Source organism: Antechinus flavipes, chromosome 1, assembly GCF_016432865.1.
Source record: "Antechinus flavipes isolate AdamAnt ecotype Samford, QLD, Australia chromosome 1, AdamAnt_v2, whole genome shotgun sequence".
NCBI classification, from domain to species: Eukaryota; Metazoa; Chordata; class Mammalia; order Dasyuromorphia; family Dasyuridae; genus Antechinus; species Antechinus flavipes.
The window spans coordinates 216,754,204-216,898,382 of NC_067398.1; the positions used below are offsets into that span (position 1 = coordinate 216,754,204).

Here is a 144,179-nt window from a genome sequence, read left to right on the forward strand (position 1 = left end):
CTGTCAGTAATTTTATCCCATGACTTCACAACCTCTTGCAGACAGGGCTTCACAAAGTTTCCACGCTGATTTCTTTCCATTCTATTTTCAATGTAGTCATTGACTTCCATGCGCAAATGGTCTTTGAATGGCTTGTTTATTGCAATATCAAGGGTGTGGAGATAGGCAGTCATTCCTGCAGGAATCATTACTTGATCTATTCTTCTCTCTGCAAGGAAGTTCTTCATTTCTTTAGCGCGGTGAGTGCTGGCTGAGTTCTTCTTTTATCCTCCATCATGCCCCCTGAGTTCTTCTTTTATCCTCCATCATGCCCCTTTTATCCTCCATCATGCCCCCTCACTCCCGCTTACATACTGGGTTTTTATGTTGTCCTGCCTCAGCTCTCTTCCGTGGCACTGCTCTCAATGGCGCCAGCAAGCAAATCACTGGGGAAGAACAGGAAAATGATTAAAATAATTGATTAGATTATTAACAAAAGTAACAAAAAGTCATGCGATTATATCAATAGATACAGAAAAAGCTTTTAATAAGATACAATATTCATTCCTATTAAAAATATTTTAAAGCATTGGTATAAAAGAATTTTTCTTTAAAAATGATAAAAACTATTAGGAAGAATAATTTGTAATGGGAATGAACTACAAACCTTCCCAGCAACTCAGATTTAAATAATTGGAGAAATATTAATTGTTCATAACTGAGCCAACATAATAAAAATGACTATTTATTTAAAGTCACCCCAATTAAATTACCAAAAAATTATTTCACTGATCTAGGAAAAAATAACAACAGAATTCATTTGGAAAAACAAAAGATCAAGAATATCGAAGGAACTAATGAAAAGAAAAAGGAGAAAGTTTTTAACACTATCAGATCTTAACTATACCAAAGGGCAATAATTACCAAAAGTATTTGGTATGGCTAAGAAAAAGAAAAATAGATTAGTAGAACAGAACATACAGATACAATACACAGTAGTACATGTAACAAATGATTATAATAACCTTATGTGCAACAAGCTTTGGAGATAAGAGTTCATTGTTTGGAAAAAAATTGTTGGGAAAAATGGAAAGCAATCTGACTGAAATTTAGCATAGACCAATATCTTACACCATTTACTAAGATATGGCCAAAATATATATATGACATAGATATAAAGGAAGATATCATAAGAAAGGTAGAACATGGAATATATTAGCTATCAGACTTATGGTTTTATGAATAAATGAAAAGATTATTGTGAGGTATAAAATGGTTAATTTCAATTACATTAAATTTAAAAGATTTTGATGAGGTCTAAAAAAATCATGATGAGCTCCAATAAATTAGGAAGATTAAGAGTGATCCAAAATGAATTTACAAGGTCAAGCCATTTCCAAGTCAAGGGGCAAAGTTTTAGTATGGCACTTTAACAAGCAGGCAAAGTTCTTAATGAACTTGCAATTAATAAAGAGAAAAGTGGGACCTTTTATGGGAAAGGACTGTATGTTAACTATGCTAATTATGTCTATTACTAAATCAACAGGTAGTCATGGTGGTCTTAAGACCATTAGATTGGAGACAGCTAAGTGGTGGAATGGATATAGCACCAGCCCTGAAGTCAGGAGAACCTAAGTTTAAATCTGGCTCAGGCACTTAATACTTTCTAGCTGTGTGACCCTGGGCATTCACTTAACCCAATTACCTCAGCAAAAAAAAAAAAAAATTAAGACTTTCATATAGTATAATGTAACAGTGGGTGTCAATATAGGTGTCAAATAGGGTGTATAGGGTACAATATCTGTACAAGATAATTCTGATACTATGAGATAATTCTACAGGATCAGTTTGCTCCTCACTGGGATCTACTTAGATATAGGGACATGATCTTTTGTTGGCGTTCATTCACCCTACTTGTTTTGTACAAAGAAAACCAAGGTAGCCAAGATTAGGAGGAAAACAAAATTGGGAGAAAATTTTTATTTATAGTTTTTCAGATAAAGATCTCATATGTCAAATATATGAAGAACATTGTTAAATTTGTAACAGTACAAAAAGTTAAACATAACAGTCACAAAGTTAAGCATAATCCTGAATGAAAAATGGATATTCAACAAATTGCCAGACTTTCAAGATATTATTGCAAAAAGACCTGAACCTAATAGAAAATTTGACATGTAAAATCCAAGAGAAATATAAGGTAAACATCAAAAGATTAATTTAAAGGGAGATGAGGACAAACTGTTTATGTTTTATACATGGAAATTTTTTTGAAAGATGATGTCTAGGCTCTTTTTTTTATCATGGTTTTCAAGTAGACCAATAATTTTTAAATTACCTCTCCTGCATCTTTGTTTTCCAGATCAGTTGTTTTTCCAATGGGATATTTCATATTGTTTTCTATTTTGTCATTCTTTTGGTTGTTGTTTTATTGTTTCTTGATTTCTCATAAAGTCATTAGCTTCCATTTGCTCAAATCTAAATTTTAAGGAATTATTTTCCTTTTGTATCTCCTTTCCTATTTGGTCAATTTTGTCTTTTAAGGCATTCTTCATTATATTTTTGAGTTTCCTTTTGTATCACTCTCATTTCTCTTCCCAATTTTTCCTCTACCCCGCTTCATTTTCAAAATCCATTTTGAGCTCTTTCATTGTCTGAGACTAATTCTTATTTTTCTTGGAAGCTTTGTATGTAGGAGCTTTGATTTTGTTATCTTTTTCTAAGTGTGTATTTTCATCTTTGTTACCTAAGTAATTTTTTAATAATCAGAATCTTTTTCTGTAGTTTACTTATTTTCCTAGTCTATCATTCAGCTTTTAAGTCATTGTTAAAGTACTGCTCTGTTTCCAGGGTGGAGACTGTAATACCCCAATCTTCAGGGACTTCCAGAAATCCCTCTAGGGATTTTTCCTATGAAGCAACACTAACACCCAGATCTGAATATGGGTAAAGCAACAGAGTCCTGACTCAATGCAAGCAAAGAGACCCCTATAATTTCCTTTCTGATGAGCTTTTATTGATTGAGAGGTTCTCAAAGTCTTTTCCTGATTTATTAGGGCTACCCTCATACCATAGCATGACAAATCTTTCCTGCCGACCTTCCAAATCACCCTTGGTATTTATGACTGAAATATCTGCTGCTGCTGTCACTGATTCTAAGGCCCCAAAACCTGCTCCTGGTTTGCTAGGGTCAGGATTGTGTTGGTGTGCAGTGAATGTTCAATAGATCTTTCCTGCTGACCTTCTAAATTATCTTTCACTGGAAAATTGTCTTTTTGTAGGTTCTAAAATTTATTTAGAAGGTATTTGGAGGGGTTTGGGGGAAATCTTGGGAGAGTCCCTGCCTTTATTCCACCTTTTTGGCTCTGCTCTTATACATGGAAATGTAAAGCATGTCTAAAATTGTCATTGGTTATTGGGTAGTTCAAAAGAAAGACTGGGCTAGAGTTGAATATGATGTGATTCTAAAAAGCAAAACCGTAGAAAAAGGTAAAAAGTAATTATGCTATATGAATGAAGTACAAGAACAAGAACCGACACAGAGGAAATAAGAGAGAAGCATTGATAGTTCTGGAATCCTACTCATATCTGGAATAGATTATAGGGGGAACAATACAGAGAGTGAGGAGCATGTGAAGAGGATACTTCTGATTAAAAGAAATCTTTTCTTTCCTTTGTAGAATCCTCATCAAATTCTCCATATCTGGAGATATTTTGGGGCTTTGAAGATCAGTGCTTTTATAGAGTCCTGAGCCTGCCTTTCCTTCAACTAACTAATTCTCAGTGTGCTTTCAACTTTTCAATGCAGATGTTGTCATCAGCTGCTGATGCTGTGGGGACACTGCTACCAGTGTAGATAGAAGACCAGATCTTTCTATCATTAGAAATTTGCAAGGCTATACTTGTGGTGATTAGGAGAGGGAAAGAGAAGAACTCAATCCTTCGCCTCTCCCTTGCCTTTCTCCTCACAATTCTCAAGGGAATTTTCCCTTTATCACTACTAGATTGGTTTGTTGGAACACCAGATGAAATGTTTAATTCAGAACTGGTTTGCTGTAAAATAATTAGTTTCAACGAAAACATTTTTTTAAAAATGCACAGAAGAGAAGAAAGTTCAGAAAGAAACAGACAAGGAAATTAGTTTTAAAGTAACATATGGACTTCATTAAATATTTTTTTTAAAAAAACAAGCATAATGAAATGGATAGTCATGTTTTCATAAAGAAGTCTCTTTTTATGCTTTGCTATATGCAGAAAAATGCTTAAGTTCATAATAAGTTTATTTTAAGAAATGCACATAAAGGCTCAGACAAGGAAATTAATATTTTAAAGCAATATATAGAATTATGATCTTGAAATGGACAAATCCCTCCTTCCCTCCTCCGGCCAGCAGAAGAAAGTTTGCTTAGTTAGATTGGGGATTTCTTTTGTATTTCAAAAGACGGGCTCAACAATGACCTTACGGTTATCTGTTCCAGGTGGGCGGTGCTCCATACTAGATTGCTCGAGATTGATCTATCTATGATAGAATATCTGCTCCCACTCCCCTGTGGTAAAATGCTAAGCACAGATTACAATGCAACAAGCAGAACAAAAAATGTTTATAAGGCTGGTTTTAGTTCTGTAAGGCATGGAATTCGATTAGAACTCCGTCCCGAGCTCGGTACCAAATAAATTCTAAATCTTCCTCATTGCGGCTGTCTTGAATTTTATTGCCTGGGCTATTTCAATCTTTTTGAGGGTTCCTAAATCCATAATAAATTTATTTTAAAAAACACATATAAACACCCAGAGGTGTTCTTGATTTGTTCACCAATACCAACACATTTCTTGTGTGGAATCCTTTGATTTGATAACAATGATCAAAGTACTTCATTTCTTTGAAATAAAGAACTTTTCATACCTAGTTTATTCATCCTGTTGATTTAAAGGATACTCTAGATTTTCTCTAATTTCATTAATCAGATAACTTAACTACATATTAGATCTGAGTATTGCATTTCTCATACAAAGTAAAAATTATAAAAAAAAAAAAAAAGATTTTTTTGGTGCTGGATTGGAAAGCTTTCTTTTTCTCCCCACTGGAGAGAAGCTTTCTGCTGTTTTTTGAAACTATGCTTCCACCTAGTGGAATTTTCAGTAATTAAGAATGAAGATGATTTAAGTGATTTCCTTAAATATGAAATCATTAGTTCAAATTGTATTCTTGTTCACAGAGTTTAATACAACAACCTATTATGGCAACCTATATATTCTGATAAATTTTTAATATAATAATTTAATATGATGGGAGAACTAAATTGTTTTATTCTGTGGAGCAGGAGTCTAATAATTTGTTTTGGTCCAGGATTGTTTTAATGATAGAATACAATGGTGAAGAAGAATGATGACTGGAAAGCAGAAGGTAGAATTTGGAGATATTCAGAAATCAAGTGCAATTCTTGATCCAAGTAAAGAGACAGAGTTTCAAAGAAGTCTATAAACTTATTAAAGAAAGATGAATATCCAAGGTGATTCCCATAGACTTGTAATAGAAAGACACATTTGCATCCAGAGAAAGAACTATCGAGACTGAATATGGATTAAAGTATAGTATTTTCACTTTTTTTGGTTATTTGCTTTTTCTTTTCTTTTCATCGTTTGACCCAATTTTTCTTTTGTAGCATGATGAATATGGAACTATGTTTAGAAGAATTGCATATGGATTGCTTGCTGTCTTTGGGAGGAAGAGGAGGGAATGAGGGAGAAAAATTTGGAACACCAGGTTTTGCAAAGGTGAATGTTGAAAACTTATCTTTGCATGTATTTAGAAACATAAAAAGCTATTAAAATAAAATTTAAAAAGAAAAATGCATACTTATAATAGAAAAAATATTCTCACAAATTGAGGAAGAAAACATTCTACCAAAGAACACTCTTTAATGACAAAATTGAAGTAACAATTATAAACAGTAAAATACAATTCAAAATAATTGCCAAATGTTTCCAATTTTTTGTTACCACAGAAAGAGCTGCTATAAATATCTTTGTACATTTGGGTCCTTTTCCTATTTCTTTGATCACTTTGATCCTCTTTCTTTGACCCACTATTAGTGTCACTGTGTCAAGGGTGTGTACAACTTTTGGGCATAGGTCCAAATTGCTTTTCAGAACCACTCAATGTATTCTACCAAAAGTACATTAGTATACTTGTTTTCCTATATCCCATTCTACATTTGCCATATTATTTTTTGATCCTCTTAGCCAATATGTTGGTTATGAAGTTATAAAATGATTTGTCAGAGTTGCTTTAATTTGTATTTTTGTAATTATTAGTGATTTAGAGTATTTTTAAAAATATAGTTATTGGTAGTTTTGATTTTTTCCTCTAAAAACTACCTGTTTGTAACTGTTGACTATCAAATGCAGATTGGTTAAACAAGTTAGGATATATGAATGTGATGAAACAAAACTGTATTAAAATAAATGATGAGAAGGGAGGGTTTCAGAAAAAACTTGGGAGGACTCATATAAACAGATGCTAAGTAAAGTGAGCAGAATCAGAAGAACAATTTGTACAGTAACAGCAATATTTTAGTAACCAATGCAATGACCAATTACACTTCCAAAAACTTACAATGAAACATTCATTCTGCCTCCTGATAGACAACTGACAGCCTCAGAATATGAATTTATTCTTATTTTCTTCTATTTCTTGCTTTTTTGAAGTGAACATGGCTAATACAGAGATTTTGCATGAATATCTATTCTTGTAATGATTCTATTTTTAGTTGTGGAGAGAGATTTTAAAACTGAAAACAAAAATAGGAAAACCCCATTAAAAAAAACCCCAAATGATTACAAAATGTATAAAATATTTGAGAATCAATCTAACAAAGTACAATTAATACCTATATAGATTCAATTATAAAATGATCCTTAAGGAAATATAAAGAATTTAAATGGAGGGAGAAATATGCAGTACTTATTATTATAGATTTAGTAATGTGTGGCTCAAATTGGTGAGTGGTCACCATTTAATAAAAAGCTGGAGAGATCTCTAGGAGTAAAGCAAAAGTTTATTGTACGTTCTCTCAAGAATCTGTGTCCCTCCCGCCTGGCAAGCAATCTGAGGGAGGAGGCATCTTTTGGGACAGGTTTTACACTTTAAATAGTCCCTAATGCAACCAACCCTCTCACCACTGACCATCATCCTCATTGGCTGAGGGTCTTATATTCTAATTGCAGGAACTACCCAAGAAATTGAACTTGGCCAATAAGTGAATTGCCCATATTTGATTGAAGTAGGGAGGAAATGATGTCATGGGAGGATAGCAGGAAGGGGACTTAGGTATGCCCTTGAGTCAGTGCTCAAGGACCTTCAGGCCTACTCCAACTTTGAAAGACTTAAGAATTTTAATGCAATTACCATTATCATTCTGGAGAAACAGTAAAGAATCATGATATCTCCTAACAGAGAGTTAATGGCCTGAGGGCCATATGAGACATGTATTTTTTTGAACATGACCAACAAGGGAATTTGTTTTCCTTGTCTATGCCATTTTTTGTCACTTTTGTCAGTTTGGAGGATATGAAATGAAACCTTAGGATTGTTCTGATTTGTATTTCTCCCGGTGTTAATCATCTGGAACATTTTAAAAGTAGCTGTGAATAATTTGCAATTCTTTTGAGAACCTTTTTTTCATAACTTTTGACCATGTATCTATTGGGGAATGGCTATTAGTTATAGTGCCCTCTCTCTCTCTCTCTCTCTCCATTGTTTATATATCTTGGAAACCAATCTTTTTCAGAGATATTTGTTATAAAGTGTTTTTTTTTTCATTGAACCATTTTTCTTTTTATCCTTGATGCATTTTATGCTGTCTCTGTAGAGACTTTTCTGTTTTGAATAATCAGGCTTATTATTTTATCTTTTACTATTGTCTCTCTCTCTCTTGCTTTGTCATGAATACAGCTTCTATCCATGGCTATAAGAGATATGTAATATATTTATTTTATAATTTTTTTGGTATAATCTTTAATAGGAAAGGCACATATCCATTTAGAATGTATTGTGGAATATGGTACAAAGTGTTGATCTAATATCTTCTAAATAGTCTGAAATTTTAATTTCAGATGACTTTTCAGTTTTCCTATTAGTTTTTTATTAAATATGAAGTTTTGTCCCCAGGTAATTTAAGTTTTCCACTTCATCAAATGATGAATTATTGAATTGTTTTATTTCTTAATCTTCTTTGTTCAGTCATTTTTATTACCCTCTCTCTTTATTCTTTAGCCAATACTTGGTTTTAATACTACAGCTATTTTTTTTTAACTATATTTTGAGGTCTGGCTTTACTTTCCTTTGGTTTTACTTCTTTTTTATTTTTTATTATAATAGCTCTATTTTTTAACTTTGTTTATATTTTTATTTTTTATATAGGGAAAATCAAACATACATTTAACCCAATTTGGTTGCAAGTTCCTTAGCTTTTGTCTTTTCCAGCTTGGCAATATGAGCCACTGATTTTGGACCCAGGACATTGCCACCTCAGTGACGATGGATCTCATCATATCTGTCATTGTAATTAGTTTTGATGACTTCTACTAGCTTAGCTAGGGCTCCTTTATCTTCAGGGTTCACCTGTGTGAAGGCAATGCTTGTGCAAGTCTTTTGGTGAACTAAGCGACCCAGTCTGGCTTTACTTTTGATAATGCAGTAAGGAACCCCCATTTTCCTGCACAAGGCAAGTAGGAAGACCACCAGCTCAGTGGGGTCCACATCATGTGCAATCACTACCAACTGTGCTTTTTTGTTTTCTACTAGGGTAGTAACTCTGAGGACAGGTGGTCTCTTAGTGGGGACATCTCCTTTGCCTGCCTTGACTTCTTTTCTTGCCTTGTCTTATATCTGTTCTTGTGAGTCACTTTAAGCAGTTGAATAGCTATCTGACGATCTAAAGCCTGGGTGAACTGGTTGAATGCTGGTGGCACTTTCAAACATTTGTAAAGGGTAGACCTTTGATGTTGAAGTCTGATATATTCGAGGCCATTTGACAAATTGAGTAAGGTCCCTTTTGGGCTGGATGCCCTGACCAATGACAAAGTTCTTGGGCTGATTCTCAAATAAAGGATTGACTTCTTTCTTGGCCTCTTGCTTCTTTACAACAGCAGGGGCTAGAGCCATCTTCTTCCCCTTGGCCTTCTTTCCTTTTGGCATCTTGACCTGCAGGACAAGAGAGTAATAGCTTTATTTTAAAAAATACATGCAAAGATAGTTTTCAATATTCACCCTTGCAAAATCTTGTGCTCCAAATTTTTCTCCCTCTCTTCTCTGCTACCCCTTCCTCCTAGACAGCAAGCAATCAATAGGGGTTAAACATACACAGTTCTTCCAAGTATATTTCCACATTTATCATTATGCACAAGAAAAATCAGATCAAAAGGAGAACAAACTGAGAAAACAAACAAACAAGAAAATAAACAGTAGCAACCATAAAAAAGATGACAATACTATTTTGTGATCCACATTCAGTCCCCATAGTCCTTGCTATGGATGCAGATGGCTCTCTTCATCAGAAATCTATTGCAATTTGGCCTTACATATTTTAAAAATTTCTTGTAATATTCTGAAGTAATAAGATGAAATAGAAATATACAATAGATTTGGGAGAACATAATGGTTAGCACACACAAAGAAATTATGTCATAGACATTTATCATAGATAACAAAGATTTGTCATTTATTAGATGAAATAACTTAAGGACTTAACCAAATATGACTAAGCAAAAGCAGAGTCAAACGGATTGAGGAACATGCATTTTGTGGATAACGACTTTTAAGTCTCAGTGGGCTAGGAGGCAGGGTCTAGGAAGTAAAGGAACAAATTTGGGAGGAGTTGGAAGAGGTCTGAGAGGGATTAAGAAGCAGCCAATTCTAATTACCAGGCCAAAACTTGTCTAAAGATTTGCTAATCAAGACAGACACAGAGTTGGAGACTGTTTGGAAGGATTAACAACGGATTTTGCTTTTACATCATTCTGTGTTAACAGGACAGTTTGGAAAGATTGACTTCATTATGATTGATAATAGGAATAGGTTGAGCTTGTTTATTCCTGAAAATAAGCTGGTTTAGAATTCACAACATTTCTAGAATTACTGTTTTTTTTAAAGAATTTTGTTATTATTATGTCAAGTTCTCTAAAACATTCCATTGGTAATTTAATTTGCAAAGTGTTAAAGTATAAATTAATTTGGATAATATTGTTATTTTTGTTATATTGACACAGCTCTAGCTATGAGCACTAAATAATCCTCCAGCTATTTAAGTTATACTTTATAGGGTTTTTTTTTTTTTTTTTTAACAAAAAAGTGTTAAACTTTTTCAAAGTCTTTTTTTCTATATTTATTGATGAAATGATAATATAAGAAATTATGTTATGGCAGCAGGCACTCAAAACTCTTTGGATACTTGACAGAAAGAGCACAACGGCTGTTGGAAGTGAGGCTTTATCTCAAGACACAGAGATTGTAGGGGCAAATGGCACAGAAGATACAGAGACAAGTTGTGAAAGGGATACAGAGGCAGATGGCATGGGATGGGGGTAGGGTGGTCAAGGAAGGAAGGTTTTGAGAGCAACGTATAGAATTGTATTTACATATAGAGACAAAGACTTAGAGAAAAGTCCAATCAACTGAGTTGTACAAAACAAGATCATTGAGCTTTTGAACTGAATAATCCAAAACAAAAAGTGGGTGAAAGGTAACTGTAAACACTGAGTGAGCATGTCTAATGAGCTAATTAATATTAACTTCTCTCCAAAGGAGGAATTTTCTGCTATTTTTGAACATGGGTTGTATGATGAGGGAAGGGGAACATGTCAAGGAGAAACAATCAATAGGAGGACAGGAAGTCTGTTAACTTCATCATTCTCAGCCAATAGGGCTAGGGGGGAAGGACCTTGTGCTAGGAAAGAGAAGGTTCATTTACCTGTCTATAAGCAAAGATATGCTCCTGGACAGATCATCTGCTTCTGGTAAGAACCATAAATAAGCCAACTTACTTAATACACTCTTGAATCATTTTTATCTTTGTGGCATATTTCTAACAGTAGAGAAGATTAGGGGGAGAGGCACCAAGAATCATTCACATAACTGTAGATTAAAGTTGAGAGTACTCAGCATCAAGGACACAGAAAGAGATGGAAGAGTGCTGGGTGTTCAGCACCAAAATGATATGGATGATGGTAGGCATGAAAAGTTGGGGTTCGGTCATGTGAAGAATTCACAACGGCTATTCTCTTTGGCAAAAGGGAATTTAGGGAAGAGGTTACAGACAGAATGAAGGGATACAATAGACAAAATGAATGGATACAATAGAATGATAAATATGAAATAGAGTGGGAGAACATAAGAAAGACAAGCTCCTCAATGTTGTAATGGGCTGATAGGAATGATACAATGTTGTATAGGAAATGACGATTTTGGTGGATGGAGGCAGGGGAATGGAAAGGGAAGCAGAAAGAGAGACTGCTGGCTGGCATCTTGTCACAGCTACTCGCATTGCTATCACGACCGCCCTTCACCTCCAATCCCCTTTTTCACCTGCAATCCCCCTTCATTTCTGCTAGCTTCCTGTCACAGCTGCCCATATTGCTATCGCAATCCTCTACTGAGAATAAAGATTGAAGATTTTTCCTTTAACCTGAATTTCTGACTCTGGCTGACTTTAAATACGTGGTCATCACATTTGGCACCCAACGAAACCCTCAGGAATCAGTGGATTCTCTGAGACATGATAAGATTGTTGTAGGACTTGAAAACCCTCAGGAATCATTGAATTCTCTGAGACATAAGATTGCTGTAGGACTTGAAAACCTTCAGGAATCATTGGATTCTCTGAGATATAAGACTTGAAAGCCCTCAGGAATCATTGGATTCTCTGAGACTTAAGATTGTTGTAGGACTTGAAAACCCTCAGGAGTCATTGGATTCTTTGAGACATAAGACTTGAAAGCCCTCAGGAATCATTGGATTTTCTGAGAAATGATAAGACTATTACAGGACTTCAAAATCTGCTGGAATCATTGAATTCCCTAACACATAAAAAGACTTTTGCAGGACTTCAAAAACTTGGGAGGATCATTGGATTCCCTGATATGTGAAGCAATGGACAATGGATTGGTGTTGGACTATCTCTTGGCTGCTGAAGAAGGCGTATGTGTGATTGCTGTTTACATACTCTCCTTCTAGGACTTCTGGCAATCTTTTACAACACCATGTTGATTTATATTGTTTGTTATACCATTACTTGTGCGTACAATTCATGTTTGTTACACCACTTCGAGCCTGCACTAGTTGTGGGGAGAGTCATCACTAATAACCTCTGGGTTATTGCTATGTGCTTGTGTAATACCCCTCATGCTGATGGGTTTGTGCATATCTGTTTCTAATAAGAGCCTTCAGCCCAAAAACCTGCTAGCAATCCCTACTTCCCTTTGGTGCTTTTCATCTCCCTTCCTGAGATGTCAGGGAGGGTGTGATCATCTCCTTTTTAGTGCTTTCACCTCCCTTCCTGAGAAGTCAGGAAGGGCATGATCACCTCCTTATCGGTGCTTTTACCTCCTTTCCTGAGAAGTCAGGGAGGGTGTGATTACCTCCCCTTGGGAGCTCTGACTTGAGGAATCAGGGATGGCATGCCCACCTGTGTTCTAAAACAAAAGAAAGCGGGAGATGTAATGGGCTGAGGCTTGAGTTGATGCACTGAAGTCCCAAGCATGTGAGGCTAAATAGTAATTGGACCATACTCTATTAATATATATGCTTGGAGAAAGAACGGCCCCCACACACTCTTTGTGCAAGTCCTGATGTGTAGTATAGGAAATGACGATTTTGGTGGGTGGAGGCAGGGGAGCGGAAAAAAAAGCGGAAAGAGAGACTGCTGGTTGGCGTCTTATCATGGCTGCTCACATTGCTATCTTGACTGCCCTTCACCTCTGATCCCCTTTTTCACTTGCAATCCCCTTTCACCTCTGCTAGCTGGCTTCCTGTTGCAGCTGCCCATATTGCTATTGCAATCCTTCTTCACCTCTGCTGAGAATAAAGATTGAAGATTTTTCCTTTAACCTGAATTCCTGACTCTGGCTAATTTTAAATACGCGGTCATCATACGATGTAACTCACAATTCCCCAGTAGAAAGGGAGCACCCTATGAGGTTGGGGAATGCTCTTAGCAGGCTAAATCATGAAAGGAACTTAGCACCCTAAAAGAGTTAGCCATAAGGAGAAGTGGAGTTGAGAAGCATTGTGGAGTTAAAAGAGATACCATGTTGAATGGGAGAGGGATAAGGAGAAAGACCCCATGAGGCAGAGTGTTGTGCTGGTTTGACTTAAAGGAAGGTGGCAGGCATGGGAAGGCCCATAAGAAGATTTTATAAGAAAAATTTAACCTCAGAGACATGAGTGGGAGTTTTGACAGGGCATGGCAAAGTGAGACCTCTACATAGGGTGGGGCTCAAGGGTTTGACATAACTTGGATTTCATTCTGAAGGACCTTCTCCATGGAGACCATGGGAGGATGGGACCATGGAGCCAAACTGAACTCTATTAGTGTTTTCTCCATGCCTGCCTCAGGGGTTAATTTTATCAATTCCTTTGCTAATTACATCCATCATTGAAGACCTCACATTAGGAAAGAACTTTCTATTTGATAAGAACTGTGGAGAACAGTGATATGAGGCTAAGACTAACATCTTATAACATATTCCACAATAAATTCAAAATAAAGAAAAATAACAAGAGAAGCATGTCATTTATACTTTTAACAATTTTAAGGAATGGATACATTCTTAACCAAACAAGAGATGGAGGCAATCATAAAGAATAAAATAGATAATTTTTGATTATATGACAGAAAATCATTTGCACAAACAGAATTAAAACATCTACAATAAAAGGGAAACAACTGTATCTGTATCAAATATTTTTGATTAGGGTTTAATATCTAAAATATATAGACCACAAACAGATAAAAGAGCATGCCCCAATACAGAAGTAGTCAAAAGAAATGCACAAATAGTTCTCAAAAATAAATTGCAATCAAACAATAACTTTAGGAAAGGATGCTCCATATCATTGATTTTGAAACTAAGTCACTATTTGTTCTTTATTCTCAAAGAGGATCATGACATCTGGGAAGCAATGCTTTGACATGCAAGTGAATTACATTTAAGTGAGGGTGGGCTGTACAAAGTCATTAAGAAGCTTCACTTCTTCCTCTGGAGCCATCTGGGTTCACTGTCAAAATATAGGTTAGGACGACTGCTGATGGCTCTGGATGCAGTGGGAAATCTTGGCCTTTTTAAGCTAAGATCTTTAACAGATCTCTCAGATTATCTGAGGCAACATCTAAATGCCATTCTTTGCCTCAATTTCTATCTAGTCTTAATCATTGAATGGGTATGTCCTCAAATTGAACCACGAGAAGACCTTAGCTTAAAAAAGATAAGTTTTTAAAGCTAATTAGGAAATAAAGTAGAGAATGGCCTCTTTTATTTAGTCAAAAAAAAAAAAAAAAGAAAGAAAGAAAAAGAAACAAAGAAACCAAAGAAGGAAAAAAAAAATCAATCTGGGAGGAGAACAAGATCCTCAGGGTTTCTGGCCTAAACAGATTGAGCCAATCAGGGCTGAAATGTTGACCATACCAGGGACCTATTGGTTTTTTTTTTTTTCCCCTAAAGCTTTTTATTTCCAAAACATATTCAGGGATAATTTGACAACATTAACCCTTGAATAGCCTTATGTTTCAGATTTTCTCCTCTTCCCTTCCCCCTTCCCTAAATGGCAAGCAATTCAATATATGTTAAACATATTAAAATATATGTTAAATCCAATATGTATAAACATATTTATATAATTCTCTTGCCGTACAAGAGTAATCAGATAAAAAATAAATGAGTCAGAAAACAAAATGCAAATGAACAGCAACAAAAAGCGTGAGAATATTATGTTGTGAACCACATTCAGTTCCTACAGAACTCTCCGGGTGTACATGGTCTCTTCATCACAAGATCATTGGAACTGGCATCAATCATCTCGTTGTTGGAAAGAATCATGTTCATCAGTATAATATTGATGTTGTCATGTACAATGATCTGGTTCTGCTCATTTCATTTAGCATTGTAATACTGGAGAAACTGAGGCAAGATAGAGATTAGAGAGTTTTAATATTTCATTTGGGTTTCTGAGAGGGAGATATAGTCTGGAGGCAGAGCAGAATCCATTCTGCCTCCAGGGCAGAATTGGACTTTCATCTCAAAGAATCCAGCATTGAATATGAGATTCCAATGAATTATATATGGCTCTACGTGATCAGGGAAGACAAAGGCAAGAGATGGATTCCAAACACTGGAAAACGATGAGAATTTCCAGGAACGGACCATCAATTTGGTTCTGATAGATTGGGGTAGGACCATAATTCTTGATAATTTAGAAGGATTTAAGAGCCAGAATGTCTGAACTCCCCCTTATCTAAGATTTACAGTTAATAACCTTAGAGTAGCCAGTGCTAAATTATATCAGTACTAATAGTGAGGGAGGGAGGGGGATGTTACCACCAGGGGGGTTGAGTCAGAACAATTCAGGAAACTGAGGCAGAATAATAAAAGGAAACTGTGGCACAACAGCACCAGTTCATGTAAGTCTCCAGGCCTTTCTAAAATCATCTTTCTGATCACTTCTTATAGAACAATAATCCATAACATATACCTTAACTTATTCAGCCATTCTCTAACTGGTGGACATCCATTCAAATTTCCAGTTTCTTGTCACTAAGAAAAAGGCTGCCACAAACATTTCTGCACATGTTCTAGGGACTTATTGTAAATGGAATTGCATTTGGGGTTAAGTGACTTGCCCAGGGTCACACAGCTAGGAAGTGTTAAGTGTTTGAGGACACATTTGAACCCAGGTCCTCCTGACTTCAGAGCTGGTGCTCTATCCAGTGCGCTACTTTCTCTCTCTCTGTCTCTGTCTCTGTCTCTTTCTCCTTACTTCCTCTAGGGTAACTGGGGTAAAATGACTTGGCCAGGATCACACAGTTTGGAAATAAGTGTCTGAGGCACATTTGAACTCGGGTCCTCCTGATTTCAGAGCTGTATATTTTATTATACTTAGCTGTACAAGTATTATTCCCCAGGACTAGTCTGCCAAAGTAGAATTCCCAGGCTAAACTGCAGTAACCCTAGGCCTTTTTTGCCCCCTTCCACCTCCTCCAAGAGCCAGCACTCGCTCCTCCCCTTAGTTTAGAGAGGGAGATTGAAAAGGAGAAATGGAGCGGCTGAAGGGGCGTGTTTGATTTGGCCGTAAGCGGATGCAGTGACGCGTTTCCGGAGGCGTGTAAAGTTTGAGGAAGCGGTGGCCCGGATTTTGCTGTGGGGTCATGGTCTTCTAGTTTGTCTCTCTGGGAGCGCAGGGTGATCCCGGAGGCTGCCCTAGCAAGATTCGTCTGGTTTGTGCTAGGAACTTGGCTCTGCAGTCGCCTCCGGGTAACGCGCGCGTGATACTGCGCGTGCGCTTAGGAACCCGCGCCCCTCCCCCGGCCCCAGCCAGTTGCAGTGGTCGGCTTGGCTGTTTGCCTCTTTCTGCGCTCCGCCGCTGGCGCCTCCGCCGCCGCCGGGCGAGCTCAGCGCGAGCGCGGCTGGCCCTAGCGAGGCAGATGACGGAACGAGCGCCGGCGGGAGGAGGAGGCCGCTGCCAGCTCGAGAGGGTCCCGGGGCAGGAGCGGAATCCACTCCAGCCGCAGCCCCTCCTCTCCGTTCTCTTACTTGCCTCGCCATCCCTCCCAGCCGGCTGGGAAATGGGACCAATATGAGTCCCGAGCTGCCGCCGGAGAAGGAAGAGCAGGCGGCGGCAGCTGCGGCGGTACCCGCGGCTTCAGCGGAGGAGGAGATAGGAGGCGGCATCTGCAAAAAGAAAAGTAGCCGCATTATGCTGGTGAAGAGGATCAGCGCGAAGCTGGGGGGCAGCAGCTCGGTGAGCGCTCCGGAATGCTGGGGGAGGGAATAGGGAGGTAGGGAGGTGGGAAGAGACGCGTGCGTGGGGCCCGGAGCGATGGCACCCCGGTGAGTTTGCGGGCGGATAATTGCAAGCTCTCTCACCAAGCTCCACTTTTATTCTCCACTGGTAGCATCTTTCACACCCCTCACTCCCTGCTCCCAGCCCCCCAATGATTTCGCGATTTCCAGCCTCGTGGGTAACTGGAGAATGGGACGGGGACTCATACCTATAGATCCAATTAGTTTTCAGATCAGAAGGGAGAAGAAACCATTGTTGATGTTAAATGAGAAGGAAGAAAGTTACAGTTGGGAAAACAAAGTTCCTCTTCTGGAGCTTTGCTGTTTTAAGTTTGTGTGCTGTGCAGCATCGAGCACCTGACAGGGATTAATTCATATTTTCTGTGAGAGTCAGGATAGAGTTGTTGATTTTTTGTTTGTTTGTTTGGTTCTCCTCAAAATTAGACTTAAAATTAGGCATGAGCTAATATTTCCCCTGTGTATTGGATCCCTGATATGGGAGGGAAAGCTTACAGACAAACTGCACCTAGTAGCGGGCACATCCCATATCGAGAAAAATGATTACAGCAAGGGAAAACGAAACTTTTAGGCAAAGTTATGTCTGTGTGTGAGTGTGTGTGTTTCACGAATCCTTTGGCAATCTGAAGTCTAGAGACCCCTTCTCAGAATGTTTTTAAATGCATAAAATAAAATACATAGGATTGCAAAGAGAACTAGTAATAATGAAATACAGTTAAATGTGAAAAAAGTTCATAAATCCTCAAATTAAGTACTTCTGAATTAAAGCCTAGTTGGTTTTTTTTTTTTTTTTTTTTTTTGGTTACACTTTTGGGGGGGGGATTATGAATAAATCTTTAAAAACTTAAAAAAATAAACAGGAAGCATTTTTCTGCTAATGCCGTTGGCTTCAATCTTCAAAGACCACCCTGCCAGCAAGTTAGTTTTGAAAATCTGTGAATTATTTTAACTTTCCTGAGGTTTGTCAAAAAACTGGGTCAAGATGACAGGGAGGCAGAATTTTGAACTCTTTGCCAGGAAGAGGAACAAAGTGACAACTTGCTTTAACATTAAATCAAATAGCCTAGATCTCCCAAAAAATGACCTTTCTTCAAATCATATTTTCTTCCTCCTTTCTTTCCTTTCCTTTTCTTTCCTTCCCTTCCTCTCTCCCATTAGTGATATTTTTCAGCTTTTTGATACTGGTGTTCTCAATGAATTTTTTCATTTCTTTGGCAGTCTAGGCACAATAGCCTTTGCTTCCCGTTTGGGCCTTTGTGGCCCACAATTATATAATTCTAAATTTGGAATGTCTCTTGGAGGGAGTGGTTTAAGTGTTCTTGAGTCTAGACCTGGGGGAAAAGAGGTGGCAGAACAATATCATTTGGTAATTCCATACAATTTGTTTGCTTTTAAAACAATTAGAAAGCACTGAAAAGATTGTAGAAATTTTGAAGCCATATGAAAAAGTTTTTTTTTAAATTAAAGTAAACAGAAATTGGAATGGTGGGATTATGTGCAAGTTTTTTAGTAACTTATACAGATCTAAAGTTACTACTTAGGAGTATAAACTGGTTTGAGTCTTAGGCCATTAGTTATTTCACTTAACATCAATCCTTAGTGGGTTAGAATAGAATCTTAAAAGCTTTTCCAACTCTAAAAAAAAAAAAAATCCAATTTTTTACATAAATGACTGATATGTTGAAATGTTGAAAGGCAAAGGTACACCACAGAATTGTTGTGGTAGTAGTAAATAGAAATGTGAATATATATATTTTTTAAATGTATAATAGTAATGATAAAATAGGGGCAGATAGGTGATACAGTGGATAGAAAGCTAGATCTGGAGTCAGGAAGACCTGAGTTCAATGTAGCCTCAGATGTTCTGTGACCTTGGACAAGTCATTTAAACTTGTTTGCTTCAGTTTCCGCATCTTTAAAATGAGGAAGAAATGGCAAACCATTCTTTGCTAAGAATATCTTACATGGGGCCACAGAGTCAGACACCACTGAAACAAATGAAAAATACCTAAAAAGTAACAAGAAAGGTCTGCTGTTGTAGCTCCCTCATGGGGAATGTATCTTAAAACTATTGGTCCCTTTTTTCTTTGACACAACATTATTTCTCTACTTCACAGATAAAAAACAAACCAAAAAAACCTCAGTTCTCAGAAGTATACAAGACAGAGTAAGAGAAAAAGAAACCTTCAAATGGCATCCACTTGAATGTTTTTGTTCCTTTATGTCATAAAAAAAGCGAGCTAATCAGTTGACTTTGTTAGTGATAATAAGTTTCTAAATAAATCTTGACCTCACAAATTTTGACACTTTTTTTGTTCTTATTAATTTTTGTTTTTCTTAATACTTCCTTTAAAGTAATGTCAGAAAGTTTATGTGCAAATTTTTAATTGCAACTAAATTTCTCAGTGTCACTGGACCTGGGAATATATACCATGAAGGGTATTAGAAAATGGGTTGACCTCCATTTGACAGTAACTAGGACACATTTCCAAAGTGTTGGCTATATTTAATAAGGGGAATGGCATGTTGATTTGGCTGTGTGGCATAAGAGCACCCACACATTTTTTGCACTAATGTAACATATAAATAAGTTCATTGCTGAATTTGTTGCCTAAATAATTTTTTTGCTTCCCAAATGTTGCATTTTCTTTACCTTATATTTAAGAAAATTAATTTATATTTGTTTTTATACAGGAAATATTCTTTCACAAATGCCAATATATTCCTCTAGTATTTGAATTGGGGATGGGGTGAAGTGATTGAGAGAGTGGATTATGTAGTATACCTAGTGCCTCTTTGCTTACTTAGATGGTAATTTGGTTAGAGTGGTTTGTTTTGTCATTGAGTGGACAATTTTTTTTTTTTTTTTATTTGAAGTTTTTGTTATTCTGAACTTAACAAAGATTGTTAACAGGAAACATTCATTTCTGTATATAAAGAAAAAGAGATTACAAATGAAATGGTGACTCCAATATGTGCAGGTTGTTTACCTTTTAAAAAAATAAATTATTTGGGGCAGCTAGGTGGCACAGTGGATGAAGCACCAGCCCTGAAGTCAGGAGAACCTGACTTCAAAATTGACCTCAGACACTTAACACTTCCTAGCTGTGTGACCCTGGGCAAATCACTTAATCCTAATTGCCTCAGCAAAAAGTAATAAAAAAGTAAAAAAAAGTTATTTGAATGCATGTCCATTAGTTGGAGAATGGCTGAATAATCATGTTATATGAATATTATGGAATATTATTGTTCTCTAAGAAATAATCAATGGGGTGATTTCAGAGAGGCCTGGAGAGATATATATGAACAGATGCCAAGTGAAATGAGCAGAATCAGGAGATCATTATACATAGCAATAGCCAGATTATATGATGATCAATTCTCATAGATGGCTTTCTCCAACAGTGAGATGATTCATGCTAGTTCCAGTGATCTTGTGATGAAGAGAGTCATTTGTACCCAGAGAGAGGACTGTGGGAACTGAGTGTGGATCACAACATAGTATTTTCACACTTTTTGTTGTTATTTGCTTGTATTTTGTTTTCTTTCTCATTTTTTTTTCCTTTTTGTTCATATTTTTCTTGTGTAGCATGACATTTGTGGAAATATGTGTGGAAGAATTGCACATGTTTAACATATATTGTATAACTTGCCTTCTATGGAAGGGAATGAGAGGGGAAAGGAGGGAAAAAATTTAGAACACAAGATTATGTAAGGGTGAATGTTGAAAATTATCCATATATGTGTATGTATATATAATATATACACATATATATTATATATACATATATGTATATAGAGAGAAAATAAAAAGCTTTAATTAAAAAAATAAGTTATTGATATTTTTTGTTTTTACATTAAATACATTTCCCTCTGAATCATTCTCCTTTCCTTTGAGAGTGAGCAATTATTTTGATGCCCTAGCTTTTTTTTTTTTTTAAATTAAAGTGGTTTTTTTTTTTTTTTTTCCCAAAACATGTGTGTGGATAATTTTCAACATTCACTCTTGCAAAACTTTGTGTTCCAAATTTTTCCCTTCCTTTCCTCTATCCCCTCCTAGATAGCAAGTAATGCAATTGCACAAGTTAAATGTGTATTCTATGCATATTTCCACAATTATCATAAACAATATTTTATAATAGTTTTTTTTTTTAAGAAAAAAGAGAAGGGAAAATAATTAGCAAACTCAATCAGTGGATCAAACAAAAAAATTCTGACATAATGTAATACCCCACATCTGAAACCTCCTACCCTTGCAGAAGATTGTTGGGGAACCATTTCTCTTCTTTGGGACCCAAACTTGTTCTTTCCAATTCTGCAACATTTACTTTTAATTAATTTCTTGTTGTTATAGTCATTATGTGTGTTGTTTTTTTGGCTCTGCTTACTTTACTTTATATTTGTTCATATAGATCTTTAATTCTTGTTTGTATTGATCATTGATTGTCTATCAATTTGCCATTGAAATATAGCATATTAATACTCTATTACTACATGTACCACATTTAGTTTAGCCATTCTTCAGTGAGTGGGCATCTACTACAAAAAGTGCTGCTATAAATACTCAGGTGTATTTTCTTTTTGTCATATAACCTCCTTAGCATTTATGCCTTGCAGTGGAATTTCTGGGTTTGGATATTTTCTATTCAATATTTCCATAATTCCAAATTACTTTCCAGTTGTAGTTGTACCAACTCACAGCTTTACCAACAATGTCTTAATGTGCCTATCTTACTGTGTTTATCTTCCCATATCATTGACTATACTTTTTTTATTTTTTTGTCATCTTTGCACATGAGATAAAATCTCAGGGTTGTTTGATATATGTATTTTATTATTAATGATAGGGAATATTCTTTAATATATTTATACTTTTCAATTTCATTCTTGAGAAATGTTTGTTCATATCCTTTGATTACTTCTCGATGTTGGGGAATGATCTTATAAATCTTATAAATTTCTGTTCAGTCAGTCGGAAAACTAGTATTTATTAGGTGTCTCTTTGTGCCAGGCACTGACTGTACTAAACGCTGGGTATACAAGAAAGGTGAAAGACAGCCCCTGCTCTTCAAGGAGTCTAGTAGGAAAGAAAACATGCAACTGTACAAATAAGATAAATACAGGATCAGTGGAGATAATCAACAGAGGATGGCAAAAAGATAGTGGGAAAGACTTTTTGCAGAAAGTGGGGCTTTTAACTGAAGCTTGAAGGAAGCCGGGAGGCAGAGATGAGGAGGGAAAGACTGGAAGATAAGGAAAGGGCAGATTATTAAGGGCTTTATAAGTTAAATAGGATTTTCTATTTGTAGGTGAGAGGGAGTGTGACAGCTTTGTGTGTGTGTGTGTGTGTGTGTGTGTGTGTGTGTGTGTGTGTATGTGTATGTGTCTATCTGTCTGTCTGTCTCTGTGTCTATGTCTGTATACGTGTGTTTTTGACTTAGTTATCCTTGATCTTTAGGAAGCTCAATTTAACAGCTGAGTGGAAGATAGCCTATGTGGGAGAGACTAGAGGCAGACTATTGGAATAGCCGAGGCATGAGGTGATAAGCATCTATACCACAGTGGTAGCAGCATTCTGGGAAGTGGAGAGGGGGCATAAAAGAGCATATTTAAGAGAGATTTTTCAAAGATAGAAATGAGAGGACTTAGCAGTAGATTAGATATGGGGGTGGGGTGAAGTGAGGAGTCCAGGATGACATATAGTTTGTGAGCTGGAATAACTGGGTGTCTGGTAATAATGCCCATGGCTAAATTTTTAGGGAAATTAGGAAGAGGAGGGTTTTGGGAAGGGGGGGAGGGAATGAGTTCAGTTTTGAATGTGATTAGTTTTAGATGTCTAGAGGATATCTAGTTTGAGATATCCAATAAGCTCATTGTGGTGCTAGAGCCAGATAAATATATCTGAGAATCATCAGTGTAGAGATAATTCAGTGCAGAGGAACCGATGAAATCATCAAGCAAAATAATATAGAGGATCCAGAATAAGACCTCAGCAGTCCCCCAGAGATAGTGAACTGGATGAGAGTGAAGATCCAATAAAGAGCCTGAGAAGTGGTCATACAAGTAATAGTAGCAGAAGAACCAAGAGAGCAGAGAAGAAACTATCCAAAGGCTTTAGAGAGGTCCAGATAGATAAGGATTTAGAAAAGGCCATTGGATTTGGCAGTTAGATCAATTGGAGAGAACATTTTCAGTTGAATGCTGAGGTTAGAATCCCGATTTTGGAGTGTTAAGAGAATAAGAGAAGGCATCTGTTGGACACCTTCTCAAATAGATTAGGTAATAAAATAAAATAAGCCAAAGACGAAGCTATGTGTCTAATACATCTGTTTTGCTCTTCTAGTTTCTTGTCCTTTGGACAAGTTTTCTTATATACTCCTTTGACATCTAGTTAAGAATCCCTGGTCTAAGGAAATATAGTTCAGATTAAAATCTTTCCCTCCCTCTCTCCTTTTGCTTCCCTCCCTTTTTCTCTCTATCTCTATCTCATTTGAGTTTGGGAGAGTGGGTTGAGGGCATTTGGGTGCATGTCTCTTGGCATCTTATTGCTTCACCATCTGGGAGAGATTACATGCCATTTCTTTTTGTAGCTTAAATGGAATTAATTCCTTAACACATTCTGTTTGTTTTTCCCTTACTGCCGGCCATTCTTTCAAATTCTTTTAAAAAAAAGCATATTTGTGCTATTTTAATGAATATGGAATGTTGTCCAATAATCATATCTCTTAAATAGATAATAATGCTAATATAGTGATTGTGTTTTACTTTAGGAACACATGAGTATGGGAAGCTAAGGAGTTAGTTTGTTGGGTGTAATAAAGTAAGTTTATGATAAGACTAAGATGAATGTTCAGTTTTATTGATCTAATTTAATTTTATCTATTTTGGGTCATTTGTACAGTCATTAATTCATGACTAGTATTAATTCTATTTTCCTCTCACATTTCTCCATATTCACTCAAATTTTTGCCTAGTTCCAATATCATATTGCCAATAAAATTTGATCTGGTTAGTGGGGTTTTTTTTTTTGGAGGAGTCTCCAGGGGTCAGTAGATAATTTGCTAAAGAAGATGGCACTTTTGATAAGAATTCATACATACCTTGGCTAATTCCTCCACTTAGAATAGAACATGAGTTCACGCAAATTATTAATTTTGGACCAAACAAATAAATGATAGAATTGCAATGTAAGTATTCTTTTTCCAAAAAGGCCATTTGAGGAAATGCTAGTGTGAAATTGTGAATGAGATGGTGTAGTAGATAAAGTGAGAGTGCTAGATTGACAGTCAGGAAAACCTGAATTCAAATGACCTTAGACCAGTGGTGTGTTAAAGCCAACTCACTTTGCTGATTTGTTGTCACCATTTACCTTTCAGAAATTGGTAAATACTATAAAAAAGCTCTTGTTTTATTTGTTTATTGTTGAGGCTTAAAGTGATAGAGAAAATGTAAATCAAGACTAAACTTCAAAGTGCATTTTGAACTCATTCTGTGCTCCCTAATCACTAAATCTTTACCAGCAGCACAACATTGTCTCAGACAATAACTCTGGGTCAAATCCTTTGGCTTCTGTTTGTCTTAATTGTCTCATCTATAAAATGGGAATAGTAATATCATCTATCTTCTAGTTGTGAGAATAAAATGCTTTTGAAGTACTTTGCAAATTTTAAAGTGCTATATAACTGGTATTGTTATTCCTACTGACAACATCCCTATTCAGTATTAATGGTATTGTATCCTATAATGAGACAAAGTACAAAAATGCTACCCACATGATAGCATCATGTACCCTTTAAAATTTTTTTTCTTTATGTTTTAATGAGTTTCAGAAAACCACAGATACACATGAATATCATGGGACTGAAAATGAAGTCTTTCTAAACTGAATGGAATGGGTAAAATTACCATCATCAAAGAAAATGTTCAGAGAATTATCTTTCAGTTATGGAAATCAGTGCCATCTTACAATTTACCCTTTTTATTCTACAAAGCATTTATTTTTTCCTTTAGTGGCTTGAGGTTTTTCCCCTGATTGGGTTTGGCTTCAAGCTATAATTCTTTGATCTCAAGTCCAGCTCTTTCTTCTTCCTTAAATTCATGAGCTTTCAGTCCTTATTTACTATGTGGCTTCCCTAATGTCAGCCCCATCTTTTACTAAGTTTGTAGATGAAGGGGATTCAGTGATCATAGTTTGCCAGATTTAGCAAAGTACTTAATAACTTTTTATTCATTCTGTACCAACAATGTCCATTGTTTTTGATTTGATTCTTGTTTTTCTTTTAATGTTACTTTTTTTGGATATTAGTTATAGAAGAAAAATCTCTTTAGCTACTGCTTACTGTCTAATGTTTTAGCTAATTTACTAATACTCACTTTTTTATTAATATCCAATGATTTTAGCTAAGTGATTATTAACAGTATTCCTGCTTGGAGTGAGATGATCCCAGTTAGAGTATTTATAGGTATTCATAATATTTGTTTATTTAGCTCAATAGTATTTTATTTTTTCAAACACATGTAAAGATAGTTTTCAATGTTCATTTTTGGATCCTTTATCTTCCAAATTTTTCTCCCTTCCTTGCCTGCCTTCTCTCTTCCAAGGCAGCAAGTAATCTAATGTCAGCAAAATGTGCAATCCTTTTAAACATATTTCCATATTTGTCATGTTGTGCAAAACAAATCAGACTAAAAAGGAAAAAAAAAAAGAAAAAACAAACAAACAAAAAAAGATGGAAAGTACTATGGTTTGATCCACATTCAATTTCCATAGTTCTCTCTCTGGATGGTATTTTTCATGCTACATCCATTGGAATTGTCCTGAATCACCCCATTGTTGAAAAGAGCCAAGTTCATCACAGTTGATGATCACAAAATCTTGTTATTGCAGTGTATAATGTTGTTTTGGTTCTGCTTACTTTACTTAGCATCAAGTCTTGTAAGTCCAATAGTTACTTTGCCTAACTGAATTAAACAGTTTCCTACTCTTAGTTTGATTACCAAAAGCAAAACTCTTTTTATCATAGGAGGAGCCCTCATTGACGTTGTCTTCTTTTAAAGCTGGTAAGGTAAGTTTGATTGAAGTGAAAGTCCAGATCAGGACTTTTGTCTCCTTGGCATTGATTAAACCTGTGTAAAGTATTTAGTACAATTGGAGCAAAGGGCTTGAGATCAGAACATTGTCCTAGTATTATTTTTTTAGTATTATCTCAAGACTTAAGACTTTGTATATGCTTCCACATCAGCACTTTGTTTTTTGTTCTTCTGGCTTTGCTTTCTTCACTAGCATATTCTTATAAGTCTGTGTGTATTTTTCTAAGTTCTAAATATTTGTTGATGTTGTGGCACTAATAATCTAGTAGAATCTTGACATAATAGACCTGGAGCTGGAAGGAATCTTAGAAAGCATTTAGTTTACTTTCTTTTCACTCCCTCATTTTATTGTTGAGTAAACTGAGGTCTGAGGAGTTTAAATGACTTGTTCAAAAGTCACAAGTCAAATGAAATCAACAAAACATGGGCATATCTTGAAGTTATTTCTGATTCAGTTACAGACCACTAACAGTAAAACAAATATCTCAGTAAAGCAAATATTGCAATAAAGTGAGTCATATAGATTTTTTTGTTTCCCAGTACAGTTTTGTTTATGTTGTACCGTAGCCTTTTAAGTGCAAATAGTATTATGTCGTCAGAAAAATATACATACTTTAGTTAAAAAAGGCTTTATTGCTAAAAGATGCAAACGATTGTCTGAGCTATCAACAGCCAGTAGTCTTTTTGTTGGTAGATCTTTCCTTGATGGTTATGACTGCTGATGGATCCCAGTGTTAGTTGATGAAAGTTGGGGTAGTTGAGGCAGTTTGTTAAATTAAGACACCAATGATGTTTGCTACACTGACTTTCACTTGAACACCCAGTGGCCATTGTAGGATAATTAATTGTCCTAATTTCAATATCTTTATGTCTCAGTGAATTGGGAGGCCTGAGGAGAGGGATTGAGATAAGGGAGTGGCCATTGGTTCCACAGTTAGAATATACTTAAACTTTATTAAGTTCTCTATCTTACATGGATATGGTTTGTGGTATCCCACAACAATGACAGTAGCACCATCAAAGATCACTGATCATAAATCATCAAAACAGAATAATGATGAAAATATTTGAACTATTGGAGGAGTTACCAAAGTATGACAGAGAAACAAGGTGAGCACATGTTGGAAAAATGGTGCTTAAACTTTTGCTAAAGAAGGGTTGTCATAAGTTTCAGCATCTGTGAAGCATAATAAAATGTAATGTAGTAAAATGAGGTATGCCTATATTAAACTTTCATTATGTGTCAGATCTTGGGGATACAAATAAAGGCAAAAGACAGCCCTTGCTCTCAAGGAGCTCAAAGGAGGCAATATTTGAACCCAAAATTTCTCATGTCAAAGTCAGCACTATTTTTTTTATATACAGTTTGTTCAGCCCTTACTTAATTGCTGACCATGTGTTTAGTTTCTAGATTTTCCTTTTCATAAACAAACCTGCTTTGAATATTTTTGCATCTTTGCTTTATAAACCCAACAAGAGACCTTTGGGTCAAAAGAATAAATACATAAAGATGAAAAATGGTATTTTAGAAAGTCTTTGGTTGCCTCATGATGGTATTTAGATGACTGTTCTTGTTGACTCTGGCCATGGCAAGACCTATCATGCTGGAGAGGCAACTTGATGATGGACTGTGGGATTGGAGTCCAGGTTTCACTGACTAAGCCTAGCACATTTCACACCCTATCATGCTCTAAATTCAACCCAAACCAAGTTTAGAGAAACTCATTTCAGGCCATCTATGAGCAATTTTTTGTTTGAGAAAATTCTATGTGGAGGAAGTACTCACACTTAAGAAATCAGTGATACCTATATTGAAGCAATAGGAGAGCAGTATTCAGGATCAGAGGGCAAATTGTTCTGTAGTCAGGGAAGCCTGTTTTAGAGGATATTCACAGTAATCCGTGCATAAGGATGTGAAAAAGAAAAAGGATGTTGGAAATAAGATTAGCGAAGAAAGTGTAACTAGAAATGACATTTTGAAGTTAATAATGCAATGCTTCCTGATTAAATATGACTGAAAGGAGGAAGCAGTCAAAAATGACTTTGGGGAGATTCCAGCTGGGAGAGCCCATGGGGTCAGATTGGTGATGCCAGTCAGTCAATAAACATTTATTTAGCACCTACTATGTGCTAGGAACTGTGCAAAATTTGAAGGATGAGGTCTTAACAGGTTTTTTATCATTGTTCTCTTTTGATTAATGATTGTTTTCTATTGTATAGGTAGATAGGTAGAGCATTTATTAAGCATTTAATATTGGCTGGATATTGTGCTAAGCTCTGGGGACACAGATAAAATAAAATGAGGCTGTATCTGCCTTCAGGAATAATTCTAAATTGGCACTATTATATTTTGGGTTTCTTATCAGAAGGTTTGCCACCTGGTAAAGATTTTTACAAGTGTTTCTTCTAAGTTAGTGGTGCTAGGGAGGATATGAGAAATTTGAATAAATTTGGGACCATGTACCCTTCTGTTCACCAGACAGCTTCACTTAAAGACTTTTCTCTGAAACTAAGTATTCTTATCTCTGTCAATCTATAGGTTGATTTTTTATTTTATTTTATTTTACCACAGAGTTCCAAGAGAAGCGATGTATGACAGAAAGTTGGTGTAGGAATTAAGAAAATTTGAATTCATTTTTGGGATGTTCTGCAGAGGGCCAGTATTGAATAAGTCTATGAACTGCAAGAGTCTGGTCCAGGTATTATTTGAGACCTGCTTTCTGTTAGCATGAGAGATTCAAATTATTTGCTCACCATATCCCTAACAATGAATTATAAAGATAAACTTGATACATTTATAATAATCTTGATGGAGAACGCATGTGACAGGAACAAGGTATTTTAACTGTACTTATACTTGAGATAAGTATGATAAATTTAATATGATAATTTCTGCTATTTACTACTTTGTTTTGACAATACTTTGGAACTGATAAAAATCAAAACTTATTTTGTTGGTATTGATGAGCATCACAACTATGCTATTTATAATTTTGTGTAAATAAGTACCTTAGTATTGATAGTTAATGTGGATACTGAAATGTCAAAGTATGGATTGTGAATTAACCCTGGAAGTATATGATGTCATCTAATGGTAGCTAGTAATATTGGAACACTAGCCTAAAAGGTAAATTAACACTGACCCTCAGATTAATAAACTGATTGCAAAGCATATCTTCTCCCTGGCCTCAGATATTAATTCACACTCTCGGTATTCACTGGAATTGGACTCCAACGCCAACAATGTTCAGGTTCTTTGACCCTGACAAGTTACTTTAACTTCTTAATATTCTAAGCAACTGGCTAACATTTATAACTGTAGAGAACATTTTGGACCTGTATTGTAGATGAAATTTCTTCATCTAGGATTGTCCAACGTAAGTGAAATTCAAGATCCAGTATTTATCCCTAAGGATATTTTTAATTTATCTCTTGAGTGTTAATTCTCTGCTGTACAAAAATAGCTGTCTCCATTTCCTATCTCTGATGGACATCAGATCTTCTGCTTTTGAGACTTCTCTGTTATTGTCTCTATCATGTTGTTATATTTTGCCACCTTGACTATACAACTTCCACTGAACTGATAGGTCTTTCTTAGGGGTATAGGGAAACTGGAAAGACCAATTTAGGAAGAATTTTTCATCTTCTAGGCTGCTATTATCCTAATATACTTAGGCTTATAGCTTTAGTGTTGGAATGACTCAGAGATATCTAGTCTGATCTTTCTCTTCACCTCCTCCATTTTACAGTATAAGGAAAAGGTCAGAGAAGTAATATTACTTCGCAGGTCAAAGAGATGGTGTCTAGAATTGAACTCTGAACTTTTATGCTCTGACTGCAAATTCTGGGATTGAACCCTGACTCTGACTGCAAATTTCATACTTGCATTGTACTGTGCTGTTTCTTGCTGGTCCTGCCATTGAGTAATATTAAATTCAACAAACATGGATGAAATGCCACTTGTATGCCCAAAGTACTCTCTGTCCCTTGCTAATCTATAAAATTTTTATTGGATCAATCATCCATAGTGAATTACTGGTTGGGGCTCTTTTGCACAGTTAATGCCATGCTTATTTTACATCATCTTCCCTAGTTTGTTAGCATCTGGCTTGATCCAAAAGAGCATGCTGAACCTGTGGGGTAAAGTGTAGACTATTCTGTTGCCTCAGGCATATATAAGCAGAAATTGAAGTTCTTATTTCTGCACTTTGGTTGCTACTGTTATTTCATCCCCACCACCTTTCTCCTCAGTGAAGGATGTGCCACTGCCTGAAACTACTATATTTCATTTTGTTTGAAGCAAATCTACCAAGCTAAGAAAGGGCTATAAAATTATCACTGAGTATAAGTTGCTTGATATTGCATAATATTGTATTTTGTGGGAAAATATTGGGTTTCTATATTATGCGTGAATGCTCCTTCCAGAAACCCTTTCCTGATCTCTGCAATTATTATTTTCTCCTTGAAATTACTTTGTATTTATTCTTTACAGAGTTTATGTATAATTTTATCTCTGTGTGCTATTTTCTTTCTGTAATGTAAAATATAAACTCCTTGATGTATAGTAGTTGCTTAGTAAATGCTTTTCTAATTAAATCTATGTGTATTTTGAAATAGGCAAAACATAGACTTTTGAGATGTCCTTACTCTGCAAATATATGTACGACAGTGATGATTATGTGCCAATACTGTTGGTTGGTTCTGTTACTAAATTCCCAGCATATAGGGATTTGAAGATAAAACATTCAATAGATAGTTGAACTCCCTCTTATACACAGAACACTCTGAGATTATTTCAGCAGTTGATTCTCCCCAGAAAATTATCTAAGCCATGTGACTTGAACAGTTGAACAGTAAATTTAATCTCGTGTCCTCACCTTATGCAGTTGTTCTGGCATTAAATTAGGTTGGGCGGGTTGGAGAAAAAAGTTTCAGCCAGCTCATTTATTTTGTGTCATCTTTGTATTCTAAATATAATTCAATATGTGTAATGGAATCTTCCGTCTTGACTCAAGTGCTTTTAGGAAGAATAGGCATTTTTTAGCTTAACATTTAACTGAGAAAAAAGATGAATTTCTGCTAAAAACTGAAAAATCTACAAAGTAGATAGTTTTCACATTTGTTTTTAACTGAGTTGTACCCCAGAAATGATCTATTGAAACATTATGAGTAATGACTAATATGTCCTTGTTACCAATTGCATTTTACATGGGATTAAAGCAGATTTAAGTAGTTCAGGCTTTTCTGAAATGTAGTGGCAAATTATGTAACAAAGCTATATTAACCCTTTTTTTGCATATGATATTAGTAAAAAAAAAATCACATCCACCTGTCTGATGATTAGATCAGCTGTCATTGAACATGAAATATATTAAAATGTTTTGTAGAAAGATGAATTCTAGACAACAAACAGAAATTGATCAGTCAGCACCTGATTATTTATATCATTGCTTTTCAAAAAAACTTCTCTGGTATTTTTGTTGTTGTTGTTGTTCTTGGTGTGCATATGTATGTGTATATATACATTTTGTCATTACATAGATTGCTCCTCAAGAAATAGTTTGTAGAGACAAATCTATCCTGCAAAATAGGATGTGATTATATTCTCTATTTTCTTATGTGTAATCTTATATTTAAATAATGATGATTATTCATCTCCAAATAGTTTGAATAGATTGAGGGAAATATTAAAAATCCTGAAGTGGGTGCCTTGTACATTTGACTTTGTTACTAACTGGATGGGGTGGGGGTGTATCTGTGTGTGTGCGCACACGCACGCTTGCATGTATATCTTTAGACAAACTTGAAAATTACAAGTATCATAGAATACATTATTTAATTTCTTTAAAAATCAATATTTTGACATTTCCCTCTCGTACACACACACACACACACACACACACACACACACACACACACACACCTTTAACTGAGGCAATTGGGGTTAAGTGACTTTGCTCAGGGTCACACAACTAGGAAGTATTAAGTGTTTGAGGCCATTTTGAACTCAGGTCCTCCTGACATCAGGACTGATGTTCTATCCACTGTGCCATCTAGCTGCCCTCCTTGAACACATAGTTTAAAAATTTTTCATATGCAGTGTTGTAATTTTGAATGCATATTTGATTATTATTAGGTATTGCATTTAGTTAGGATATGCTGGTAATAGGGAATTTCCAGGTGAGGAAACTCCCTTTACCAAAGCAAATCTGTACTTTCTTAATAACTGATAATCCTAAGAGAGTTGCTTAGAACAGTTCTTCTCAGAATGTAGTCCAGAGAATCCTGGGGATGGAGGGAGGATGTCTCTGAAACCCTTTCAGAGAATTTACAAATTCAAAATTAGTTTTAATTCTAATTTGTAATATTTCTAATGTAGCAAATATCTTAAATATAACCCCAGTAAATAAAACTCTTTGGACAGATCCTCAACTAATTTAATAGCATAAAGATACTGAGAACAAAAGTTTGAGATTCACTGGCCTAGAGGATTTATGTTAATTGACTTGCTTGGATTCACACAGCCACTGTGTTCACCCTGTGTTTAGCACAGTGCCTGGAAAGTGCTTAATTTGTTGAGTGCTTGATATAGTTAGGACTTGGACCCCGCTTTTCCTGGCTTTGTAATTAACTCTTTCTGCTATACCATACAGTCTTTTGTCTCATAGTGTAGTGTGTTAAACTTATTTTAGGGTTATAATGGCTATAATAATGCTTATAATAATTCACATTTATATAATAACTATAAAAATAATTAGCATTTCAAAACTGGGATTTAAATTCAGGAATTTGATTTACCATTCTGGGCTCTTTTCTCTATATAGGGCTCCCTTTACACTGATTTCCAAATTCCTCTTTCCCCCAATGTGTACATTTTAGATATTTGTTGAGTACTCACAGCACCCACGATGCTGTTAAACTACTTTCACATTTCCAAAGCTTACATTGACGCTCATAGAATCTAATGGGTTAGAAATTTTATGGAATTGTCAGAATGCTGGATATTTCTATAGTGGGTTTGTGCTCTGAGTTTATAGTGTAAAGGATTTTCAACTGAAAAAAGACTTATGGCCTAGATTCTGGTAAATATAAACCAGTATTGAGCAAATCCTCTATACTGAACACAGCCGCAATTACAGAAATCTATAGTAATAATCTCTAAATTCTTAAAATGTTTTGAAGAGGAACAAAAATTAGTTGTATGAAACAATAACAAATGATACAAATAAGAAAGTACTTTATCTCTGATTTATGTGAGGTTGAGTAACATGTATAAGAAGGACAAGGAGAGGCATGTCAGTCAGAACCAAAGTAGTCTTGGAATAAGTAGAATTTGAGCTGTTTGGCCTGGTAAAATTTGGTTACATTGAGAACATTCCAGTTAAGTTTTAGGTGGCCAACCAGTTCTCCTCTGTACTGCTCTTTTTTTTAGTACTTTGAAATTCATTCACATTGTTGCTAACTATGCCATTTGTCTTTTTAAACCTTTCAGCCCTAACAGTGGAATGAAAAGATTTGTAACCTCTTAGAAGAACCCTAAGTTATATTGGACTAGAGAATGGGTGGGTAGGTGCGTGGAGCTAGAGGGCTTCTCTTTTGTGAAGGGAATAGGAGTGGCAGCAGAAGAGCATTATTACTCTTAGAAATTTCTTCAAGCCTGACTCCTGGAAAATCATTTGCCTTAACTCTAACCCTTCCCCTGCTATTATCTCTTTCTGCCCAACATCCTCAAGATATCCGTGACCCAGAGCACATATACCACAAGTCTAGCCTAGATGGGCTGTTTCAGATTTCCCTCCTCTTGTAGATAGGCAGCATAGCTTAGTTGTCCAGAGTTTCTTGTCTAACCATCTATTAGTTCTGAGAGTACCTGGTTCTGAGGCTGAAAGCTGCCAGGTGGATTGTATCATTAGAGATGTGGTTCTCTAAGGTTTTTTCTTCAAACCCCCTTTAACAGAAAAAAAAAAAGTTTTGTGAACCTCCAGAGTAATTTAATGTACCACTCTTAACCATTCTTTTAGATATATTCATTAACTGCTTACAGTAACTATAATGATAAACTTTGTTCTAAAAGATCTAAATTAAAATTTACATTATATGACAAAAATATAATATTTTATTCTGGCAATTAAATATGGAATTATAAAACCAATATGACAAGACCTCGTGCTCACTTACACATTACAATACATTAATTTTCTTTATGTATTTTTTGTTTAGTATAAATAACATTTTTACGATTTGGAAGATGCTTACCAATCTAATAATTAATATTTATGTATATACTTACATATGTTAAGTATGTAGCTATATCTATATCCATATACTTAATTTCAATGTTGGATTTTTTTATTTGAGCAAAGATTTGCAATATTTGGCTAAGTACCAAACATAATATTAAGTCTGTTTCTGTGTCATGTTTATTTTTGTATCTTGATTTAAAACCGGAGCAAAGTGAACAAGCTTGCTATCACATATATGTGATAGAAAATGGTAGAATTTTTATAAGCTCTGTTCCTGAGAGAGAAATTCATTTTTCTTTTTAGCCACCTAGCCAAGTCAATGAAAATGGATCATTAATTAAAATATAAAATATTTACTTCTCTGCTGTCTAATGACAAGCATTGTATTATGCACTTAAGATTCAGTTGTATACATTACTTTATTTTTAGCAGTGTTTTTATATAAACCTTTGTAAGTAAAAAAAAATTTTTTTTAGTTATTACTTTCTTGTTTTCTGTCACTGGCACATTGGTTATACTCACAAAAATGCTATTGAATGAATGACTGTCCACTATTACCAACCAATTCATTTTAAACTCTGCCTAAAAAAAAGAATAGTAACATTAAGTGGAGGAAAAGTTTAAATCAGAAAACAATCTTAATACTGCAAGGAGAGGCAATATAACATTTCTTTCTTTAGAACACTTGTGATGGTCCATTATGGTTTTGAGATGGCTTGTGACATGTTATCCTCATATAGCATTTTAAATTCCAAATTCCCCCCCTCCCCAAGTCAGTAAGCAATCTGATATAGATTATACATGTACAATCATATTAAATATATTTCCATATTAGTCATATTATGAGGGAAAAATCAGAACAAAAGAGAAAAATCATGAGAAAGGGGAAAAAAAGTGAAAATAATATACTTCAAGCTGTTCTTTCAATAGTATTTTCCTTCATGATTTTTTTGGAATTATCTTAAATCACATGATAAAATATTTCTTAAATATATAAGATGTTGGGGAAAACTTTCCTTTTCTGAGGATCAGAGAAAGTGTAAGATATTTGCTTTGGGTGGTGAATCGGATAACTGTCAATGGGAGAATACAGAGCTGCTCAGCTCCTTAGTTTGTCTTTTCTCTGCAAAGGAGAATGACCTTTTCACACTATAAATGACAGAACTAGGAATGACTAACAGAGAGCTGATAGCCAAGATGAGTAAGAAGATCTTAGGAGAGTATTGTAATTGTTCTTGGTGACCTGGGCCCATGTGAACTATATCCTCAGGTCTTAAAGAACTGGTGGATTTCATTGCTGAGTCACTGTCAGCGTTATTTCAGAAAATGGGAAAGATACCATAAGACTGGAGAAGCAGATGCTGTCCTGATTTAAAAAAAAAAAATGAAGAGAACCAAATCTGCTAACTAATCTAGGCCAATGAGTTTAAGTTTAATTCCAGGGAGAAATTATTGAAAGGATTATTAAATAGATAGTTGTTGAATATCTGGAAGGGGAAAGCATTTATTACAAAGAGTCAGCATGACTTCAAGAATGAGTTATCAGAGATTAACACCAATTCCTTTTTTTGTTGTTGTTGGGCAGAATTACTTAAGTAGTAGGTAAGGGACTGCAGATAGTGTTTAAATTTTAACAGAGTTTTTGATCAAATATATTCTTGTGAAGAAAGTAGAAAGGTGGGTTAGATCATAATACAGATTCAGAACTACTTGTTGACTTGGTGGATTGAGTTCATGGTTCAACATGAGCATAATAGGAGGTTTCTAAAGGAGTGCACCATGGAACTGAGGAGTTTATTTGAAAGTGAATATATTTTAAAATTTTTCAGTTTTAATTTATTTTATGGTAAATATGGATATAATCCACATAAACAAAAGTTCTTTGGGATACTCAGTAATTTTTAAATGTGTAGAGGGACCCATAATAATTTTTAGGAATGTAACAAGGTCTTAAGACCAAAAAGTTTGACAACTATTATACTTGAGGGTATTTTTTGCTGAAAACCCAAGGACATTTGCTTTCAAAGGACATATTTCCTTTACTCCTTTTGATAAGTAAAACATTAGATTATGAGTTTGAACAATTCAATTTTTTTTCCCTCTTCACATTTCCTTTGTGTGCTCTTTGCATTTTTAGGAATGTCCAACTTGAATTTTCTGAGAAAGGAAGGCTTACAAGTCAATAATTTTGTTCACAAATTGATAGGATATGATTATGCTCAGTTCTTAAAAATGTAATTTGTGAATGCAAGCTGAATTCTTTTTCATTAGTGAATATCACATTTGAGTTTTCCTCTTTTACCTTGTTCATAGCAAGCCATCCTAAGCAGCTTTGACTGTAATTCTCTGGCATGCAACCTGTGTCTCTCTGATCATTTAAAATATTTTTTGTCTCATGAGTTCTGCATCTTAGCAACCACATTTCTGGGTAAATTAAACCTGGGAGAGTAGCTCTTCTTTTGGTGACCAGTGGATTTTGTCTGTCTTCTGTAGATACTAATGTTTTGTGCAATTTTTCTTTGTGCTTTTAAAAGAAATATTCAGATTTTTTTTTTTTTTGGTTCCATCGTATTTTTATTGGAGACAAATGAGACTCAGTATTTTTGTCTGAACTCATTTAGTTTTGAATTTATAGACTTGTGATTTTCTGATACTCCTCTTCTTCCTTTTCCTCTCTTCTTCCTCCTCCCCTCCCCCTTTTCTTCCTCCTCTTTTTTTTCCTGGATATTCTTTATTTTTAAGATTTTCCAAATTTTTGTTCAGAGCTAAGAATTAAAAAAAAAATTTTCAATTGCATTCCAATTTCACTCCTTTCTTTATCCACTTATTTATTATGTTTTCATGCTATTCTTGGAGTTGTATGACTCTTCCATCCTTGTTTTTGAGGGTCTGTCTATAATTAATACAGATTTACAATTTTTCCAGACATTTTCTTACCCAATGGTTTTTTGTATTAATAATTCTCATTATTCTGGTTTTATGCACACTTTATTTTCTTTCAGTTTATATTCTGTAGCTCAGTTTGGGTATATCTTCTCAAGGTGATGAAAGACAACTAGATTTAGATACAGTTACTTCCTTAACTGTTTTGATGCCTGAGTTGTATTTTTTTTTTTTTTCCTGCACTGTGTGGTGATAAATGATAAGAGTTTGAATGGACTTTAGAAGACTTCAGTGCAGAAGCTCAAAGCCTTGATTAAAGTTTGAAATATTTAATGAAACTCCTGGGAGTACTTGTTTTGTACACTATATGCAATTATGAACTTATACTAGTCATGGAGAACATTTGCTATTTTCTCTTTAGTTAGGGTATTAATGATCTTTACATTCACTCGATTTTTCTCTTTATCCCTCTCCTCTCTTTTCTTAAAGAGCCATCCCATATAAAAAGGAATATATATATATATATAAATATAAAATTAAAGCCTTTTTTTTTTTTTTTTTTTTTTTTTGCAAAACATGCATGGGCAATTTTTAAACATTGATCCTTGCAAAACTGCTGTTCCAAATTTTCCCCTTCTTCCCCCCACCTTCTCCCCTAGATGGTAGATAGTCCAATACATGTTAAATATGTTAAAATATATCTTAAGTCCAATATATGTACACATAGTTATATAGTTATATTGCTATACAAAACAAGAAGGAAAAAAAAACTGAGAAAGAAAACAGTGCAAGCAAACAACAACAGAAAGAATGAAAATGCTATGTTGTGGGCCACACTCAGTTCCCACAGTCCTTTCTCTGGATGTAGATGGCTCTCTTTATCACTGAACAATTGGAACTGGTTTGAATCATCTCATTGTTGAAGAGAGCTATGTCCATCAGAATTGATCATCGTATAGCACCCCTCCAAAAATTATTTATTTATTTTTTAATGGAAGCTTTTTTATTTACAAAACATGTATGGGTAATTTTTTTCTTTTTTTTTTTTAATAATAACTTTTTATTGATAGAACTCATACCAGGGTAATTTTTTACAGCATTATCCCTTGCATTCACTTCTGTTCCGATTTTTCCACTCCCTCCCTCCACCCCCTCCCCCAGATAGCAAGCAGTCCTTTACATGTTAAATAGGTTACAGTATATCCTAGATACAATATATGTGTTCAGAACTGAACAGTTTTCTTGTTGCACAGAGAGAATTGAATTCAGAAGGTATAAATAATCTGGGAAGAAAAACAAAATTGCAAGCAGTTTATATTTATCTCCCAGTGTTCTTTCTTTGGGTGTATCTGCTTCTGCCCATCTTTGATCAATTGAAACTGAATTAGCTCTCTTTATCGAAGAGATCCACTGCCATCAGAATACATCCTCAAACAGTATCATTGTTGAAGTATATAATGATCTCCTGGTTCTGCTCATTTCACTTAGCATCAGTTCATGTAAGTCTCGCCAGTCCTCTCTGTATTCATCCTGCTGGTCACTTCTTACAGAACAATAATATTCCATAACGTTCATATACCACAGTTTACTCAACCATTCTCCAATTGATGGGCATCCATTCATTTTCCAGCTTCTAGCCACTACAAACAGGGCTGCCACAAACATTTTGGCACATACAAGTCCCTTTCCCTTCTTTAGTATCTCTTTGGATTATAAGCCCAGTAGAAACACTGCTGGATCAAAGGGTATGCACAGTTTGATAACTTTTTGAGCATAGTTCCAAATTGCTCTCCAGAATGGCTGGATGTGTTAACAATTCCACCAACAATGTATCAGTGTCGCATGGGTAATTTTTCAACATTGATCCTTACAAAGTCTTCTGTTCCAAATTATCCCCTCCTTCCCCCTTCCCCTCTCCCCTCTCCCCTATGACAGATAGTCCAATACATGTTAAATATGTTAAAATATATGTTTAATCCAATATATGTATACATATTTATACAGTTATCTTGCTGCACAAGAAAAATTGGATCAAGAAGGAAAAAAACTGAGAAAGAAAACAAAATAGAAGCAAACAACAACAGAAAAAGTGAGATTGTTGTGGTTCACACTCAAATTCCATGTTACTCTCTTTGGGTATAAATGGCTTTCTTCATCACTGTACAATTGGAATTGATTTGAATTATCTCATTGATGAAGAGAGCCATATCCATCAAAATTGATCATTGTTTAGCCTTGTTGTTGCTGTGTATAATGATCTGGTTCTGCTCATTTCAATTACTATTAGTTCATGTAAGTCTCTCCAGTCTCTCTGAAATCATCCTGCTGATCGTTTCTTATAGAACAATAATATTCCATAACATTCATATATCATAACTTGACAGGGAAGCTCAGTTTGCAGTTCCTTGCCACTACAAAAAGGGTTGCTACAAACATTTTTTGCAGCTTTCATTATTGATTTTTTTTTTTTGTAGTTCATTTTCATTTTCACTTTAGTCATTTTGTATTTTTCTTTTACAGTTTTCACTTTGCCATTAGTTAATATAAATCTTGTTATGTATGCTTCTCCCTATTCATAATTTTTGTTTTGTTGTTTCTTATAACAACTTGTGCTTTCTTAATTGACAGAAATTTGCTTTGGTTTTCCAAAGCATCTTCTTTGAGTATTATCACTGGGTAGAGGAATTTTTTTTCTTTCTTTTTACTGTATTGGCCAACATTTCCATGGTTTTATTTTAATATTTTCACTTTCAGATAAAGTCACAAACTTTATTGGATAACGAAGAATTATAAGCCTTAGTGACTCTAGGGAAGAAGTAAAAGGACAGCATTTTAAAGAATTTTAGTATAAATCCACCCCCCCTCACAATAGTTTGTATTTGGATACCTGGTGAGATTATTTGAGAGTTCTGTTTTTTAGAGAAAGTATTTCCTTAGTTAGAATTAGGCTTTGTCAGTTTCTGAGAAGTTATTTTCTAGAGAAAAAAAAGTCTCTAAAATATTAAAAAGAAATTGATACAGTTCCTTTCTGATACTGATTGTAAGGCACACATTATATTGTGTATCACATGCTATATGTCTTTATTTGGGAAAGTATAGTAGAGAATGAAGAGAATAGAGAAATAAAGGAGAGAGTATCCAGAGGAAGGTCAGTTTCTAGGAGGGTGAGAAATCTGAAAACATATCATGAGAACTATGTCATATAAGAGGCAGTTGAAGGAACTGGGAATTTTTAGTTTGAGAGAACAAAGGACATAGGTGCATATACCTGCCTTCAAATAAGGGAGAGGTTGTTATGTAGAAGGAATAGATTTGTTTTATTGAATCATTTAAAATAGATTTTAAGGAATTAGATAAGTGAGATGTTTATTTCCATAAATTGAGTATCAGTTAACAGAAGGACTAGATAAAACAAGAATGTAACTGGTTCTGTCCTGTTTAAGATTAGGAGATAGTTAAGTTGGGTAAAATAGGCTTTACTTGAAGTACTCCTTTGCAATTAGCTCATTTTATTAACTTCTCCCCAGGAGGAGCTAAGGCTCATTTTATGCCAAGTAAAAGTATGTAAATCTCATGTTACTCAGCAAATGAGGAACTGAGGGAGGGAACTGAGTTCTAGAATAATATGAGAAGGCTCTCTCAGCTTCTGGGGTGTGTGTGTGTGTGTGTGTGTGTGTGTGTGTGTGTGTGTGTGTGTGTGTGTGTGTGTGTATGTGTGATTCTTGGACTTTACAAGGACACATACTTCTTTTTTTTTTTTTAAATTTAATAATTACTTTATATTGACAGAATTCATGCCAGGGTGATTTTTTTTGCAACATTATCCCTTGCACTCGTTTCTGTTCCGATTTTTCCCCTCCCTCCCTCCACCCCTTCCCCTAGATGGCAAGCAGTCTTATATATGTTAGATATGTTGCAGTATATCCTAGATACAAATATGTTTGCAGAACTGAACAGTTCTCTTGTTGCACAGGGAGAATTGGATTCAGAAGATAAAAATAACTCGGGAAGAAAAACAAAAATGCAGATAGTTCACATTCGTTTCCCAGTGTTCTTTCTTTGGGTGTAGCTGCTTCTGTCCATCATTTATCAATTGAAACTCAGTTAGGTCTCTTTGTCAAAGAAATCCACTTCCATCAGAATATGAAGGACACATACTTCTTGTAAGAGCATGAATAAAATAGACTTTTAACTTCACCTCTTTCTGAGCCCAGAAGGTTTATTTATTTTTTATTTTATTTATTTTTTATTTTTATTAAAGCTTTTTAATTTTCAAAAAATATGCATGGATAATTTTTCAACATTAACTCTTGCAAAACCTTGTGTTCCAATTTCCCTCCTTTCCCCCATCCCCTCCTCTAGACAGCAAGTTATCCAATGTATGTTAAATATGGTAAAAATATATGTTAAATCCAATTTTTGCATACATATTAATACAATTATCTTGCTACACAAGAAAAATCAAATCAAAAAGGAAATAAGTGAGAAAGAAAATAAAATGCAAACAGATAACAAAAAAAGTGAAAATGCTTATGTTGTCATCCACACTCAGTTCCTACAGTCCTTTCTCTGGGTGTAGATGCTCTGTTCATCACAAGATCATTGGAGTTGTCCTGGATCATCTTATTGTTGAAAAAAGCCACATCCATCAGAATTGATCATTGTATAAATTTGTTGTTGCTGTGTCTTTCCTGGTTCTGCTCAGTTCACTTAGGATCAGTTCATTTAAGTCTCTCCAGGCCTCTCTGAAATCATCCTGCTGATCATTTCTTATAGAACAATAATAAAAGGTTTATTTCCTATAAGTCAAATACTTGCTTCTTTAGAAGTTTATGTTCTACCAAAAGGTTCCTTCTTAGATATTTATTTCTAATTTTCTATTATAAAATTTTCTTGGTATTTGACTCACCTGATTTCTAAAATTAGGGGTAGAAAATTGAACAGAGTGCAAATTCAATTCTACCAGTGAATTGAGAATTCATTGTTGTCAGCAAGCCAGCCTTATTAAAGGAATAACATACTCTGAAAGAAACATAAGAGGATGTTGAGAGTAGCAGTGCTCCTTCAGTCTTAATTATCAGTCTATCAACCAGAAAAGCTGCTCTTGTTTGGCAGTTTGGTGACAAACAGATATGGCTTTATTAATGCAGATATTATTAAAAGAGATGTATGACCATCCAAACCAAGATAATGTATTGCCTTTTTATCTAAGAACCACTGGGACTTTGCATCTCTTCTCTATTACAGTTAAAATCTCCAGGATGAGTTGCCTTTCCCAAAAATGTTAGTTCTTTAAAAGGAGAAGCGGTCTTATTTTTCTATTTCTATCTCCAGCACTTAGCTCAATGCTTTTGCTCATAATAAATGCTTAATAAATACTTGTTTCATTCATTTATTAATTCGTGATGGTATAAATGTTGTTTGTCCTTCATTTTTGAAGAGAACCAACGATATCATGAAGTGATGTCTTGACTTGGATTTAAGCGAGATAGAAATGCACAAAGTTGTCAACCTCCCAGAGTCATTGAAATCCAGTGGCAAGACAAAAATCAAAACTACTGGTGATGATCTGAGAGGAAGTGAATGACCTTGGTGTCTTTGATATATGACCAAATTTTAAAGTGGCTGTTTCAGTTTCCTTTAAGGCCTGTGGAACAAATTGTGCTCATCCATTCGTTCCAACTTGCTTGGGTAGATACCCCCCTAGTCTACCTTGCTTCTTTTAGCCTGATGCAATTAATCTCTTTATCTTTCTTGATATGTTATTTTAAAAATTTTAACTGATATCATAACTCCTACTTTTTTTCTTTGAATCATCTAATGCAGGTTATTTTTATTCTAACTTCGTGTGTGTGTGTGTGTGTGTGTGTGTATCCTTTTAAAAGATATATTTCTAGTATAAGACAGATATCTGGCCTTTTTTCTCATCTTTTATGCCACTTTTGTTCTATTTTTGGATTGTTTGATCCATTTACATTTGAAGTTATGATTACTAGGTGTGTTATTTTTTCATTTTGTAGTTAGTGAATACTCAATTCTTCATTAGTTTTTAGAAAAAAAGTTTTATGCTAGTTTTTTTGGTAGGCTTCCCTCCATTTCCCCTCTTCTCCTTCATTCTGTTTACCTGTTCTGCCTAGAGTTTTATCTTTTTATTTATAGGTAATTTTCTTTCTCTTTTGGTAATTTTACTTTCCTTATCCACTTAAGGAGAATTCAGAAATCTTACCTTTAACCATCTATTTTACTTAAAAAAAATTCTATTGATATTTTTGCTTTTCTGTAATATATTAACAAGTGAAGCTTTCTAACTCCTACAAGAAAACTATCCCTAACAATAAAGAATTTTAAAATAGGAAGAAAAAAAAGTTCAATAAAACTTAACATCTAAAAAGTCTACTATTATATGATATGTTCCATTTCCATAATCCCTTTCTTATTCAGGGAAGTTGATTGAGTTATTGTTATCTTTTCTTGGGCATCACACATAGCTACTGTAATTGTGTAGCATTCAGATTTTGATTGTTATGGAGAGTGGTGTTGTATTTGTTGTCAGTGGAAAGAAAGGTTTGGTTCTGAGAGATGTGGCAAATTAAAGTGTTGCTATTTATCCTGATGTAAAACATGATGATACAAAAAGTATTTAAAAAACTTTCTTGGCATATGCATTTTGAAATTTGAAGTATCATGTCATTGAGTACATGTATTGAGGGCAGCTGAGTGGTCAAATGAATAGAACATTGGGCTAGAGTTACAAAGACTCAAATTCAAATACAGCCGCAGATATATACTAGTTGTGTGATCCTGGGCAAATCGATTAACCTCTCTTTCTCTCAGGTCTTTCATCTGGGTGGAACCTCCCAAAATTATTGTGAGAATAAAATGAGATAAGGTCTCTTAGCACAGAGCCTTGCACATACTGTGTTTCCCCGATAATAAGACACTGGCTTATCAAAAAATTTTTTTGGATAGAAAACCACCAGAGGGCTTATTTTCAGGGGAGGGCTTATTTTAATGAACATTGACAGCAATTTTAATAAACAGGTAAATGTGAACAAAAAAAAGTACCTTTATTCAATAATGGTCATGTCATCTTCTTCAACAACATCGTCATAAGTGTCCATACCCTGAATTCCATCCTGGATGTCTTGCTCCTCTATTTCCTTCAGAAGAAGTGGACCCAATCTGTCATGTCCAGCAATGTAGCTCTCTTTAAATGAACATGTCTCGTCCAGGTAACCTGCTCATAGTACCTTGGTGACACAGATTTCAGTAATTTTATCCCATGACTTCTTCACCCAAGTCACAACTTCTTGCAGACAGGGCTTCACAAAGTTTCCACGCTGATTTCTTTCCATTCTATTTTCAATGTAGTCATTGACTTCCATGCGCAAAGGGTCCTTGAATGACTTGTTTATTGCAATATCAAGGGTGTGGAGATAGGCAGTCATTCCTGCAGGAATCATTACTTGATCTATTCTTCTCTCTGCAAGGAAGTTCTTCATTTCTTTAGCATGGTGAGTGCTGGCTGAGTTCTTCTTTTACCCTCCATCATGCCCCCTGAGTTCTTCTTTTATCCTCCATCTTGCCCCTTTTATCCTCCATCATGCCCCCTCACTCCCGCTTACATACCGGGTTTTTATGTTGTCCTGCCTCAGCTCTCCTCCGCGGCACTGCTCTCAATGGTGCCAGCAAGCAAATCACTGGGGAAGAACAGGATGACACGCTCACTGCTGCAGCTCTGATTGGATGCATCTCGGAGCGCAGCGTGCGTTTCACCCTGGGGGGGCAAAGGGGAGAACGGTGCATACAGAGGGTACCGTAATGTAGCGTGGTAATGCAGGGGATCACCTTCACTACAATAGCACTCTCAATAGGGCTTATTTTCGGGGGAGGACTTATTTTAGAGGAATCTTACACAGTAAGGGGAAGGCTTATTTTCAGGATGAGTCTTATTATCGGGGAAACACGGTAGTAGGCTCTATGTAAATATTAGCTGCTATTATTATTGTTATGTGATAGAAATGTTTTGGGTATACATAGCCTTAGATGCTATGATAAAAAAGTAAACTACATACAAGTAGAAACTGAAATTGTTTCAATCTTCTAAAGTCATGGTAAAATCAGATAACTATATTACACAGCTTATTGCTTAGTTAAAAGATTGATCCAACAGATTCCAATTGTTAACCTGCGTAATTTGGGCAAGTCATGTAACACATCCTGGGCCAGTTTCCTTGTCTGTAAAATTGTGGGATTATATTGGATTATGTCCCTCCCTTCTCTCCATATATGATCCTGTGGTCTATCGAGAACAAGTGGATTAGGGAGGGATTATCAAGCAAAAGGAAAAGTTCGAGTACTTTAGAAGTAGGGGTTACAGGAGGGTAAAAGAGATTTAAAAATAGACTATGATTTATGTAATAATAATTGACCTATATTTGCTATGGCATTATTTCTTACTAAGTCTTAAAAAATATCAAGATGTTAAATTCTTGCGTAGAAAACTTAAAACCAAGTATTCTATCAAGGTTAACATGCTGTATGAGGTGTATATAATTTGTCAAGAAAAATGTTAATATAGTTATTTGATTTTACCATGAGCTTCGAAGATTAAAAAAAATTTAGTTTCTACTTTTATTTAGTTTGCATTTTAATATTTAAGGCTATCTGTATTCAAACAAAATAGTAGTAGTGAGAAGAGACTTTTTTTTTTTTTAAAATTTTTTATTTAATAATTACATTATATTGACACTCATTTCTGTTCCGATTTTTTTTTTTCCCCTCCCTCCCTCCACCCCCTCCCCTAGATGGCAAGCAGTCCTTTATATGTTGGATATGTTGCAGTATATCCTAGATACAATATATGTTTGCAGAACCGAACAGTTCTCTTGTTGCGTAGGGAGAATTGGATTCAGAAGGTATAAATAATCCGGGAAGAAAAACAAAAATGCAGATAGTTCACATTCGTTTCCCAGTGTTCTTTCTTTGGGTGTAGCTGCTTTTGTCCGTCATTTATCAATTGAAACTCAGGTCTCTTTGTCAAAGAAATCCACTTCCATCAAAATATGTCCTCATACAATATCGTTGTCGAAGTGTATAATGATCTCCTGGTTCTGCTCATTTCACTTAGCATCAGTTCATGTAGGTCTCTCCAAGCCTCTCTGTATTCATCCTGCTGGTCATTGAGAAGAGACTTTTTAATAGTGTGTTGTTTGCATTTTAAAACTGATATATTTTAGTATTTAGGTTAAGATATTTCTAGTCAAAATGATTCGAAAGAATTTTTACTTTTGATAAGTAAGTCTTATGCTTCTTTCCTTTTATGTTTTTAATCTTGTAAAAATACTTTATTTTTGTAAATACTTTGTTACTATGCAATGTATTCCTAAAGTAGAACTTTAAAACAAAAATAAGGGAATGATATATTATTTTAAACATTTCCACAGTTTTCTTTGCTGTTGTTTTATATGTGTTAGCTTGGTGTCTAATATAATTACATATATGATTGATACTCTAGATATATAGAGAGGACCAAGCTATTTTATCCTGTTTTAAATATATTAAAGAATCTGTCAAAATCTGTCTTGTTTTAGAAAGTCATGTATTATTTGGCCATGTTTTTTTTTCATATTTTGCTTCTTCTTTTTTAGCAACAAGGTATTGGCCATCCTAGTGTATACCATGCAGTTGTCGTTATCTTCCTTGAGTTCTTTGCTTGGGGTCTGCTTACAACTCCTATGCTCATAGTAAGTAATCTGTGTATGTGTGTTTAATGGATATATTAATTGTATATGTATATGTATATGTGTTTATGTGAGAGAGAGTGACAGACTCTGATGGATTACTAATAGTTTGCTTGGGAATAGCTATTACCGTGATTTTAAATCTCAGTATTTTTGTATGAGCATTTTTTATTCATTTGCATCAGTTCTATTGATTGTTATTTGGACATTATAATGAATGATGTTATACTTGGAAAAGTCCAAGTTGGCAGTATTTTAGGGGAGTTTAGTTTGTGTGGGTGTTTGTAATCTTTCTGTTTTGAGGAAAATAGCTCAGCAGGAAGACAGTATGACCTGACTGAACGACGACAATTAAAGTTATGTTGGTTTTGTAATTATATTTTTAAAAGCCCGAAATATTAAATTTCTGAACAAAGTGTAGAATTGGAATTATTGTAAATAGCCTTCTGCTCGCCATAGAAACATGTAACTATAACTATAATGTATAGAAGAAACTCATACAATAACATGGATTTATTAAGGAGAATATCATTAGAGAAGATTTAGTTTAAACAGCAATCATTAGGATTAATCAATTGGATTAAAAAATTTAGAACTTTGAAGTAACATAGATATATCTTGTAGATGGTATAGTATTACAATTTCATGATTATTTTTGTTTATAGAAATTACTGAGAATTAATGTTACTAATTAATGCTGCTCATTCTGTGATGACTCATGTCAGTAAACATGTATCTGCCAATAGGAATCTAAAAAGCATTGCTGAATGTTATAGAATCTTAGGCAAAAATCTGAAGATTTTCAGGGCATAGGTGTTTTCCTTTTTATTGCCAGTTGACATTAGAGGTATCAGAATAGGGCTAAAAATGGCTAAGAAATAAATATCTGGTTGAGAAGATGGTGTCTAGGAATGAGATTTGTTTAAATTTAAAAGAGAAGAACAGCAGGTACCTGGCCAGGGTTGGAATATATGTAACAAGGCCTAACAAGTGCGTATTTGCCTAGATTCTTTAAAATTTAATCATAAGAGCTTTAAATTGAAAATAAAAATTACAGAGGTGGGTCAGAGGGATTGAAAAGAACAGAAAACTGACGATGTAAATCCTCCCTGTTAGGTTTAGGGTAATTAACTTATAGAAAGAACAACAGCATTAGAGGAACTTGTAGGAGTCAAAATTCAAGAAAGGAGCAATCTAAAATCTATAGCCTGATCTTTGTACACAGATGTCCAAAGTATGGGTAACAAACAAGTTAACTAAGCAGACTCAGGCAAATTTGACCCCAAAGTAGCTTATATTTTTGACTAAGAAGCAGGATAGGAATATATCTTCTTTTTCAAAAGAAACAGCATTGGTAAAAAGTTAAATGAAGGTTGAGTGATGGGAACCATTGTATATTAATAAAATTGACTTATATGAGGACATCTATCAACTGTGGCAGTGCTGGGAAAGGAGAGAAGTATGCTAGAGGATACTTGAGTGAATGTTGCTGGAAGCAGGAAGAAACACTGTAACTGAAAGTGATTTATCAGGAGTTTTGGATGGTCAGCAATTTTATATGTTGCTAAGGTTTCAGGAAGGAAGAAAACCAAGAAAAAGAAACAATCCATCAGATTTTGTCAAATAAAAGATTTGTAGTAACCTTGAAAAGAGCAGAATAGACTTCAGCAATGAGTAAAGGGAAAATAGAGGAAAAACTAATAATTACTTAGCTGGAATAAGGAGAGAGAAAGAGTTTTAAAGAGTGATTCCTGGGCGTGCTTATGGGCAGAAGAGAAAGAAAAGACATAGATATAGGTTGAAAAGTAGAGGGGCCCTGGAGAAGACTGGGCAGGAGAGTATTAAGGGCAGTTTTTGCTTAGCAAGATGACGACTAGAGACTGAAGCAAAAATGGGTACTATCATGGGGTTTTTGAAAGGTAGAATTGAGGAGGAGAAAGAACTCATGATAAATGAGTTCTTCTGTTGAGCAAAATATGAGGTGACCTTTGCTTGAGGGACAGAGGAAGAAAGCTGATGCCGAGAGCAAAAAGTTTTGAACAGCTATTCTGGGAAGTTTGATAGGGGAAGGTTACAGGATGACCTTGTTGCAGTAATATTGTATTAGACTTGATTACCTAGGTTGTGTGACTTCTGGCACCATTAGTACTTCCACACTTGTATATTCCCATTGAATATCCATCCATTTTTGGATCTAGTTGTTGACAAAGTTAAAATAGTACCCATTCTGACATAGGTCATTGACTTTCACTATACTTAGCTAAATGCTGGTGAGTTTTGATGGATGACCAAAAAAATGTGGCAAAATTTCTCTGCATTTCTTTGAAAAGAATTCTTTTAAAATGGCATTTCAACCTGTGATGTAGTTTATTTGACTTTCTCTCTCTTTTTTTGGCAGGTCCTACATGAAACATTTCCTCAACATACTTTCCTCATGAATGGTCTTATTCAGGGTGTGAAGGTAAAAAAGACTTGTTTGTGTGGGGTTGGATAAGGACTGAAACTAGAATTATAAATAAGACCTCTAGGGGATTTAGGTAACACTTGGAGAGACAACTAATGTTTCATCTGGAGATCTAGACTTAGGCTCTGACCTTAGTTACATTGGAAAAACAAAGTAATTTCGTTTATCGTTAAGTTTAGTAATATCTTAAAACAATAGCTTGAACATGCTATAGCTTTACTAAATTGCCCCAAATATTTGCTAGGTAATACAGAAATTTTTAGTTCTTTCATTCCACGATCTGGGAAGCTGGAAAAGTGTTATCCGTTACTTATTCATGGAATCTCAGACAAAGAGGGAATAAGCAGCTAATCACATTGAACAGAAGAACCTTTTAGTAAAGCTGAATTAGAATCATAGTGTCCAGAGTCCTTAACCACCCAGAATTTAGTCTTCTTATCCACTGTACTCCTACTTTTTCCTAAAACACCACCACTGTTAATTAATAGGCATCTTTAGCAATGTTTTATAGTTGCACTTCACAGATTTCCCACAAGGGAGGGTCTTATGGGATTTGCCATTTGCTTCTCTGGCAAACTGTGATTTGTGTACACTTTTGTGGTATACTTAACAGCCCTCATCTACCATAGAAATGAACCATGTGCAAAAATGTTTTCCCTCAAGGGATTTTTTTTTTTTTATTAGGAGAGGCCACTATACAGCTGGAGAGAATATTGGGTTTAAATTATTGTATGTGAGATTGTTGGATAACAGTATAAGGTAGAATGAGATAAGGCAGATGTTGATTGGTATTGTGATTGGGGGGTCTCAGAGAAACATCAGGAGGGGAAAGGAATTAGTGTGGACTAGTAGAATGATATAGGAGAAGTGGGGCATGGTTTGGATTGTTGTAATGGAAAAGGAGGGAAAGAAGGTGACATAGAGGTAGATATAAGCCTAGTTTGTAAAGAATACAATAAACTGACTTAACTGGAGGAATGGTGTTTTTGTTGTTGTTGTTGTTGTTTTTGCCTGAGGCAATTGGGGTTTGCCTAGGGTCACATAGCTAGCACGGGTTAAGTGTCTGAGGTCAGATCTGTACTCAAATGGTCCTGACATCAGGGCTGGTGCTCTATCCCCTGTGCCATCTAGCTGCCCCAGGAATGTATTTTTTGGGATAGAACAGGGGAAAGTATATTAAATGACAACCAGATCACACTAAGTCTTTTTGTAAAGACCTCTATATGTGACTTACAAGTCTTTTCCACCTCAGGCTTGCATATTTGTTTTGACATCCCTTTGAACACTCTGGCATTACTCAGACATGTTCCATCCCTGTGGTGTTGAATTTGGAAATTCTCTTTTTATCCTTCCCTATTTTTGAATCCTTTATTGATATTATTCTTCCTCCTTCACTGTCGTCTTAAGAGTTTATCACCTTGCTTTGGCCTCTTTTTCCCATCCCCTCTTTTCTTTTATAGACTTAATTCTGTAGTTAAGGACTTAAACAAAAATTCTACTCATGACTGCCTTGTGCTTTAGTCCTTCACTTCATGCTCTGCCCATCATCAGCTTTAGGTAGCCTTTATTATCTTCATACTTAAGTGTTTGTTTTTAAAAAAGAGTGAATTAAAATCACATTTTATTTTTTAAAATTTTTATTTATTTTTTTGGTGAAGCAATTGGAATTAAATGACTTAACCAGAGTCCCATAGCTAGTAAGTGTTAAATATCTGAGGCTGGATTTGAACTCAGGTCCTCCTGACTTCAAGGCCAGTGTTCTATCCATTGTGGCATCTAGCCGCCCCCAAATTTTGTTTCTTTGAGACAGTCTTAAAAGTAAGTGTAGCCTCTTTTCTAGAGGCAACAAAGTGATCTGTTTTATAGAGTATTGAACTAAGGCTAGAATGATGAACTTAAAAGTTAGGAAGACCCGAGTTTAAATTCTGCTTTAGATACTTACCTTTGTAACTCTGGATAACTCTGAGCCATAAATTCCTCATCTGTAAGATGGGGATAAAAATAGTACCTCCTTCCCTAGATTGTTTTGAGATTCAGATGAACTAAAACTATATAAGTGGCAGCTATTGTTCTTGTTGTTTCCTGGTGTAAGGATGTGATCCTGTACTTTTTTTTTAAAATTGGAGGCAGTCAGGATTAAATGACTTGCTCAGGGTCACACAGCTAGCAAGTATCTGAGGCTGGATTTGAACTCCCTGACTCCAGGGCTCTCTTCACTGCTGACCTGGCTGCCCCAGCTGGAATGTGGGGCAGGGTAAAGATAATGAGAAATCCAGGATGACTCCTAGGTTGAGAACCTGAGGGACTGGAATGATGTTGTTCTCTTCTAAAGTGATTGGAAGAGGGATAATTTATATTTTTCCAGTAGTTTATAATTAAATTTTTTTAAATAATAGTTTTTTATTTTCAAAGTATATGCAAAGATAGTTTTCAACATATACCCTTGCAAAGCCCTGTGTTCCAAATTTTTCTTCCTCTCCTCCCACTTTACTCCTAGACAGCAAGTAATCCAATATAGATTAAATATGTGCAAATCTTCTAAAGGTATTTCCACATTTATCATGCTGCATAAGAAGAATCAGATCAAAGAGGAAAAAAAAAACAAGCAAGTAAATAACAAAAAAGATGAAAATATTATGTTGTGGTCCACACTTAGTTCCTATAGACCTCTCTCTGGATGCAGATGATTATCTCCACAAGTCTATTGGAACTGGCCTGAATCATTTCATTACTGAAAAAAGCCACGTCCATCACAATTGATCATCACATAATTTTGTTGCTGTGTACAATATTCTTTTGGTTCTACTCACTTCACTTAGCAACAGTTCATGTAAATCTCTCCAAGACTCTCTGAAATCATCCTAACGTTTCTTATAGAACAATAATATTCCATTACATTCATATACTATAACAAAGGTCGCTACAAACATTTTTGCACATGTGGGTCCCACTCCCTCCTTTAAGATCTCTTTGGGATATAAGCCCAGTAGAAGCACTGCTGGGTCAAAGGGTATAAACAATTTGATAATTTTTTGAGCATAGTTCCAAATTGCTCTCCAGAATGTTTGGATTCATCCACAGTTCTACCAACAGTGTATTAGTGGGACTTTATATTTCTTTCTCAAACTTTTATAATTGTTGTAGACAAACTTTTCTTCTGATTGTAATAGCTTGACCAATGATTATTGGAGTAATTTTGAGGTTCTCTGCTTCTTTCTTCATGTCTTTGTTTTTCCTGTGTATTCTTCCTGTCTTTTATAGCAACTCAGGTCATTATGTCTTGAATATGTAACATATAACTCCATCTAGACTTCTTAATATCTCCATTCATACAACCCAGATGAGGATTATTGTTTATATTGATTTCTCCTGCTGTTTGTTCCTTTTTTAAAACCTTTCTCTGTTCTGCATCTCCCTCACATCCCACCAATATATATTCTTTCTCTGATTATTTATATTTATTTAGATACATTTTCTTTTTGGTACATGGCAAAAATGTATTAAATGCTCATTAATTTTGCTTGATATGTTTTATATTCTAGATTTTGACATATAGATATTGTTAGATATCACTTTTATATATTTTTCACTCTTTGTATTATTTGAAGATTAAAATAGATATATTTAATTTCACACTAAATTTTAATAATTGTTTTGTTCATCATAAATAAAAAGATCGAGAATTAACCTTTTTAAAATTTCAAAATAGGTTGTCTTAAAGATCTACTTGAATTATAGACTAATGTCACAAAATGGTTACTTTTAGATAATTCCACTTTGCAAAGAAGACTGTTACTGAAAAAAATATTGATTTGACTTCACTGAAGATTTAAACTTGATTGATAGTTCTTTTTTTTCCCCATACTTATAGAGTTGACTTTGAGAAGTAGGAGGAGAGAGAATCAATTACTTAACAAAATCCAGTAGATAAGACTTGAATCATAGTCCCACTTGATGCTTTGGTATCTTCTTTTTTAGAAGCCCTCATTTACCATTGAGGAAATTGAGGCACAGAGATTTGAAGTTGTTTGTTCATTGTTAAATAGCTGGGCAGGAGTAGAGTCCCAATGCAAACTCAGATTTTCTGATTACTAAACTATAACTTCTTCTCTCCCATTAAGCTTCCTCCCCTTCCTTTGAGATTTAAGATATGCTTGAGAGAAAAACTGTCAAAAGGCATGAGAATTTCAGGAGAATCAAGATTTGCAAAGAGCCTGATATGTAGAATGTGTTATAGCACGTTGTTTCTTGTTTAATAGGCAGAACACTGGATTTGGAATCCAGTTCTGCTGCTTGCTTAGTTGTGAAATTTTGGGCAAATTGCTTAACTTCCTTGGGTTTTAGTTTCATTATCTAGATATCGAGTGAATTGAACTAAATGGTCATTGTGGATATTCTCAGATCTGTGATTGTTAATCACAGAAGGAGTTAATTTTAAAAATTTAATCTCAACTTATGCACACTGTATTTCAGAAGGAAAGATCGTATGACTTCACCGTGTAGATCTTGATTTTTTTTCTCTCCCCCACCCCCAAGCACAAATAAACTCATTATGGAATCATTAAAGCTTCTTGCTTGTCTTGTGATTTCCTTTGGCCTTTCCAGTGTTCTATTTTCATTTTGAGATGGCTGGAAGAATACAATCTCTATCCTCTTCTCCTGTCTACTTATTTCTCCCCTCATTGAAAAATAAGCAAAACTCCTTAACAAACCAGCATAGTCAAGAAAAGTAAATTCCTACATTGTCCATATTCAAAAATGGTTTTTTTTTGCATCTTCTATGCAAAGTGGACCAAAAATAAACCTAGCTCCTTTCTGTCAGAATAGCATGCTTTGTTTTTAGTCATTTGAAATTGTTGATGGTCTTTTACACTGATTAGATTTCTTAAATTTTTAAAGTTGGTTTTACTCTGAAAATTATGTTTGTGTTTTTACTTTAAAAAAAATCACTATCCGCTGATTGTTTTTTTCATGACTTCAACTTTTTACTGGTACCACCTAGTACAGGTTCTTCTTAATATCTCCCTTAATAATGCAGTAGTTCCCCTAAAGGTCTTGCCACCTTTGGTCTCTTCCCTCTCTAATCAATTCTTTATAACACTGCCAGAATATTTAGCATAATTTTGTTTTAAAATGTGTTGATGTCTTTTTTCTCCTTTTATGTAAATTACTTCCCTGTAGTTGCCTATCTGTAAGAAAAACAAAGGAAGTATTATTGGGCACAGTACAGTACAATACACGTGTATTAAGCTGTATCACATCAGGGATGTGCTAAGTGTCAGTGATATAAAAGGGAGATAAAAACAACAAATAGTCCTTGCCCTCAAGAAACTTTCAGTCTAATGGAAGAAGACAGTATACAAAAGGAAGCTCAAGAGGGTGAGGGCAGAGGCTAGAGAGGCAAAAGGGAAGAAGGAGGAGGTTGATGACGATGGAATCAAAAGCAAGAAGTGAAGCTGCTGGAAAAACAGACCAAAACATTGGCCATGTCTAACGATGTGTGTCCTCTGTACCCTTAGTTCTCTTCTCTATCTTCTGAGCAGAGAGATAGTTTTACCATCAGCCCTCTCAAGTCAAGATTGGTAACTCCATTGATCAGGGTTCTAATTTCTTTCTATTTACAATTTTGCGGTTATTGTTATTCTCCTGATTTTGCTTATTTTCTTCTGTATTATTTTTTATATATATCTCCCTAGTTTCTTGGAATTCTTTGTAATTATTGTTTCTTAAAGTACAATCATGTCCTACTACATTCATTTACCACGATATTTTTTACTCATTTGCTAATTCATGGTTATCTTTCCCCTAGTTTTTTGCTTTCTTAAAATTATATTTTTATAAAAATTTTTATATATGGGAACTTTCCGTTTTTGATCTTTTTTTTGGCTTTGTGCTTTAGTGGTATCACTGGGTCAAAGAGTGTGTGTGTGTGTGTGTGTGTGTATACATACATATATACTTATACATATTAAACACACCCTCGATACCCTCCAGTGTTTTTCAGTGCATATTTAGTAAAATTCTAAGTGGTTTTCCAGATAAATTGGATATATTAAGTGTATTAATATGTCTATTTTCTTACAGACCTTCCTGCACTTATCATTTTTGTATGATCTTCACCAGTCAGATAGGAGAGATTGAGAATTGCTTTAATTTATATCTTTTATTAGTACTTTATAGCATTCTTGTAGATTGTTGTTAGTAGCTTGCACTTTTCAAAGCCATGTTTATGTTTTGGTTATCCATTTATTGTGGAATGACGTCATTCCTCCATTGATTTTTTTTTTTTTATCATCGCTATATTATCATTGATATATTTATCAATTCCCTTTTTATCAGAGATGCTTCATGTAAAGAATTTTTCTTTTCCCTTTTAATAGCTGTTAATATATGGTATGTTGATATAATACTATTTACCATGCAAAGATCTAGAGGTATCTAGTCTTCTACTCAAAAATAATTAATGACTCTCTATTGCCCACCAAATGAAATTCAGACTCTTTGACTTTGTTATTCCTCCCAATCTGGTATACTCCTTTTCCATCTTTTTAGCTTTACTTAATTTATATTGCTCACTTCCAAGTGCTTTATACGTAAGCCAAATTGGACTAATATCTGATCTTGAACATTCTATCATTTCCCTTTTTTTGTGATAATTCCCTATATTGCTAGTGACTTCATTTATTATTATACTTGTTGAGTCTTATCCATCTTTTAAAATTCATCTCTAATGCCATCTCTTATCTGAAGCCTTCTATGAATCCCTTGGTAGTCACAATTTTCCCCCCTCAAATTTTACTTATTTTACTTTTTATACTTCTCTATATGTATAATATAATATTTTGCATTATTATTATCCATATGTGGGTCCTATCTCTCTACCAGACTGTAGTTCCATGTGGACACGGAAAATTTATTTGCTAAACTTTGTATTTCCCCTAGGGCCCAACATGGAATTTTCTCCAACTATGTTAAATCTTAATTGAATTATTCTCTTTAGGCTCCTCAGAAATTGTGAAAATACAAAACTTGAATGCAACTCAGTCCTTTTTTAAGTGTGATCTTTGTACTTATATTGCATCTTTGTTCCTAATCTCTTTTGAAAATTGTTCTATCCTGTCCTTTTTCCTTTCTATTGATATTTGATTAAACAATTTCTAGCTGAAGTATGAAGAGATTGAAGGGGTATGTACTTAAAATGATTTTGTGTTAAGGACGCATAAAACTCAAAATAAATAAAAGATTTTAAATGATATTAGATTCAAAGGACAAATATTTTGTTTGCATTGACTTTTCTTTCTTTCCCCTCTTTTTTAGGGACTGTTATCCTTTCTGAGTGCCCCCCTTATAGGTGCTCTGTCTGATGTATGGGGACGAAAACCATTTCTTCTAGTTACAGTTTTCTTCACATGTTTTCCTATTCCTTTAATGAGAATAAGTCCATGGTAAGTGACTACCTTTTGCAGTTAGACTGATTGATCTTTTGGGGTTCTTTAGAGACTGAATATAATTAGGTGATGATCATAGATTTAGAATTTTAAGGGATTTTAGAGACATCTCAGTTCCTTCATTTAACAGATGAGGAAACTGAGTCTCATGGAGGTCAAGTGACTTGTCTAATACTACACTTTTATAAGTGTTTTAGGGTAGGATATTTCATCCAACTTGTGATTGAAGTCCTACTCACATTTTTGTGCTATTAGAACCTTGGATTAAATGAGGTAATAACTATAAAGTATTTATTTAGCACATTTATAGTAATTAATTTATAAAGATTGGTTGTTGTTATAAAATTATTATTATTAGTTATTATAAGCAGTGTGCAAGCAGGTTGTGAAATTTCTGTTTTTAGAGAATCAAAACAAATACTTTAAATATTTTAAAATAACTTCTATGACTCTGATGTTATTTTTATTTTAAAAAGCACTTCAGTTATTGTAAGTTGCAGCAGATTCTCAGTTTTTTTCCTTTATGAAAAGAAACTCGTGTTTTGCACAGTATAAATCTCATGCTAATGAAATCACAGATCTTTTATATAAATCTCATACTTGTATTTAAGTGCTTAAATTTACTTTGTATCTATAAGGTACCTTTTAACTTAAAATATTCTAAGAAAAAAATCCCTCTAGACAAGTTTTTCCATAAGATATTACATGGTAACAGTTATCTTAGGATTCATTTTAGATAATTTTAATGAAAATATTAATATTAATAAGTTCTGAGCTTTTTTTCTTTTTCTTTTAAACTGTTCTGTCATAAACTTCTCTTTTTGAGTTAAAGATTTTGAATTTTAGACAATTAGAGTCAGAACTATTATGTATGTTTTTGACTGAACACAGAATTCTTTCCATTTGGACCAGCAAGTAAAGTGTAGTTTTTAACTTTTTACTTCTTCTAACCAAAAATGTATAGTTCTGCATCAGGAGGTCTAGACTTGTAATTGCTGCTATGTGATATAGTGATCAAGACAAGCACTGGATCTGGTGTCAGGAAGTCTTGAGTTCAAATTCAACCTAAGACACGTAACTAGTTATGTAATCCTGGCAAGTCATTCCCTTAGCCTCAGTTCCCTCATTTATGATATGGGAATTGTAATAACACCACCTACCTCCCAAGGTTGTTGTTAGGATAAAATGAGATAATAATTTGAGATAATGAGATTAAAAAGGTTTGTTTGAATAAATAAAATTTGTTTGAGATAAATGAGATAATAAAGTTTGCTTCTTGCAAACCTTAAAGAGCTATATAAATGTTAGATATTATCATCATCATAATATTCAATTTATACTTCAAACATAAGGATAACAAAATTTCTAGTTAGTTCTTGTCACATACTTTTGTATCTGTCTGCTTCTGTACATTTTTTTTTTTTAATTTAATGGAAGCAACATAATGGACACATTATCCAGTAGGCAGGCTAAATTAAGAATGAGTATAAATTATTCCTTTTGGGCAGAAATAATTTTTAAGTTATAATAAAATTATTAATTTTTAAATTGTTGATCTTAGTTTTAATAACTTTTTTACAATTTGTCAAGAAAAAGCATTTCATTTTTATGAGTGAGGAATGTTGATGTTTATGTCCTAGAGGGAGAGAGTTCCTAAGAGTTTTATTTCTGTTAACTAAATAAATGATAAGTCATAATTCATAGTAAGTAGGAAAAAAGATTTTGTGAATTTTAATTGTATAAAGCACAGCCAAAGACATGATGTTTATAAATGCATATACATATATATGTGTGTATAATATATACTACATATTAAATAAATATATATATATATATTTATAATTTAATATATATAATAAAATATGAGAAGGTTTGTAAGGCAGTCTTTATTTTTAATTTTTTTTTTCCTTTGTAGGTGGTACTTTGCTATGATTTCTGTCTCTGGAGTTTTTTCAGTTACTTTCTCTGTAATATTTGCATATGTTGCTGATATTACTCAAGAACATGAGAGAAGTACAGCCTATGGATTGGTAAGTTATCAGATGGACCTTTTTTTTGCAATCAGTAAAACACCTTGGGAAGGTATAGATAGCACTGAAAATTCATACAATGCCAATCTTAAAATTATGGGTGAATGTTAATTCAAAAATTCACTACAAAGGAGATTGTTAGAGTGTTAAGAGAATACTTGAAGAAAGAATGAGGAGTCAGTATTACAAAATTAAAATCTCCTATTTCTTTATACATTCTGTATACAAAACTGATTGGGTATAGGTCATAAGGAATATTAAAAGAAAAGAAATGACTCACCCTTCTTTTTTGGGGGGAGTTAGGGAAAGATAAATGTGAATTTAGTTATATTGTCCTAAAATAGACAAAGGTTATCAAATGTGGGATAGGGAAAAAAGCATTAGACTTGTAATTAGTAGATTTGGAGTGAAGCACTGGTTTGTTTTCTTTTCCATTTTGAGCAAGTAGCTCCAGTTTTTAGTCTTATCTATAAAACTGGATAATAAAATTGGTTATCTACAGGGTTGTTTTTACTATAGCATGATGATGGTGGTGGCGGTGAATGTGAAGAAGAAAATTTTATAAGTTATCTTTCTTGGTTAATTTAACGTGGGTAAGAAATGATAACTTTTTGTTTCTATATCTTTAAATTCCTTCAATATGAACAGTTCTTCTATATAAGGTATTTCAGAAATTAGCAGCTAATTTGAAATGGTATGTTATAGATTGAAAATATATTGCAGAGCTAACAAACATATAGTGGATGGATGATTAGAATTCAAAAATATTTTGACCATTTAGCACTTTGGGAATGAATCTAGTAGAGTCAGATTTAATAGTGTTAAACATGTACATATATAAATATAGGTAGATGATTGTCTTAGAGTTGAATTTAAAAAATCAGTTTCATAGAGAAAAGATAGGATAAGACTGCTGCAAGTCAGGATTTTGACTAAAAAAGATATAGGGAGGGGCAGCTAGATAGCACAGTGGATAAAGCACCAGCCCTTAAGTCAGGAGGACCTGAGTTCAAATGTGGCCTCAGACACTTAACACTTCCTAGTTGTGTGACCCTGGGCAAGTCACTTAATCCCAATTGCCTGAAGGGGGGGAAAAATACAGGGCTTTTAGTGGATTCCACATTAGTCAACAGTATTTTATAGCAGCCAAGAAACCTAATCAATCAGCATTTATTAAGCACCTGGTATATATTCCTAGGTCACTGTTTTCCTGACACTACTTTTGACAAACCATAACTGTAATTTTTTTTTTTTTTTCAGTTACACATGCCAGATTTTAAGAATATTCAGGGCAAGGCAACCAGGATGAAGGATCTGAGAGTATGTCATGAGAATCAGTTGAAGTAACTAGGAATGTTTAGCTTGACAAAGGGAAGACTTTGTGGGGAACATGATAACTCTTATTGAATATTTGACCTGCTACTGGATAGAAGAGGGATTTGCCTTGATGAACATGGTCTTTCAGTAAAGGTCTTCATTTTTTTGGAGGGGGGCGGTGTACTGGACCCATTTGGCAATCTGATAAAGTCTATAACCTCTTCTCAACAATGCTTTTTAAGTTTATAAAATAAGATAAAAATAAAAGTTCAAAGGAAACCAGTTGTATTAAAATACAATTAAATAAAAAAAAACATTTTCTAGACTTCGGGTTTGAATATTTAACTTAGAAGGTAAAGTGGAAGCAATAGGTAGAAATTTCAGAGAGGTAGATTTTGCCTTTCTAACAATTAGAATGATGAAAAGTAGAATGAACTTCCCAGGAGGCTGCAGTTTCTCCCTCTTTGGGTTTCTTTAAGTGAAAGTCAAATGACTATTATTTTATAGAAAAGTTTTTTTTCCCTCTCTTTCTCCCTCCCTTCCCCCTTTCTTCTCCCTCCCACTCCCCCCCACTAAATAGAATAGAAGGCCTCTCAGGTCTGTGAGTCCTGTGAACTCTGAAATTTAAGAAATTCAGATACTAAAATCCAAGCCTTGAATTTTTTAAACATTCTTCAGTATGCTTAATTATATCCTGATAAAGTTCTAGTTAAGATTTTCTAGTTTTGGGAGGTGGAGTAGGGTAGTGGGGTGGTAAGAAATATTAACATAGTGAATAACATTGATTGTGCTGCATTTCGAGCTCAAGTAGTTGGTTATATCTTATAACACAAAAACCTTATTCATGAATAAACAGCTTTAAAAATCACAAGCACATGATTTCTCAGTAAGCAAAATACTTTTGATATTAATTCAGAGAATGAATTACTGCACCTAGCAGTCGCATTTACTGACTCTGAGATCTTGATTAATGACTTGACCTTTTTGTGCTTTTGTTTCCAGCCTTATAAATGGTAATAGGAATGCTTACTACTTGTATATATTGTTGGGGAATGTGGGGATTGAAAGGTCATTTGTCCCTTACTTTATTGAGTCAGTAATGAATTCTTGTCTGAGGTTTTTGGAGCATCTGGAGCCCTGTTAAATAAAGGTATATTAAATATGAATACCAAAAAGTATGGCCTTTATTCTGCCAAGCATTTGCACTGTAGAAAATGTTCTATTGTAACATCTGGGAATTCGCTATCCATCCATAAAACCAGTTGTTAATGTAATGTGTTCAGAAATTTAGCACATTAAGATAATCCTCTCAAGATTATTTTTTTACCAGATAAGAGGAATAGCAAGCCTTGGCGATTGTTGAGTTAGAAATAACTGTAATTGTGTCAATCCGAGGGACTTTTATTAAGGAGGGAATTTTGTATATATGTTTTTAAGCTAATTTTTTTATATCCTCATATTACTTTTTTTTTGAAATTTGATTTATTTTTATGGTCTATCAGATGAGAAATACGCATAAATATATATTGTACATTTTATTGTTCCATATAGATTTATGTTAATATCAACATCTGGAAGAAAACCATCAATCTAGAAGTAAATGGGAAAAGAACTTTGAGGAAAATAGCTTTTGGCAAAACTCAGGAGAGTAAATTAAGATGTGGAGATCCAGAGAGGATTTTAGAATTGTGAGTAAATTTAGGGGTGATTATTTGGTTTCCCTTAGGTGATTTCAGGATATAGAACATTAGAAAGGGTAGAGATAGTTCCTAGAAACAAAAATATTCATAGATAAAATTTAGTATAGAGGACAAAAAGATCTGTTTCCTTGTCATCCTAAAAAACAATCATTGTAGTATACATAATTGTCGTTCATAATAAAGACCCTGTATGTGGCAAAATAGGCAGGAATAGGGAGAGGGGAAAGTGAGGTCTAAGAGAAAACTTTGAGTTGGAGAACTCACAAACAAGAAACATCACTTGTGGTGGGTAGATCTTACAGTAGTGATTAAAAGGAAGTAATGAAAGGTGTAAAAATCAGTGTTTGTGATTAGATAAAGAGAAGGTCTGTGGAATGGGAGCACACCATTCAAGTATAGGTTGCTTATGTTCACTTTTTTTTAATCTTCTTTGCAAAGAGAGTGGTGGGAATAGAAGAAAAAAAAAGAAGTATTGAAGTTATCAATGGAAACAAATACATTTAATTATAATTATGAATATGAATATAAATGCACTCATTTAATAGAATAGGGCAAGAAGAATGGATAAAATCTCTCAGAATATAAAAATATTTTGTTTACTAACTAACTAGCATCTTTATAAAACAAAAATTTATACAGTTAAAAATAGGGGCTAGAACAGAATTTATTATATATAAGACTAGCTAAAAAAATTGGAGATTGCAATCTGTTCTCAAAAACAGTAGTAAAAGTAGCTATGATTAAAAGAGCTGAGCAAGGAAAATAAGTACATAATGCTTATAGGTATCATTGAAAGTGAAATAATAACAGTATTTAACATATGTACCTCTTGACAAAATATCCACTTTAAGGAAAATTAATTGATTTGCAGAGAGAAATAGATGGCAAATCCATAATGGTTTGAGGATTTCAGTGTATTCCTTGTGTAATGTTCAGGTTAGCTTTCTGGAGATCCTGGGGATCAGCCCGAGTGCTTGTTCTTAGTGGCGAAGTGATGAAGGTAGGAGAGCCACCATGAGGCTGGTCAAAGATGGAATGTCTCATTTGCAATCCTTCTCAGCCCTTGTAATCATACCTTGGTATGATTATATCATTACAGCACACTATGTATGTGTTAGCTAAAGAACTATTACATCACCATGCCAAATACAAAGTATATGTATACTAAGAACCATCATCTCATCAATTCCATTGAATTAACACCTTGTTGTATGTAACCTTGCTTCAAGTATACTTCTCCAGAGTCTGGCCCTCTACACCTTTGAAGACCTAGAGAAAAAAATTATCTATCTATCTAGAGAGAGAGAGAGAGAAGAAAAAATATTTATATTTGAAGAAAAATATATATGTATATAAATAAAAGACAGAAGAAAGACGTTAGGGATCTTAATAGAACTTTAGAAAAAGGTTAGATTTCTGGGAATAGAAAATAATATTCATTCTCTTTTGTATATGGTATCTTTACAAAGATTAGATATACTAAGGGCATAAAGAACCTCATAGACAAATATAGAAAAGCAGAAATGTTAAAGAAATGTTTTATTTCTTCAAAATACAATTAGATTGCATTCAGTAGAAGGCATTTGAAAAAAGGACTCAAACTTGAATGAACATTAAATAATCCTAAAGAATCTGATGGATCAGAGAACTAAATAGAAATAAAAGATAATTTCATCAGAGAAAATCACAAAACTGAAATATCTTTGAGAATTTTGGGAATACAGTCAAAGCTATATCTGAAGAAAATTATTTCTCTTAACACTTTGATCAAGAAGGAGGAGAAAGGACTAACCAGTAAAGGCAAGCGGCTTATAAACAAATAAACTAGAAAGTCTACATTCCAAAAAAAAATCCATCTGAAGAAAATTGAAAATTTTAAAACAAAATTGAAAAAATCCCTAATGAAACGAGACCAGAAGTTGTTTCTTTGGTGGGGAAAGAACTGGAGAGAAATCTAACAAAATTGATAAAGTGTTCACTTGAAAATTGCCATTAAAAATGACAAAGGAGAATTCGTAGCTAATGAAGAGGAACTAAAGGAAATTACTAAAAACATTTGTACATTTAAATGCCAACAGTCACAACAACAACTAAAAAACTCTGACTCACTATTTGCAAGAATATACAATACCAACATGAACAGAATGAGAAATTATAAATTTAAATAACACAAATTCAGAAAAACTGAACAAGCTATAAGTGAATGGGAAGAATGGAAGGGATTTAAGTGAGGATAAGGGAGAGGGGAAAAGTGTTGATGGATTTCCAACTGAATTTTATTAAGAAATCAAAGAAGAATTCATTTCAATATTATATAAATTGCAAAAATAGGAAGAGATCCTACTAGATGGTTCTATGAAATTATTAAGGTCTTGATGTATAAACCATGGAGAAACAAAACAGAAATAGTAAATTACTCTAATGAATATTGACATAAAAATAATGCTTAAGATGTGAGCAAAGATGCTCCAGTAATATATTAAATATTATACCATTGTTACCAGGTTGGATTTTTATTTTTATTTCATTTAATTTTTTAATCAAGAATGTAGGATGGATTCAATATTAGAAAAATGAGAAACATAAAAACCAATGAAAATCCCATTATTTTATCAGTAAATCCTCCCAAACACAATGGCCATTTATGCTTAAAGAAAAATTGGAAAGCATAAGAATAAACATTTTTTTCCTGAGGCAATTGGGATTAAGGGACTTGCCCAGGGTCCCTAGGAAGTGTTAAGTATCTGAGGTCACATTTGAATTCAGGTCCTCCTGACTTCAGGGCTGGCGCTGTATCCACTGCACCATCTAGCTGCCCTTGTTGTTGTTAGTATTGTATTTGGCAAATTGAAAACTAAAAGATAGCATCATCTTTAGTCGAAGAATTCTAGAGGCCTTTTCAATAAGATTTGGGATAAAATATCTTTAAAATATCAAGCAATTCCTCCTTTATTATAATTTTAGAAATTACAGCTTATACGAATAAGAAACAGAAAAGAGACGGCGAAATTAAGCCTCAGTAAAGATGAAACAATTACTTGTTGCAAATGAAATGATAATCTACTTTGAGAATTGTACAAAATGATTTAACTATAAATTAATTGAAACTATAAGTTCAGGAGACTCACAGGATATAAACTCATAAAAACAATCAGCTTTTCTGTGTATTAGCACCCAAAACCTGAAAGATGCTATAGGAAAGAAAATTTCATTCAATTATACTACAAAACATAAATATTAGAAGTTTTCCTACTAACACATATGTAAATAAATATATATATATATATATATGTACTCAATCAAAAAGGTACTTGATTGATACAGAGTCACTGAATCTTTAGAGGCTTAGGAGAAATGAAGTGATTTCTTATACTGAGTTTTAAAGAGGACTTCATTTTACTATCTTTCTTATATTAAAAAAAATTCTAGTAGGTACTGCTCCAAAGCAGCTGCTTGAACTTAAATTGGTTACTTGAAATCCATTTTATATATGTTTAAATTGGATTTCAAAATGTGAATTTCAGTTGACCTGTACTCATTACAGAAGTTATTCTCTCAGGGAAAATGATTTGTCAAGTGTGCAGGATCATTAATAGTAGTAAGCCTAGTTACTTTGACAGCTTGTCATTTACTAATGAAAACGTCTTACAAAAAGAAAGGAAAGATTATAAGAGCAACTAAGTCCTTTTTGTTACTACTTTTCTAAATCTAATAATTAACTCTTCTCTTTCATGAATCACATAGCTCTGGCCTTATTTTGACACCATGCTGAAATATTCCAGTTTTCATCTTTATGTTCACTTTCCTTTCCCTTTTTCTTTTCTGTATATTGACTATTGGAAATCAGGTCACTGGGAAAAATCAATCAGCATAAAGGTAATTTTAGTGACAGTTTCTAGGAGTATTTGTTTTGTAATAGATGGAGTGCTTGGTTTAGAGTTAGGATCTTAATTTAGAATCACACTTCAGACATATTTTCTCAGCTCTAGAATGGAGATTATAATCGTACCTACTTCCCAAAATTGTTGTGAGGATTAAAGGGGAGGGTAATAAATAAATGGACAAATAAATATGTATATAATGCTCATAATCATGTGTGTGCACGCACACGTTAATAAAAAATTCACCTTTAGGTGATGTAGAAATATTTTTATTTCTTTAATCAAATAGCCTCATAAGAACGTAGATCCTTTCCTACCCTTTTCAAATGGTATCAATAGAATCATGAAGATTTTAGTTATTATTTTAATATTTTATGATGTGAGAAAAAAAAAAACCCAGCTATCCAGTAGCTATGTTACAAAAATAGAATTAGTAATATTTCTTATCTATCTCAGAGCAGATTTGCAGGTAATTTTTCTTACTATGCAACATTAAATATGCCCTTTATATTTTTAAAATTTAAACATTTATGGGTTATTGGGGAATAAAAGATCCCATCTCAATTTCAACAGCAATTAACGCCTGCCTGTCACATTTTATTCTGGCTAATGAGATAAGAACATTTGTTTGAGAGTGATGATTTGATCCTAATCTATTCTAAGTTTAATGACCTGGGCAAGTCATTAAATTCTCTTAGTAGTTTTCATTTGTAAAATTGGTCACTGTTTAGCACTTAGCATAGTGTCTTGGTCATAGTAAGTGAGCTCTTAATAAATGCTTGTCACTGCCTTCTTTTTTCACAGGTTGTTATGACAAAAAGATAATATAATGGAAAATGCTTTGAAAAAATATAAAATCAATGTTTTTAGGACTAGAAAGAACCTGTGAAACATCTTGCCCAGCCCCCTGAGTTTTTCTGTGTAAAAATCTTATTCAAATTTTTTTCCTTTAAATAAAATGTTATTGGTATTTCTTGTTTTGATATGGCAGATATTTCCAAAATTTAATATTCCCATAGACTGATAGCCTAGATTACTTTCTATTTTTGTAGTTTATTTATGATTATTGTTGTTTGTCTTTTGGAAGACCGTGACATCAAAGAGGTGGTGGTACGACATGTAAGTGACTTGAATTTAAGTGAAGGAGGGCCCTGTAAAGTCACCAGCCTCACTTTCTCCTTCAGAGTCATCTGGGTCCAGTGGTAAGATTACATGGAAGGATGACTGGAGATGGCTTTCTACATGTGGTTAACAGAAAGGATATAATGCTGGGGTTGGAGTCAGGAAGTGAATTTAATCATAGACTCAGATTCTTACTAGACTCTGGAAAATAATTTTACTTCTGATTGCTTCAGCTTATTTAATTATGAAATGAGGATAAATAATAGTACCTCCCCTTAGGGTTATTGTGAGAATCAAATGAGATAATATTTTTAAAGTATTTAGCACAATATAGTAGACATAGTACACATAGTAGACACTTAATAAATTCTGCTTTTCTTCCTTCCTTTAACTTTAATTATGTGATACTGATATTTTATTTGATCCTCATTGACTTCATTTATATCATTGTTGTTATTGTATATATTCCTTTGGCTTTTTGTCTTTGTTTTGCATCACTTGATATGTCATCTCACATTATTTTTATTTTCCTTTTCTATTACACATAATTATCAAAGGTCTTTATTTGGAGGAGGGAGAAAAGCTTTGCAGCAAGTTTCTCTGATAAAGTTCTCATTTCCAAAATATATAAAGAAATGAGTCAAATTTATTAGAATATGTTTTCCTACTCTCATAGTTTCTTATGGAGCAATAGTATTCCATTACATTAATAAACCACATATTATTTAGTTGTTTTCTAATTGATGGACAGCCTATGAAGTTTCCAGTTGTTTGTCACTACAAAAAAAAAAAAAAAAGAGCTGTTAAAAATATTTTTGAACATAGGGATTCTTTAAAAATAACCTTTTGGAGGACTATAAAGCTGTGCATACCTTTTTATCTGGCAATATTACCACTAGGACTATATTCCAAAGATGTCAAAATGAAAAAAAAAAAAAAGCAAAGAGGACTTAGTTGTATAAAAATAGTTATAGCAGCTCTTTTTGTGGTAGCTAAGAACTGGAAATGGAGAGAATAGCCTAGGCAATGGTTAAATAAGCTATGATTTTTTTAAAAATAGCTTTTTATTTACAAAACATATGCATAGGTAGTTTTTCAACATTGACCTTTGCAAAACCTTCTGTTCTAACTTTTCCCCTCCTTCCTTTCCCCTCCTCCCCTAGATAGCAGGTAGTCCAATACATGTTAAATATGTTAAAGTATATGTTAAATACAATAGATGTATACATATTTATACAGGTATCTTGCTTCAAGAAAGATCAGATTTAGAAAGAAGGTTAAAAAAAAAAACTTGAGAAGGAAACCAAAAATGCAAGCAAACAATAACAGAAAGAAATAGAAAGAGTGGAAATGCTATGCTGTGGTCCACACTCATTTCCCACAGTTCTCTTTCTGGGTGTAGTTGATTCTCTTCATTACTAAACAATTGGAACTGGTTTGGATCATCTCATTGTTGAAGAGGGCCACGTCTATCAGAATTGATCATCATATAGTATTGTTATTGAAGTATATAATGATCTCTTAGTTCTGCTTATTTCATGCATCAGTTCATGTAAGTCTCTCCAGGCATCTCTGAAATCATCCTCCTAGTCATTTCTTACAGAACAATAATATTCCATAACATTCAGTGTGGTATATGATTTTAATAGGAATGTTATTGTGCTATGAGAAATGACCAGCAGGATGATTTCAGAAAAATTTCAGAAAAATCTGTTAAAAAACCTGATGTAAAATGAAGTCAGCAGTACCAGGAGAATGTCGTACACAGTAACAGCAATATTATATAGTGAAAAATTGTGAATGACTTAGCTGTTGTTAGGAATATAGTGATCCAAGATAATCCCAAAAGACTTATAAAGAAAGAATTGAAACTGAATACAGACTGATGCATGCTATTTTTCACTTTTTTCATTCATTTAAAAAAAATTGGAGCTGTCTTATTCAAATTAATGTGGAAATGTTTAACATAATTGAGCATGTATAAACTCAGTTGGATTGCTTATTGTCCCATGGAGAGAAGAGAGGAGGAAGGGATAGGAGGAAGGGATAGACTTTGGAACTCAAAGCTTGAAAAAAAATTTTTAAAAATTGTTTTAACATGTAATTGAGAGAAAAATTATCTTTAAAAAAATTTTCTGAATAAAATACTTGTATTGGTGTTGCTGGATTATAGAATGTGTACAATTTAGTAAACTTTAGAGCAGAGTTTCATTTTGCTTTCTAGAATAACTGGGCCAATTCACAGTTCTACCATCATCAGTATGCATCAATGCTTATTTTCTCACAGTTCCACTAATATTTGTCATTTTCTTTTCTTTTTTTTTTTTTTTTTGGTCAGTATGAAGTAAAACTTAAGGAGTTGTTTTAGTTGGCCTTTTCCTACTCATTAATAATTAGAATTTTTCTTTGGTAGTTTGATTATTGATAGCTATTGATACTTTGGATATTTTCTATTGCTGAATATATGCTTCACATGTATATTTTGTAGAGAAATAAGTCAGAACACTGAATTCTTTTTTTCTTTTGTTTTCTTTATCTTATTCCCTATACTGACTACATCAAGAACTGATGTAGTCCAGGAACTACAGTAACTGTGAGATGTGACTTGGATAATAGGAGGAGCAGAAGCAGCAGAATTGGAGATTGTAGAGACCAAGAAATCAGTAGGGCTCATTAGGCATTCAGTCCAGTCCTCACTCCCCGCCTGTACCTTATTGGTGCAGTGAATAGGAAGACGCCAAATGAGTCAGGGCTACTCCAGGATATGTGGGGCTACATAGGGTAGCCCAATCAGGCTTGAGGCCAGCTGGAAGTTGGTTGTAGCTTTGAGAAGTGAAGGTCAAAGTCATTGGACTGAGTGGAACAACTGCTGAGAGCAGCAAGGCTAGATTGTCAGGTGGGAAGTGACAATCAGTAAATACTTGTTAATCTTATACTATATACCAAACACTGGGTTAGGCGCCAGTTAGGGTAATACAAAAACCAAAATGAAAGTACCTTCTCTTAGGGAAGTTTCCATTCTATGGGAAGAGACAAGTATACATTTAACCAATAATTTTGAGGAGAAGGCATTACCTGCTGGAGTCTCAGGAAAAGCTTCGTATACATGGTAACATTTGAACAAAGTCTAGAAAGAATCCTAAGAAGCCAAAGGGAAGAGGAGAGTGCATTACAAACACAGACCTAGCCTCTGCAGGGGCACAACAGCAGGTAATGGAGTGGTAGAGTTTCATAAAGTCAGTTTGACTGAGCCACATTGGGAGCAGACAGGAGTGATGTGTCCTAAGACTGAGTATGAACAAAACAAGGTTGCAGTCAGGTTGTGAATTCTTTTAAATGTTAAACAGAAAGAAGGTAATACTTCAGAAGCTTATGGAGAAAAGACCAATTAATGGAGAAGTTATTTCAAAAGAAAAAGAATTATGTAGATATTGAAAATATCAGGAATGGAAATGAAAAAGAAGAGGCAATGTATGTCCTCCTTTAAATCTGCAAGGGAGTCTTCATATGTATATTTTGTAGAGAAATAAGTCAGAACACTGAAGCTTCTTCAAAACATGGTTGATCTCAGATAGAAACTATGAGTCATGTATTGAGCCCTTTGAGAAGTTCTGCTATCATTATAGCTAAATGTGGTCTCTTGAGTTAGTCCAAGTTACACCACCCACTTTGGAACCCTCAGAAATGAAACTAAAGGAAATAGAAGTTATCAAAGGGTTGGATATGCACAGGATGTGCTTGGAGCCAATCTAAGATACGATTTCTGTATTTATGTGTATATATGTCTAGTACTTATAGGTAAAGATTATAATGTAGTATACTATAGCCTGCTTTTTATTTGCTGAATATATGCTTCTGAATGTCAGAAATCTAGTTGGAATTCCAGTTTTTCCCTAGGAACATAATTTAAAGAGAAATTACAGTATAATCTTTTATTTTTGGTAGTAGAAGATGAGTAATGCTGATAATTGAAATTTATAGTATAGATATTTTTAAAAAATGAAAACATCAGCCTTTTCCAATTTCAAATATTCTTTCTTGATCTGCTTATGTTTTGTTTTCTGTCTTTCATTTTCATGGAGTATCCAACAAACCCTAAAGTGGTAACAAAATGAGAGCATGGACTAAAAAGAAAACAACTTAGCTAATTTAGAAATTAAATAATTTTTTTCCAGAGAAGTTTTATGTTGTGATATTTCTAACTTAAATATTTTCCTTATTAAAATATTTTAGATATTGTCATGGTGGTTATTTATAATGGTCATTTCTAATTATAGCAAGATTCCTAACTTTTTACTTATAGCACATAGCACCTGTTAATAATTATTAGACTATTTTTTGAACAAAATTTATTTAAATTTGCTTCAAGTGCCACTGATTTCTATGTGTATAAACTTTCTCTGAGTGTATATACCTATGTATGTGTACATACATACACACACATCTCAGACATTTTTGCCATAGAATATTTAATAGCAGGAAGAAAAGAGTATTTTGGACTTTAAAAAGAGCCAAGCAATTGGACAGCTAGGTGGTGCAGTGGATAGAGCACCAGCCTTGAAGCCAGAAGGACCTGAGTGAATTCTAATTTGGCCTCAGGCACTTAACACTTCCTAGATGTGTGACCCTGGGCAAATCACTTAACCTCAATTGCCCGGGGGGGGGGGGGGAGGGAGGGAGAAATAGCCCAGCAATGGTATATAGTATTGCTATTTGGAAAAGGTTAGGAATTACTGAATTCTTGGTGCTTTTTCTTACAGGTATCTGCTACATTTGCTGCAAGTTTGGTAACCAGCCCAGCCATTGGAGCATACTTGTCTGCCAGCTATGGAGATAATCTGGTTGTACTTGTGGCCACTGTGGTGGCTCTCTTGGATATCTGTTTCATCTTGTTAGCTGTTCCAGAGTCTCTGTCTGAAAAAATGAGGCCTGCTTCTTGGGGACCTTCATTTTCATGGGAGCAAGCAGACCCTTTTGCGGTAAAACTCAGTCAAGAAACACTATATGCTTGATTTTCATAATTCTCACTGTAGCCATGTGAATCAAGAAAATTTCTAAAATGTAATTTGGGACCTGGATATCTGTCCACTGAAGAAAGTAGGGGGATAGATTACTGACAATCAGTGACTGCATGATTTTGCTAGAGTGTACAGGGTGAAGGCTGGGTCTATATAGGATATGAACTTTATAATGATGTTTTTTTGTTTTTTTTTTTTCCTAATTAAAATATCAAATGACCTCAAGGATAGGGAGAAAACTGAGAGTTGCCAGTGGCTCATCTTAGGGCTGTGGTAGCTTTCCTGTTGTTTGGTGTAATGAAACAGCTCTGATGATTGTTGCTTTTATGCTATGTTGCTTCTATGATAAATGAAGGAGAGATTTTTGATTTTTTTTAATAGTCTATAAAGGTTATTTGCCTTTTTAGAATCTGAAAAATTGATTTTAAGCTGGGGTGTAATAATAGTATTTAATAGACAGCAAGCAGAATATTCTGTTTTTGAAAAATTATCATTTGAGTTTTTTTCTGATGAAAAAGTTGTAATGAAGTAATTATTAAGATACTTTATTTTATGATTTTTTAAAGTAACATAGCTCTTGATTTGTCTCCCTTTATTATTTTTATTATCTACTTTATTTATTTAAGAGATTATAACATTGGCACCAACTGTCTAGAATATTGGGGAATATCAGTATCAAGGACATTGACAGTAAATTTACTATGCGTTTCTTTTTTTTCCCCGTTTAGTCTCTGAAGAAAGTGGGAAAAGACTCCACAGTTTTGCTGATCTGTATCACAGTTTTTCTTTCATATCTTCCTGAAGCTGGACAGTATTCTAGCTTTTTCCTCTATTTAAGACAGGTTGGTAGCCTTTAAACATCTGAGTTGTATATCAAAGAGTTTAGTAGGGGTCACCAATACCACACCCTCTTCTGGGTGAGCATATCTTGAAAGAAGTAGAACAACAGACTTTCAATCATGGTAGTCCATCCATAACATACCAATGTCCTTTTTACCATCTCCCTATTAAAAGCTCCTGGAAATCAAAGTCTGTTACTCTGCCTGTCACATTAAAGGATTTTTGATCATACACATATTGCTGAACATCCCATCAGTATTCACTATTTTGAAAACTGGCCATCAGGGACTGAGTAGTTTGCCTACATGACTGCATCTCTTGCTAGCTGAAGGATTTCAGCTGGTGTTGTAACTTGAGGACAATAGTATTGAGATCCTGGGGCTTATCACCTTAACTGCAGTATAGTAAGATTTAAGTAGAGCCTTTGTAACCCTAGGGACAGAATCAGAACTCAACTAATGTTATTTCTGCAAAAAAAAAGAGAAAAATTTCTAAATGTGCTTTCATTGAAAGAAACTCTTAGACACAGATAGAATACGAAAACAGGGATTGGATTTTTTTTTTTAAAGCAAAACTCATTCCAGCAGGAAATAGCCCTTAGCACTATATGGTAAGAAAACAAAGACCACAACTTAAATTTAAAAATGATTTGAAAGCTTATACTCTAGATAAGTTAAATTTCTTTAGACGTTTCTTTGCCTTTATGGAAGTGACACCCAAGGTAGAAGGGGGATCCCATGACCTTAGAGTTTCAGAAAAAATATTAAATTGCTTTCATTGATTACATCTTCTTAACTTTCCAGCTCTTCCTCTGATACATTTTTCCTTAATCTATTCTGAATCATGATTTGTGACTATGTGACCCCTTCCTGTTGATGCGGCCCATACCTCTGTGCTGTCTTCCTTTTACTTTCTGTTCCCCATATCTTAGTGGCTCAGTGGATAGAGGGTTGTACTTAGAACCAGAAATACTCATTTTCATGAGTTCATATCCAGCCTTAGATAGACTTAATGGCTGTTTGAGACTCTGAGCAAGTCACTTAACACTGTTTGTTTCAGTTTCCTTATCTATAAAATAAGCTAGAGAAAGGAATGGGAAATGATGCTGGTATCCTTGCCAAGAAATCTCCAAATGGGGTTATAAAGAATTGGACATGATTGAAATGACTCAAAAACAGCAATTCTGTAGATAAGTTGTTGAATTATGAGACCTCTACTCTAGAATCCCATGCCTTCTTATTCTCTTGGTGCTTATAGTTGATCAAAATCAACTGTGTCTTACTCTTTCTTACCCAACTTCTTCGATCCTCTTCTTTGCACTCCTTTCTTTCTCTCTCCAGTGTCTCTCTGTGTCTTCATTTTCTGCTTCTGAATTGACTTCTTCAATGTTATCTATAAATGTTTTCTCCTATCTTTAAACAAACAAACAAAAAACAAACCATCTCCTTATTGTCAACAGTTTCTCCTTTTTATAGCCAAACTTTTAAGTCTTCTTGTCTCTATTGTCTCCATTTCTTCATCTCATTTCTCATTCTTTGTAATTTGACTTCTGAGCATTAAGTTTTCTCACAGATCTTTTAACTTCTTAATCTGCTGGTCCTTTTTCATTTCTTAACCTTTTGTACATCTCCACAGCTTTTAGCATTGCAGACCATCCCTTCCTATGAACATTTTGTTTTTCCTTAGTTTCCCTAATGCTTTGTTTTGTAGTGTCATGAAGACTCCTCATTCTCTTTGGTTGGAACATCATTTCTTACCCATCAGCTGTAGTTGGGAACCCTTATTTTCCCGCACTATTTTTTTGCCCTTAATCCAAATTATCCCTTTTTTGTTGAAAGCACCATCATCCTTCCATCTACTCTGGTTCATGACCTCATTGTGATCTTGACTCTTCACTCTCCCTCACTTCTCTTTTCCTCTCCTCTCTGTTAAATAAGTTGCTAAGTTGAGTCTCTTATACTTCTTTAGCATATCTCATATCTATCCCTTTTGCTTCATTCCCAAAGAGCCATCACCTTAAATTGGGCACTGATGTTTTGCACCTCAGCTCTTCCTGCTTACAGTGTCTTCCCTTGATTATTTTTAACAAAACTTCTGAAAATACAGTTATACAATTGGAACATGTCACTTTTTATCTTAGAATTCTTTGGGCTAAAATAGAAAATCCTTAGCTTGACATTTAAAACCTTTTGCAATCAGGTTTTAGCCTTTTTTTTCTGTACTTATTCACATTAATCTTTTGCATTCCAGGGAAATTGGCCAGCTTGGTGTTCTCTGAACTTGACATTATATTTCCTACTGAAGAAAAAAAATTCTGTATGCTATGTTTTGGGGCAAGAGATGATAGAGGCAACTTTTATTAATTTATTATTATTTTAAATTCAAACATTTCTAGTTCAGATAGCGATGCCCAAAGTAGCAGAGTCTCTTCATGCCCTGGAATTTTTATTTGAAACACAAGACAATTTGAAGTAATATTTTTACAAATCTTGAACAAGAATGTGATTACAGTATCAAATTGAAGTTAACATTCTACTTCATCTAATCAAATAATATTTGAAAGAAGCATTTAAAATAGTTTCTGGCACATAGTGGGAGCTATATAAATGCTTATTTCTTTTCTCTTTCTTCCTAAAGTAGCCTTTAGGTAGGTCATAACTAATTTCTTTAGGGGATGGAGAAGTTAATGATATAGTTGTAAGTTTGGTTATCACCTAGAACCCATTTTCCCAGGAGGCCTTAGCTTTTTAACTTTTGACTTTTTACTTTCCAAAAGACTGGAGGAGTAGAGAAATAATTGAAATGTACTTGTACACCTACCTCCATCCTTTTCCCTGGAATGTACTCCCATCCCTCTTTTGCTTAGCTTCCTTCAAGGCTCAACTCTCTTGATACTTTACTCAGTTGTTAATACTCTATATTTCAAAAACGTATATTTATATTTTCTTTTCCCTGTAGGCCTGGATACCCCTTCCTCTTCCTAGGAAGATGGAAGGGGAGTCGGCCTGCAGAAGGTCGAATCTGATCTGAGTTTTGAGAAAAGCCAAGGAAACTAGTAGGGATATGAGAGAAAGAGAGAGACATTGGAGACAGACAGAGAAGAAGCAAGGACAGCAGTATTCCTGGGTTGTAGAGTGTATGGAGAGAGTTAAAGTTTAAAAATTCTGTAAAGATAGAAAGGGTCCAAATTGTTCCACAAGGGCTTTAAATGCTAGATGATTTTATAATACATACCATAATCTTTTTACCTTCTCTCACTTAGCAGTGACACTACTGTGAGGTTAAAGATACGAGTATTTGACAGAACTGCATTCATTTTAACTTGTCCTGAGATGTCTTAGAGTGAAGATAGCTCTGCTTCCCTCCACCTCCCCCCAAACTAATTTTTTTTTACTTTTCTATGATAGAATAATCCCTCATTTACTTAAAGTTTTAAAAAATGTATTTCATTAAATATTCCCAATACCATTAAGATTTCTTTTTAACATTCATTAAAAAAATTTTTTGAGCTCCAATTTTCATTTATTAATTTATTTATTTGCCTTTCCTCATTCTGTGCCAAATTTATTTCATCATAATATTATTTGTGTTTCTGTGGCAGTAGGGTGGTGGATTTTCCAGGCAAAGCAGTTTTCAGTATAGCATTTAAACTCTACATTTCATCCATATATGTGATGTTTCTTGATAAGGTGTTAGAATATTTGTATGGTAAATGCTTAGTTAAATCAGGCAGATGGTTTCTATGTCTTTTAATAATTTAATATCAGTCCTAGAATTCATAAGAATTTTCCTTCCCCTCAATAAACAGAAGCAAATTTATATCTTTGAAAAAGATATTGAATATTTTTCTTTGTTAGGAATTTTCATATTTATACCTTCTAAAGCTGTTTTAAGTTTAGATTTTCAAATCTCAGAATTCTCAGAATTCACTGAAATGCTGCATTTGTGAACCTTATCCCAGCATTGTTTTCCTGTAACTCAAAAAAATTAGCATTTTTTTCATCTTTAGTGTGTCAATATAAGTAATATTTTTTTTATCAACTTTCTCAGATTATAGGTTTTGGATCAGCTAAAATTGCAGCATTTATTGCCATGGTAGGAATCCTGTCCATTGTAGCTCAGGTAAGTGTCAAAATAAACACTTGGTATAGTATGCTGAAATTGCTGGCTATTAAGTTGTCATGATCTTTAGTTTTTTTGTACTACATTTTGTAACTTCTTCAGGGCCTTTAATTCTTGTGAACTCAGGGCAAATTTTATAATAGTTGATGCCTTGAAACTCCAGTTAACATAAGTAGTCTAATATTACTATTGCAAAAGACTATTTAGAGAAGCTTGAAGAGGGAAGGAAATTTGAGTAAGAGTGACATCCTCCAAATTTGAGGAACTGTATAAATTTTAGAACATTATGTATAATATGAGAAATTAGTAAAATTCATTTCCCATTTTCCCATATCATAAACTTGGGACTGCAAAAGACAAGATAAATCCTCTTTTTCTTCTTTTTTTTTTTTTCGCCAGAGGCATTTGGAGTTAAGTGACTTGCCCAGGGTCACATAGCTAGGAAGTGTTGTGTCTGAGGCCATATTTGAACTCAGGTCCTCCTGACTTCAGTGCTGATGATCTATCAAAACTGCACCACCTACCTGCCCCATACCCTCCTTTTCAAATAAATTTACTGTTATCTATTATGTAGCTGTAGATCCTTTATCAAGGTTATATAGAAGGGAATGCAGGCAAGAATCTTACAGGGTGAGAAAACATAGATATTTTCTGATTTGTAAGTGAAAATATACTCACACCAATGGGATCGTGAACACATTGAATGATAGAATATAGGCTAACCTCGTTGATTTTCCCAGAGATATTTCAACTGTTGACATGTTCAAAATAGAATTCACCTCTCTTCCTTGGCTTTCTTCTCTCACCCCTCCTCCCTAACCTGTCCTTAAAAGTTTGCTGTTTCTTTCAAAAGTACCATCATTCTTCAAGCCTTCTAAATTTATAATTCCCAAAATTGTTCTTCATTGTTTTCATTTTTCCTTATTTCACACACACAGTCATTTGCCATATTTTGCTGTTTTTACCTCTACATTATCTCTTATTCCTGATCCCTTCTCTCTCTTCACACAGCTGCCACCTTAAATCAGGACCAGTTTATCTTTCATATCGTTATTACCATGGCCTTCTAATTGGAGTTCTATCTTTAGTCTATCCTTAGTTCCATTCTGCCTTCTATATAGAAGCAGCCAAAGTTATTTTCCTTAAAGATGAAGCTGACCATATGACTCCCTTACTTAACAAACTCCAGAAACTCTGTGTTGCCTCTGGAATAAAATATTTGCATTGTGGTACTGTGGAAAGGGTTCTAAGCTTGTCATAGGACCTAAGATTTTGTTTGTAGATAATTAATGATGACAAATGCACTTTTGGCTAAGATGGTGACTGGGAAGGTTACAGAGGATTCCCAAGCCCACATGTATACTAGCAAATAGCTTTGAATCTCTTGCATCTAAGAGGGTCCTTTAAGGACAATAGCAAGAGATGGAACCAGGTTCTTTGGGGGAGAATTATATAATGGGAAAGCAGAAAAGGGCCAAGATCAATACTTGCATTAGTACACTAGGAAAAGAAGCAGAAGCAAGGATTGTGGTAAGAAGACAGTGCCTGATCTCGGCTATCCTATCCTAAACTGTACAGGCATTGACTCTTAGTGTGCTGGGAGTAGACCCAAGATCTATCCAAGAGAAAGGGTGGAGAGTGATGAGGGAGTAGAGAGCCTTATGCTCAGCAAGCATCTATTAAGTGCCTCCTAAGGGCCAAGTATTTATGCTCAGCTAACGTGAGATGTAAAAAAAGACAAAAGGTCCCAGTACAGAAATTTACCTTGGAAATGTGAGCAAACAGAAGAAACAGTTAAACACACTTAAGAAGGTCTTCTAACTTATACTATGATGGGTTCAAGTGTTTTTTCCAAGAAAAAATGTTGTGCCACAAGCAAAAATAGTCTCAGCGAAAAAAAAAGAGTAATCCACAAGGTTAGTACGAGTGGCTGAAAGAAATGAAATAAGATTAAAAGAAAATAGATATCTCTTTTTAAAAAATATTTTTATTATTATTTTTTTTTTATTGCTTTTTATTTACAAGATATATGCATGGATAATTTGTCAGCATTGACCCTTGAAAAACCTTCTGTTCCAACTTATCTCCGCCTTCACCCACCCCTTCCCCTAGATGGCAGGTAGACCAATACATTTTAAATATGTTAAATACAATATATGTTTACATATCCATAAAGTTATTTTGATGCACAAGAAAAATCAGACTTGGGAATAAGGGAAAAATAACCTGAGGACAAAATCAAAAATGCAGTTGGACAAAAACAGAGGGAGTGGAAATGCTATATTGTGGTTTACACTCATTTCCCAGAGTTCTTTTGCTGGGTGTAGTTATTTCTTTTCATCATTGAACAAATGGAATTGATTTAGTTCATCTTATTGTGAAGAGAGCCACGTCCATTAGAATTGATCATCATATAGTATTGTTGTTGAAGTATATAATGATCTCCTGGTTTTGCTCATTTCACTCAGCATCAGTTCATGTAAGTCTCTTCAGGCCTTTCTGAAATCATCCTGCTGGTCATTTCTTACAGAACAATAATATTCTATAACATTCATATACCACAATTTACCCAACCATTCTCCAGTTGATGGGCATCCATTCAATTCCAGTTTCTAGCCCACTACAAAGAGGGCTGCCACAAACATTTTGGCACATACAGGTCCCTTTCCCTTCTTTAATATCTCTTTGGAGTATAAGCTCAGGAATAATACTGCTGGATCAAAGGGTATGCACAGTTTGATAACTTTTTGAGCATAGTTCCAAATTGCTCTCCAGAATGGTGGATGTATTCACAATTCCACCAACAATGCATCAGTGTCCCAGTTTTCCCACATCCCCTCCAACATTTGTCATTATCTTTTCCTGTCATCTTAGTCAATCTGACAGGTGTGTAGTGGTATTTCAGAGTTGTCTTAATTTGCATTTTTCTGATTAATAATAATTTGGACATCTTTTCATACGGCTAGAAATAATTTCGATTTTTTCCATCTGAAAATTATCTGTTCATATCCTTTGACCATTTATCAATTGGAGAATGGCTTGAGAAAATAGATATCTCAAAAAATAAATAAAAAATAGAAAGTTGTAACTTAGAATAGAATCTAGGAAACCACCTTACTCAAGTAGTGATCTAGAGCATGAAATGGAACAAACAGAACTCAGTGAGTTCATGAGGAAACAAACGGTAGAAATGAAAACTCAATCAGAAGATTGGGGGGAAAAAACAAAAGAGTCTATAATGTATCAGCTATCAAAAACTGACTTGGAAAAGAGATTGAGGGAAGACAATTTATGAAGTTGTTTGTCCTGAAAGCTGTGACCAAATGAAAACTTGGATCCCATATTTTAAGAAAACATAATGACAAAACTGCCTAGGCCCATTAAAATCAGAAGCTTCCTCAAAAAAACCCTGCAAATTTGAAATACTAAGGATTGACCTGATCAAAATCCAGAACTTCTAGGTTAAGGAAAAGAAATGTTGTAAACATGTAGAACTGAAAGAATTCAAGAAAGGGAGAACTCACAGTCAGGGTCACAGATGACTTGAACATTCTTGCTGTAACTATGATTAAAGGAAAGAAAATCTTGAAAAACTTTTCCAAAAGTCAAAAGATTTCTAACCAAGAATAATTTATCCTGCAAGACTGAATATAATTCTACTGGAAGAAAAAAAAAAAAGAACCTTAATAAAAGAGGGCTCTGAAACTTTTCTGATAGATCACTGCTGTGTTGAGTCTCAAATGCAAATACATGAGACAAAGGTAAATAACATTTGAACAGTTGGTAGGAACTGACTGATGAAAAATTAGTCTACATGTTAATAAGGGGAGAAGAAATATTTCTCTTCTGAATCCTCCCATATTTGATTGCCAGAGAAAGAGCTAAGGAAGAGAATCATGGGTCTTAGGTATGGTTTTGTTTGGTTTAAGGAGTGGAAAGAAAAGGAACAGAAAATAAAATACACGAGGGAAGAAATGAGGAAGAAGCTGAAGAAACTTACTAGTTCTCATAATTGACATTCATTAGAAGAAAAACATACACAAATGAAGGAGAGGGTAGAGTGGTCATCACACTCTGAACTTAAAAAGAATAAATTTTCTGCAGTTTTATGTTCAGTCCTCTATCTCTCACTATATATTCTAAGACTTTCTCTCTCTTGATTATTTCTTATTTTGTTCTTTACATAGCTTGTTCATATAAATGGGTGGAAAGAAAAAAGGTGGGTTTAAGAAAGAAATAGAGTTGGAGAGAGAATAGTTGCAAGTAGGAAGTTCTGAAATTATTGACAAGGGGGCATTGTTGGTGCTACTATATTAAACAATATAGACTTTAAAAATTGCATAAAAGTCTTTTCTATTTGTGAATTGAAATGTCCATTGTTGATATTTTTACATTCACAAATTAAAAAATAATTTTAAATGTGGCAAAAGCAAATGTCATACTCTTCGTGTAAAATACTGAATTGAGAAAATTGGGCGTTATCATTTGTGAATTAAGTTAATTTTTAATTTAAATGACAGGTTTGTTTTTTTAAATAATAATAAAGAGGTATCATGGACTGATTTCTGTGGGTAGCAAATTGAGTTCTGTTCCCCTGCCTTTCCCCACCTTAATGTAATACAATTGTGTTGTATTATATTGTATCACGAAAGCTATATGATAGTCTAACACATCTGGTGTAATAGAGAACTAAAGGAGTACTTTTGGGAAGTTCAAGTCCTCTCTTTGATTTATACTGGCTGTGTGATTATGGAAAAGTTATTACTCTCTCAATGTTCTGAGTATCTGTTTAAGATTTTATATATAGAAAATATTGACCTGCATTGGTAGAGGAAATATCCTCAACTGAGAAATCAATATATCAATGAAATCATAGATTATTCTTTATGTCCCTATCTCTGGTAATAATTTCATTTAGTTGGTTAATGCCAAAATATCTCTTGCAATTATTTTGGTATACCTATTATATGCATGCATCAGTTTTCTTGTCTTAAAGCAAATATTTTCAAAGGTCTTTTCATCTTGAAAATTGGTTTGGAGTTTTTTAAAGATTATGCCGGCAGAGTACAAACTCATAGATTCTACCATATTGGAAAGGTTTTGAGCTTAAATGTGATAAATACCATCTCCTTCATTCAAACATCAATTAATTTTTAGAGGCTAATCACCAGGTTGTTTGCATGTAAATCCATAAAAACTCTCTAAAGACATTTTCTAGTAGATTGTAGATGGATTGTCATCTGAGTTGTTGGAAGAAGTAACCATACTCACAAAACCATGGATCCTTGGAATGTATGATAGTTATCTACATGAAATGTTGGCGTAGATGTATTTATTTTTGTCTTCTCACTGGATTTTTAATGTATTGAACTACTCTTTGTAAAACTAGTTATACTCTGTACAGTTTCATTTTTTTTTTATTGATGCTAAATAAATGTTGAAATAGACAACATTTCTCCAGAGGTAATTAGAAATGTCATTTTAAAGTAATAATGATTAATAAATTCCTAGTCAGCGAAAGAAGAATAATATTTAGCTATATTTTAGGTAGCTCTAGATTAGAGAAGTGCAGAGGAACCAGAATAGGGAAAAGCTTTTTGAGTCATTTTCCCTCAAAACTCAGAAGGTATCTAAATTCTGGACCTTTGGAACTGAACAATTAGTCATCTTTTTCTAAGAGGTGGTATGACACTATTAAGTATCCTGATCCCAGCATTAATTAAAATGAGATTATGTGTATATATGTGTATAATTTTAAAAAGTTTAAAGCACTACATAAATGTCTTTTGTTTTTGTCTTTATAGTATTGTGATTTTGGTAGTATTCTGTGACATGTTCGTGTTTGTAAAGTGGTAAATCACAGTGGTTTATAAAGTTTATAAAATTATTTTCTCACAGGGTTTTCTCTTCTATTTTTCAGACAGTATTTCTTAGCATCTTGATGAAGTCAATAGGCAATAAGAACACTGTTCTCCTGGGGTTGGGTTTTCAGATGTTCCAATTGGCGTGGTATGGTTTTGGATCCCAGGCATGGTAAGGAATTACCATTTTTGGTAGTTATGTATTTCTAAATAAGCCTTTTGGACGAGTTTTAGTTTTAAGTGAATGATCTTTGGATTTTAGTAAATTAAGAAAGGGAAAAAGACTTTCTATTAATGGAACATATGGCAAATTTTTTATTATAGCACTACTTTAATGATTAGATATGTTAGGATTTTACAGTTTTGTGAAATTTGAACTTGATGAGAAAAGAAATGCTGAAAGAGATAGTATGGAATAGTGAAGAGAGAGCTGATGTGGAAGTCAGAAAAAGCTGACTTCAACTTCCACCTCCAGCTGATTGAATCACTTAACCTCTCCATGCTAGGCAACTCAATAAAGGATAAAAGTTGTAGTAGAAGGGTTGCTCTTCATTTGTAGAGGGAATTTTCTCATCTGGAAGACATCACAAGTATAGTCCATGTTGCTATTCTGAGAGAATTTGAATTTGAGAAAAAGTAGTGCTAGAGTATTAATAAGTTAAAAAAGAATACTTTTATGTATTATATTTTTTAAGTTGTTTTTTTTTTTTTTGGGGGGGTGGTTGGATTGTTAAACATTTGACCTATATTCTTAAGTAATGTTTAAGTTGCTTCAAGAAATGGACCATGTATGTTCTCATACACTAAGTTATTAGATTGCAATACAGAAAGATTTTATTAATTGATACAAGGTCAAAAGAATGCCATATTTTTCTCATCACCTCTTCATTATGTATCTGGCTTCTAGTTTATTATATTGCCAATTGTCCTGTTAGAGCTAGCCCTGCTCTTTTATAATATATATTTTTGTATGTACTTGAAATTCCGGTACATCAAGTAATACTTGATGGACTGTGGTGACACAAATATAAGTGACTAGTGTGTGATTTTCTGTTTCTATGTATTGTTAATTAACTTAGAAAATAAAAAAAAATCCTTCCCATTGTATTTAATACATAGCATTTCATTTTAGCTTCATTATTTCCCCTTTGTTATGTTTTAGGACTAGGCCTACATATTTGGGGCATTATAGAAACCCATTACTCTTAACTGCAAATCTTATGAAAGGAACAAAAGATGTTTTTCCTCTAAGAAGATTATGCATATCATGTAGCCACTACTTTTCTTTTTAAATTTTCAGTAGTATTTTATTTTTCTAAACACATGCAAAGATAATTTTCAACATTAACTTTTGCAAGACTTTGTATTTCAAATTTTTCTCCATCCATCACTTACTTCTTCCCTCTACAAGACAACAAGCAATCTTGATATAGTTTTAATATGTGCAAATCTTTTAAGCATATTTCTATATTTGTCATACTGTACAAGGAAAAATCAGATCAAAAGGGAAAAGAAACCACAAGAAAGAGAAAAATAAACAAAAAGATGAAAATACTATGCTTCGATCCACATTCTGTATCCATACTTCTGTCTGGATGCAGATGGCATTTTCCATCCCAAGTCTGTTGGACTTGCCTTGAATCACTGCATTAGCCAATGATTTTAGTCAGAAATAAGAACTTAGTTTCCATCATACTTTCAACTTGGATCCAGTTTCTTGAGAAAAAGTTATCTAAAGAGACTCGTTTTCTTTCTTAGTATTAAAGTTATATTCCCTTTTTTACCCTTAATTCCTGCCTTCTCTGGAGATTCTCTGCTAGTTAGTAGAGGTTAAAAAGCAGTACATTTGGAAGAGTCTGGAGTATTAGCCTGAATTTTCAAATTTGTTCATTCAGCATTTCCACTGGTTACACTTCAACAATATGTCTTTGTGAATTCCGCTAGTCTGCCAGTATCAAATTTCACCCCTGATTCTTTCTTGGCTCATTTGGTGGATATAAGCAAATGTGGTAGCCTTAAGGGAAATAGGGAGATTGGTACAGAGCAAAGAATTTCCCACTTGTAATTTGCTTATTAGATCAGAAGGAAAACATGATGAATGTAAACTGAAGAAAGCTTCATTGCTTTGAATTAGTCTTTCCAGGGAAGAAGCAAAGAATTCAAAGGAAATGAAAAACAAAAAAGCTCACATTGGGAAGCTCAAATAGCTTGTATTCATTCACTCCCCAATATGGGTACAAAGGAAATGTGAAGGAAAAATCATTTTGTTTTTCTGTGACTGGAGTCTTTAATTACACAATGATATGTTATCATTGCAGGATGATGTGGGCAGCAGGAACTGTAGCAGCCATGTCAAGTATTACATTTCCAGCAGTCAGTGCACTTGTTTCACGTAATGCAGAGTCAGACCAGCAAGGTGAGGTCAACTAATTCTCCTATTTTCATGTCTTGTATTCTTGTTTAGTTCCATTTACTTTACTCTTATGAAGTTAAATACTATTTTTTTGAGCTTGTTTTCCTGCTTGATTTTTTCCCCCCATTTCTTTGCTTTTTAATTTTATTTTTAAAAAATAAAGCTCTATTTCCCCTCCTTTTAAGTTCCCTCTAGCCCTACATAATGAAAAAGAAAAAAACAAAACCCATGCAACAAATATTTATATAAATATATAAATAAATATATATAAAACTGTCAAGTAAGACAGTTTTTCTCACTGGCTATCTCTCTCCAACCTTCCATCCTTCCCAAAATATGCACTTATATACATACGTATATGTGTGTGTGTGTGTGTGTGTGTGTGTGTGTGTGTGTGTGTATGTATGTATATATATATCAATTTGTATCCTTAGTCTGTTAGCTCTTTATTAGGAGATATGTAGCCAGTTTAATTTTGAATCCTTTGAAATATTGGTTGGTCAATGCATTGATTATAGTTCTTGAGTATTTCAAAATTATTTGTCTTTATATTGTTATTATTATTTAGTAATTGTTCTCTTGGGACTGTCTATTTCCACATCAGTGATATGAGGCTTTCTCAGATTTCTTTTGAAACCTTCCACTTCATCATTTTTTAACTTAATACAATTTCATTGTATTCATATATCATAATTTGTTCAGCCATTCTGCAATTGATAGTTACCTTTTTAATTTTCAGTTCTTTGCTACCACAAAAAGGACTGCCATAAATATTTTTGGTGCATATTTGGGTCATTTCCCTCTTTTGTCTTTTCAGTAGTACAAACCTAGTAATAATAACACAAAATCAAAAAGCATCCTTATCATATTTTTTCTTGAATTTTTCAGATTTTTATGAGAAAAATCTTCCTTTTTCTCCCATCTTTCCTCCCTCATTGAAAAAGTAAGATTTGATCGTTATAATAAATTTGTATAGTCCAGCAAAGCAATTTTTCAAGTTGGCCATGTCCAGAAAAATAAGTCTCAGTAGGCACTATGATTTTATCACCTCTTTTTCAGGAAGTAGATAGTAAACATCTTGAGTTTTCTGAAATCCTTATTGGTCCTTGTATTGATCAAAGTTCTTAGGTCTTTCAGAGCTATTTGTTTTTATCATGTTGATTTTGTAGAAATTATTCTTCTAAAGTCATTCTGCATCATTTCATCAAAATTTTTCTAGCTTTCTTTGTCATCTTTATCAATTTTTTTTTTTTGGGGGAAGACACAGTGGTGTAGTATTCTATCATATTCATGTATTTGTGATTTGTTTTGCTACTTCCCACTTCATCAGCACCTCTAATTTCCAGTTGTTTCCCACCACAAAAATAGCTGCTATAGATATTTTTGTCCATACAAGTCCCTTTTCTCTCATTGATCTCTGTATACTAGAATTAGTAATGCTGGGTTATAAGACCTGCACAGTTTAGTAACTTATTGTCTGTAGTTCCAAATTGCTATCCAGAATAATTAGATCAATTCATAGCTCCACTAATGGTGAGTTATTGCACCTTTTTTTTTCCCTCTACAGTAGCTCTCACCGTCCGCCCATTTTCCTTTTTGGAGGGTCACTTTTGCCAGTCCTGTTGGTGAGAGTTGCTTTTACTTTATTTATTTTTGTTGAGACAATTGGAGTTGTGACTTGCCCAGGGTCACACAGCTAGAACGTGTTAAGTATCTGAGATCAGATTTGAACTCAGGTCCTCCTGACTTCAGGGCTGGTGTTCTATCCACTATGCACCATTTACCTGCCCTGAGAATTGCTTTTATTTGCATTCTCTAATTACTAATGATCTGTAACATTTTTCCCCCATATAGTTATTGATAACTTAGGCTTGAAAATTGTCTGTTCATATCCCTTGACCATTTATCAATTGGGGAATGACCTTTTATTTTTATACATTTGAATTAGTTCCATATCTATTTTGGAAATGACACCTTTATCTTATCAACTTACTACAAGAGTAATTTTTCTCCAGTTATTTGCTTTGCTTTCTACTTAACTTTCATACTTTTCATGTTTTTATAAAATCTTTACTCCCTAGTTTTGAATATTGAAAAAGCCAGTGGGAAATATCTTGCTTTCCTATTCAGTTTTGAATTACATACTTAACTGTGCTGTATTTTTTAAATTTGTTATTGGAAGAAGGAGTAGAAAAAGCAGATTAAAGAGGTGTATTATATGTTCATTTAGTATCCTTTTAAAATTGCAAAGCATTGTGCTTGGTGATAGAAGGAAATACAGAGATTAGATATGGTCTCTGCCTTCTTTAATGGATTGTATTGTGTAGCAAAAGGAATCCAGCATAGGTAAATAGTAATAGTAATAGTTAAAAAAAAAAACAAAAACAAAAAAAAAACCCTCACATTTATGTGGTACTTTGAAGTTTATAAAGCACTTTCCTCGTCAAAATAAAGCTATGAGGGAGGTAAGTTATGGCGCTTTCTTTCTCTCTTTTTCCAATTCATCACTCCCTTTCTCCATTATTAGCAGATAGTGGAGAATAACTATTATAGGAATGGAAAGAAAATGTTCTTTATTCCACAAGACTGGAAATATCTACAATGAAACTAGGCCTGAGAACAGAACTTTGTGGATGTATATATATTGGATGTAGTCAGTTCCTGCCTCTATAGTAGATCTGAATTAGTACAGAAATTAAGTAAATTGCTCATATCACCTGAAAAAAGACCCCAAATATGTAAAGCAAAACATTTTCTGTGTTTCTTCTTGGTGATTATGTAAGGATCACTCAAATAGGAAAATTCAGTTCAGTTCTTGGAAGGGGGCATAAGGGGAGGTTGTATTAGATATAGAGTTAATAATGCATGCCATCTAGTGGTAGAGAAGCAAGTTAGCAACTATTCTGTACTTATTTACATAACTTAGTGTTTCAGTAGCAACTATATGAGGTTTTGATTGTTCTTTCCATTATAACACCCGGGACACACTTTTAGATTTATTTTATTAATACAGATGTTTGTCAGTATTTTTATTTTTATTATTATTGTTATAAAATACAAATTGAAGGGCAGCTAGATAGCACAGATAGAGCACCGGCACTGAAGTCAGGAGGACCTGAGTTCAAACTGGCCTCGGACATTTAGTATTTCCTAGCTGTATGACTTTGGGCAAGTTCCTTAATCCCAATTGCCTCAGCAAATAAATAAATGAATGAATGAGTGACTGAAAAAAAAAACGTTGAATTAAAGCTGTGGCTTTTATATACCAGCCTGAAAGCTGCAAACATTGATATTTCTAATACCTTCAATTAAAATATCTAAGGGAGGTATTAAAAAAGAATATAAAAAATACTAACTAAATAATAGCCCTACAAGTGGCATGAAAAGACATGGTTTTGTATTCCAGTTCTTCCCCCTCATTAGTTATGTGACTTTGAACAAATCAGATTTGACTGATTAACCTGAGCTTCAGCTTCTTCATCTGTCAAATAGAGATAATAATATTTGTGCTACTTATTTCTTAGTGTTACTATGAAGATCAAATTAAATGATGCATGCAAAGTGCTTTGTAATTTTAAAGTGTGACTCAAATGTAAACTTGTGATGATCACACAAATGACTAGTCTGAGTTGAGGGTAAATTGTTAAAAGTTTATTATAGATAACTGTAGATAAAAGATTCACTTCCAAAACTTGAGTGAATATATTGACATATTTATATGGTTGCAGACATTAGGAAATCCAAGAGGGATGGAAAATGAGCAAATTTTATCAGGGTCAGAAGTAGAAAGCTATAAGGAGACATCAAGGACACATTTGGCGCTTACTTTAAGGTAAACAGTTCTGGAATCTGGCATTGAACAAGAGGGATTTGAGACAAGATTAAACAGTTCAGCAGCTCAGATGAGATAAGACACCTGTGAGACTATTTTCATGGGAACAAATAGGGGAGGCAGTCATGTCTGAAAGGTAGTGCTACTCACCTATTGAACGTTAGTATCTGTGGGAACCCAAGGAAGAGACAGGCTTTGATATCTGAGAAAAGCAGGTTTTCAGATAACAGTAAACTCTTTCTTCAAAATGAAATAGTCCAGACAAGCCCTATATTGATTCTAATACATTGAGTTAGGCTGGTCAGTATTTGGAATATAAAGAAGTAAGTACAATGGGAAAATAGATGAAGGAGATTTTCAGTATAAAGGTAGCCAGGTGGTGCAGTTGATAAAACTCTGAGCTTAGAGTCAGGAAGAACTAAGTTCAAATATGATCTCAAACACTTACTTGTTGAAAGTTTTTTATTTTATTTTATGCTTAAATACAAGATGAGAAAAGAAAAAAGAAGCCCCAAACTATTGCCATATGCACAAAACCATAATAGAGAATTCTATATGCAACAATACATTTTCATTTCAAGAAAACATATATAATAGATACTACATATTGTTTTCAAAGTTGCTCAGGTTTCCTTTGCTTCTTTGTTGGTTTTCTTTTGTTCTCTACTACTGTGCATTTTTTACTTTATTTTCGCCTCTCCTCCCACTCTAAAGGTTACAATTAAGTGTGGATATATACATATTTATCTCTAAACATATATACATACACACACACACACACACACACATATATACACATACACTCATAGATCTATGTAAGACTATGCCTATTTCCTCCTATAATCTGTTTCTCTGAAGGAATTGCATCTTCCCTCATAAGTCATTTCTTCCAATGCTTTCCATGTTTTTTTAAATCAGTAAGCTTATTTCCCAAAACCTAACAATATTTCTTTCTGGATTCAAACAATATCTTCTTTTTTAGGATCTTTGAGGTTAATTTGTTTCAGACATTTATTAATTCTTTTTGTTGACCTTGGTTGAGTCAATTGACCATCTCTGTCTGCCTCAGTTTGTTCAGCAATAAAATAAGAATAATAATAACTCCTAGTTCCTTGTGTTGTTGTGTAGATAAAATGTAATATTTATAAAGCATCATATGCTTCTTAAAGCACTATATAAATGTAAATGCTAACCATTATAATAAAAAATTTTTTTTACTTCGTAATGTTTCTATTAATGTGCCATAAGGTACCTCCCTCACAGCTTTATTTTGATAAGGAAAGTACTTTCTAAACTTCAAAGAGCCATATAAATGTGAGGTTTTTTTAAACTACTACTGTTACTTCTAATAGTTGTTTAGATAGTATAATCACATACTGTTCATTTTTTCTGTGGAGATATACAGGGTGTCTCAGAAGTCCGGCTACTGAAGTACACCAAAACTTTCAGGACCTTGTGTATTTGTGGCCAGTGACGGATACTGTGGAAAGACCCAGTAAAGGCAATGAAAAAGGAATGAGATATATTTACCAAGTTGATGTAATGAGCAGAGAAAAGTACATATAAATTTTATTATGCTCACTAAATACAATAGAAACTATGTTAGCTGACATATTATCAGCCCCAGAAAGCTCAAAAAACACCTTTTACTTCTGTTAATGTTCTATAAATTTTTAATATAACCATAGGAATGGTTAAGTCTGTGATATCTTATATGTGAATTGCTCAAAGGTTGTTTTTACTTCTTCTGCTGGAGATTTTTGGACAGGGATAGATTCATAAATAGCCATCATTTGCCCACAGACCTCACTGACTTTTGATTTTGCTTAGGGTTTTATGAAGGTGAATCCAAGCATTAAGATTCTTGGGGCATATAATCAATCAGTAAACATTCATTAAGCACTTACTCTGTGCCAGGTCCTGTGCTAAACTTCTTAAAAACTTTTCTTTTTCTTGGTATCAGGAAGCATGGTAGGACTATGATGTTGTGTCAGACTTTTGAGACTTGATTCAATAGTATTGCAAACATAGAAGCATATCAGTCAAAATGCTTATGATCTCATTTTCTTTTATTTTGCTGCAGGAGTTGCTCAAGGAATAATAACTGGAATTAGAGGTCTGTGTAATGGCCTTGGACCAGCACTGTATGGCTTCATATTCTTTTTGTTCAATGTGGAATTAACTGAAATGGAATCAGTTCAGAGCTCTAAGGAAAGCACCGTTCAAGATTCTGACAGTAAGGTAAATTAGCTGGTGATAAATAAATTCATAGCATGCAACAAATTGGTTGTATTTAGATGACAATAAAATTTTGTTCTAGGACTTTTGGATAATCTTTATATGTATTTGCAAACACATAAAATATCTTTACTGCTTTTGACACATAATTTAACCATATAAGAGGAATGTTATAGTCAGTTATATTTGAATTGAAAGTAGGTTAATTCACAATTCAAATAATTTAGTGATTGCCAGGCCTGGTGCATGCCTATAGTTCCTGATCCTGGGGAGACTGAGGCTGGTGGATCTGTGAAGTTCCTGTGATGGTGGATCCTGTGCAGGGTATTGACTGCAGGAGACTAAAGCCTATTGAATGTACACACTGAATCCAACACAGTATGATGAACTCTTGGGAGTGAGTTATCCATAGCCATAGCAGGTTAAAACTTCCATGCTGATGATTATTGAGATTGAGGTAATATAGGGAGACTTAGCCTCTAATCAATCATTCATTAACTTTAATTTTTAAAATAATTTAAAAAGTTTTTAAAACTTTCCAAATACATATAAAGATAGTTTTCATCATTCATTTTTGTAAGATTTTGTGTCCCCGATTTTTCTTCCTCCCTTCTTCCCTAGATAGTATAGCAGTCTGATACAGATTAAATATGTCAAATTCTGTTTTTAAAATAATCTAACTTCTCACATTTAGATCTTTGACCCTAGAAGACTCCTAGCATTAATATAAATATGCACACTTAGAAATACAGTACATACGTTTTATATTAGATAAGATATGAGATGAGATTCTCAGGTGGCATAGTGGATAGAGTGCTGGGCCTGGAGTCAGGAAAAAGAATTTTCCTGAGTTCAAATCTGGCAGACACTTATGAGACATTTAACTCTGTTTACCTCAATTTCCTGTAAAATGAACTGCAGAAAATGGCAAACCACTGTAGTATCTTTGCCAAGAAAACTTCAAATGGGGTCACTTAAGAGTTGGATGTGACTGAAATGACCAAACAAAAATTTTGAACATAAACACCTGGGATGGGGATGAAGGAATCATTAGATAAGGAAATAGTCTAGCTACCTGTTGGAAAACTTGAATGTTGTAGCTTGCTTCAGATTCCCAAATTCCATTTTGGTTTCTTCCTAAGAGAAATGATTTAATGCAGAAAGTAAACATGAGAAGTGTGACTTCATTTATTTTGGAAAGACATAAGTACCAACCAGACATAAGTTTTTGGGTGGTTCAGGATGTTATTAGAAAGAACAAATCTTGTTCACCTACAATTGACTCCATTTTAACTTCTTGTTTCTTGTTTCTATCTCAGGGAGCCATTATTCCAGGCCCACCTTTCCTGTTTGGTGCAATTGCAGTCCTCCTGGCTTTCTTGGTTGCCTTATTCATCCCCGGACATAGCAAAGCCAGCAGTAATAGAAAGCACAACAGCAACATCAGTGGCAACCTGCCCACCAACCCAGAACGAGGCATTGATGAGGACATTGAACCCCTACTGCAAGATAGCAGTGTTTAAAAACTCTTTTCTTAGGGGGGGAGACTGCACATCCACGTCCTGAGTTGTGAACATTGCAGGAAGAGGAAGCTATAGTAAGCTTACCATTCCAGAGAACTGTGGAAAGGGCTGAGAGAATATGAAAATTATAGGACTCTGTGGTGATATTATTGGCACCTTTCCAGGGCTGAGTTTTTGAGACTGAGCTTCTCCTTCACCCTCTCACACTTTCCCCATTCTGTTGATATATTAGGAACAAGGTAAGAGTTGAAATTCTTATCTGTAAATGATACGCACCTCTAATGGTGGTCCAGAGCCCTGACCTTGAAACTCCAATGTAAAGGGCACCTCTGTAGCAGAGAGAGGAATTTGACTGCCTTTAAAAGGAGAAATGCAGTTAGTCATGATGACTACAACCTTTTGAAATTGCTTGAAGCAAACCATACAGGCTTTAAACTAGGCTATGTTTCCTTTACAAGAGACCGTTAAGGTTCCTTTCTGTGTTTCTGCTAGATTCCTTGAATGTGTATCCCATTCAGTCCGTGTCGTTTGGGGAAGGAACTATACTCGACAGTCACTTTAAGGAAAGGAATCACCTTAATATCAATTTGCATCATCCTTATTTCATCCTTTCCAGGTCTTGACTACAGCAAAATTCTTCATGCCAGTGGGCAGTAATAATACAGAGAGCAATGATGTTTTGTTTTCTTTAATATAGAAAGAAAAATGTTCTTTAAACATAGATCATGTAGAAAATTCTAGATTTCAAAGGAAAAAATGCTTTTAGGTGGCACACTGAATAGAAATTGGTCTTACTCCCTTGCCTCCAAGGCTCAGTAAATGTGAACCTTCCTAAGTGTGTGAGACTAAATCACTGGGTGCTAAGGGAATATTTATCAAAGAGCACGCACAATTATTACTTAGTTCCCTCTCCCCATCTCCCTTAATTGACCTGTGAAATTTTTGTTCCCATTAATTGCACTACTGCCTTAACTGCTGTGCATTTCTTATCATATTTAGCCTTCATATTGATCTCTTTATCTCACTTGCTGAATCTCATGGGAATATTCATGTAAGATTCCTTTCTGAAAGAGTGATATGTTAGTGGGCCTAGTTTCACTACAAGTCCCTTAGTAATTTTTTGAGATGTTTTATGGGGGGAAAATCTATACAAATTTATATGTATTTTGCTGCACCATTAAAAGGACCATTGAACAACACCCAATTCTATTGAAGCATTCCTATGAATGTTTTATATGTATGAAAAATATGTAGATATTTGTAAGGAGTTTTAATTTTTTTCCTGATGGGGTGCTGTGTAAATCTTGTATTTATAAATGTAATGAGGGTATTGACTGAAAAAAAATATATATATATACAGCTTTTATAAATGATTGTGTACTGACTGAATACATTTAAAAGAAAAAATATATTTTGAAACATGTTCTGCCTTGAAAAGAGGTAACAGGCCTTTTGTACTCTGCTCTTGGTTTTTAAGTGAATTAGCTTCCTAATGCATAATAAATTTACAGCTTCAATGTTTAAGTTTCTTTTGTTTCTTTAATGCAAATAATACCAATAATTTTCTTCCTTTCTTTTTAGATAAATTTCTGATAAGCCACGTTAAGAGTTATCCTTGCTTTTATGTGAATGGGTATTGGTCTCTTTTTATATAGAGATATCTTGCTATCTTTACATTTTAGGTCTCCAGGTTCACACATCTTTGTAATCTCTCAAGATCTCTTGGCCTCACACCATTATTTTTTAGAAACAAGTTCTTATTGTCTTTTTTTCCCCATACATCACCAGAATTGCCTCCAGAATTTTCCCATCCTAAATTCCTCCCTCTTCCTTCCTTTCCCTTCTTATAGAGCATCTCATATAATAAATATTTTTAAAATTCAAAAAGGAAAAAAAAAGCATAACTAATCAGTACATTGAAAAAGTCTGAAACTATTTGCAATATACCACACATCTCATACTGTTTATGTTTTATCAAGAAAACAAATTGAAGCATTTAACCTTACAAGTTGGGGTGAGGGGAATGTCTTAGGAAATTATATTTTTTAAAGACAAAAAAAAAAGGAAAAAGAAAAACTATTGTTCATTTCATTGAAAAAGTATGAAAAATTTTCAATAGAAGGTAAATTGAAACATTTAATCTTAAAAGTAGGATGTACTCTATTGGTACTAGAAATTTTAAATGGGAAATATTGATAACATGAACATGATTTTTCAATTTTGAGCAAAATATATCTTATATAAATATCAGAAAAGATACACTATAAATTTAAGATATTGATTCATTCATATGGAACAATTTAGTAGTGAAAGCAACAAAAAAGATATTTTTGTGTAAAGGAAAATAAATCAACTGTATGTTATTGCTGTTGTTAGAGATGAACATTTGATTCCTAAAAGTACTGGGAAAATAACTTCAAATAAAAACTACTAAGATATTTGTGTAAAGAAGCAGCTTTGCCAGCATGATTTGAGGCTTTATATTTTTGCTACAGTTCATTTTTTGTTCCCAAACTGTTTAAATCCCATCTGAAAGCCAAATTTTTTAATACACCAGTTTTTATTAAAACAAGGTAATTTTATAAATCCTTTTAAAAATCAAAATGTTAAATCTGTGATAGCAATCTTAGGTCCTTTAACGATTGACTTAAATTTTCATTTTAAAAATACTTTCTCCAGGTTATATTTCATATAGAATAAAATAGTTTCTTAGAAAACCTTACAAAAAGCACAGCTTAAATAATTTTGTTTTTTGCTGTTTATGATTACTTTGAAATTGCACTGGACGTTCTGTTCTTGATGCAGTAACTGGGTAATTTTTTTCCCTCAGGTTTTCCTGCATAATTTATTCTACTTTGAAGACACCCTGGACATCACAAAATATAATGATAAAGCTTCTCTTTTTTATACTGATACTTATGGTTCGGCATGTCTATTCACACATTTGCTTATACATACTTAAAGGGTCTTTCTACATGCCTTTGGCATTGGCTTTGGAGACAGAGGGTGTAGGTTGGAATCTTGGGCAAATTGCTTCATTTCTTCCAGCCTCTATTTCTTTTGTTTGAACAAAAGTGCTTTTAAGCTCTTAAGTACAAAAAATAACTGTCCTACAGTTAGAATAGCAGTGTATAAATTATTTTAGGTAATATTGTTGTGATAATTAGCATGGTTCTACTATGAGCAATAAGTATCTCCTGTTAATGTGTCATTTTAAATTTTTTGAGAGTTTTGAATCGATCCACTGTCACTAGATTTATTTTTTTTTGAGGGTGGTGATGGTAGTGGTAGAAATTTCACAAAATTTCTGTGTGAAAACCTTAATTTACCATTATAGTTACATATACATGTATACATACATTTGCCAATCTGCCAAATCAATTAATTGGGTTATTAGGGTTAAGTTACTTTCCCATGTTGTTAACTATCTAAGGCCGGTTTTGAACTCAGATCCTCCTTGCTCCAGGACCTGTGCACTATCCACTGTGCCATCTAGGTTTCCCTAGCATTCTTTTTAAAACTTTTTAAATTTGTGGAATAAGACAAGCATTTCCATAATATAGTACATTAAAAAAAATTATTGTATAATTGTTATGCAGAACTTGCTATTCCTTTCAAATAATCCGACAAAATTTCTTTTTTTTCGCCTCCCCCTCCTCACCCTAGAGATGTATACTATTAGACACAAATAGGTATAGGTGTGTGTGTGTGTGTACATATGTATACGTGTGTGTGTGTGTGTGTGTGTGTGTGTATATAATATAGCATGCAAATAGTACCTTCCTTCATATATCCTTTGTAGTTAATTTGGGTATTTATAATAGACAAATTAACTTATTTGCTCAAAGGTGCAGAGTCAGCTGGCTTAATAAATATCAAACTGGCTATTTCACGTAGAATTATCTTTTTCCAGTTAAAACATAAAATACCGAAGGCTAGATCTATGTTTTCCACCATTTTTGTGTTTCGCATCCTTTATATAGTATTGTTCAGTTTTTTTCTATCATATCTGACTGCAATCTCTTTGGGGGTTTTGTAAGCAAGCATAGTCACAATTTGCAAATTCCTATTCTAGCTCATATTTATTTATTTATTATTCCTAGCTCATTTTTTAGATGAGGAAATTGAGGCAAATGGGATTAGTGACTTGCCAAGATCACATAACTAGTAAGTGTCTGAGGTCAGATTTGAACTCAGAAAGGTGAGACTTTTTTTTTTTTTTTTTGGCTGAGGCAATTGGAGTTAAGTGTCTTGCCGAGGGTCACATAGCTAGGAAGTGTTAGGTGTCTGAAGCCAGATTTGAACTCAAGTCTTCAAGATGAGACTTCTTGATTGCAGATGCAGCACTATTTCTATGATGTCATCTATCAGCTACTAGTTGGTTAAATTTTAATCTCTGTCTCTTCTGAAAATTTCATCTAATTGAGTTCTTCCCAAGTAATTGATGTTTCTAAGTTTGTTGAATCTAATTGTTTCTTTTACTCTAAATATTTTTTGTAACAAAGGATTATAATTGTAATGTTCTGGTTAGCTTTCTGGAAGTCTCGGGATCAGCCTTAGTTTCAGCAGAGTAATCACCATGAGAATAGTCAGGGATAAAGTCCAAAGTCTGTATTATCTCCTTCACAGTCTGTCGTCTTCTGGGGCCTGGCTAGCTTTCCGGAGGCTCTTCAGAATGGGTCTTGGTTTCAGTGGAAGAATGCAGGAAGGAAAGCCACCAGAGCCTGGTCAAGTCTTCTCTCCTAAATTGCAGGAGGCAGGAGAGCCACCAGGAGCTTGATCAAAAATAGAACGTCTCCCAGTCCTTGTTGGCTTTTATATACTCTCTTACAAGTATATATCATTATAGGTGTCAATCTTAATTCCACTGAGTTAACACCTTGTTGTTAGATTAAATCAATCATACTGAACTAGAGAACTATTAATCGCCATGCTAAACTAGATAACCATTGTATTATCAATTCCTCTGAGATAATACCTTATTTTTAGTATACTTCTCCACAGAGTTCTGCCCTTTACATGTAATAATTAAAAATAAGTAAATACATTAGTCACATTTTATCAATATTCTTCATCTAGTCTACCACCTTTCTTCAGCCTTCAGTGACTTTTAGAAAAAAGGTATATAAAAGGGGGATGTAATCAAAAAAAGATTGCTATAGAATACCCCATCCAAAGTATGACATACTTTTCCACTAGCACATGCTGAATTCAATGGAAAGTGAATCAAGTATAAAGTGTCTATGTCACAAAGGGATAATTTGTTAGATTTGTTAGGGATAATTCTAATTTGTTAGAAGTCTTGTTCTCCTATATGTGGTGTGCTATATTTCTGCTGGCTTCTATTTCTCTTTTTAGTGTCTGGCCTGTAAGCACTTAATGAATGCTTGTTGACTTGACTTGTTGGAGAAATTTCCTTGAGGCATTAACTAAATGGTTTTGATAATTACTTGCTTTATCATATTATTTGACTACTAGAACAGCAATCCTTTTCATTCCTTTTTTTCTTTATTCCATACCTTAATATTTTAGAATTTTTGTTCCTCCAAATTTTAAAATTATTTTTATCTAACTCTATAGTACAGTTAGAATAGCAGTGTATAAATTATTTTAGGTAATATTGTTGTGATAATTAGCATGGTTCTACTATGAGCAATAAGTACCTCTTGTTAATGTGTCATTTTTAATTTCTTGAGAATATTTTATAATTGAATTGAGTGTGCCTTGGTAGATTGACCTCTACATGCATTGTGTTTTGAGGTTATTTTGATTTCATTTGGATTATCCTTTCTTTTACTTCTTTTTCTATTTTGTTATTGTTAAATATAGACTACTTTTTGATTTTCATGTTTTTATTTTGCATTCTACTTTATTGAAGCTAATAATTATCTCAGTTTCTTTGCTGAGGTTCTCAGGTTTTCTATGTAAGTCATGGTTTCTACTTTTAGTTCTTTTTCTCTTATTCTATTAGCATTTTGAAAATGAGCTCAGTAGTGAAGAAAATTGGCATTCTTGATTTACATGTATATTTTTGGGGATTCTTTTTTCCCATTGCACATGTTGTCTTTTGATTATAAAGTGAAATGCTAAGATCTATCTAAATATGTAAAATTGTGCTTTTTATAAGCAGCCTTTTCAGGGTTATTTTTTTCTTTTTATTAAAAATAATTGTATTTATCAAAGATATTTTTTGCATCTTTTGGTAGAAACATGTGATCTTGTATATTTCAATGTGATAAATTATGCTAATAATGTTCCTACTGTTGAACCATTGATGGGATGAATGGACTCTAGCAAAAATACATGTCCCTGGCAGCAACTCAATATCTAAGTGGGCCCCAGTGAGGAACAAACTGACCCTGCAAAATTATCTTCTTCTTACAGAATTATCTTGTACAGACAGAGCTATCCTGTACTGTTGCCCACTGTTACCTTATAAAATCTGGAGGTTAAGCCATAATAAATAAGACTAGCACCATGCACACCATGCACAAAGTTAGCACACTTTGTCCTGGGTCTTTTACCTTAAAAATCCCACCTTTTCCCTATAAATCCCAAGTTCGTTAGGAACTTTGCCTGTTTGCTAAGCATCATAATGAGGTTTTGTCCCTTGATCTGGAGACTTGAACATGTCAATTCATTTTGGACAAATTACCATTACTAGGATAAATTCATCTTGGTTATATAAAATACTTTTTTGAATGTATTCTTGTAATCTTTTTACTGGAATTTTACGTAAAATTTTTTCATGGGTTAAAAATTAGTGATATTGACCTATGGGTTGTTCTCTTTCTTGGCTTGTGTCCTATCCTTTTTCCTTTTCTAATCATTATAATCATTTATACTTCATTTAAAAAATCTGCACTGTTTTGGAGATTATGCCATGTCAAACCAAAAGAATCAGGATCTATCATCTCTTAAGTTTTTTAAACACTTACCTATTTAATCTCTTACTATTTCCTTATTCATATTGAATATTAGTTGCTTATGTGCTTTTTAAAATTGTCCTTTACAACTTAAATGTCTTATTCCAAGTGTTACCCCTCTTCTGCCTATCTTCCATATTGCTGCCAAAATGATTTTGCTAATTTTCTGATCTTGTCATCCCTAACCACCCCCACCCTCCTTGCCCCTAATAAGTTTTAATACTCCTTATTGTTTCCAGGTTTAAAATACAAACTCATTTGTTTGGCATTTAAGGCACTTTTATAGCCTGGTGAGAGAAATGATTATTAATAATCAATGATTGGGAGAGACTCAGAGTTACCCTTTTTTTTAAAGTCCTCATTTTAAGAATTCAGTCTCTGAAGGTTGAACTAACTTTCTTCTGACCAATTTTTGTCAGAACCTACTCAATCTTACAGTCTAAGGTGAATTCTTGCCTATTGTGTTCTACTAAACTTTGAATGGGGACAAATTCTTTGATTAAATTGTTCAAGACTGGGGGTAATTTAGAAGTACAGGGCATAATCAAAGTTCATTAGAATAGATCCAGCTCCTCATTGTAAAATTTTTCTCTTTCACTATTTACCTAAAGTTGATTGCCAGCCTCTGGGACACCCACTTTTCCAAAGGCATAAAAAGCTCTGAGCCTGCTCCCAAGATGGCATTTGGCATCAGGACCTCTTTAATTAATAAAATGTTAGGATTATTAATGATTACCCAGAAACTATATCTCTTGAACTTTTAACATGTTATACTGGCCTCATATATTACTTCCCTTCATTCACACTGTGGGTCAATTATACTGATCTGCTTACTGTTCTTCACACATGGTATTCCATCTCCATCTCTCTTTTTGGTTGCCTTACATGACTGGAATGCCTTCCTTCCTCATCTCTCCCTCTTAGAATTCTTGGCTTCCTTCTAGACTCAGCTCAGTTGTCTTTAGCTGAAAGGTTTCCCTATTCCCCAACTCATAGTACTTTCTCTTAGGTTCCTTTCATTTACTCTATCTTCTTTCTACATATTTATGTACATTTTGTCTCAGTTAGGATTTAAGTTTTGAAGACAGAGACTTTACAGGTTTCTTACGACCTTGGTTCAATGAGACAGAAGATAGAGACAAATCCAAAATGGGGGAAACCATGAAAAAATAAAGTGGAAAACAGTATGTTTCAATATGCATTCAGACTCCATAAGTTCTTTCTTTGGAGGTGAATAGCATTTTTCAACATGAATCCTTTATGAGTATTCTGAATCATTGTATTGCTGAAAATACACAGATGATCATTGTACAGTTACTGTATAAAGTGTTCTCTCCTGGTTCTTTCATTTCACTTTACATCAGTTCTTGTAAGTCCAAGTTTTTCTGAAATCAACCCACTGTCATTTCTTATGACAATAGCATATGAATTAAATTCATATAACACAACCTTTATTCAGCTATTCTCCACTTGTTGGGCATCCCCTCAATTTCTAATACTTTATGCTACAAAAAGAGCAAATATGCATTTTTATTAATGCAGATTATGCTAATGTGGAGTAGGATTATGAATCTTAGAAAAATGCACCCAGAGCTCTAAGAGATTGAGGGTAGGTTGGACAACAGTCTATTAGTCAAGTGTTTATTAAACATTTACTATGAGCCAGATAATACTAAATTCTGAGGACCCCAAGAAAGGCAAAAAACATGGTCCCAGCTCTTAGGGAACTCACATGAAAAGTGGCGAGATAACATGCAAAACAACTTTACATACAAAGTATAGATGAAATAGTGGGAAAGACTAGGAGAAACCCGTGTATAATAAATTGCTAGACTCGGAATCAGGAAAACGAGTTCAAATTCTGCCTCAGGTACTTAATAGCTGCTCAACCTTCTCTTTCTCAAATTGCTCAATCTGTAAAATGATAAAAACCTTTCTAGAGTTGTGAGGATTACATAAAATTTAAAAGACAAAAATAATAAGTAATTTAGATTGCATGATTTAGAGTTGGAATGGACCCAGAATTGATTTAATCTGTTTCTATCATTTTACAAATGAGGAAGCTAAGGCTAAAGGATGTTATAAAAGTAGTAAGCATCAATGTCAGAATTTGAACCCAGGTCCTATGATTTTAGAGTCAGTGATTCTTGAACTGATGATCTATTTTTCCCCCTTGCGGCAACTGGGGTTAAGTGACTTGCCCAGGGTCACACAGCTAGGAAGTGTTAAGTGTCTGAGACCAGATGAACTTAGGTCCTCCTGATTTTAGGGCTGCTGCTCACTCCATTGTGCTACCTAGCTGCCCCTGATCTAATTTTTAAGAGAAATAGTGGGAAAAAAATTAAGAATAAAGGGCAATAGTATTTTTAGACTTTGACTTATAAAGTAGTGATCATTGAAAGGGTCTTTTTTATTGACAAAAAAGAAAATTAGATTAGTAGAATAGTTTGGGTAAGGAAGAATCAGAAGCAATGCACCTCAATTATGCAGAGGCTTTTTTGGGAATGTGATTTGAAATAATGCTTATAAAGTATTTTAAATGTCCATATCCTTTGATTCAGTGATTTTGCTACTAAACATATATATTTCTATAGAAGTCAGAGAAAGAATAAAATTATTATTTTGTCTGACAAATTATCAAAAAACTAGCATAAGATTGAAAATACTTGTTTTTATTAACTTTATCATAAGGCAGTACATGTTTTTATATGTATTTGATATTGTCCCAAGTAAAATGTAAGTCAGTAGAAATTGTTTCATTCTTTTTTTCATGTATTCCCCACTTATGTAGTGCCTGGCCTTAGAAGGTACTTAATAAATGCTTATTGATTGGTTATATGCTTGAGGATTACAGCCATTTGGGAGCAGATTAAACTTTTTTCCTTTAATTCTACCCATTCTAAGAAGAGGAATGGATAGTTTGAAGAATTAATGGGAGGGCTTCTGATCAAGAAGGGGAAAAGATGGGAATCAGACTAGTTTGTGTGAAGCTCATTAATCTCATATGATCATCTGTTTTTTCAGGCTTAGCAGTTACTGATTGCTATCTTTTGTACCAACAACCTACATAAATTCCAAAGCACAAAGACTAAAAGGTGGAAGAAATGATGCTCCATGAGAGTGTTATGTGCCTCTTTTCTCCCAACTGGATATCTCTCTTCCTTGTGATTGGCGAAATGCTAATGTCTGTGACATCTATTTTATTTCCAAGCTTCTCAAAAATATGTGTTTCTAAGACTTTTGGGTAAAAAAGTCTTTGATTGGCACAGGGATTTCTAGAATCCTGAATCTCTCCAGCGACTCACTAATCTGCAGATTAGAAGTAATGTAAAGAGCTAGAAAATCTGATAGGGATGGGGTGGTAGCTCAGAGTTGTTATACTTTACATTTCTCTGATCAGTAGTGATTTAGAACATTTTTTCATATGACTATAATAGTTTTGATTATTTTATCTGAAAACTGTCCATATCCTTTGCTCATTTATCAATTGAGGAATGGCTTTTATTTATAAAAATTTGACTCTGTTTTCTATATTCTTGGTAAATTTTTTTCATGTTATAATTACTATATATTTTCCTCCATTCTATTTCCCCTTCTATATTCTACTTAATCTTTCTTTTTTCATCTTATTCATTCTCAAGTGTTTTCCTTCTGACTTTTACCTCCTCTAATCCATATTCCCTTCTATTAGTTCCACTCCTATTCCATTTCTTATTCCTTTTCCCTCCTACTTTTTTGTATGGTAAGATGGGTTTGTTTACCCAGGTGAATATGTATATATATATTTTTTTTGGTTTTGTTTGATTCTTGATGTCTCATTGCATTATTCACTTGTTTCTCTTCAATTTTAATTTTTAGTGAATTTTAATTAGCTTTTAAAATCTTTTAATTTGTGTAATTGAACTTTTAAATAAGTTGTTTTGTTCATTGGATTTTTTTTTTTTTTTTGCATTTCACAAATTCTGTTTTTAAGGCGTTTTCTTTTTTTATTTCACCAAAACTAATTTTTGAAGGGTGATTTTCTTCAGACAGTTTCTGTGTTTCCTTTTCCAGAACTCTAATTTCTTTTCCCCATTTTTCTCCTAACTCTCTTTTAATATCCTTTTTGAATTCTTCCAAGAGTGCCTTTTGAGATGAAGACCAATTTATATCACTCATTTGAGGCTTCATCTGGAAATAGTTTGTCTTTAATGTCCTCAGGGTTTGAGGTCTGTTCTTCCCTGTGTCCATAATAGCTATCTATGGTCAAACCTCTTTTGCTTTTTTGTTCATTTTTAAAAGTTGAGGTCTTCTCTTAGGGCAAAGTGGAGATTGTCCCATGCTTTCTCTACAGGTGATAGCAGCTTCATTCTGCTCTGGGGTTGGTGCTGCTAGCTTCCTTCTTGTACTGGATGGGGGTGGCCAAGTTTTGCTTGTTATGCTGGGGTTTGGGGGCTTGCTTTTTTCCTTCTGTAGTTATTTTGGAGGTTTCACATATAGTTTGCTGATCCACTGGCTTCTGAACCAGGACAGAGTAGCAAGCTGTTGTATTTTAACTAAGAGCCTCCCACTAGAATCCGCTTGTGTGTGGATGTCTCTCCACCCTGGGTCTCCCTGTGGTGTACTGGGTCTGTGCTATACTGCACCTCTTAATCTCTTCCCCTAACTCCTTGGCTCCCTATTATTTTCTCTTTGAGCTGATTCCAGTGAGAATTAGGTTCAGGCACTCTCCTTCTTTCTCCCACCCCCAACGTCCCTTTTGCTGTAAATGTTCTTTTTTGCTTCATTATCAGATAATTCATCCCATTTTACCTTTCCCTTTTCCCTTTTCCCCATGCATCCCTTAATTTTATTTTTAAAATATTCAGTTCATATTCCTGCCTCAATCTCTCTCTCTATATATATTCCTTCTAACTGCCCTAATAATGGGAAAGTTTTTGGGAGTTACAAGTATCATTTTCCCATGTAGGCATAAAAACAATTTAACCTTATTTAATCCTTTATGTTTTCTCTTTTCTGTTTATCTTCTAATGTTTATCTTGTGTCTTGTGTTTGAAAGTAAAATATTTTTTCAGTTCTGGTCTTTCCATCAATAATGCCTCTATTTCATTGAATATCCCATTCCCTCTAACCTCCAAAGGATTATACTCAGTTTTGCTGTGTAGGTGGTTCTTGATTGTAATTCTAGCTCTTTTCCTCTCCAGATTATCATTTTCCAAGCCCTCTAATCCTTTAATGTAGAAATTGCTAAGTTTTGTTTATCATGACTGTGGAGCCACAATATTTGAATTGTTTCTTTTATTTTTAATAGACATTGCTTTATAAATCATGTTGAGAAAGAAAAATTGGAGGAAAAGTGAAAAACTATGGAAGGGGAAAAAAACAAAACAAAAAAGAAGTGAACATAGCATTTTTACATTCAATCTCCTTAATTCTTTTTCTGGATGTAGATGGCATTTTCTGTCCAAAATCTATTGTTATTGCTTTGGATCACTGAACACTGAGAAGAAGAACCAAGTCTTTCATCACGATTATTGCACATTCTTGCTGTTATTGTGTACAATGTATTCCTGGTTCTGCTTGTTTTGATCAGCATCAGTTACTATAAATTTTTTCAGGCCTTTCTAAAATCAGCTTGTTCATCATTTTTTATAGAACAATAATATTCCATTACATTCATTTACTACAGCTTGGTCAGCCATTCTGCAACTGCTTTGCATCTACTCTTTTTCCAGTTCTTTGCTACCACAAAAAGAGCTGCTCCAAACATTTTTGCACATATAGGTACTTTTCTCTCTTTTATGATTTCCTTGTGATACAGACTAAGTAGTGGCAAGTGCCTAATAATTCTTAAATTATCCTTTCTGGATCTATTTTTTGAGGCAATTGTTTTTCCAATGAAATATTTTATATTTTCCTCCATTATAAAAATTCTTTTGATTTTGTTTTGTTGTTTCTTGATGTTTTGGCTTTCTTTAAATAAATTACCTTACATTATCCCTCCCTTTCAAGAATACCTTTCACACTTATCGTCAGCACTATGTAGTTTAAGTGGTGGTAGAGAATTGGAAATTATTTGAGGTGATAATTATTTGGGAAATGGCTGAATAAATTATGGCATAAAAAAAAAAAAACTGTAATACCCATAAAATTTCAGGTTTCAAAGAAACCGGGGAAGAGTTGTATGAGCCAAGGTAAAGTGAAGTGAGCAACACTAGAAAAACAATGTTGTATAGTAAGTACAAATCTTTCTAAAATTATTTTAGATTTGGAGGTCACTTCTCATGAACAATAATTCAGCTACAACTTCTTGGTGACATGTAAATCCCTTCTCATTCTTTTAGCCTATTTGTAGCTTAATGTAGTTTATTCTGCAACGTGACTTAGTTTACTTATAGAGTTCTTTTAAAAATAAAGTTAATTTCCTTAGAGGATGGATGAGATTATGACTGTTGAAATTTTTTCAATTTTTATGACACTGAAGGGAGTATTTTATTATAAATCTGTCTTTTAAGTTTAATTAATTTTTTTTTTTTGGTTACATTTTAAATTCTGAACTGCCTTCTTTTTCCCCATCTCACAGTAGAGAAGGCTGCCATCTCTCTCTCTCTCTCTCTCTCTCTCTCTCTCTCTCTCTCTCTCTCACACACACACACACACACACACACACACACACACACACACACATATAAAACCACGCTCTGCATTTTTCTATATATCAGTTCTTTCTCTGGAAGTAGATTGTATCTTCTATTGAGGTTGAGAAGGGGGACTCCATAAGTTCCAGACCGGTGTTGCAAAGTGTCTCAAAAGAATTTGCAGGCTTGAACCCATCTCCTAATCAAAAGGCAAAGTTTATTACAAGCAATGTGGATGCCATAACCAGCAGGATGAATTCTAAGCAAATTCATTAAAGAGACTGAAGCTAGGAGATACACTTATACAGCTTTCAATCATGGATATGTTAATTCTATGACCCTGAGGGTAAGGCTAGAAAGTAATCTCCAGATGAATTAAGGGTGGTTTTCAGATAAATTGGGTATGCTCAGTTTCCTGAGGCAGATTCCAAAACCAGAAGACAAGTTCTGTTCATTAGAACAGAAGCCCCAAGGTCAGGGGACCCCAAAATCACATTATATCACTTCCTTTGTAACTCCTTTGTAGTTAATTTGAATATTTATTGTGCTCAGAATAATTTAGTCATTCTCAGTTTTTCTTTGAAGAATATTGCTGTTACCATATGCAACATTTCTCTGGGTTCTATTCATTTAACTCTTCAGTATTTCATGCAAGTCTTTCCATGTTTTTCTAAAATCATCCTGCTCATTTGTAACTATAACGAAAGGGCCAGAAAACTATGCATATTCTTTAACCAAACCTTGCCATTAGTAGGTCAGTATCCCACAAAGATTTAAAAAACAAAACAAAAAACAAACAAAAAGGAAAGGGGTTACATATACAAAAATTTCTATAGCAACTTGTATGTGTGCATGTGAATATGCAAGTACATGTGGTCCATCATTGGAGAATGCCTGAAAAATTGTTGTATATGTTTGTGATGAATATGATTGTGCTTTGAGAAATGATGGGAAGAATGCACCTAGAAAAATTTGGAAGACTTACATGAACTGGGGCAGGTAGGTAGGGCAATGGATAGAGCACCAGCCCTGAAGTCAGGAGGACCTGAGTTCAAATTTGACCTCAGATACTCAACACTTCCTAGCTGTGTGACCTTGGGCAAGTCACTTAACCCCAATTGTCTCAGGGGGAAAAAAGACTTACATGAACTGATGCAAAGTGAAATAAAGAGAATGAGGAGAACGTTGTATACAATAATAACTATTTTGTGATGATCAACTGTGAGTGTGCTTAGCTGATCCAAAACAGATCTGAAGGAGCTATTGATGATGAAAAATGCCATCCATCTTAAGAGAAAGAAGGTAGAGTTTGAATGCAGATTGAAACATACTTGTTCTTTTTTTTGCAACATGACTAACATGAAAATATTTTTTGCATGATTACACATATATAAGTAATATCAAATTACATGCCTTTTCAATAGGGAAGGAGAGAATTTGGAGTTCAAAAATTTCTAAGAAACAAATGTTAAAAATTGTTTTAATGTGTATTTGAAGAAATATAAAATATTAAAAACTAAAATTAATTTGCTCATCATTTCTTAGAACACAGTCCTATTCCATTGCAATCATAATATAGGTTATTTAGTCATTCTCCAATTGATGGGCATTCTTGCAATTTTTAGTTTTTTGCCATTACAAAGAGAGTGGCTATGAACATTTTAGAACATATAAGTTCTTTTCCTTTCCCCTGATCACCTTGGAAAACAGATTTAATGATGGTATTGATGATCAAATGGTATACACAATTTTATAACTCTGGGTATAATTCCAGATTGCTCTATTAAATAGTTGGATCACAACCATTCTGGAGAGCAATTTGGAATTATGTCCAGAGTTATCAAACTGCACACTCTTTGATCCAGCAGTGTTTCTACTGGGCCTATATCCCAAAGAGATCTTAAAGGAGGGAAAGGAACCCACATGGGCAAAAATGTTTGTAGCAGCCCTTTTTGTAGTGGTAAGAAACTGGAAACTGAGTGGATGCCCATCAGTTGGAGAATGGCTGAATAAGCTATGATTTGTAAATATAATGGAATATTATTGTTCTGTAAGAAAAGATCAGGAGGATGATTTCAGAGAAGCCTGGAGAGACTTACATGAATTGATGCTAAGTGAAATGAGCAGAACCAGGAGATCATTATACACAGCAATAACAAGATTATTTGATGGTCAATTCTGATGGACGTGGCTCTCTTCAACAATGAGATGATTCATACTAGTTCCAGTGATCTTGTGATGAAGACAGCCATCCACATCCAGAGAGAGGACTGTAGGAAATGAGCGTGATTCACAACATAGCATTTTCATTCTTTTTGTTGTGGTTTGCTTACAATTTCTTTTCTTTCTCATTTTTTTTTCTTGTTTGATTTGATGTTTCTTGTGCAGCAAGATAATTGTATAAATATGTATGCACATATTGGATTTATATTTCTATCATGTTTAACATATATTAGATTACTTGCCATCTAGTGAAGGGGGTAGGAGAAGAAGAGGGGAAATTGGAATTGATACCTCAAAATTGTTTTAATTTGCATTCCTCTAATCAATAATGATTTAGAGCATTTTTTGCATATGAGTATAGCTTTGATTTCTTAATTGAAAAACTATTTGAGGTCTGTATTCCAAAAAGATCATTAAAAAAGGAAAAGTAAATTAGGATTTTTAGTAGGTCAAATTTTCTGTTTAGTTTTGTTCTTTTTTTCATGAAAACTTGATAGTCTTTTAATTCATTAAATATCCAATTTTTTTTTCCCCATATAGGATTTGCTTTGCAATGTGAATCATTCTTGGTACCAAACCCAGCTCTTTTGCTCATGAATATCTGAAAATCTTTTCATTCATTAAATATTCACTTCCTCCCACATAGGATTATACTCAGCTTTTCTAGATAAGTTGTTCTTGGCTATAGGCCTAAGTTTGCAAGGTTGAAAGCTCCTTTGCTCCTTGGAATATCTCAATCCATGTCCTTCAGTCTTTTAATAATTAATAGAAACTGCTAAATTTTGTGTTATCCTGATTGTGGTTCCATAGTATTTAATTTTTTTTTTTTAAAGTTGTTTGTAGTATTTCATTCTAAGAGCTTCAGAACTTTGATATAATATTTGATATGATGAGTTTTAATCTTGGGATTTCTTTAAGGTAGTAATTAGTGGATCTTTTTTCAATGTCTACTTTGCCTTTTAAAACTTCAGGGCAATTTTTCTTAACAGTTTCTTAAAATATATTGTCTAGACTTTTTTTGATCATAACTTTCAGGTAGTCTAACAATTCTTATGTTGTCTTTTTTGGATCTGTTTCTAGGTCAGTTGTTTTTCTAATGAGATGTTTCACATATTCTTCTATTTGTCATCTTTTTTATTTTATTTTATTTCTTGGTGTCTTATGAATTCATTGGCTTCTCTTTGTCCAGTTCTAATTTTTTAAAATTTATTTTTATTTATTCATTCATTCATTCATTTATATTTGCTGAGGCAATTGGGGTTAAGTGGCTTGCCAGGGTCACACAACTAGGAAGTGTTACGTGTCTGAGATCAGATTTGAACTCAGGTCCTCTTGACTTCAGGACTAGTGCTCTATCCACTGTACCACCTAGCTATCCCCAATTCTAATTTTTAAAGGGTTGTTTTCTTCAGTAAATTTTTGAATCCAATTTGTTGGCTTTCTTTCCATATTTTTTTGATTTTCTTGCATTATTTTAATTTTTTTTCCTATCCTCCCTATCTATCATATCTATAATTGGATTTTTTTCTTTGTTGCTTACCCCTCCCCCACCCCACCCCTTTTTTTTTAAAGTGTCTTATTTCTTGGGTACTAATTTTGTGTTATAGTAGGATTTTAATCCCAAGATGTGGGGTTCGGTGAATCAAGCTTTAGGTTTTTCAGGCTATTTTTCTCTCAGCTTTATCTGGGGATCTGACCTCAGGTATTCCTCTTAACTCCTGAGCCCCCCAAAACATTGTCACTGCATATATTCCTTCACCCTCTCTTCCCTCCTGTAGTTGCAAGCTTCACCTCGTTCCTCTTCCCTAGAACCCAAATCAAGGACTCTGCTTTCCTGAAAATGACCACAGCCAATAGGGCCCCCATCCATCTTTGACTATACTCAACTAGTATGCTTTTGCTCCTCCTCATAGCTAAAACCTGGGACCATGTCTGAGCAGGGCATCACAGCTGTTTGTCTAAGTCTTGTGATTTCCCCTAATCAGTTGCCTGACCCTCCTATTGTCTTTGGGTAAAACTTTCTGAAGCATGTAGTCCATATAATAGCAACTTCCAAGACTTGTTGATTTATTCAGTGGTATATACACTTCCCTGCCAGACCATCACCCCAGGAAGTCAAGTATTTCCTAAAGTCCTTCCAAGTTTTGGCTGGCCAACTGCTTTATCCTGACTTTTAATTATTTCTTTTTAAAAATTTGTTTATTTTAATGTTATGTTATTTTTTCCAATTACAAGTAAAGATGCTTTTCAACCTTCATTTTTGTAGAGACTTAATTATTTTTGCTGAGCTAAAATTCACTTTAAAGTATTATTTTAAATTGTGGGGTATTGGGGAAAGCAAAGTAATTTCCTATCTTATTTTACCATCTTCCTAGAATCCTTGAATCTGTCTTTTTTTTTTTTTTTTTAACTTTTATGGCTTAAGAGAAACATTTAAGATGGCAAAATGTAAAAGAATTATTTCTCTGTCACTCTGACATGATTTTGCGTATAAGAAGTCTTGTTAAAATCCTAATTGTTCAGGTTTATTGTTTTCTGAGAGGCCTAAACCTATGCTTAAGCATAAGCATAGGTTTTTACCTATGTTTTTAAAAACCTAGGTTTTTACCACCATAATTTCTGTGGTGGTAAATATAGTTTGGCAGCAGTTATCTACCATATGAAGACAGATGGGATATTTTTCTCTCATAATAAAAATAAAAGAGGGTCATTGCAGCATTTAAAAAAAAGTTCACAAAAGAAAATAAAAGGAAGGCTGGAAGGAAACACAGGCAGGACAGTTTTGAAAGTTATACATTACATGTGGAATTTATCATATACTCTCTTTTGTTTTAAATAGAAATATTTGTTTTATTTGTTATTTGTTAAATTCAAAATAAAAATAAAAATAAAAAAGAAACGTAACCTCTTATGCAGTTATTTTGCTCTAGATTCAAATTGTGTTTTTTCTTAACTTGAAATGGTTAGATTGACAATGATTATTCTATTTGTAGCATTAACACGTTAACTGATTGATGTAGTTTTTTTTTAATAATAAAACATTATTAAAATTGAAAATATGTTGATTCTATAAGGGAAGAAAACAAGCCCATAAGTACAAAACAGTCTTAAAAAAAACAAACAACCCAAAAAACAGCTTAATACAAGGACTTTATATTTGAATTTGCTTGTGGGAATTGACATTGATCATCATAAGTAATTATTTTCTTTGACTTCATGCTTACCTTTTGTTCTTCTAAGCAGGAACTTCAGCTCATATCTGGGAAAAACAAAAGAAAGAGGTTGCTCTTTTGGACATTGTCATATGCCAGGTATGATTGATTTTTGCTCATGAAGGCTGTCTAGATGAATGGACATGCACTCAGTTATTGCACCAACACTGCATTTTACAGCATCTGCTTCCATTCTTTGACTCTGTGAATCTTTGATCAGATTAATATGATGGAACAGTCCAAAGTCCATTTTAAACCACATCTTAAATAAGATCATAGAATTATAGATTTATATGAACATAGAATGTCTTAGCTGAAAAGACCCTTAGGAATATCTCAGTACAACCTTCTTGTTTGACAGCAGAAGAAAGTGAAATGCAGAGGGAAAAAAAGATTGCCTCCTGGGTTACACAGCTAGGGAGTGGCAAATATCACTTTAAATATGTGACAAAAACATGATCAAAACATGACCATAGCAATTTAATCAAGTTAGTATTTGAATGTCTACTGTTAGGTATTATGTTTAATTAAAATCTTTGCCTTTAAGCTTCTTTTATTCCTATGTTCCCTTAATTAATTTGGACATGATACAAGTGCTGAGAACTGGTTTTCCAGACCATTAATCCCTGTGGCTTAGAAGACTCTAGTGACAGGTTTTTTAGAGATTGTTATAGAAGGTGAAGGCTGTTGGCAAAAGTTTTCCCTGGCAATCACTTCTAACAGCAATTTCATGTAATTTGAGGTTGGCAAAGTAAAATACCACTCCTATCTAGCTATATCATAGCATGAAATCCTCATCATGTTGGTTCAGAAGGACTTGGGGCATCTGTCTCCATAAAAACCAGAGCTCACTTATGACTAAGCACTTTGGTCATGGAAGAATATCTAAGCTGAGGCCTATAATGTCTGTCTACAAAATCCAAAGTATTATTAAAGCTAGAAGATGCCTGAAGGCAGTGACCTTCAAATATTAAATTAAAGCTTCACATCTACTTTGAAAGCATTTGAGTCAGAGACATTTTTCATTTATTTTAGGAAAGAAAAGATGCCTGGTTGTGTTATTTTAAAATGGAACAAACTTTTTGCCTTGGAAACAATAAGAAACAATAATAACTTTACACTTAAACAATACTTTTCATCCTAGGTAATTCACAAATAGTTTGCTGATGACATATAGAGAAAAATTACTTTACCAACTTCTTAAGTGTAGCCTACCAGAAAATTGGTTTCTTTGTTTGCTTAGTTTCTGTAATTTCAATTTTTAATTCTTTGTGTTCAGAAGCTATGTATCTATTTGGGATAGTAGCTGGTGTTTTTCACTTCCCAACAAAAAGGATTAACAATTTTCCTGTTTTTTTTTTTTTTAATTGTGAAATGACATTTCATTCATGTAACCATAAAAATGTTTCTGGAAGGGGCACAATGGATGGAATGCTTGGGCCTGTAGTCAGGAAGACTTATCTTTCTGAATTCAAATCCAGTCTCATTCTTGCTAGCTACATGATCTTGAGCAAGTCACTTAACTCTATTTGCCTTAGTTTTCTCAACTATAAAATGAGCTAGAGAAGGAAATGGCAAACTACCTCAGTATTTTTGTCAAGAAAATCCCAAATGTCACAAAGAGTTGGACGTGACTGAAAAAAAAACTGAATAAAATATTTTTATGTCTGAAGAATACTGTTTTGTTTTCTGGCATACATTGAAGATACAGCTGTAAGGTTTTGATTGATATAAGCCTCATAGAGCTCAAATTTTCAGAGGATTTAGATCTGTTAAGGGCTTCACAGATCATTGTATCCAAACTATTTTACACTTGAAAAAATTGAGACTCCCTTCTGCCCCCAAAGACTAAGTGAATTGACAAAGGTTGTACACCTAAAAATTTAATAGCAGATCAAAGTTTTCACTCAGACTTTCTTAATTTATATTTAGGGCTCTTCTCAGAGGTGTCATGCATGACATGGATAGCAAACAGTCCTCAAAACTCCCCAGTGTAACCTGAACCAGATTAAAAATATAATTGGGAAAGGTTTAACAAAATGAACAAAAATACAATATAACATGGATAATTTTAATTTGTTATCTTCTAAGTAAGTATGTAGCTCATAGGGATTTGTTTCTATTTGAGTTGATACCACATCATTACACCATCCTACTTTAACAACAATAATAATGGTTAACATTTATATATTTGTTTTAAGATTTACTAAGTGCTGTACGTATGTTATCTAATTTGTTTCTCAATACAAACCTGCAAGGCAAGGTTCTATTTTACATATGAGGAAATTGAGTCTGAGGAGTTGTGAGTTCAAGGTCTGATAAGTGTCTGAGGCAGGATTTGAATTAGGTCCTTCTTCCTGATGTTTAAGTCCATTACTCTGTCATGTAACTGCCTCAGGAAGTGGATGATTTTTTAAAAATTTAGATTTATTTTATTTTTAATTTATTGGAGGAGGAAGCATTTTCATTATACAGTATAATGAAAAAAATGATTGCACATGAAACTGCAAATCTGATATGTACAAATTGCTGTTCCTTTTAAATATATAATAATCATGTAAATTTCTTTTTTTTCTCCCCTTATCCTAGAGATTGCTATCACTATACACAAATATGCATATAAATATAAAATCATTCTATACATACTTCTATTTATCAGTTCTTTCTCTGGATGCAGATAGCATCTTCCTTCATACGTCTTTTGTAGTTAATTTGGTATTTATAATAGTCAAAATGATTTATTCACTCAAAGTTGTTCTTAAAATAATATTGCTTTTACTGTTTCTCTTAGTTCTGCTCATTTTACTCTTCATTATCTCATGCAAGTCTATCCATGTTTTTCTAAGATCATTGGACTCATCATTCTTATAACACAATAGTATTTTTCATCATCATATATCACAACTTGTTTAGCCATTCCCCAATTGAATGATTCCTAAAAAATGTTAAAATTTGTTTTATTTATAGAAGAAATAGTTTTGTTTTGTTTTTTAAAATTTCAAAACTTCCCAGTACAGTTTGACTTTTTAGAGGTACAACTGTTTTTCACTTTATTAGTCTGCAATACCATTTTGTCATAATATTAGCATGTTATACGATACATAAGAAAAATTTCTTGGTATGTCACTAGTAACAAAAACTCAGGGTTATCCAGGTTGGCTATTGCCTACAGTTGACCTGGTGGTCAGTGGTGACCTTGGTCAGGCTATCTCATATTTCTAAGTGGTTCTCCGTGTCTTCTCTCACCTTAAGTTACCTATATTTAGACACCTTATATTTGCAACACAAAAGCTAAATATTTTGGATCCTGCTGTATCTGGGTCTATCTTTTCTCATTTTTACTGTGAGAGTTCATCTTTGACAGGAACTAAGGAAATGGGCTATGAATGACTAATATGCTAATATGATTGGGATCACAAAGTTGTGTCAAACAAGGTATATGCAGACTGCAGAGAAGGGTGATAGGAGATTTTTATGTTGACCAATTCTGAGAGTTGTGAATGGAATTCTTATTGTTTCCAAATCTGACTTGACAACAGCAGCATTATTGAAAATACCCTTTCCAGGACTATTGGATGTTGGTCTATTAGCTATGCTCCTGAGGTATAACCACTAAGGTGAGCCACAAAAAGCATTAAATCATGATTCTTCTGAATGAAACTGCTGAAATGGAGTTTGCTGGTATTTCTGTATTTCCTGGTTTAACAATCAATCAATTAAACATTTATTAAGAGGCTGCCTGTGCTAAGTGTTGGGGATACAAAAAGAAGCAAAAGACATCCCTGCCTTTGAGGAAATTAGTTTAATGGGGCAGAGAACATGCAAACAAATATATACAAAACCAGCTATATACAGGATAAATAGGAGATAACACAGAGAGAGAGCATTGGAATTAAGAAAGATTGGAGAAGACTTTTTGTAGAAAATGAGATTTTTACCCCAGGATTGAAAGGAAGCCAGGAAATTATACAGGAGGGAGAGTATTCCAAGCATGAGGGGACTACCAGAGAAAATGCCTAGGACAGAGAAATGGAGTGTTTTATTTGTGAAATGGCCCGGATGGGTGTGGAGTGGTTGGGACAGGGTGGAATGGGGAGGAAGGTGTAAGAATACTAGAAAGGTAAGAGAGATGTTAGGTTATAAAAGGCTTTGAATGCCAAAAAGAGAATTTTGTATTTTTTTCTAGCCATAGAGTTTGCCAAGTTGGGATTGTGTATAACATGATTAGACTTGCACTTTGGGAAACTCACTGAACTGGAATAGGAAAAGACTTGAGTCTAGCTATTGCAATAGTCCCTGATATGAGGTGGTGAGGACCTGAAATAGAGTCATAGCAGTGTCAGAGGAGAAATTATTGTTGTTCAGTCATTTTCAGTTTTGTCTAACCCTTTGTGACTCCCATTTAGGGTTTTCTTAGGAAAACATACTGGAGTGGTTTTCTATTTCCTTCTCCATCAGAGAAGGAATGTATAAAAGAGATGTGAAATAACTTGGATATAGGGTGTGAGAGATAGTGAGCAATTTAGGAGGTCTCCTAGGTTTTGAGCCTGAGGGAGTAGGGGGATGGTATTGGGCTCAACAGTAATAGGGAAGAAAGGGCTGGGGACTGAGGCAGCGGAGGATTCAAAGGAAAAGATGAATTCTGTTTTGGACATATTGAGCTTAAGATATCTACTGGACATCTAGTTTAAAATGTCTGAACATAGAAAAAAATGTACAGAAAAGGGATCTCCTAAATAAATGATGATATTAGGTAAGGGTGCCTGTTAGAGTTCAAATGTTGGAGTTTGTTCTTCTCAGGGCACAGCCGGTTTAGAGGCTTAGAGCCCTTCGGATGTCTCCAAATCCAAAGGTTCTGTCCTTCAGCCTCTGCCTCTGCTTTCTTCTGCCTCCAACAGAGATGGAAGATCTCTCTTATCTCCTTCTGGGGAGCCCAGCCACACTTGCCGCGGAGAGAGCGCTTCTGGCGCAGCTCCACTGAAATCCGTCAAAAGTGTTCTCTGCAGCAGAGTCGTTTCTCTCGAGTCTAGCGCGATCAGCCAGCCAAGAGGAAAAAAGTGTATTCTGGAATGGTTGTCTCGCCTTATATGTGAACCTTCTGAGAGAATGGGATTATGGGTTTTCTCCCATAGTGCTCTCTGGCCCAAAGAGCTTTAAGGTGTGGACTTTGAGTAAAGGTGGGAACACAAGCCTTGTCTTGATTAGTTCTACTTAGTACCTTGTTTCAGGTTCTGGCCAAAACAACTTCTTGTAAGATTAGATCAACTCTAATTACTTAGCAGTTAGTAAGGATTCCAACAGGTGCCTTACTTGAGCTCATTAAGGACATTGCAATTTTGATAATAATAATAATATGATAATAGGTTTTACATAGTACTTTATAAACATCTTACTTTATCCTTATGATGACTTTAGAAAATATTATTCTATTGCTATTATTCTATCTTTTTCAGAAGTGGAAACTGATGCAGAGAGAGGTTATGTAAGCTGTGCAGGGTCCCACAGCTAGTAAAGTCTGAGGATGGATATGAACTTTGGTCTTCTTGGCTCCTGGTCCAGAACTCTATCCATCTACCAGCTTCTCGGTGTTTTTATTTTTTGAGTTCCTTTAGGGCTTTGTTACTTTTGAATTTCTATAGACAATCAGTTCAATTCAATAAACATTTACAAGCAATTCAACAAGCCAGATACTGTGATAGGCACTATGGGAAATAAAGACAAGAGGTCATATGCTGTAATGATATGGAGGGTAGAGATTTGTCCACAAGAGTTTTCTTTCAGTAAAAGAACTGTCTTACTGAAGGCCATTAAAGGCCATTGAAGCTTAGAATTAGAAGCAATCTAGCTATTAGATAGTCCAACCCTTGCTTAAATCATAGGGGTATAGGATGTTAGAGATAGAAACTTAGAGGTCACTCAGTCCAATAGCCAGCTGAAGCATAAAGCTCCTGCTTTCCTGATAGATCAATCGGCTTATATTCACCCATCTTTAGTGACAAAGAATTCACTATCTTTTGAGGCAAACCATTTCATTTTTTGACAGTCATAATTGAAGGGAAATTCTCTTTTACATAGAATAAAAATCTGCTAAAGTCTTTTTGTTAATAGCTACCTATGTACAAATCACCTGTACTTTTTTGTTTGGTATTTATTTAATTTATGGGTTATTCAAGTCTGTTCTTTCTCTCCAATTACTTCCATATTGCATCATATTTTTAATCATTTGAATGCCAGAGTGGAGAGCAGAAAATATCTGTTTCTTAAAGACTATCTTTATGGGAGTGATAACATCTTAATTAAAGAATTTCTCAAGAGTTTGCAAATATGTCAGATGGCCACATATAAAGTCTGTATTAATAAATTGTCCATGGAAGTATTGTTATAAATTTTTTGGATGTCACAGGCTACCAAAACTTAGTCCTGCCCTCCACTCCTTAGAATCTTTAGCTTTCTATAGTACTCACTTTAAGTACTTCATTTTAATGGGAAGTCTTTCTTGATCCTTTTAGTGTTTTTCCCTCAAGCCCAAATCTATTCTCCAATCAAATTAGGTCCTCAGCACTTAATTGCCTGCACGAAGGAACAAAGAAATAGTGATATTAAGCCCCTATTATGTGCCAGGCACTGTACTAAGTAAGCACTTTTATAAATATTATCTCATTTGATTCTCATAACCTTGTGAGGGAAGTACTATTGTTATCTCCATATTATAGTTGAGGAAACTGAGGAAGAAACAGGAGCTAAATGACTTGCTCAGGGTCATACAGCTAGTGAATGTCTGAGACTGGGTTTTAAGGAATACAAAATAAAATAAAGCTAAACAAAAGAAAACATTTTCAAGTGCCCAGCAGAATATCAGGGAGGATTCAAAATACATAACAACAAAACAACAACAAAGTATATTTGTCGAAGAAATTATATTCATAAATGTCCATTTTTTCTTCACTTTCTTATAAATTATACTTTTGTTCTCTGCGGCGCACCTTATTTACTTTATTTTTTTCTCTCCTTTTCCCTCTATAGTTATAGTTAAGAAGTTATAAGCTATAGTTAAGCTTTTAAACTTACATTATATATACTTATAAGCTTATAATGTAAGTATACCAAATATAAGCTTATATAGTTAAGAAAAAATATATTTATGTATACATGTGTAGATATATACAGATATAGGCATACACACCTTACATACATCCACATATTTTTCCTATTCCTGCTAACTCTTTGCTTTAATTCTGCTCCTTACTTTGCTATTACTTAACCTCCCTCTACCCAAGGATCTCTTCCTTCTTCCTTCACCCTTTGTTTCCCATTCACCCATCCCTCTACCCTTATTTATAGATTTTATAGATTTTCATGTTATATATGCAGTGTTGCCTATTCAACTTATTCCTAGTGTGAGTAGATTTTTAGAACTATGAGACCTCTTCCCTCTTCTAATGCCTCTTGTGTGTCTGTTTTTCCTCTGCACCTCATTTGTATAAAATAATTGCTATTTTTACCTTAATTCTGACAGTCTTTCTTTTGAACTTCTTGATGTGAATCTTAAACATATAGTGTATATTTCCCATGTAAAAAAGCCAAACAATTTGTCCATGTTTAAATAATTTGTTCATTTTTAATTCCTTGAAGTTGATCTTTGATATTACATCTTTTATGTTAAATTTTCAATTAAGTTCGGGTTTGGTTGATAGGAAGTCCTGAAAAATCTGCAAGTTTGTTGAAAGTCCATTTTTTCTCATTCAGAATTATAGATAATTTTGCTAGATTTGATATTTTTGGCTACAAGCCTAGTTCTTTTTATTATTGATAGATATGATTCTAGGATCTGTTATCTTTTATTATAGCTCCTGATAAGTTTTGTTCAATTCTAATTGTAGCTCCAGTGTATTTGAATTGTTTTTTTTCTTGTTTCTTGGAAAATTTTCTCTTTGATCTGGAGGTTTTGAAATTTGGGAGTAATATTCCTATATGTTTTCTATAAAGGATCTCATTGAAATGGTGATTGGTGAATTTTTTTCCATTTCTACTTTTCCCTCGTTCTATTACTCTAGGACAATTTTCTTGGATTATTTCCTGTGTTATTGTGTCAAAGTTTTTTTTTTTTTGATCACAAATTTCAGTCCACATTCTGTTCTATTTTCTCATTCTTCATAATCTGTTTTGTTATTTCTTGATCTCTCAAAGCTTCATTAGCTTTTTGCCCAATTCTAATTTCCAAAGAGTTATTTTCATCTTTGAGACTCTGTATCTCCTTTTCTAGTTGTTAACTTTTTTTTTCATAATCTTCTTATTTTTCTTGGATGGTCTTTATCTATCCATCCATCTATCTATCTATCTATCTATCTATCTATCTATCTATCTATCTATTTTTAGTTTTCTCTCAATGTCTCTCATTTGATTTTTAGACTCTTTTTTGAATTCTTCTATAAATTCTCTCTGAGCAAGGAGCTATTTCACATTTCTCTTGGGGTAGAAGGTTTTTTTTTTTTTTTTTTTAACTTTAGTGTCCTCCTCTGAAGATGAACCCCAGTCTTCCCTATTCCCACAGAAAGTTTCTATAGTGGGGTTCTTTCTTTGTCAATTCATTTTTTTAAAATAAAAGGTATTATAAACATCTTCAATTATGGGGAGAAGGAATGATGCCTCTAGCTTCTCCCTTCTGACCAAGAACCTCAAGTCAAGTGCTCCACCCTCTTGCGAGTGCCTAAAGCCAGCAGCCTCCCTGCTCTACTGCTTCTGCACTCAAAGATGTGCTGGATCTTTTTCACCCAGGGCAGTGTTTCAAGGGCCCAGCTGGGCCTGGCATTTCCAATCAGCTGAGGTTCACTCAGTCTTTCCAGACTTAACTCTCTACTCCACAAATAGTCTGGGAAGTGAGTGTCTGTGGTTCCTGCTGAGGTTCCAGCCCACCTAGCTAGCCCAAGGGGTCTCTACTTGGAGATGTTTGTACTTCATAAGGGTTAATCCTAGGTTGGGGTCTTGCTTCAGATAGTGGTTCCTTGTGCCACGAAGACTCCTGTTCTGTCCCAAATCTTTTTGATTTTTCATCAGTCTATATTTATTCAGAGTTGCAAAATTCTATTTGTGGGGGAAATCTGGAGAACTTGAAATTATTGACACATTCTACCATCTTCCCAGAATCCTCTGCACATCTTCCTAATTTTTAACCTTGGAACTCTATCCAAATTGTCATCAGGCTGACTGTTGTATTAGTCTTCTAATTTAATTGGTTCCTCCATCTATTCTCTATCTTCTTCATTTTATCCTTCACACAGCTACCAAATTGACATTCCCAAAGCATATTCTGATTGTCATCTTTCTGAAGAAGCTTCAATGGCTTCTTGTTGTCTCTAGAATAAAATACAAATTTCTCCTCTAGCCTTTAAAACCCTTCACAATTTTGTTCCAAACTTTCCTTTTACACTGAATTCACATTACCCTTACCATGAATTCTACATTTCAGTCAAACTGGTCCATGTTTCCCTTGTACACAATATTCCTTTTCTTTTCTCTGTGCATTTTTATAAGCTATCTTGCAAGGGTTCTCCCAGTTCCTTTGTCAATTGGAATCCCTGTTTCCTTCAAAATTCAGCCCAAGTTTCACCTGCTACCCAGAAACTTTACACTTCTTCTATTTGCCAGTACACTTCTAGACAAAAATCGCCCTATATCTATGAGATCTATCTATCCATATCTATCTATGTAAAATATTTTTTGAATTATTTTCCTGATGCCAGACCCTGTGCTCTAACCATTCTACCATCTAGTTGATCTCAGAAGTTTGTGTTCAGGGGTTATTGGACATTGGACTATTATTTTCATTTGCTTCTGTTTATTGCTTATCTAATTGGTTTCACTGATAAACTTTTCTAGTTTTTAATATGTGAGAAACCATGTGTTTAAGCAATACTGATAGATTTGTATTAGACAATATCAAATGAACTCTCATAGGTGCAAAATCACCTGTGAATACCATTTTCAAATTTTATATATTTTCATTCCAAAATGTGTCAATTAGATTGAAAATTTCTCTTGATATGGGATTGACATAAACAGTTTTTAGAGAAATGAATTTTCTCTAGCAGCAATTTCAACAATAGAAGATCATTAAAAACAGAGCCAAGATGGCTGGTGATAGAACCAGATTTCAGAACCAAAGTTCAGATCTGATATCTGGCATATGCTAGCTCTGTGATTCCAGGCAGGTTATTTCAGTTTTTTAGAACTCAAGGCAAGTCTCTAACTAAGACTGCATTGACAGAAAGAGTCCATATCCCCAATTTCTCTAGTCCAGTGAAATCATAGATCCAGTCCCTGTCTCTAAGATATATATAATGTAAATAAATGAATATCTTTACCTATACATAGGGTTTTACCCATTTAAAATGCAAGATTTTGGTTTTATCATTAGTTGATTTCAAAAGATTGAAGATAAATGAAAAATTTTCTTTGTCTTTGCATTATTGACAAGAGAAACCACTTGAAATAATTTTGCATAAGATTTGCTAAGGATTATTTTGACCATACTTATAGCTGCAGGTAATACCACTTTTTTTTTCTTATAAAATAAGGAATCTAGCAATTCTGCAAGCAACCTTTATAATGCAAAGAGCTCTTTTAAAATCATAGACTTTTAAAAAATTACATATGAAGACAATTTTTAGCATTCCTTTAAAAATTTTTTTGGTTCCAAATTTTCTCCTTCTCATCCTCCACCTTAAATGATAACTATTTTGATATAAGTTTTGTAAGTCCAATCACGTACATTATTTCCATATTAATCATGTTGTTGAAAAAAGAAACAGATGAAAAGAAACAAAAAACAGAAAAAATCAACTGAACTATGCTTTCAATAGAATTTGAATAGTATTCAGATTCCATCAGTTTTTTCTCTGAAAGTAGATAGCATTTTTCATCTTGAATCCTTTGTAATTGTCTTGAATCACTGTGGAATTGTCTTGTATCATTGTATTGCAAAGAATAGTTAAGTCATACTTCTAATAATTGTATAATGTTGTTGTTACTGTGTACAACGTTCTCCTGGTTTTGCTCACTTCACTTTGCAACAATTTATGCAAGTCTTTCCATGTTTTTCTGAAATCAGCCTCTTTGTCTTTTCTTATAGTAGAATAATATTCCATTAGAATAATATATCATAATTCATTCAGCTATTCTCCAATTTCTTCTTAATTTCCAACTCTTTTCCATCACAAAAAGAGCTGTTACAAGTCTTTTTGTAGAAATAGATTTTTCTGCCTCCCCCTCTCTTTTTTTTGTACTCTTTGGGATGGATATAAGATACAGAATTTTTTTTTAATTTGTTTTTTCTTATTAAGAATCTATTTTTTTTTCCTGGAAAAAGTATTGTATCTTGCCATTTTTTTTTTTTTTTGTTGTTGTTGTTGCTGTTCAATTTTTTCAGTCATGTCTGAATTTTTGTGAATTCATTTGGGATTTTTTTGGCAAAGACACTGAAATGGTTTGCCATTTCCTTCTCTATTTCATTTTATAGGTGAAACTGAAGCAAATAAAGTTAATTGAGTTGCTCAGGGTCATATAACTAGTAAGTATCTCAGGCCAGATTTGAACCTATGTATTCCTTACTTCAGGATATTTTCAAAATCTCATTTAGATTTATTAGATTTCATGCAATCTGTATTAAAGTCTTATATGAAAAAAACATAAGAGTCTTTCCACTAATAATAGCAGTTGTGTATACATGAGCATATAGTAGATCATGCTTTCTGGATTTGGGTTTTTACATTGTGTTTATTTCTTTAAGTTAAATTGTCTAGAATTAGTATAGGCTTTTCTAAAGAATTTTCTTTTCAAATCTGTTATTACATTTATCCATCATGAAGTTATCAATCATGATGCTGATTGCATCAAAGTTAGAATATTGTAGCATTTTCTTTTATTATAATTAAAACTTTTTATTTTAAAACTATATGCATGGATAATTTTTCAACATTGACCCTTACAAAACCTTGTATTCCAAATTTTCTTTTTCTTCCCCCCACCCTTTCCCTTAGATGGCAAATAATCTGATATATATTAAGCATGTTAAAATATATGTTAAATACAATATATGCATATGTATTTATACAATTATCTTTCTGGACAAGAAAAATCAGATCAAACAGGAAAAAATGAAAAAGAAAACAAAATGCAAGCAAACAACAACAAAAAGAGTGAAAATGTTATATTGTGATCCTGACTCAGTTCCCACAGTCTTCTCTCTGAATGTAGATGGCTTTCATCATCACAAGATCGTTGGAACTGGCCTCAACCATCTCATTGTTGGAAAGAGTCATGTCCATCAGAATTGATCATTGTATAATGATCATTGTATAATGTTGTTGCTGCTGTGTACAATGATCTCCTGGTTCTGTTCTTTTTACTCAGCATCAATTCATGTAAGTCTCTCTATGCCTTTCTGAAATCATCCTGCTGGTCATTTCTTACAGAATAATAATATTCCATAACATTCATATACCACAGCTTATTCAGCCATTCTCCAATTGATGAGCAGCCACTATGTTTCTTGCCACTATGAAAAGGGTTGCCACAAATATTTTTGCACATGTGGGTTCCTTTCCTTCCTTTAGATCTCTTTGGGGTATAAGCCCAGTAGTAACACTGTGGGGTCAGAGGGTATGCACAGTTTGATAACTTTTTGAGCATATTCCAAATTGGTCTTCAGAATAGTTGAATCTGTTCACAATTCCACCAACAATGTATCAGTTTTCTCACATCCCCTCCAACATTCGTCACTATATTTCCCTGTCATCTTAGCTAATCTGAGAGGTGTGTAGTGGTATCTCAGAGTTGTCTTAATTTGCATTTCTCTGATCAATAGTAATTTAGAGCACCTTTTCACATGACTAGAAACGGTTTTAATTTCTTCATTTGTCGCACTTTCTTAATGAGATTCATCATCACACAAAAAAAATTAAAGCTAACTATCCATATAAGAAAAACCAAATGGATGAAGAATGTATATGCAGTTGAATAGACAGCATATAGAGCTTATTCATAAGTATTTCTATTTAGGAGATAATTTTTTTTCTATGAATCCTCAGACTTAATATAATGCCTGGCACAGAATAAAGCATCTACTTGTTGTTATCATTGTTCAGTTATATCTACTGCCTCACTCTTTGTGACTCCGTTTAGAATTTTTTTTGGCAAAGACACTGAAATGGTTTGCCATTTCCTTCTCTATTTCATTTTATAGGTGAAACTGAAGCAAATAAAGTTAATTGAGTTGCTCAGGGTCATATAACTAGTAAGTATCTCAGGCCAGATTTGAACCTATGTATTCCTTACTTCAGGATATTTTCAAAATCTCATTTAGATTTATTAGATTTCATGCAATCTGTATTAAAGTCTTATATGAAAAAAACATAAGAGTCTTTCCACTAATAATAGCAGTTGTGTATACATGAGCATATAGTAGATCATGCTTTCTGGATTTGGGTTTTTACATTGTGTTTATTTCTTTAAGTTAAATTGTCTAGAATTAGTATAGGCTTTTCTAAAGAATTTTCTTTTCAAATCTGTTATTACATTTATCCATCATGAAGTTATCAATCATGATGCTGATTGCATCAAAGTTAGAATATTGTAGCATTTTCTTTTATTATAATTAAAACTTTTTATTTTAAAACTATATGCATGGATAATTTTTCAACATTGACCCTTACAAAACCTTGTATTCCAAATTTTCTTTTTCTTCCCCCCACCCTTTCCCTTAGATGGCAAATAATCTGATATATATTAAGCATGTTAAAATATATGTTAAATACAATATATGCATATGTATTTATACAATTATCTTTCTGGACAAGAAAAATCAGATCAAACAGGAAAAAATGAAAAAGAAAACAAAATGCAAGCAAACAACAACAAAAAGAGTGAAAATGTTATATTGTGATCCTGACTCAGTTCCCACAGTCTTCTCTCTGAATGTAGATGGCTTTCATCATCACAAGATTGTTGGAACTGGCCTCAACCATCTCATTGTTGGAAAGAGTCATGTCCATCAGAATTGATCATTGTATAATGATCATTGTATAATGTTGTTGCTGCTATGTACAATGATCTCCTGGTTCTGTTCTTTTTACTCAGCATCAATTCATGTAAGTCTCTCTATGCCTTTCTGAAATCATCCTGCTGGTCATTTCTTACAGAATAATAATATTCCATAACATTCATATACCACAGCTTATTCAGCCATTCTCCAATTGATGAGCAGCCACTATGTTTCTTGCCACTATGAAAAGAGTTGCCACAAATATTTTTGCACATGTGATTTCCTTTCCTTCCTTTAGATCTCTTTGGGGTATAAGCCCAGTAGTAACACTGTGGGGTCAGAGGGTATGCACAGTTTGATAACTTTTTGAGCATATTCCAAATTGGTCTTCAGAATAGTTGAATCTGTTCACAATTCCACCAACAATGTATCAGTTTTCTCACATCCCCTCCAACATTTGTCACTATATTTCCCTGTCATCTTAGCTAATCTGAGAGGTGTGTAGTGGTATCTCAGAGTTGTCTTAATTTGCATTTCTCTGATCAATAGTAATTTAGAGCACCTTTTCACATGACTAGAAACGGTTTTAATTTCTTCATTTGTCGCACTTTCTTAATGAGATTCGTCATCACACAAAAAAAATTAAAGCTAACTATCCATATAAGAAAAACCAAATGGATGAAGAATGTATATGCAGTTGAATAGACAGCATATAGAGCTTATTCATAAGTATTTCTATTTAGGAGATAATTTTTTTTCTATGAATCCTCAGACTTAATATAATGCCTGGCACAGAATAAAGCATCTACTTGTTGTTATCATTGTTCAGTTATATCTACTGCCTCACTCTTTGTGACTCCGTTTAGAATTTTTTTTGGCAAAGATTCTGGAATAGTTTGCCATTTCTTTCTTCAGCTTATTTTTACAGATGAGGAAACTGAGTGAATTCAGGTGAAGTGACTTGCCTAAGGTTTTACAAGTAAGTGTCTGAGGCTGGATTTGAACTCAGGTCTTCCTGATTCCAGGTCCAGCACTCTATTCACTGTGCCACCTACCTGCCCTAAATGTTTGCTGACTCCTTGACAATTTGGATAGACAATATTCTGAGCCCAGATTTTATAGAAGGATGATAGTAGACTGGATTGTATTTGGAAAACTCTCACGCTTTCTATGACCTTCAAATTTTCCCCTGAAACAAAGGATCAACTTAAATTTTTTAATTGATTTTTTTGTTTTTATGTTATCTTCGTTTACAAATATATTTTTTTCCTTCAACATCTAGAAGATCATCCCTTATTTCAAAAAGTAAAAAGGGAATAGGAAATAAAAAGTTCAGCAAAACTACTTAACACATTAATCAAATCTGACTATGCCATGTTTTATGTCCATAGTAACACTTTTTCCTCAAAAAAGGTAGAAAGATTCATTCTCATACCTTCACTCTAGTGTTGGGATTGCTCATTAAATTGAAGTATTCAATTTTGACTTTATATTAATTTTCCTTTCTATTTGCATTGTTCTAGTAATTATATATATTTTCCTATTATGTTTACTTAAATCTTTATTGATTTATGTTAATTTCCTCATGATATTTTATTTTTACCAGTTCTTAATAGTACAGTGATATTAAAGTGGCATATAGACAATAATTCCAAAGAGCTGCATGATTTTAAAAACGAGCGGACTAATCAGATAGGGAGACTGAGGGATAACTGATGAATAGTGGTGTATTCTTTTAGTATCTAGGGAATGTCAAAAGATAGAGAGGAAAGAGTTAAGTATGATGTGGAGGGGATCTTTGTAGAAGATTTTTGGGAGGACATCAAAAAAGTCACAAAATGAGAAAGCATGAATACATTGTATTGTGCACATAGGAAAGAGAATACCCCATTCATGGGATCAAATATCCATTAAAGTATCAAAGTATGATAATCTCAAGTGTCTCTATATTTTAGTCCCAATTTATTGAAAGAGAGAATTGATACAAAGTGCATAAAGGGAAGGAGAAAATAGCAACAAAATAGTGACGCAATAGAGAATCACACGTGAACATTATCTATGTTCTATTTTTCTTTTGTTAAATATTTCTCAGTTACATTGTAATCTGGTACCAAGTTTTTGCAGGCTGCTCCCAGGAAGTTGGGAGACCATATTCTTAGTTTGTTTTTGTCTCTGACTGTGACCTTGAGTGAATTCATGATTTTTATCTATTCTTCAGCTTTCTCACCTATAAAAAGAAGTGTGGCTAGATTATCCCTAAGGCCTTCTTGCCTAAAAACAAACAAACAAACAAACAAACAAAAAAACCCTTTAATTTTAATTCTTTTATAATTTAAATTTCTTCTCAGACAGCAATCCTTCCCCCATGTGTTTTTATCTTTATCTGTTTTATTGTCTTTCTTTTGAATCATTTGCAACCATAATTCTATACAGAAATTGTGCCCCTGACACAGGCTCTCTAATAGTCTGCAATAACAAAATAATGCTGCTATCTGTATTCTTTAAATGAGTTGCCTTTTTCTTTTTAGACTGTCCTAAAATGAATGGTCTGTTCCATAAAGATAAATGCATCCTAAACGATTGAAATATATTTAAAATGTTACTATTTTCATAGGTTAATTAATATGGACTCTGCCTAGAGGTTAATTTTCGGGACATGCTTTAATGTTTATGGTAAATTTTTTTTTAAGTAACCACTAAGTATTTTCAATATAGTGAATTCCTGCTGTTCTGAGTCCCTGTGTTCTGCAGTACACTGACCACTAGCTGGCAATGTTATACAGCTGTTCTTAACTGTAGACTGCAAAGCACTCCTTTTTGCTGCTGAAGACTTTTAATTTTTAAAATGGAAAAAGAAATTGAATTTCTGTGGGACTAGGTACTTTTGAATATTTCTCTGCTAAGGCTCTTGAGCAGCTTATTAATAAGACCAAAAACACTCAAGAAATAAATTTCTAAGTAGGGCTTTTTAATTTTGCTTTTCATTGTTCCATCCTAAGTTTAGTGCTTAATATTCCTCATTTCAAAGTACATATATTCCAGAAAAATTCTTACAAGAGAAAAAAATAGTGCTATTGTCACCAAAAAGAACTGCTCCTGAATTCTTGCTCTATTCTTTTCCCTATAGAAGAAAATTTTGCCCTCTTTTGGAATGAGTGATTTCTCAAATTTGATATCTTCTGATCTCTCTTGTACTCAGCACACTTAGAAAATGGCAAGCAGCCAAAAATTCACTTAGCAGAGTTCTTCATCTGGCCAATTATTAGCTATAGAACTGAGAATCTGGAAAAACAACAACAAAATTACATTTCAAAATTGCTTGCAAGTATTCTGTCATAATTCTATCCCTTGGCTAATGTAAAAGAATGGAGAAACACTTTTTTTTTTTTGGTTGGTGAGAGGACATTTATATCCATTTGCTACCTTTGTTTCTTAAAAAATAATCTTTTCCTCATAGTATTTCATTCTAATTAAAAAAAATTTAAATAGAATTTAACTTGTCACTAATAGATATGTGAGATATCAGGTAATTTCATCACTTAGTCATATTTTTGGGAAAAAGTCACCTTCATTTAGGTTCTTATGACCATTTTCTTTAAGAATATATGTTATCTTTCCAATTGGATATGGTTCAGTACTGATGATAATAATATAATGCTTAGCTTAGAGTATAGCACTCTTCTGAAAAACATTAATATAGTTTTATAGTCAGTAATGGGTGAGTCCACACATAGATCAATTATAATATTACGACATTAAAAATAGATAAGTGAAGATTTTAGAGTTCTGGTCCTGGGATACAAAGGTCAGATGAAGATAATATGGCTATTCCTGACCAGTTTTGTAAATACCTACTCCTCTAACTCCCTCCCTACCCTTCTCCACCCACTGCATTCCCATACCATCATGGACTTCCTTCCCAATCCTTTTCAAGTCAGGTCGCATTTAACATTTGTGGTTCTCAAAGATCAAAGCTTTTTAAAATATGAGCCCCCCATATGGGGTCACATTAACTGAATGTGAGGGTTAAGAAATTATAATTTATTATAAGTAAATGTTTGATTTGCATACCAATTTCAAATACCTATATATCTGGAGTCATATAAAAATTTCTCAAGTAAAAAGGGGTTATGAATAGAAAAAGTTTAAGAAGTCCTGAATTAGATGACTTCTTCCAGCTCTAAATCTAGGTCTTATGCTTGAGAATGGGGTCATTCTTTTATTTGTGAATAAAATATCAAAAGTCATCGGTGTGTGTGTGTGTATGTATGTATGATTCCTTAAGTCCAGAGGAACACTAGTGAAGTTTATTTAATAACCACCATTAGAGATATCCATGTAGAAGAGGGTTTTTTGTAAACTTTGAGGGGGAAAAATGATATTTTTATATTTACTGAAATTGAATATATGCTTCAATCATGAATGCAGGCAGTAAACCATCATGAAGTTATCAATCATGATGCTGATTGCATCAAAGTTAGAATATTGTAGCATTTTCTTTTATTATAATTAAAACTTTTTATTTTAAAACTATATGCATGGATAATTTTTCAACATTGACCCTTACAAAACCTTGTATTCCAAATTTTCTTTTTCTTCCCCCCACCCTTTCCCTTAGATGGCAAATAATCTGATATATATTAAGCATGTTAAAATATATGTTAAATACAATATATGCATATGTATTTATACAATTATCTTTCTGGACAAGAAAAATCAGATCAAACAGGAAAAAATGAAAAAGAAAACAAAATGCAAGCAAACAACAACAAAAAGAGTGAAAATGTTATATTGTGATCCTGACTCAGTTCCCACAGTCTTCTCTCTGAATGTAGATGGCTTTCATCATCACAAGATCGTTGGAACTGGCCTCAACCATCTCATTGTTGGAAAGAGTCATGTCCATCAGAATTGATCATTGTATAATGATCATTGTATAATGTTGTTGCTGCTGTGTACAATGATCTCCTGGTTCTGTTCTTTTTACTCAGCATCAATTCATGTAAGTCTCTCTATGCCTTTCTGAAATCATCCTGCTGGTCATTTCTTACAGAATAATAATATTCCATAACATTCATATACCACAGCTTATTCAGCCATTCTCCAATTGATGAGCAGCCACTATGTTTCTTGCCACTATGAAAAGGGTTGCCACAAATATTTTTGCACATGTGGGTTCCTTTCCTTCCTTTAGATCTCTTTGGGGTATAAGCCCAGTAGTAACACTGTGGGGTCAGAGGGTATGCACAGTTTGATAACTTTTTGAGCATATTCCAAATTGGTCTTCAGAATAGTTGAATCTGTTCACAATTCCACCAACAATGTATCAGTTTTCTCACATCCCCTCCAACATTCGTCACTATATTTCCCTGTCATCTTAGCTAATCTGAGAGGTGTGTAGTGGTATCTCAGAGTTGTCTTAATTTGCATTTCTCTGATCAATAGTAATTTAGAGCACCTTTTCACATGACTAGAAACGGTTTTAATTTCTTCATTTGTCGCACTTTCTTAATGAGATTCATCATCACACAAAAAAAATTAAAGCTAACTATCCATATAAGAAAAACCAAATGGATGAAGAATGTATATGCAGTTGAATAGACAGCATATAGAGCTTATTCATAAGTATTTCTATTTAGGAGATAATTTTTTTTCTATGAATCCTCAGACTTAATATAATGCCTGGCACAGAATAAAGCATCTACTTGTTGTTATCATTGTTCAGTTATATCTACTGCCTCACTCTTTGTGACTCCGTTTAGAATTTTTTTTGGCAAAGATTCTGGAATAGTTTGCCATTTCTTTCTTCAGCTTATTTTTACAGATGAGGAAACTGAGTGAATTCAGGTGAAGTGACTTGCCTAAGGTTTTACAAGTAAGTGTCTGAGGCTGGATTTGAACTCAGGTCTTCCTGATTCCAGGTCCAGCACTCTATTCACTGTGCCACCTACCTGCCCTAAATGTTTGCTGACTCCTTGACAATTTGGATAGACAATATTCTGAGCCCAGATTTTATAGAAGGATGATAGTAGACTGGATTGTATTTGGAAAACTCTCACGCTTTCTATGACCTTCAAATTTTCCCCTGAAACAAAGGATCAACTTAAATTTTTTAATTGATTTTTTTGTTTTTATGTTATCTTCGTTTACAAATATATTTTTTTCCTTCAACATCTAGAAGATCATCCCTTATTTCAAAAAGTAAAAAGGGAATAGGAAATAAAAAGTTCAGCAAAACTACTTAACACATTAATCAAATCTGACTATGCCATGTTTTATGTCCATAGTAACACTTTTTCCTCAAAAAAGGTAGAAAGATTCATTCTCATACCTTCACTCTAGTGTTGGGATTGCTCATTAAATTGAAGTATTCAATTTTGACTTTATATTAATTTTCCTTTCTATTTGCATTGTTCTAGTAATTATATATATTTTCCTATTATGTTTACTTAAATCTTTATTGATTTATGTTAATTTCCTCATGATATTTTATTTTTACCAGTTCTTAATAGTACAGTGATATTAAAGTGGCATATAGACAATAATTCCAAAGAGCTGCATGATTTTAAAAACGAGCGGACTAATCAGATAGGGAGACTGAGGGATAACTGATGAATAGTGGTGTATTCTTTTAGTATCTAGGGAATGTCAAAAGATAGAGAGGAAAGAGTTAAGTATGATGTGGAGGGGATCTTTGTAGAAGATTTTTGGGAGGACATCAAAAAAGTCACAAAATGAGAAAGCATGAATACATTGTATTGTGCACATAGGAAAGAGAATACCCCATTCATGGGATCAAATATCCATTAAAGTATCAAAGTATGATAATCTCAAGTGTCTCTATATTTTAGTCCCAATTTATTGAAAGAGAGAATTGATACAAAGTGCATAAAGGGAAGGAGAAAATAGCAACAAAATAGTGACGCAATAGAGAATCACACGTGAACATTATCTATGTTCTATTTTTCTTTTGTTAAATATTTCTCAGTTACATTGTAATCTGGTACCAAGTTTTTGCAGGCTGCTCCCAGGAAGTTGGGAGACCATATTCTTAGTTTGTTTTTGTCTCTGACTGTGACCTTGAGTGAATTCATGATTTTTATCTATTCTTCAGCTTTCTCACCTATAAAAAGAAGTGTGGCTAGATTATCCCTAAGGCCTTCTTGCCTAAAAACAAACAAACAAACAAACAAACAAAAAAACCCTTTAATTTTAATTCCTTTATAATTTAAATTTCTTCTCAGACAGCAATCCTTCCCCCATGTGTTTTTATCTTTATCTGTTTTATTGTCTTTCTTTTGAATCATTTGCAACCATAATTCTATACAGAAATTGTGCCCCTGACACAGGCTCTCTAATAGTCTGCAATAACAAAATAATGCTGCTATCTGTATTCTTTAAATGAGTTGCCTTTTTCTTTTTAGACTGTCCTAAAATGAATGGTCTGTTCCATAAAGATAAATGCATCCTAAACGATTGAAATATATTTAAAATGTTACTATTTTCATAGGTTAATTAATATGGACTCTGCCTAGAGGTTAATTTTCGGGACATGCTTTAATGTTTATGGTAAATTTTTTTTTAAGTAACCACTAAGTATTTTCAATATAGTGAATTCCTGCTGTTCTGAGTCCCTGTGTTCTGCAGTACACTGACCACTAGCTGGCAATGTTATACAGCTGTTCTTAACTGTAGACTGCAAAGCACTCCTTTTTGCTGCTGAAGACTTTTAATTTTTAAAATGGAAAAAGAAATTGAATTTCTGTGGGACTAGGTACTTTTGAATATTTCTCTGCTAAGGCTCTTGAGCAGCTTATTAATAAGACCAAAAACACTCAAGAAATAAATTTCTAAGTAGGGCTTTTTAATTTTGCTTTTCATTGTTCCATCCTAAGTTTAGTGCTTAATATTCCTCATTTCAAAGTACATATATTCCAGAAAAATTCTTACAAGAGAAAAAAATAGTGCTATTGTCACCAAAAAGAACTGCTCCTGAATTCTTGCTCTATTCTTTTCCCTATAGAAGAAAATTTTGCCCTCTTTTGGAATGAGTGATTTCTCAAATTTGATATCTTCTGATCTCTCTTGTACTCAGCACACTTAGAAAATGGCAAGCAGCCAAAAATTCACTTAGCAGAGTTCTTCATCTGGCCAATTATTAGCTATAGAACTGAGAATCTGGAAAAACAACAACAAAATTACATTTCAAAATTGCTTGCAAGTATTCTGTCATAATTCTATCCCTTGGCTAATGTAAAAGAATGGAGAAACACTTTTTTTTTTTTTGGTTGGTGAGAGGACATTTATATCCATTTGCTACCTTTGTTTCTTAAAAAATAATCTTTTCCTCATAGTATTTCATTCTAATTAAAAAAAATTTAAATAGAATTTAACTTGTCACTAATAGATATGCGAGATATCAGGTAATTTCATCACTTAGTCATATTTTTGGGAAAAAGTCACCTTCATTTAGGTTCTTATGACCATTTTCTTTAAGAATATATGTTATCTTTCCAATTGGATATGGTTCAGTACTGATGATAATAATATAATGCTTAGCTTAGAGTATAGCACTCTTCTGAAAAACATTAATATAGTTTTATAGTCAGTAATGGGTGAGTCCACACATAGATCAATTATAATATTACGACATTAAAAATAGATAAGTGAAGATTTTAGAGTTCTGGTCCTGGGATACAAAGGTCAGATGAAGATAATATGGCTATTCCTGACCAGTTTTGTAAATACCTACTCCTCTAACTCCCTCCCTACCCTTCTCCACCCACTGCATTCCCATACCATCATGGACTTCCTTCCCAATCCTTTTCAAGTCAGGTCGCATTTAACATTTGTGGTTCTCAAAGATCAAAGCTTTTTAAAATATGAGCCCCCCATATGGGGTCACATTAACTGAATGTGAGGGTTAAGAAATTATAATTTATTATAAGTAAATGTTTGATTTGCATACCAATTTCAAATACCTATATATCTGGAGTCATATAAAAATTTCTCAAGTAAAAAGGGGTTATGAATAGAAAAAGTTTAAGAAGTCTTGAATTAGATGACTTCTTCCAGCTCTAAATCTAGGTCTTATGCTTGAGAATGGGGTCATTCTTTTATTTGTGAATAAAATATCAAAAGTCATCGGTGTGTGTGTGTGTGTGTGTGTGTGTGTATGTATGATTCCTTAAGTCCAGAGGAACACTAGTGAAGTTTATTTAATAACCACAATTAGAGCTATCCATGTAGAAGAGGGTTTTTTGTAAACTTTGAGGGGGAAAAATGATATTTTTATATTTACTGAAATTGAATATATGCTTCAATCATGAATGCAGGCAGTAAACCATAGTGGTCTTAGCAGTACCTGTGATTTTGTCATCAATAAAAACTACATATTTCTTTATATCATCTTACAGTTGTTGCATTTCTCTTGAAATATTGTCTATACTCATCATTACTTTGAAATTATTATAGTTATTAGACCAGCTACTAGATCACAAACTTCTTGTCAATAGACTATATTTCAATATAATTGGTTTCCTTTGTAACTCTATGTATTTTATTTTATGCGTTTAAACATTCTGTAATTCTGAGAAGGGGTTATCTGGAAGTTGAAGACAATTGAATAGTCCTGGAGCTTTGAACTGAAAGTTCATATCAAACCTGAATCTATAGAATAAAGCAATTCTTTGGCAGACTGGATAACTCTCCAATCTTGCCTCTTCTACTTTAATGATTGAGCATATCAGCAACCTGCCTTGACCCTGAATTTGATCTATACTTGTGGCCTATCAATTAACTGTTGCCTCACTTAATTTCAGGTAGTGTCTACTCCAGATACTCTCACTAGGACTTAGTTTGGCTAAACCAATGTGACGTGGGCATGTTCCTGTCTGTGCCTCAAGATTGGGATTCTAGTTTGCCAGGCTAATTCCCAAATTAAGAAATCTAAACTTTGGGGCCAGTCAAAAGACATATTACTTATGATGAACCTGTGCTTCAGATAAGCACGCCATTCTATAACATTAAATTATTCTGTGATTTTTTCCATATCCTTTGGCTAATAATCTTTTTTCTCATCTTGGAAAAAAAGACTCAGTCCTCTTGAGTACATCTCCAGATGTACAGAGTGATTTTCTAGAAAAACCAGCATCTAATTTCCCTTAAGTGTCTCTCTTGAAGCAATTTAGAGGCTTTGGGGGGAAAGGTTAAAATGAGTATGCAGTTTGTATTATTATCTTCAGCCCTGGAAGTATTTTGATGCATTCCAGAACAATAAATTGTGATTGCTTTAATTTCTCCAAAATCTGATAAACACATTAATACTACATTCTGAACCAGGTCAAATCCCATTACTATAAATTCTAAGGGAATTTTTCACTCCAAAGGAATTTCATGATGTTGAAGTTTTGTTATAGCAAATAGGCATTCAATGAATACTTGATGAGTTGAAGAAAATATTGCTGAAAATATTTTTGTTATACTGCATGAGAGATTCAAATTTAATAGCTTTCATTGTGATGGAAGCAGATTCTCCACAACCCCCTTCTTCCTAGTCACCGCCAAGAGTGTGTCCCTGGCTAGCTTTTCTCCACCCCCTAGTCCCTCCTACAATCCTCTATACACCAATCATTGAGCCAGCACGAAGAGTGGAAAGGACCATTTTTCAAGCATATGCCTATAGAGTATCCCCTAATCAGAAGTTAGCCTCCAGCACTCAGCAATCCCGACCTCAATAGTTTTAGTCCTCTACACATTTCCTGCTGACTAGTCTCTTTTTTCATTTCCTTTCCTCTTTTATAATATAGCATGTTGGAATCCTTACTAACTGTTAACGAATTAGAGTTGATCTAATCTTACAAGAAGATGTTTTGGGCAGAACCTGAAACAAGGTACTAAGTAGAACTAATTAATACAAGGCTTGTGTTTACACCTTTACTCATTGGAGTTCAATGAGTTCACACCTCCCTTGAAGTTCTTTGGGCCAGAGAGCACTATGGGAGAAAACCCATAATCCCTCTCTCTCGTATCCCACAATTCCTCCCTCTTGTATAAAAGAAACAGACACAGAGCACTTTGGGGGATTTTCACCAGAATGGCATGAAGACTGGAGCTGGCTGGAGGCTGAAGAAAGTAGATGCAGAGGCTGAAGGACCAGACCTTTGGATTTAAAGACATTTGGAGAGAGCTCTTGGAACCAAGCAGAGAGATAGGCCTCTAAGCTAACTGGGCTATATTGGAATAATAAAAGATCTGAACTTTTATCACCTGGCTGCGTTTTGAGAAGAAAAAGCTCACAACATTTTGGCGCCCAACGTGGGGCAAACAGACCCCTCAGTGGATTTCAGTGGAAAAGCTCCGATCCTGATTCAAGTGGAAAAGCTCCGATCCTGATTCAAGTGGAAAAGCCTCTGATCCTGATCCAGTGGAAAAGACTTCAACCCAGAAATTAGGGTGAGTGCAACAAAGAAATTTTATTAGAAGAGTTTAAGTAGAATTTCAGCTAAGATGGGACAGATATTTAGAAAACAGCCTTCTGTTTCTGTTCAAGGAAAATGTTTAGAGAGCATTGTCAAAATTATGGAAAGCCAAGGTTTAATTATAAGTTTACAGCAAATCACTGAACTTTTACAAACTGTAAAGGACATATGTCCTTGTTTCTCTCTTGATAAGGAATTAGATCTAAATGAATGGAAATTGGTTGGAGAGGATCTTTGTCAATTCTATGATAAAAATGGGCCTAACTCAATAATTAATACATATAATGTAATACAATTGGCTATAAGAAGTTATTTAAGTGATAGAATGATGAAAAGGAAAGTACAGGAGAAGAAATGCCAACTTTACTAGGTGAAAAGGAGGACGAATCAGATGAGAATGGAGTTAATTATACTTCACAGCAGGAGGAATTAGGTGATTCCACATCTCATGACCCTCCCTCCGCAATTAACCCTTCATGGGTGGAACAAGGGGGAGGGAGAGAGACAGAAACACAGTCAGCTTCTCCTGTAAAGCAGAATTTAACAGAAGATATATCTGATTTTATAAATGCATATCCTGTGATTGAAAAGCTCAACTCCTCAGGTCAGAAAGGGAGAAGATACACTCCTTTTAATTTGGAAAAAATTAAAGATTTGAAAAAGGGTTGCACTCTTTATGGGGCTACATCATCTTATGTGAAGATGTTACTGGATAATTTATCTTATGAAATCCTAACCCCGAATGACTGGAAATCCATAACGAAAACTTGTCTAGAACCGGGACAAAATTTATTGTGGCTTTCAGAGTTTCATGAATTATGTAGGATTCAAGCCCAATGCAATAGGCAAACAGGAGCTATTGTACAAGTTGCTTTTGACCAACTAGCTGGTGAAGGTCAGTATGTAGAGAGTTCAGAACAGATTTATTATCCCATAACAGTGTATGAGCAAATTTCTAAGGCTGCAATAAAAGCTTGGAATTCTCTCTCTGGACAGAAAGATGGAAATAATGCTTTCACAAAAATAGAGCAAGGTCCCAACGAACCTTTTGCAGATTTTGTGGGACGTTTACAAACAGCTGTAATAAGAACCATTGGAGACAATGCAGCAACAGAAATAATGACTAGACATTTGGCTAAGGAAAATGCCAATGAGATTTGCAAGAGAATTATATGGGGGCTAGACAAAAATGCTCCTTTAGAAGAGATCATTAGACGCTGTGCCACAGTGGGCACAAATGCTTATTATGCCCAGACTATGATGAACATGGAAAGACAAGGTCCTTCTTGGCAGAGGAATTCTAGAGAAACTCGTCGATGTTTTCATTGCGGAAAAGTTGGACATTTGAGAGCTCATTGTAGATATGGAGATAGAGTGAGAAGACAGGGTGAGAGAAAACCTAAAACTCCATGTCCAAAATGTAACCGAGGCTTTCACTGGGCCTCTAAATGTATATTGACCCAGAGGAATGAGAGGCAGGGCCCAGCTCTAAAGTATCAATCAAAGGTCAGGTGGGGCATGATAGCAGCTGAGGTTACACCCAGAGAGAGACTTCAACCCAGAGAGACTTTAGAATCACCAAACTCTCATCATGGCCAACAACAACAAAAAACATCTGAAAAAAATTAGTCTCTAAGATCACTTGATGAATAAGCCAACCATTAGAGAAAAGACCTTTACTTTGTAGGGTATATATACAGAGTAATATATTTTTAGAAGGAAAGAGGGTAGTACTACTCTCTGAATATGGAATTTGGATCAGAGGACCTCTGTTCAAATTTAGACTTTACTTAACACATGGGTGACAGTGATACAAGTTGCTTAATCTCTCTAGGCCTCAAATTGCTTATTTTGAAAATGCAGGGGGCTGAATTTAGAGTCAGAGGATCTATGTTCAAATTCTGTCTTTGCTTCTTATAACTTATATGGCTTGGGTAATTTCCTTAATTTCCTTAAAATGAAGGGATTGTTGTACTAGATTTCTACAGTTCCTACCTTTTCACCTATGATCCTATGTCTAGATTAGGCCCCTTCAAACTCTAAATACTCTGATTGCATTTTGTGTGGAGTCTACAATTATTATTATTATTTAAATAAATGTTTCTTTTGTGCAAAGAGCTATACAACTCTGCATATTCTTTGATCCAATAGTATCACTAATGGGTCTGTATTCTAAAGAGATTGTAAAAGAGGGAAAAGGATCCATAGATGCAAAAATGATTGTAGCAGCCCTTTTTGTAGTGGCAAGGAATTGGAAATTGAATGGATGCCTATTAGTTGGGGAATGGCTGAATAAGTTATAATATATGAATGTAATGGAATATTATAGTTTTATAAGAAATGATAAGCAGGCTGATTTCAAAAAAAGCCTGGAAAGACTTACATGAAGTGAGTAGAACTAAGACAATATTGTACACAGCAACAATAAGATTATGTGATGATCAATTATGATGAATTTGACTCTTTTCAACAGTAGGGTGATTCAAGCCAGTTCCAATAGACTTGTGATGGAGATAGTCATCACTTCCAGAGAGAGAACTATGGAGATTGGATGTGCATTGAATTGTACATGTTTAACCTTTATTGGATTGCTTGCTATCTTGGGGCGGGGAGAGTGGGTGAGGGAAGGAGAAAAATTTTGGAACACAATGTTTTGTAAAGGTTGAAAACTGTCTTTGCATGTATTTAGAAAAATAAAAAGCTATTATTTAAAAAACCTAATAATACATAATAAAAATGTTTTATTGATGTTCTTTTTTTTTTTTTAAACCTATCATTTCTGTAACTACTGCGCTAGCCCTCAGGACACCCCAGAATCAGCCGGAGTCAGGATAAGCAAAAGTCCTCAATCTTTATTCTCGGTCCCCAGACACAGGATTGAACAGGATGGAAGCAGATTCTCCACAACCCCCTTCTTCCTAGTCACCGCCAAGAGTGTGTCCCTGGCTAGCTTTTCTCCACCCCCTAGTCCCTCCTACAATCCTCTATACACCAATCATTGAGCCAGCACGAAGAGTGGAAAGGACCATTTTTCAAGCATATGCCTATAGAGTATCCCCTAATCAGAATTTAGCCTCCAGCACTCAGCAATCCCGACCTCAATAGTTTTAGTCCTCTACACATTTCCTGCTGACTAGTCTCTTGTTTCATTTCCTTTCCTCTTTTATAATATAGCACATTTAAGCAAAACAATATATTGTCTATGTGTTTAAAAATGTGTCCTTCTGAACCTATGATTTATATACAATCTATTAAGAAGAGGGCAAGTTTCACCATTAGCCTCCTGACGTCACAGTTGGCTCCAGTATAGATTGTCCTTCTGATGTCTTTCAGTGTTATTTTGCTCTATATTAGTATGGTCATTGTGTGACCTGTTTTCCTGGTTTAGCCTATTTTATTCTCCATCAGTTTACATGTTTTCCCAAGTATCTCTGCATTTGTTGTATTCATGTTTTTTACAGTAAAAGACTACATTACTATATTCATGTGCAGGGTGTGTTGATAAATGTTTAGCAACCAAATCTCTTAAAAAAAAAAAAACATATGGCAAGACATACTTTAAGTTTATTCTGAATTATTAACATTTTCTGCACTACTTTCTTAAGCCTAAACAACCTACAAAAACAATAAATCAAGCCTTAATTTGCAGTGCTTCTCAGTTTCTGAGGTGTAAATGCTTACACTGAAAATTTAACAATAGGTTGTTTTAAGCTAGCTCCAACACAATTTTGTATCAAATGCCACAATTTGTCAAATTGTTCCTCAATTATTGGGAGCTCACTTTGTTTTAAGTTCTTTGCTACACTAAAAGTACTGCAGTTATTTTTGCTCTGAAGGTACAGTTGAAGAAGTTAGTGGAGTTGAGACTGAGAAAAATCCAGTGGGTTCAATATTGATTTAATTTTCTTAGAAAGGAACAGCTGATGACAAAATATTAATAACATCATTACGAAGTGAAAGAAACTAATTTAACATCTTACATTAATGATGATATAATAAATGGGATAAGAGTAATATTATTGATGATAATCTACCAATAATACTTAAATAATTGATAATAGTCATCATAATAAATTATTGATAATATCAGTAATAATTACTTTAAAGCTCAATCTATTATCTGTGATTTGAGAGGAGCTTAATGGTAGAAAAGGGGAGTTTCAGCCAGAGTGGGGACTCTGGGTGCCCTGAGACTGCTATGATAGTTGTAAAGATCTTCCAGGAACCCTGAAAATGATAATGAATTGGATTCTACTGATAACACTTATTAGTAGTCAGTGCGATGTGACTGCTCCTATGACTTTAAGAAATAAATGAGGTGGCCTAGGGTTTTAGAATAACTTTGCTTAAAAGTGTTGTGATAATCATTTTTACAAAGAGTCCAACAAAGGAACACCCTTTTAAATTCTGTTTCTTAAATGAGATAACCAATAAAAGTATTTTTAAACTTTTTAGAGCATTATACAAATGCCAGTCATTACTGTTAATATTATCGTTCTGGTATGTTAGATACACAAAATACAAAAGAGTAAAACATAGACCAGCACCCTAAATGCTAGTAGTGCTTCAGAGCAGAAGGTTTTGCTTGTCCTTTGTTTTTGAAGGAGACTAATGACAGCCCAAGTAATGTCTTGACGTCTTTGTAAATTGGATTTAAGGGAGACAGAATTGCATACAGTTGTCACACTCTCTTCCTCAGTCATTGAAGACCAGTGGAAAGAGAAAAATCAGGAAAACTGGTAATGGCCCATAATACAGTGTCTGACCAAGCTCTGGTTGTTCCATATCCGCTTCAGCTGTCTTCGTGGCCATTGGAACAAATTGTTCTTATCCCCCATTCTGGAAGGGAATACTTCACATGCTTGGGGTGGACTTCTCCCTAGCCTGTCAGTAATTCTCAGCCTGGTTTAGCTTGTCTGCTGAGCTGGTATGGACTCTACTGCATTGTAAAGCAGACATAGCTAGAAAAAATGTACAAGGAACATCTAAATTGATAAGACCAAATCCATTTGAGTATTTTGATTTTTCTTGGTTACTCAGGAGGATTCAATCGGGAAGGTGGAGTTTCCCTGGAACTGACTATGATCAAAAGAAAAGGGGCATCAATACAATATATCTTTAAGTCAATTTGACAATTGCCAAACCTTTTGTTCCAATTTTTCCCCTTCTTCCCCCCACTCCCTCCCCTAGATGGTAGGATGACCAGTAGATGTTAAATATATTAAAGTATAAATTAGATACACAATAAATATACATGATCAAACCATTATTTTGCTGTACAAAAATAATTGGACTCTGAAATATTGTACAATTAGCCTGTGAAGGAAATCCAAAATGCAGGTGGGCAAAAATATAGGGATTGGGAATTCAATATAATGGTTCTTAGTCATCTCCCAGAGTTCTTTCACTGGGCATAGCTGGTTCAGTTCATTATTGCTCCATTGGAACTGGTTTGGTTCATATGATGATCATTTTTACAAAGAATACAACATTTCATATCCTTACATGCTGTAAGTTCTTCAGAGTAGAAGGTTTTGTTTTTGAATATATTGTTAATATTGTGTGTAAAATCTCCATATGTAAACAGGTTCATATACTGGGGATGGAAGGATCCAGAGAAACTCTTGGCAATACATTTTCTCTCCTCTCTCCTTTCATTTTTGGCCTTTGGGGCTTGATAAAATATTCTTTATATGTATGGTGTATATATATAGGCAGATAGATATACTTATAGATATAATATATATATATTTATGTCTACACACATTATGTAGATAGATGACAGTTACATTTATATATTTTTTGCATGTATATATGTAGATAATTGATAGATGTATTTATATATATACATAAACATACATACATAGATGTATTTATATATGTATGTATATATATGATGGGGAGCTGGAAGAGCCCATTCTGTCTCCATTGTCAGAAATGATGTAGAACTTTAATCAAGCCCATCCCATTTCCATTGTCACACACAAAGGAAGGCCAGATTCCTAGGACTAAAATCATATTCTTCTCCTCCTGTCCCCTCCTGCCTGTCACCGGACATAAAGTGCATGGGAGTTTGTTCTTGACTATTAATTCCTCTCTAACTCTCTATATCCTACCTCTCCTTCTCTTTGACTTTTAAAAGTCCCTTTCACTCATAGCCTATTGTTAAAATCATTGTTGATTTTGCCTGTGAGCCTTTTCACATGAATAAAAGAGCTTAGTGACTAAAATAGTGCCTGTTGTGAAATTTTCACATTCCTAACTGATATGGTTTATGATGTCGGTTAGGCACCAAATGATGTGGTTGGAGGACCAAAATGATGTGGTGATACAGACACCAGATGATGGCAGGGACCAAAAATTGGGGTGCAGTCATGTGAAGAATTCATATTGGTCATTCTCTTTGGCAAAAGGGAGATTTTATTTAGGGGAAGGGATTACAGATAAAATAAAGGAATATAATAGACCATAGGAAGGGTAGATATGAAATAAAGTTGGAAGAGCATAAGAAAGACAAGTTCCTTAGGGAACTCACAATTACCCAATAGAAAGGGAGCACCCCATGAGGTTGGGGCATGCCCTTAGCTGGCAGGCTAAATGCTAAAAGGGACTTAGCACCTAAAAGGTTAGTTAGCTGCAAGGAGGAGAGGTGGTGTTGGAAAGCATAGTGGAGTTAGGGGAGATATTACATGGCATGGGGGAAGGAGAAGAGGAAAATCACCATGAGGCAGAGTGCCATGGCAGACTGACCCAAAGAAAGACAGCAGCCATGGGATGACCCATAAGTAGATTTTATAGGGAAAATTTAACCTCAGGGACATGACTGAGATTTCTGACAGGGCATGGAAAGGTGAGACTGCTGGAGA

At 34.1% G+C, this 144,179-nt stretch overlaps 1 protein-coding gene and 1 pseudogene across 1 annotated transcript; one reads left to right on the forward strand and one right to left on the reverse strand.

The window, feature by feature from the left end:
• Nucleotides 1–8,289: 8,289 nt before the first annotated feature.
• On the reverse strand, nucleotides 8,290–9,178 carry LOC127553747 (60S ribosomal protein L7a-like; annotated as a pseudogene).
• Nucleotides 9,179–16,398: 7,220 nt separating this feature from the next.
• MFSD14B (major facilitator superfamily domain containing 14B) lies at nucleotides 16,399–94,341 on the forward strand. Its single transcript, XM_051996700.1, has 12 exons — nucleotides 16,399–16,990; nucleotides 46,916–47,011; nucleotides 49,407–49,469; nucleotides 56,790–56,917; nucleotides 58,836–58,950; nucleotides 71,731–71,949; nucleotides 72,717–72,830; nucleotides 76,879–76,950; nucleotides 82,871–82,983; nucleotides 85,130–85,227; nucleotides 91,140–91,297; nucleotides 92,614–94,341. Exons 1-12 carry the CDS (start codon nucleotides 16,826–16,828, stop codon nucleotides 92,815–92,817), a joined length of 1,545 nt encoding a protein of 514 aa, XP_051852660.1. The 5' UTR covers nucleotides 16,399–16,825; the 3' UTR covers nucleotides 92,818–94,341.
• Nucleotides 94,342–144,179: the final 49,838 nt, after the last annotated feature.

What these genes read in the sequence shown, in the direction of transcription:
- MFSD14B (XM_051996700.1), top strand. Translation starts at nt 16,826, where the DNA reads ATGAGTCCCGAGCTGCCGCCGGAGAAGGAAGAGCAGGCGGCGGCAGCT. An exon ending in GAAGTACAGCCTATGGATTG is followed by an intron (nt 58,951 to 71,730) that starts GTAAGTTATCAG and finishes TTTTTCTTACAG; the next exon opens with GTATCTGCTACATTTGCTGC. An exon ending in AGCAAGCAGACCCTTTTGCG is followed by an intron (nt 71,950 to 72,716) that starts GTAAAACTCAGT and finishes TTCCCCGTTTAG; the next exon opens with TCTCTGAAGAAAGTGGGAAA.